Source organism: Oncorhynchus keta, chromosome 27 (genome assembly GCF_023373465.1).
Source record: "Oncorhynchus keta strain PuntledgeMale-10-30-2019 chromosome 27, Oket_V2, whole genome shotgun sequence".
NCBI lineage: Eukaryota > Metazoa > Chordata > Actinopteri > Salmoniformes > Salmonidae > Oncorhynchus > Oncorhynchus keta.
The window spans coordinates 362,380-493,163 of NC_068447.1; the positions used below are offsets into that span (position 1 = coordinate 362,380).

Below are 130,784 nucleotides of genomic sequence, written 5' to 3' on the forward strand. Positions count from 1 at the left end.
CGATGATATTGCATGCAATGCTTTATAATAAAATCTAATAAATTCCTGCGTTCGAGTGCCTCTCTCGCTCTCACTTTTTGTTCCGGCACCGCCCAATTTACAAATTAAGCACTGGTGAGAGGCTATTAAACCAACTCTATAGAGTGTCTAAACTGTACTGTCTTTGCTAAAGCACTTTTGGTGCTTTCAGGACATTTGGGAACTCGAGGAACAAAATTAGGTTAAATCATGCCATCAGTGATCTTGAGGTCGGAAAGTCGGACATTTAGAAAGAGGCCCGAGGTTCCGACTTGGAATTCCGAGTTTGATGACCGTTCAAAAAAAATCCCAGTCTGAGCCCGTTTTTTGTCCGAGTTGTCTCGAACGCACTGAGGTTGGAGGTCAGATATTTCTGAGTTCCGCGTGCCCAGCTGTTTTGAACGTCGCATTAGAAACAGCACGCTCTCTCCAGGAACTTCTACTGGGACCAGAAGTGTTGTGGCGCGCAAGTTAGACTTTTGTTTGAATTACTTTTAATTCAAAGTGCGGAGTCCTAACTGGGTGAATGGGTGTGACACTTTTGGACGTCTAACAGTCGAAATGGAGAAAAGGTTTTAGAAGCAACAGCTGTGCTGGAATGTGAACAGTATGGGTGTCAGTTGTGATGGTATGGAGCGGGAGGATGAGGGTCAAGGACTGGAATGGTGGGTAGTGTAAAGACAGGAAGAAGAGAGATCATGATACAGAAAGCAGTGGAGCAACTCGTAAAAAAGCACTTACAGAGGGCCAAGGTAGAAAGCAGGAGTAGTGATGTGTTGGAGTGGAAAGTGGTGATAGTGTTTGAGACCGCAGGGCCTCATTTACACCCTATCCGACTAACCAATGCTGTAGAGAAAGAGATACAGTAGGTGAAGTCAAATTAGCCCGGTTCATTGGAAACGGTAGATTGTTAATACTGTATTTTCTGGTAGCCAGGCTCAGCAAAGGTATATTCTGAAAATGGAAAAGCTTAATGGGAAGAATTTAAAAAGCCATGTCCCTGGTGATTTTGCTAGGTTGAAGGGAGGCAGAGTGATTTGAGGCCAAACGTTTGATCAGTCGGAAAGAGAGTAAAAGTAGTGAAAGCCTATCAGTGCTGCTGAGGTTTGAGAAGGTTTTGCCTGGAAAAGTACAGATCGGATTCCTTAGATTCAATGTTAGATAATTTGTCCCATGTTTTCGATGACATAGAATGGGACATGTAGCTGCTCAGTGTAAAGAAAAGATGTACCAAGTGTGGAGGGGAACATGATGATGGTGACTGTGGGAGGGAACATGGTGACTGTGGGAGGGAACATGATGATGGTGACTGTGGGAGGGAACATGGTGACTGTGGGAGGGAACATGGTGACTGTGGGAGGGAACATGATGATGGTGACTGTGGGAGGGAACATGGTGACTGTGGGAGGGAACATGATGATGGTGACTGTGGGAGGGAACATGATGATGGTGACTGTGGGAGGGAACATGGTGACTGTGGGAGGGAACATGGTGACTGTGGGAGGGAACATGGTGACTGTGGGAGGGAACATGGTGACTGTGGGAGGGAACATGGTGACTGTGGGAGGGAACATAGTGACTGTGGGAGGGAACATGGTGACTGTGGGAGGGAACATGATGATGGTGACTGTGGGAGGGAACATGGTGACTGTGGGAGGGAACATGATGATGGTGACTGTGGGAGGGAACATGGTGACTGTGGGAGGGAACATAGTGCAGGATGCCAGTGGCGACCTGTCGTTCGGGGCAGGTGGGGCTCTAGCTCAAACAATATTTTTGGTGCCTGTTTTGCATGTTATTTTGGCATTAATACGTGTCACATATCAGTTTGCAACAATGTAAGAAAAAAAATAATTGAGCTAACCTCCATACAAAGTTGGTCTCTTTTTGGCTTTCTGGAGTCAGGCAGCTCCAAAGTGCAGGTGTTTCAGCCCAGCTCTGGGCTTTCTGTGGTGGTGGGGCAGCCAGTGGGAAATACAGAGCGTAGAGGTTGGTAATGTTCTCCAGGCTGTATCAAAACCGGTCGTGATTGGGAGTCCCACAATGGGCCCAGCATCGTCCGGGTTTGGCCGGTGTAGGTCGTCATTGTAAATAAGAATTTGTTCTTAACTGACTGACCCAATCACAGCCTGGATTCGAACCAGGTACTGTAGTGACGCCTTTTGCATTGAGATGCAGTGCCTTAGACCGCTGCGCCACCCGGCACTGCCAAAGTGGAAAGGAGGTCCAGGAAAATAGATATCATTGTGGAAGCGGCTGAAATATTTCTCTGCGGAGGACTTGCATGGAGTATTGTCACAAGCTGTACCACTCTCTCAGGTCCTAGAGTCTGAGAAGGGAGATTTGAAGGAAGGAATAAGTGGGAGTTTTGGTTATGTCAATGTACTATTTTCATTTGGGTGAATTAAATAAGTTAGTTTTCCCTATCAGGTATGGATTTTCTTTTTACCTTGTTTTTTCAACCTGTCCATTTGGTGGCGGCAATACACCTTTTTGGGTTGTAGTCTGCCATAAAACCCACAGAAGAAGCACAGATAGAACAATGAGACAGATTTCACCAGGATGTATAAACGTGAAGCATCCGCTTGGCGTTTCCACTCACTACCAAATATGGAAGTGAGAGGAAGCCCACTGGCCGGTATTGGGAGATGAAACGAAATGGATTTTCTCATCGATTAAACATTTGATTTCAATACAGTTTTCTATTCCCAAAACTAAAATCTGTTATGAAAAGAGTGGACTAATTTTGTAGAAGGAGTGCAAAGGCGCACTGCATTGAGTAAACGTTTCCTAACGAAAATATGCAGATGAGGCTAAAACGTGCCAATAGGATCTCGCTAGCGCGTGCTTGGCTCTGCCCACTATGACTCATTTTCCATTGAAACGAGAGGCTGTGGTTTATCTTAGTTTATATGAATCTTTGAAGAAGAAAACTATGAAGATTATACGTCATCAACACGCGTCTCAACAAGCGGGAGTTTGAGAAGCGGAAGAAGTTTCTAAACAGCCTTTTCGTGAGTGAATAGCTACTTAACGTTACTAGCATTAATACTTTTCCCGGTTTAAATACATTTTAGATTGCTTTTGATACATTATTTTACATGAATGTTGCCTAGTTTGCTTCGGTAGCTAGCTTGCTGGCTTTGGCGTGTCCATCACTAGCTAGCTAGCTAACGTTACGCCATCCAGAATGCTAATATTGTCATCCCCCCCCAGTCAGAGCCGTGATGTCTCAGAGAAAGAGAGCATCCAACACACAGAGCTCCCAGAACAAAGGAGTTCGGGTAACTAAAAAACACACCTACTTCATCTCTATACCTACATCATCCCCCCCCCCCTCTCCAGCATCTCTAAAAAAAAAAAAGCATCCCTTTCTGATGATGATGATGATGATGATGCTGTTGTCTTTGTCTCTGTTAGTCCCAGCGTTGGGAGGCGGTGCTAGGTGATGATGAGGATGACCCGTCCTTCACCCAGCCCAGTACGTCGCAGGTACAGAAGGGTCTGGACAGACTGACACCTGCTCAGGTCGACCTGAAGGTAATACACACACACACTCTATCGCTCATATCTCTCTCATATCTCTCTCTCTTTCATATATCTCTCTCTCATCTCTCTCTCTTTCATATCTCTCTCTCATATCTCACTCTCTTTCATCTCTCTCTCTTTCATGTCTCTTTCATCTCTCTCTCTTTCATATCTCTTTCATATCTCTCTCTCTTTCATATCTCTCTTTCATATCTCCCGCTCTCGCTCATATCTCTCTCTCTCTCGCTCATCTCTCTCTCTCTCGCTCATATCTCTCTCTCTCATCTCTCTCTCTCATCTCTCTCTCTCATCGCTCTCTCATCTCTCTCTCACATGTCTCTCTCTCATCTCTCTCTCTCCCTCTCATCTCTCTCTCTCTCACATCTCTCTCTCTCATCTCTCTCTCCCTCTCATATCTCTCTCCCTCTCATATCTCTCTCCCTCACATATCTCTCTCACATCTCTCTCTCTTTCATATCTCTCTCTCTCATATCTCTCTCTCTCATATCTCTCTCTTTCATATCTCTCTCTCTCATATCTTTCTCTTTTCATATCTCTCTCTCTCATATCTTTCTCTCTTTCATATCTCTCTCTCATATCTTTCTCTCTTTTCATATCTCTCTCTCATATCTTTCATCTCTCTCTCTTTCATATCTCTCGCTCTCGCTCATATCTCTCTCTCTCGCTCATATCTCTCTCGCTCATATCTCGCTCTCTCATCTCTCTCTCTCGCTCATATCTCTCTCTCATCTCTCTCTCACATGTCTCTCACATATCTCTCTCTCTCTCTCTCATATCTCTCTCTCTCACATATCTCTCTCTCTCTCACATCATCTCTCTCTCTCTCTCTCTCTCGCTCATATCTCTCTCTCTCATATCTCTTTCCCTAGACAGCTGAGGTTGTCCAGTTCATCTTCGTTAAGGACCAGAAAAAGTTCCCCATCCGCAGAGCAGGTAGGAGCTGATGAAACACTACAACTTCCTTCATGCTCCCTCACTGGGCTCCAACTACTTATGCTTTATAAACAATGTCTTAGCCAGTCGTGCCAACGAAAAGGTACTAATTCAATTAGGGCTGTCCCCGACAAAAAAAAAATCTTTGTCGACCAAGGGTCTGTTATTTCAACCAATCCATTGGTCAAAATGTTCAAATATGTATTTTTCCATATAGACACATCCTGTGTGTTTTAATCAAATCAACTATATGCACTGAGCTTGTCTGATGTTTTATGCCCACTATTTGATTTTTTATTTAACCTTTATTTAACTAGGCAAGACAGTTAAGAACAAATTCTTATTTTCAATGACGGCCTAGGAACAGTGGGTTAACTGCCTGTTCAGGGGCAGAACGGCAGATTTGTACCCAGATTTGTACCTTGTCGGTTACTAGTCCAACGCTCTAACCACTAGGCTACCCTGCCGCCCCAACTATTAAAAAATTAACACACTGATGACTACAGGGAACGGCAGATTTGTGGCAACAGTTTGGGGAAGGCCCTTTCCTGTTTCAGCATAACAATGCCCCTATGCACAACGCAAGGTCCATCCAGAAATGGTTTGTCGAGATCGGTGTGGAAAACATTTGACTGGCCTGCACAGAGTCCTGACTGAAATTGATTTGATTGGTCCAGGCTCTACACTACATGACCAACAGGATGTGGACACCTGCTTGTCCAACATCTCATTCCAAAATCATGGGCATTAATATGGAGTTGGTCCCCCTTTGCTATTGTAACAGCCTCCACTTGCCTTCCACAGTCAGTGTTCAAATTCAACCCAAAGGTGTTCGATGGGGTTGAGGTCAGGACTCTGTGCAGGCCAGTCAAATGTTCTTCCACACCGATCTCGACAAACCATTTCTGGATGGACCTTGCGTTGTGCATAGGGGCATTGTTATGCTGAAACAGGAAAGGGCCTTCCCCAAACTGTTGCCACAAAGTTGGTAGCATAGAATCGTCTAGAATGTTATTGTATACTGTAGCATTAAGATTTCCCTTCACTGGATCTAAGGGGCCCGAACCATGAAAACAGCCCAGACCATTATTCCTCCTCCACCAAACTTTACAATGGGCACTATACATTGGAGCAGGTAGAGTTCTCCTGGCATCAGGAGAGGTCAAGCAAGACCTGATGAGAAGTTCTATATGTGCCCTAGCCTACTACGCAAAGGCACTATGGATTTATTTTCCCTGGTTGACACAGACATGCTCGGGAAAGTGATATCACAACTTAAGCCTTCTACCTGCCCCCTCGGTCCTATCCCCACCACCTTCTACCTGCCCCCTCGGTCCTATCCCCACCACCTTCTCCCTGCCCCCTCGGTCCTATCCCCACCACCTCTCCCTGCCCCCTCGGTCCTATCCCCACCACCTTCTCCCTGCCCCCTCGGTCCTATCCCCACCACCTTCTACCTGCCCCCTCGGTCCTATCCCCACCACCTTCTACCTGCCCCCGGTCCTATCCCCACCACCTTCTTCAAAACAGTTTTTATATAATATCTGATGTGAAAGTGCTCGTTAAGCCCTGCTTGTTAAGCCCTCCCTGTCCACAGGCATTTCCCTCACTGAACTAAAAACTGCTATGGTGAATTTAGAGAATAGAATTTGGTTTTCAAACAGCAAAATATTTTAAGTGCCAACTGTATTTAAAAATGTCTGGTTTCAGGTCCAACACAGAGACAGCCTTAGTTAAAGTGGTAAATGATCCTGGAGCCAACACAGAGACAGTCTTAGTTAGTGGTAAATGATCCTGGAGCCAGCACAGACAGCCTAAGTGGTAAATGATCCTGGAGCCAACACAGACAGCCTAAGTGGTAAATGATCCTGGAGCCAACACAGAGACAGTGTTAGTTAGTGGTAATGAGATTGGCCTCCGGGCCAGGAGAGGTGGGTTGGCCCCTCCGGGCCAGGAGAGGTGGGTTGCCCCTCCGGGCCAGGAGAGGTGGGTTGGCCCTCCGGGCCAGGAGAGGTGAGGTGGGGCTGGCCCCCGGGCCAGGAGGGTGGGTTGGCCCCTCCGGGCCAGGAGAGGTGGGGTTGGCCCCTCCGGGCCAGGAGAGGTGGGTTGGCCCCTCCCCCAGGAGGTCCGGGCCAGGAGAGGTGGGTTGGCCCCTCCGGGCCAGGAGAGGTGGGTTGGCCTCTCCGGGCCAGTTCTAAATTGGTTTTGGGAGCACAGATTCTCTCTCTGTGCTTTGGCTCCAACAATAAGTACCTTGGTCTTGATTTAGTTGATACAGTCTAATAATTTATCTGTGGAGCTAAAACCTGTTTTCTCTTTGTCATTATGGGGTATTGTGTGTAAATTGATGAAAAATATATTTTAGTCATTTTTAAAATAAGCCTGAAACTAAACAAAATGTGGAAAAAGTGAAGGGGTCTGAATACTTTCTGAATGTACTGTACATTACCCCTTGCCAGTGTTATCAGAAAGCAGAGTATTGATTTTCACTGCTACGCAGATGATACCAAACTTTGCATTTCTGTGTAACCAGAGGTTTTTAGCTCCACAGATAAATTATTAGACTGTATTTGTGATTAAAATTATTGGATGGCTCACAACTTCTTCCAGTTAAATCTAAATAAGGCCGAGGAACTTATTATTGAGCCAAAGCACAGAGAGAATCTGGCCGCACATTTTAATGGGCAATAAAGATAAAACACCAGGTAAAAAACGAGATGCTTATATTAGATCCTGAACTCAATTTTGAATCACACAGTTTCTTGTTACTATGCCCCCAACCTCTAGTTACTGCGCCCCCAGCCTTTAGTTACTATGCCCCCAACCTCTAGTTACTATGCCCCCCAGCCTCTAGTTACTATGCCCCCAGCCTCTAGTTACTATGCCCCCCAGCCTCTAGTTACTATGCCCCCCAACCTCTAGTTAATATTCCCCCAGTTTCTAGTTACTATACCCCCAGCCTCTAGTTACTATGACCCCCAGCCTCTAGTTACTATGCCCCCCAACCTCTAGTTAATATTCCCCCAGTTTCTAGTTACTATACCCCCAGCCTCTAGTTACTATGCCCCCCAACCTCTAGTTAATATTCCCCCAGTTTCTAGTTACTATACCCCCAGCCTCTAGTTACTATGACCCCAGCCTCTAGTTACTATGCCCCCAGCCTCTAGTTACTATACCCCCAGCCTCTAGTTACTGCGCCCCAGCCTCTGGAATAGCCTGCCAATAACCTGAGGGGGACTGAAACTGTGGACATATTTTAAAGAGATCTTAAAACACACCTTTTCTTGAGCTTACACCTTTGTTTGTGTAATGAATATTTAAGTTTAGCATTTTTTTCGTTTTTGTTTTTGACCTGTGAAACACATTGTGTTGCATTCCATGTCTGAAATGTGCTGTGTAAATAAAGCTTGATTTTATCTTCTCTCTCTCTTCCTATCTATCTACTTCTTTATCCCTCTCTCTATCTCTCTATCTCTCTCTCTCTCTCTCTCTCTCTCTCTCTATCTATCTATCTATCTATCTATCTCTATCTATCTATCTATCTATCTATCTATCTATCTATCTATCTATCTATCTATCTATCTATCTATCTATCTATCTATCTATCTATCTATCTATCTATCTATCTATCTATCTATCTATCTATCTACATCTAAACATGTTGTGAAGGAGTACAGGAACATCTATCTGAGATTATAAAGAGGGTGGGATCTGTTTTTGAGACAGTGTTTGGTCTGAAGCTGGTGGAGATCGACTCTAAGAACCACGTCTATCCTCATCTGGAGCAGCTGTTTGAGGGAGAATCTCTCAACATGTATCTGTGTGGAAAACTAGAGGGAGAATCTCAACATGTAGGTCACTGTGTGGAAAGACTATAGGGAGAATCTCTGTAGGTCACTGTGTGGAAAGACAAGAGGGAGAATCTATCAAGATGGAGGTCACTGTGTGGAAAGACTAGAGGGAGAATCTCTCAACATGTAGAAGCACGGTGGCCAGGAAATACTCCCTAGAAAGGCCAAAACCTAGGAAGAAACCTAGAGAGGAACCAGGCTCCAGTCCTCTTCTGGCTGCCGGATGGAGATTATAACAGAACATGGCCAAGATCTGTTCATAAATGACCAGCATGGTCAAATAATAATAATCACAGTAGTATCTGCATCTATAAATGTCAGTTGGCTTTTCATCTCATTGTATCTATCCTGCTGTCTCTAGAGAGTTGAAAACAGCAGGTCTGGGATAGCTCCGGTGAACAGGTCAGGGTTCCATAGCCGCAGGCAGAACAGTTGATAGAGCAGCAGCACAGTCAGGTGGACTGGGGACAGCAAGGAGTCTATCTATCCTGAGGCATGGTCCTATCAGGTCCTCTGGGAGAGGGAGGGAGAGCATTAGATGGAGCATACTTCTTCAGACAGGACACCGGATAAGACAGGAGAAGTAGATCTATCAGCATAAATACTGGAGGCTGAGACAGGAGAACATCTCCAGATATAACAGAAACATGTTGGAGGCTGAACAGGAGTACAGGAACATCTATCCTGAGATTATAAAGAGGGTGGGATGTGATATTTTGAGACCTGATCTAACCACGGTCTGACAGAGAAATATCCTCATCTACAAACTACTGCAGCAGCTAGATCCTCATCATGTACAAACTGGAAAACGCTAGAGGGAGAATCTCAACATGTAGGTCACTGTGTGGAAAGACAAGAGGGAGATCTATCAAGATGGAGGTCTAGGTCAAGACACCAGAGGGAAAGACTGCAACAGGCTGAGAATCTACGAGATGGAGGTACACCTAGAAAGGAAAACTAGAGGGAGAATCCTAGAAGGAATGTAGAAGGGTGGCCAGTCTACTCCCTGTGAGGAGATTATAACAGAAGAAACCTGTAACATGACCCGAGCTCTGACATTTGAGACCAAGATGTTTGGTCCAATGTTCAGGGGTGACCAGACTGACCTCTGGTCAAATAAATACCTCATCAGATTATAACAGAACAGCAGGCCAGGCTGAGACAGGAGAAATCTCAGACTCAAATGTAGGAGTAAATGACCAGCATGGTCAGGCTGAGGAGAATAATCACAGTCATTGAGCCGTCATTAAAACAGAGGAGAATCTAGCGCAAACCTGCTGTCTCTAGAGAGTAAATGAAAAATACTGGAGCTGAGGGAGAATCTCTCAGGGACATGTATTAAAAGTACTCCAGATATAAATAGACTGAACAGGTCTGGAGGGGACAGGAGAAACCTCCATAGCCAGGCTAGAGAGTTGAAAACTAGAGCCCCCGCATAAACAGCAGCAGCACAGTCTGGGGGGACAGGTAGCATCGTCCGGTGAACAGGCATGGTCCATCAGATGTTCAAATGTTCATAAATGACCAGCATGGTCAAAGGGAACTAGAGCATTAGATGTCAGGTGGCTGGGGACAGCAAGGAGTCAAATGTCAGGTTGAGCATCCTTCATATTCCTAGACTCAGGTCCTAAGACAGATGAGAAATACATTAGCAGACAGACCCTAGCATACTTCAGCATAAATACAGGCTGACAGGACACCAGATAAGCACATGAGGTCTCCACATATCCAGACAGACCCTAGCCCCCGGACAGGGATCATGCAGCATAAATACTGACGGCTGAGACAGAGTATAACCTGAGGCACTTTGGTCCAAAGTCCACATTAGATGGAGCATACTTCCAGACAGGGCCAGAAAGATGGATATAACCTTCACCCACCTACTTTACCATCCCCCACACTACTGCACAAGAGGCTGAGACAGACCTATCTTCCCCCACTGCAAGCCTAGGATATAACCCCACCCACTTTGGCACAGCCCCCACACCACAAGATGGATATCTTCAACCACCTACTTACCATCCTGAGACACAAGACCGAGTATAGCCCACGAAGATCTCCCCCACTGCACAACCAAAGGGGGGGTGCCAACCCGACAGAAAGATCACGTCAGTGACTCAACCCACTCAAGTGACGCACCCCTCCTTGGGACGGCATGAAAGAGCACCAGTAAGCCAGTGACTCAGCCCCTGTAATAGGGTTAGAGGCAGAGAATCCCAGAGGAGAGAGGGGAACTGGCCAGGCAGAGACAGCAAGGGCGGTTCGTTGTTCCAGTGCCTTTCCGTTCACCTTCACACTCCTGGACCAGACTACACTCAATCATATGACCTACTGAAGAGATGAGTCTTCAGTAAAGACTTAAAGGTTGAGACCGAGTCTGCGTCTCTCACATGGGTAGGCAGACCATTTCACAGAAATGGAGCTCTATAGGAGAAAGCCCTGCCTACAGCTGTTTGCTTAGAAATTCTAGGGACAATAAAGAGGCCCGCGTCTTGTGACCGTAGCGTACGTATAGGTATGTACGGAAGGACCAAATCGGAAAGATAGGTAAGAGCAAGCCCAGGAAGGTTAGCAGTAAAACCTTCGAATCAACAGGAAGTCAGTGTAGAGAGGCTAGAACTGGAGTAATATGATCAAATGTATTGGTTCTCGTCAAGATTCTAGCAGCCGTGTTTATCACTAACTGAAATGTATTTATTGCTTTATCCGGGGAGGTGGAAAGTAGAGCATTGCAGTAGTCACAGTGACAAAAGCATGGATACATTTTTCTGCATCATTTTTGGACAAAGTTTTTTTGCAATGTTACGTAGATGGAAAAAAGCAGTCCTTGAAACAGTCTTGATATGTTCGTCAAAAGAGAGATCAGGGTCCAGAGTAACGCCGAGGTCCTTCGCGGTTTTATTTGAGACGACTGTACAACCATCAAGATGAATTGTCAGATCTAACAACAGATCTCTTTGTTTCTTGGGACCAAGAACTAGCATCTCTGTTTTGTCCGAGTTTAAAAGCAGAACATTTTTCACCATCCACTTCCTTATGTCTGGAACACAGGTTTCCAGGAGGGCAATTTTGTGACTTCACCATGTTTCATCGAAATGTACAGCTGTGTGTCGTCCTCAGCAGTGAAAGTTAACATTATGTTTCCCGAATGATATCACCAAGAGGTAAAATATATAGTGAAAACAGTAGTGGTCTTAAAATGGAGCCTTGAGGAATACCAGAATTTACAGTTGATTTGTCAGAAGACAAACCATCTACAGAGACAAACTGATATCTTTCTGAAAGATAAGATCTTAATCAGGCAAGAACTTGTCCGTGTAGACCATTTTGGGTTTCCAATCTCTCCAGAAGAATGTGGTGATCGATGGTATCAAAAGCAGCACTAAGGTCTAGGAGCACGAGGACAGATGCAGCGCCTCGGTCTGACACCATTAAAAAGTAATTTACCACCTTCGCGAGTGCAGTCTCAGTGTTATGACGGGGTCTAAAACCAGACTGTTTGCATTTCGTATGCATTATTTGTCTTCAGGAAGGCAGTGAGTTGCTGTGCAACAGCTTTTTTTTTTTAATTTTGAGAGGAATGGAAGATTCTTAAAGGCCAATAGTTTTTTATATTTTCTGGGTCAAGGTTTGGCTTTTTCAAGAGGCTTTATTTATTACTGCCACATAGGGTCCAGTATGTAGCTTGAAGGTTTAGAGGCAATGATTATTTTCATCAATGTGTCAAGAGATATAGTACTAAAACACTTGAGTGTCTCCCTAGGTCCTGACAGAGTTGTGCAGACTCAGGACAACTGAGCTTTGGAGGAATACGCAGATTTAAAGAGGAGTCCGTAATTTGCTTTCTAATGATCATGATCTTTTCTTTATGAATTTATCACTGCTGAAATGAAAGCCATCCTCTCTTGGGGAATGTTGTTTTTTGTTAGCTTTGCGACAGTATCAAAAATACATTTTGGATTGTTCTTTTTTTCCTCAATAAGTTTGAAAAATAGGATGATCGAGCAGCAGTGAGGGCTCTTCGGTACTGCACGGTACTGTCTTTCCAAGCTAGTCGGAAGACTTCCTGTTTGGTGTAGCAGCAGTAAGGGCTCTTCGGTACTGCACGGTACTGTCTTTCCAAGCTAGTCGGAAGACTTCCAGTGTGGTGTGGAGCCATTTTCTGTATACCAGGGAGCTAGTTTCTTATGAGAAATGTTTTTTGTTTTTAGGGGTGTGACTGCATCTTGTGTATTACGCAAAGTTAAATTGAGTTCCTCAGTTAGGTGGTTAACTGAGGTTTGTACTCTGACATCCTTGTGTAGGTGGAGGGAGTCTGGAAGGACATCAAGGGGGTTGTCCAAGAATTTATAGCACGACTTTTGATGCTCCTTGGTTGGGGTCTGAGCAGATTATTTGTTGCGATTGCAAATGTAATAAAATGGTGGTCCAATAGTCCAGGATTATGAGGAAAAACATTAAGATCCACAATATTTATTCCACTGGACAAAACTTGTATGACTGTGACAGAGTAGAGTATGACTGTGATAGTGAGTAGGTCCAGAGACATGTTGGACAAAACCCACAATGGCTCCGAAAGCCTTTTGGAGTGGGTCTGTGGACTTTTCCATGTGAATATTAAAGTCACCAAAGATTAGAATATTATCTGCTATGACTACAAGGTCTGATAGGAATTCAGGGAACTCAATGAGAAATGCTGTATATGGCCCAGGAGGCCTGTAAACAGTGCTATAAAAGTGATTGAGTAGGCTGCATAGATTTCATGACTAGGAAGCTCAAAATACGTAAATGTCGGTTTTTATTTTGTAAATTGAAATTTGCTATCGTAAATGTTAGAAACATGTCCGCCTTTTACAGGATGCACGGGGGATATGGTCACTAGTGTAACCAGGAGGTGAGGCCTCATTTAACACAGTAAATTCATCAGGCTTAAGCCATGTTTCAATCAGGCCAAACACATCAAGATTATGATCAGGATTAGTTCATTGACTATAACTGCCTTTGAAGTGAGGGATCTAACATTAAGTAAAACCCTATTTTGAGATGTGAGGTATCATGATCTTTCAATAATGGCAGTTATGGAGGAGGTCTTTATTCTAGTGAGATTGCTAAGGCGAACACCGCTGTGTTTGGTCAAGGCACAGACACAGTCTCAGTGTGTGTGTGTGTGTGTGTGTGTGTGTGTGTGTGTGTGTGTTTACAGGAGTCCCAGTAATCCAAAGACAGGTCTACTCTTCGTAATCCTCAGCATCGTCTTCATGAAGGGGGGTGTGGTCAAGGAGAGTGAGTGTTCCGTTGGCTTTGTCCCAATTCTGACACCAGTGTAGCCAACGGGGGGGCCACAACTCAATTTCTTTGTAAAAAAAAAATACATATATTTGGCAATTCTTGTCTGTCCCCCCCCACTTATTGATGACATCAGTGTCGTGTGTATGCCCCTTCTCCTCACTGAGATGTCCCATCATGCTTTGTGTTTGTAGGTATGGTGTGGAACACACTGAAGAAGCTGAGAGTTGATCAAGGGTAAGTCTGTGTGGCTGATGATCACAGGTTCCTTCACTGTCCCAGTCCCATCACCAGGTTTCACTAGCCAGTTGTGGAGTGAGATTAAAGTATGATCTGTGTGTTGACTGTTTTGACCCACCCAGGGAGAGACACGAGATTTTTGGAGACGTGAAGAAGGTCAAGTACGATGAGTTTGTCCGTCAGAGGTGAGTCTCTCTCGACCCTGAATGGGTAAAGTGTGGTAAGACATGAGTTGTGAACTCGTATACCAGTTCACCTGCAGTAAAACAACTAGGAGGTCGGTTGTATTGTCTGGATGTGATGGTCTATACCACACCACAGGACAGTAGTAGGAAGATGAGAACCTGTCTATACCACAGGACAGGGCAGTAGTAGGAAGATGGGAACCTGTCTATACCACACCATAGGACAGTAGTAGGAAGATGAGAACCTGTCTATACCACAGGACAGGGCAGTAGGAAGATGAGAACCTGTCTATACCACAGGACAGTAGTAGGAAGATGAGAACCTGTCTATACCACAGGGCAGTAGTAGGAAGATGAGAACCTGTCTATACCACAGGGCAGTAGTAGGAAGATGAGAACCTGTCTATACCACAGGGCAGTAGTAGGAAGATGAGAACCTGTCTATACCACACCACAGGACAGCAATAGGAAGATGAGAACCTGTCTATACCACAAGACAGCAGTAGGAAGATGAGAACCTGTCTATACCATAGGGCAGTAGTAGGAAGATGAGAACCTGTCTATACCACAGGACGGCTGTAGGAAGATGAGAACCTGTCTATACCACACCACAGGACAGCAATAGGAAGATGAGAACCTGTCTATACCACAAGACAGCAGTAGGAAAATGAGAACCTGTCTATACCACACCACAGGACAGTAGTAGGAAGATGGGAACCTGTCTATACCACACCACAGGACAGCAGTAGGAAGATGAGAACCTGTCTATACCACAGGACAGCAGTAGGAAGATGAGAACCTGTCTATAACACAAGACAGGACAGCAGTAGGAAGATGAGAACCTGTCTATACCACACCACAGGACAGCAGTAGGAAGATGAGAACCTGTCTATACCACACCATAGGACAGCAGTAGAAAGATGAGAACCTGTCTATACCACACCATAGGACAGTAGTAGGAAGATGAGAACCTGTCTATACCACAAGACAGCAGTAGGAAGATGAGAACCTGTCTATACCACACCATAGGGCAGTAGTAGGAAGATGAGAACCTGTCTATACCACAAGACAGCAGTAGGAAGATGAGAACCTGTCTATACCATAGGGCAGTAGTAGGAAGATGAGAACCTGTCTATACCACAGGACGGCTGTAGGAAGATGAGAACCTGTCTATACCACAGGACAGGGCAGTAGTAGGAAGATGAGAACCTGTCTATACCACAAGACAGCAGTAGGAAGATGGGAACCTGTCTATACCACACCATAGGGCAGCAGTAGTAGCAAGATGAGAACCTGTCTATACCACACCATAGGGCAGTAGTAGGAAGATGAGAACCTGTCTATACCATAGGGCAGCAGTAGTAGGAAGATGAGAACCTGTCTATACCACACCATAGGACAGCAGTAGGAAGATGAGAACCTGTCTATACCACACCACAGGACAGCAGTAGGAAGATGAGAACCTGTCTATACCACACCACAGGACAGCAGTAGAAAGATGAGAACCTGTCTATACCACACCACAGGACAGCAGTAGGAAGATGAGAACCTGTCTATACCACACCACAGGACAGCAGTAGGAAGATGAGAACATGTCTATACCACACCACAGGACAGCAGTAGGAAGATGAGAACCTGTCTATACCACACCACAGGACAGCAGTAGGAAGATGAGAACCTGTCTATACCACACCACAGGACAGCAGTAGGAAGATGAGAACCTGTCTATACCACACCACAGGACAGCAGTAGTAGCAAGATGAGAACCTGTCTATACCACACCACAGGACAGCAGTAGGAAGATGAGAACCTGTCTATACCACAAGACAGCAGTAGGAAGATGAGAACCTGTCTATAACACACCACAGGACAGTAGTAGGAAGATGTTTACCTGTCTATACCACAGGACAGCAGTAGGAAGATGAGAACCTGTCTATACCACACCATAGGGCAGTAGGAGGAAGATGAGAACCTGTCTATACCACAGGACAGCAGTAGGAAGATGAGAACCTGTCTATACCACAAGACACCAGTAGGAAGATGAGAACCTGTCTATACCACACCACAGGACAGCAGTAGGAAGGTGAGAACCTGTCTATACCACAAGACAGCAGTAGGAAGATGAGAACCTGTCTATACCACACCACAGACAGCAGTAGGAAGGTGAGAACCTGTCTATACCACAAGACAGTAGTAGGAAGATGAGAACCTGTCTATACCATAGGACAGTAGTAGGAAGATGGGAACCTGTCTATACCACAGGACAGTAGTAGGAAGATGAGAACCTGTCTATACCACACCACAGGACAGCAGTAGAAAGATGAGAACCTGTCTATACCACACCATAGGGCAGTAGTAGGAAGATGAGAACCTGTCTATACCACACCATAGGACAGTAGTAGGAAGATGAGAACCTGTCTATACCACACCATAAGACAGTGGTAGGAAGATGAGAACCTGTCTATACCACACCATAGGACAGTAGTAGGAAGATGAGAACCTGTCTATACGACACCACAGGACAGTAGTAGGAAGATGAAAACCTGTCTATACCATAGGACAGTAGTAGGAAGATGGGAACCTGTCTATACCACAGGACAGTAGTAGGAAGATGAGAACCTGTCTATACCACACCATAGGGCAGTAGTAGGAAGATGAGAACCTGTCTATAACACACCATAGGACAGCAGGAGGAAGATGAGAACCTGTCTATACCACACCACAGGACAGCAGTAGGAAGATGAGAACCTGTCTATACCACACCACAGGACAGCAGGAGGAAGATGAGAACCTGTCTATACCATTGGGCAGTAGTAGGAAGATGAGAACCTGTCTATACCACAGGACAGTAGTAGGAAGATGAGAACCTGTCTATACCACACCATAGGGCAGTAGTAGGAAGATGAGAACCTGTCTATACCACACCATAGGACAGCAGGAGGAAGATGAGAACCTGTCTATACCACACCACAGGACAGCAGTAGGAAGATGAGAACCTGTCTATACCACACCACAGGACAGCAGGAGGAAGATGAGAACCTGTCTATACCATTGGGCAGTAGTAGGAAGATGAGAACCTGTCTATACCACACCATAGGGCAGTAGTAGGAAGATGAGAACCTGTCTATACCATTGGGCAGTAGTAGGAAGATGAGAACCTGTCTATACCACACCATAGGACAGTAGTAGGAAGATGATAACCTGTCTATACGACACCACAGGACAGTAGTAGGAAGATGAGAACCTGTCTATACCATAGGACAGTAGTAGGAAGATGGGAACCTGTCTATACCACAGGACAGTAGTAGGAAGATGAGAACCTGTCTATACCACACCATAGGGCAGCAGGAGGAAGATGAGAACCTGTCTATACCACACCACAGGACAGCAGTAGGAAGATGAGAACCTGACTATACCACAGGACAGCAGTAGGAAGATGAGAACCTGTCTATACCACAAGACAGCAGTAGGAAGATGAGAACCTGTCTATACCACAAGACAGCAGTAGGAAGATGAGAACCTGTCTATACCACACCATAGGACAGCAGTAGGAAGATGAGAACCTGTCTATACCACACCACAGGACAGCAGTAGGAAGATGAGAACCTGTCTATACCATAGGACAGTAGTAGGAAGATGAGAACCTGTCTATACCATAGGACAGCAGTAGGAAGATGAGAACCTGTCTATACCATAGGACAGTAGTAGGAAGATGAGAACCTGTCTATACCATAGGACAGTAGTAGGAAGATGAGAACCTGTCTATACCATAGGACAGCAGTAGGAAGATGAGAACCTGTCTATACCACACCACAGGACAGTAGTAGGAAGATGGGAACCTGTCTATACCACACCACAGGGCAGTAGTAGGAAGATGAGAACCTGTCTATACCACACCACAGGACAGCAGTAGGAAGATGAGAACCTGTCTATACCATAGGGCAGTAGTAGGAAGATGAGAACCTGTATACCATAGGGCAGTAGTAGGAAGATGAGAACCTGTCTATACCACAGGACAGCAGTAGGAAGATGAGAACCTGTCTATACCACAGGACAGCAGTAGGAAGATGAGAACCTGTCTATACCACACCATAGGACAGCAGTAGGAAGATGAGAACCTGTCTATACCACACCACAGGACAGCAGTAGGAAGGTGAGAACCTGTCTATACCACAAGACAGCAGTAGGAAGATGAGAACCTGTCTATACCACACCACAGGACAGCAGTAGGAAGGTGAGAACCTGTCTATACCACAAGACAGTAGTAGGAAGATGAGAACCTGTCTATACCATAGGACAGTAGTAGGAAGATGGGAACCTGTCTATACCACAGGACAGTAGTAGGAAGATAAGAACCTGTCTATACCACACCACAGGACAGCAGTAGAAAGATGAGAACCTGTCTATACCACACCATAGGGCAGTAGTAGGAAGATGAGAACCTGTCTATACCACACCATAGGACAGTAGTAGGAAGATGAGAACCTGTCTATACCACACCATAGGACAGTAGTAGGAAGATGAGAACCTGTCTATACCACACCATAGGACAGTAGTAGGAAGATGAGAACCTGTCTATACGACACCACAGGACAGTAGTAGGAAGATGAGAACCTGTCTATACCATAGGACAGTAGTAGGAAGATGGGAACCTGTCTATACCACAGGACAGTAGTAGGAAGATGAGAACCTGTCTATACCACACCATAGGGCAGTAGTAGGAAGATGAGAACCTGTCTATACCACACCATAGGACAGCAGGAGGAAGATGAGAACCTGTCTATACCACACCACAGGACAGCAGTAGGAAGATGAGAACCTGTCTATACCACACCACAGGACAGCAGGAGGAAGATGAGAACCTGTCTATACCATTGGGCAGTAGTAGGAAGATGAGAACCTGTCTATACCACAGGACAGTAGTAGGAAGATGAGAACCTGTCTATACCACACCATAGGGCAGTAGTAGGAAGATGAGAACCTGTCTATACCACACCATAGGACAGCAGGAGGAAGATGAGAACCTGTCTATACCACACCACAGGACAGCAGTAGGAAGATGAGAACCTGTCTATACCACACCACAGGACAGCAGGAGGAAGATGAGAACCTGTCTATACCATTGGGCAGTAGTAGGAAGATGAGAACCTGTCTATACCACACCATAGGGCAGTAGTAGGAAGATGAGAACCTGTCTACCATTGGGCAGTAGTAGGAAGATGAGAACCTGTCTATACCACACCATAGGACAGTAGTAGGAAGATGAGAACCTGTCTATACGACACCACAGGACAGTAGTAGGAAGATGAGAACCTGTCTATACCATAGGACAGTCGTAGGAAGATGGGAACCTGTCTATACCACAGGACAGTAGTAGGAAGATGAGAACCTGTCTATACCACACCATAGGGCAGCAGGAGGAAGATGAGAACCTGTCTATACCACACCACAGGACAGCAGTAGGAAGATGAGAACCTGACTATACCACAGGACAGCAGTAGGAAGATGAGAACCTGTCTATACCACAAGACAGCAGTAGGAAGATGAGAACCTGTCTATACCACAAGACAGCAGTAGGAAGATGAGAACCTGTCTATACCACACCATAGGACAGCAGTAGGAAGATGAGAACCTGTCTATACCACACCACAGGACAGCAGTAGGAAGATGAGAACCTGTCTATACCATAGGACAGTAGTAGGAAGATGAGAACCTGTCTATACCATAGGACAGCAGTAGGAAGATGAGAACCTGTCTATACCATAGGACAGTAGTAGGAAGATGAGAACCTGTCTATACCATAGGACAGTAGTAGGAAGATGAGAACCTGTCTATACCATAGGACAGCAGTAGGAAGATGAGAACCTGTCTATACCACACCACAGGACAGTAGTAGGAAGATGGGAACCTGTCTATACCACACCACAGGGCAGTAGTAGGAAGATGAGAACCTGTCTATACCACACCACAGGACAGCAGTAGGAAGATGAGAACCTGTCTATACCATAGGGCAGTAGTAGGAAGATGAGAACCTGTATACCATAGGGCAGTAGTAGGAAGATGAGAACCTGTCTATACCACAGGACAGCAGTAGGAAGATGAGAACCTGTCTATACCATAGGGCAGTAGTAGGAAGATGAGAACCTGTCTATACCACAAGACAGACAGCAGTAGGAAGATGAGAACCTGTCTATACCACAGGACAGGACAGTAGTAGGAAGATGAGAACCTGTCTATACCACACCATAGGACAGTAGTAGGAAGATGAGAACCTGTCTATACCACAGGACAGCAGTAGGAAGATGAGAACCTGTCTATACCATAGGGCAGTAGTAGGAAGATGAGAACCTGTCTATACCACAAGACAGGACAGCAGTAGGAAGATGAGAACCTGTCTATACCACAGGACAGGACAGTAGTAGGAAGATGAGAACCTGTCTATACCACACCATAGGACAGTAGTAGGAAGATGAGAACCTGTCTATACCATAGGACAGTAGTAGGAAGATGAGAACCTGTCTATACAATAGGGCAGTAGTAGGAAGATGAGAACCTGTCTATACCATAGGACAGTAGTAGGAAGATGAGAACCTGTCTATACCACACCATAGGACAGCAGGAGGAAGATGAGAACCTGTCGATACCATAGGACAGTAGTAGGAAGATGAGAACCTGTCTATACCATAGGGCAGTAGTAGGAAGATGAGAACCTGTCTATACCACACCACAGGACAGCAGTAGGAAGATGAGAACCTGTCTATACCACACCACAGGACAGCAGGAGGAAGATGAGAACCTGTCTATACCATTGGGCAGTAGTAGGAAGATGAGAACCTGTCTATACCATAGGACAGTAGTAGGAAGATGAGAACCTGTCTATACCATAGGGCAGTAGTAGGAAGATGAGAACCTGTCTATACCACACCATAGGACAGTAGTAGGAAGATGAGAACCTGTCTATACCACACCACAGGACAGTAGTAGGAAGATGAGAACCTGTCTATACCACAGGGCAGTAGTAGGAAGATGAGAACCTGTCTATACCACAGGACAGGGCAGTAGTAGGAAGATGAGAACCTGTCTATACCACACCATAGGACAGTAGTAGGAAGATGAGAACCTGTCTATACCACAGGACAGGGCAGTAGTAGGAAGATGAGAACCTGTCTATACCACACCACAGGACAGTAGTAGGAAGATGAGAACCTGTCTATACCACACCATAGGGCAGTAGTAGGAAGATGAGAACCTGTCTATACCACAGGACAGGGCAGTAGTAGGAAGATGAGAACCTGTCTATACCGCAGGGCAGGGCAGTAGTAGGAAGATGAGAACCTGTCTATACCATAGGACAGTAGTAGGAAGATGAGAACCTGTCTATACCACACCACAGGACAGTAGTAGGAAGATGGGAACCTGTCTATACCACACCACAGGACAGTAGTAGGAAGATGAGAACCTGTCTATACCATAGGACAGTAGTAGGAAGATGAGAACCTGTCTATACCACACCACAGGACAGTAGTAGGAAGATGGGAACCTGTCTATACCACACCACAGGACAGTAGTAGGAAGATGAGAACCTGTCTATGCCACACCACAGGACAGTAGTAGGAAGATGAGAACCTGTCTATACCACAGGGCAGTAGTAGGAAGATGGGAACCTGTTTATACCACAGGGCAGCAGTAGGAAGATGAGAACCTGTCTATACCACAGGACAGTAGTAGGAAGATGAGAACCTGTCTATACCATAGGACAGTAGTAGGAAGATGAGAACCTGTCTATACCACACCATAGGGCAGTAGTAGGAAGATGAGAACCTGTCTATACCACACCATATGGCAGTAGTAGGAAGATGAGAACCTGTCTATACCACACCACAGGACAGTAGTAGGAAGATGAGAACCTGTCTATACCACACCATAGGACAGTAGTAGGAAGATGAGAACCTGTCTATATCACACCACAAGACAGTAGTAGGAAGATGAGAACCTGTCTATACCACACCACAAGACAGCAGTAGGAAGATGAGAACCTGTCTATACCATAGGACAGTAGTAGGAAGATGAGAACCTGTCTATACCACACCATAGGGCAGTAGTAGGAAGATGAGAACCTGTCTATACCACAGGACAGCAGTAGGAAGATGAGAACCTGTCTATACCATAGGGCAGTAGTAGGAAGATGAGAACCTGTCTATACCACAAGACAGGACAGCAGTAGGAAGATGAGAACCTGTCTATACCACAGGACAGGACAGTAGTAGGAAGATGAGAACCTGTCTATACCACACCATAGGACAGTAGTAGGAAGATGAGAACCTGTCTATACCACAGGACAGCAGTAGGAAGATGAGAACCTGTCTATACCATAGGGCAGTAGTAGGAAGATGAGAACCTGTCTATACCACAAGACAGGACAGCAGTAGGAAGATGAGAACCTGTCTATACCACAGGACAGGACAGTAGTAGGAAGATGAGAACCTGTCTATACCACACCATAGGACAGTAGTAGGAAGATGAGAACCTGTCTATACCATAGGACAGTAGTAGGAAGATGAGAACCTGTCTATACCATAGGGCAGTAGTAGGAAGATGAGAACCTGTCTATACCATAGGACAGTAGTAGGAAGATGAGAACCTGTCTATATCACACCATAGGACAGCAGGAGGAAGATGAGAACCTGTCGATACCATAGGACAGTAGTAGGAAGATGAGAACCTGTCTATACCATAGGGCAGTAGTAGGAAGATGATGAGAACCTGTCTATACCACACCACAGGACAGCAGTAGGAAGATGAGAACCTGTCTATACCACACCACAGGACAGCAGGAGGAAGATGAGAACCTGTCTATACCATTGGGCAGTAGTAGGAAGATGAGAACCTGTCTATACCATAGGACAGTAGTAGGAAGATGAGAACCTGTCTATACCATAGGGCAGTAGTAGGAAGATGAGAACCTGTCTATACCACACCATAGGACAGTAGTAGGAAGATGAGAACCTGTCTATACCACACCACAGGACAGTAGTAGGAAGATGAGAACCTGTCTATACCACAGGGCAGTAGTAGGAAGATGAGAACCTGTCTATACCACAGGACAGGGCAGTAGTAGGAAGATGAGAACCTGTCTATACCACACCATAGGACAGTAGTAGGAAGATGAGAACCTGTCTATACCACAGGACAGGGCAGTAGTAGGAAGATGAGAACCTGTCTATACCACACCACAGGACAGTAGTAGGAAGATGAGAACCTGTCTATACCACACCATAGGGCAGTAGTAGGAAGATGAGAACCTGTCTATACCACAGGACAGGGCAGTAGTAGGAAGATGAGAACCTGTCTATACCGCAGGGCAGGGCAGTAGTAGGAAGATGAGAACCTGTCTATACCATAGGACAGTAGTAGGAAGATGAGAACCTGTCTATACCACACCACAGGACAGTAGTAGGAAGATGGGAACCTGTCTATACCACACCACAGGACAGTAGTAGGAAGATGAGAACCTGTCTATGTCACACCACAGGACAGTAGTAGGAAGATGAGAACCTGTCTATACCACAGGGCAGTAGTAGGAAGATGGGAACCTGTTTATACCACAGGGCAGCAGTAGGAAGATGGGAACCTGTTTATACCACAGGGCAGCAGTAGGAAGATGAGAACCTGTCTATACCACAGGACAGTAGTAGGAAGATGAGAACCTGTCTATACCATAGGACAGTAGTAGGAAGATGAGAACCTGTCTATAACACACCATAGGGCAGTAGTAGGAAGATGAGAACCTGTCTATACCATAGGGCAGTAGTAGAAAGATGAGAACCTGTCTATACCACACCATAGGACAGTAGTAAGAAGATGAGAACCTGTCTATACCACACCATATGGCAGTAGTAGGAAGATGAGAACCTGTCTATACCACAGGACAGTAGTAGGAAGATGAGAACCTGTCTATACCACACCATATGGCAGTAGTAGGAAGATGAGAACCTGTCTATACCACACCACAGGACAGTAGTAGGAAGATGAGAACCTGTCTATACCACAGGACAGTAGTAGGAAGATGAGAACCTGTCTATACCATATGGCAGTAGTAGGAAGATGAGAACCTGTCTATACCACACCATAGGACAGTAGTAGGAAGATGAGAACCTGTCTATACCATAGGACAGTAGTAGGAAGATGAGAACCTGTCTATACCATAGGGCAGCAGTAGGAAGATGAGAACCTGTCTATACCACACCACAGGACAGTAGTAGGAAGATGAGAACCTGTCTATACCACACCACAGGACAGTAGTAGGAAGATGGGAACCTGTCTATACCACACCACAGGACAGTAGTAGGAAGATGAGAACCTGTCTATACCACACCACAGGACAGTAGTAGGAAGATGAGAACCTGTCTATACCACACCATAGGACAGTAGTAGGAAGATGGGAACCTGTCTATACCATAGGACAGTAGTAGGAAGATGAGAACCTGTCTATACCACACCACAGGACAGTAGTAGGAAGATGGGAACCTGTCTATACCACACCACAGGACAGTAGTAGGAAGATGAGAACATGTCTATACCATAGGACAGTAGTAGGAAGATGAGAACCTGTCTATACCATAGGACAGTAGTAGGAAGATGAGAACCTGTCTATACCACACCACAGGACAGTAGTAGGAAGATGGGAACCTGTCTATACCACAGGACAGGGCAGTAGTAGGAAGATGAGAACCTGTCTATACCACACCACAGGACAGTAGTAGGAAAATGAGAACCTGTCTATACCATAGGACAGTAGTAGGAAGATGAGAACCTGTCTATACCATAGGGCAGTAGTAGGAAGATGAGAACCTGTCTATACCACACCATAGGGCAGTAGTAGGAAAATGATAACCTGTCTATACCATAGGGCAGTAGTAGAAAGATGAGAACCTGTCTATACCACACCAAAGGACAGTAGTAGGAAGATGAGAACCTGTCTATACCACACCATAGGGCAGTAGTAGGAAAATGATAACCTGTCTATACCATAGGGCAGTAGTAGAAAGATGAGAACCTGTCTATACCACACCATAGGGCAGTAGTAGGAAGATGAGAACCTGTCTATACCACACCACAGGACAGGGCAGTAGTAGGAAGATGAGAACCTGTCTATACCATAGGACAGTAGTAGGAAGATGAGAACCTGTCTATACCACAGGACAGGGCAGTAGTAGGAAGATGAGAACCTGTCTATACCACACCATAGGACAGTAGTAGGAAGATGAGAACCTGTCTACCACAGGACAGGGCAGTAGTAGGAAGATGAGAACCTGTCTATACCATAGGGCAGTAGTAGGAAGATGAGAACCTGTCTATACCACACCATAGGACAGTAGTAGGAAGATGAGAACCTGTCTATACCATAGGGCAGTAGTAGGAAGATGAGAACTGAGATCACTGTCAGCACCTCCTTCCACTCCTCACATTTTAAACGTTATACTACGTGTGAGAGAACAGGGTGTGTGTGTGACCAGGGTGACGTGAGTATCTGTATGATAACCAGAGACTGCGAGTATCTGTATGATAACCAGAGACTGTGAGTATCTGTATGATAACCAGAGACTGTGAGTATCTGTATGATAACCAGAGACTGTGAGTATCTGTATGATAACCAGAGACTGTGAGTATCTGTATGATAACCAGAGACTGTGAGTATCTGTATGATAACCAGAGACTGCGAGTATCTGTATGATAACCAGAGACTGTGAGTATCTGTATGATAACCAGAGACTGCGAGTATCTGTATGATAACCAGAGACTGTGAGTATCTGTATGATAACCAGAGACTGTGAGTATCTGTATGATAACCAGAGACTGTGAGTATCTGTATGATAACCAGAGACTGTGAGTATCTGTATGATAACCAGAGACTGTGAGTATCTGTATGATAACCAGAGACTGAGTATCTGTATGATAACCAGAGACTGTGAGTATCTGTATGATAACCAGAGACTGTGAGTATCTGTATGATAACCAGAGACTGTGAGTATCTGTATGATAACCAGAGACTGTGAGTATCTGTATGATAACCAGAGACTGTGAGTATCTGTATGATAACCAGAGACTGAGAGTAGGTGACTTTATAAAATGTGCTGATCTGTTCTTGGACCTCTGGTGTTTCTCTAAATACTTTTTACCCGTCAGTTGATTCAACTTTCCGTAAAATGAATGGACTAAACCTGTGTGTGTGTGTAGGTACCTGGAGTATGTGCGTATCCCACACACAGAGCCGTTGGAGTTTGAGTTCCGTTGGGGTCAGAGGGCAGACATGGAGGTGTCAAAGGTTAAACTACTGGAGTTCATTGGACAGGTGAGACACTGCCGCCTCCCGGGGTAGGGGTGTGTGTGTTTAGTGCATAGTGAAAGTCTACACACCCCTTGCACCCCTTGTTGTTCATCACTAGAAGGCAGTTTACAGGTCTTGTTGTTTGATTGTCCAGCCGATATGAGTCAAATCTGTAACTAGGCCCATCAGGAACATTCACTGTCTTAGTAAGCAACTCCAGTGTATACAGTGTACACTATACAGTGCACTTGGAAAGTATTCAGACCCCTTGACATTTTCCACATTTTGTTACGTTACAGCCTTATTCTAAAATTGATTAAATTAATCTACATACAATTCCCCATAATGACAAATCGGAAGTAGATTTTTAGAAATTTTAGCAAATGTATTACAAATAAAAAACTGAAAAACCTTATTTACTTAAGTATTCAGACCCTTTGCTATGAGACTTGAAATTGAGCTCAGGTACATCCTGTTTCCATTGATCATCCTTCAGATGTTTCTACATCTTGATTGGAGTCCACCTGTGGTAAATTCAATTGGATTGGACATGATTGATTTGGAAAGGCACACACCTGTCTATATATGGTCCCACAGTTGACAGTGCATGTCAGAGCAAAAACCAAGACATGAGGTTGAAGGAATTGTCTGTAGAGATCTGGCACAGATCTGGGGAAGGGTACCAAAACATTTCTGCAGCATTGAAGGTCCCCAAGAACACAGTGGCCTCCATCATTCTTAAATGGAAGAAGTTTGGAACCACCAAGACTCTTCCTAGAGCTGGCCACCAGGCCAAACTGAGCAATCGGGGGGAAGGGCCTTGGTCAGGGAGGTGACCAAGAAACTGATCGTCACTCTGACAGAGCTCCAGAGTTCCTCTGTTGAGATGGGAGAATCTTCCAGAAGGACAATCGTCTCTGCAGCACTCCACCAATCAGGCCTTTATGGTAGAGTGACCAGACGGAAGCCACACCTCAGTAAAAGGTACATGACAGTCCACTTGGAGTTTGCCAAAAGACACCTACAGACTCTGACCATAAGAAATAAGATTCTCTGGTCTGATGAATCCAAGATTGAAGTCTTTGGCCTGAATGCCAAGTGTCACGTCCGGAGGAAACCTGGCACCATCCCTACTGTGAAGCATGCAAATGTAATATTTCTGTTTATTTTTTAAATAAATTTGCTAACATTTCTAAAAACCTGGTTTTCTTTGTAATTCTGGGTAGTATGTGTAGATTGGGGGGGGGGGGCAGTTTAATACATTTTAGAATAAGATCGTCTATATAAGACTAACGTATAAGACTAACGTAACAAAAACACAGTATAATTCTATGTGTGGGGTACAGGGATGGGGTAGTTAATCATGTTTGCATAATAAGTTGCATTGACTCATTCTGTGTTAAATAATAGTGACTATTTGTTAAGCACATTTTTTCTCCTGAACGTATTTAGACTTGCCATAACAAAGTGGTTGAATACTTATCGACTCGAAGACATTTCAGCTTTTAATTTCTTATTATTACAAATAAAATTTCACTTTGACTTTCTGGGGTGTGGTGTGTAGATGAGTGATACAACATCAATGTAATCCATTTTAAATTCAGGCTGTAACACAACAACATGTGGAAAAGTCAAGCGCTGTGAACACTTTGTAGACGCTGTCTCGTCATTGAGCAGCTCAAGCAGAACAGTTGCTGTGGAAACGCGCACACTGAGAGCCGCCATGTGGAGCGAGCTGCCCAGGGAGAGTTCGCGTGACGGAGCGGCTGATGTGTTTACTAACGGAGGAAGTTATTTCTGGTTTCGGCTGGGCTTTGCCTTAAATTTGGCAGAGGCAAACAGGCCAGGATAGTGTTGGGCCTGAACATCGGCGACATGGGTAGGGCTCGGGCTTAAAATTCAGGGCCTTTCAGGGCTCTACCTACTAGCTTCGTCTTCCTCAGGATCGTGCTCTGTGTTTTTAAATAACTCAACTGGTAAGTTTGCCTGTCTGTAAAGAGAAGGGCGGGCTGTACCCCTCTGATTGGATAGAGCCAAACTGTCTTTGATCACTATCTTCATACTTCACCCAATAACTTCTCATTGCACTTTGTTCAACTCCTGACCCGCAACCATGCAGCTACTGATCACTACTGAGCACAACCACACAGCTACTGACCCGCAACTCTCCACAACCATGCAGCTACTGACCCGCAACTCTCCACAACCACACAGCTACTGAGCACAACCACACAGCTACTGAGCACAACCACACAGCTACTGACCCGCAACTCTCCACAACCATGTAGCTACTGACCCGCAACTCTCCACAACCACACAGCTACTGAGCACAACCACACAGCTACTGAGCACAACCACACAGCTACTGACCCGCAACTCTCCACAACCATGTAGCTACTGATCACTACTGAGCACAACCACACAACTACTGAGCACAACCACACAGCTGCTGAGCACAACCACACAGCTACTGAGCACAACCACACAACTACTGAGCACAACCACACAGCTGCTGAGCACAACCACACAGCTGCTGAGCACAACCACACAGCTACTGAGCACAACCACACAGCTACTGAGCACAACCACACAGCTACTAAGCACAACCACACAGCTACTGACCCGCAACTCTCCACAACCATGCAGCTATTGATCACTACTGAGCACAACCACACAACTACTGAGCACAACCACACAGCTACTGAGCACAACCACACAGCTACTGACCCGCAACTCTCCACAACCACACAGCTACTGAGCACAATTAATGATCACCACGCAACTACTGAACCAACTCTCCACAACCATGCAACTACTGAACAACGCAACTATGCAACGACTGAACCAACTCTCCACAACCATGCAACTATCACTAACCAGTCACTACCACTACTACTGTAGACACTACCACTACTACTACTGTAGACACTACCGCTACTACTGTAGACACTACCACTACTACTGTAGACACTACCACTACTACTGTAGACACTACCACTACTATAACCAGTCACTACCACTACTACTGTAGACACTACCACTACTACTGTAGACACTACCACTACTACTACTGTAGACACTACCACTACTATAACCAGTCACTACCACTACTATAACCAGTCACTACCACCACTACTGTAGACACTACCACTACTATAACCAGTCACTACCACCACTACTGTAGACACTACCACTACTACTGTAGACACTACCACTACTACTGTAGACACTACCACTACTACTGTAGACACTACCACTACTACTGTAGACACTACCACTACTACTGTAGACACTACCACTACTACTACTGTAGACACTACCACTACTATAACCAGTCACTACCACTACTATAACCAGTCACTACCACCACTACTGTAGACACTACCACTACTATAACCAGTCACTACCACCACTACTGTAGACACTACCACTACTATAACCAGTCACTACCACCACTACTGTAGACACTACCACTACTACTGTAGACACTACCACTACTACTGTAGACACTACCACTACTACTGTAGACACTACCACTACTATAACCAGTCACTACCACTACTACTGTAGACACTACCACTACTACTGTAGACACTACCACTACTACTACTGTAGACACTACCACTACTATAACCAGTCACTACCACTACTATAACCAGTCACTACCACCACTACTGTAGACACTACCACTACTACTGTAGACACTACCACTACTACTGTAGACACTACCACTACTACTGTAGACACTACCACTACTACTGTAGACACTACCACTACTACTGTAGACACTACCACTACTACTACTGTAGACACTACCACTACTATAACCAGTCACTACCACTACTATAACCAGTCACTACCACAACTATAACCAGTCACTACCACTACTATAACCAGTCACTACCCCTACTACTGTAGACACTACTACTACTACTGTAGAACACAAGATGTTCAAATGTTCATAAATGACCAGCATGGTCGAATAATAACAAGGCAGAACAGTTGAAACTGGAGCAGCAGCACAGTCAGGTGGACTGGGGACAGCAAGGAGTCATCATGTCAGGTCGTCCTGGGGCACGGTCCTTGGGCTCAGGTCCTCCGAGAGAGAGAGAGAAAGAGAGAATTAGAGAGAGCATATGTGGGGTGGCCAGTCCTCTTCTGGCTGTGCCGGGTGGAGATTATAACAGAACATGGCCAAGATGTTCAAATGTTCATAAATGACCAGCATGGTCAAATAATAGTAAGGCAGAACAGTTGAAACTATAACCAGTCACTACCACTACTATAACTATAACCAGTCACTACCACAACTATAACCAGTCACTACCACTACTCTCACCAGTCACTGCCACTATTAAACTGCTAGCTACCACACCACATTTTCTTCAGGAAATGTACTTTTCTAATTTTACAAATTTTCAGAAATTAATTTCTTTCACTTTGAAAATGTGGAGTAGATTGTGTAGATCAGTGGGGATTTATTTTTTAGTTTAATCCATTTTTAGATTAAATTCGACATTAAGGCAACAGAATGTAAACCTTGCAAAGATGTGTGGACTTTCACTAGGTACTGTAGCTGTGTAACTGAGGTGGTCCTCTCTCCCGTCTGTTAGCTCCATGAACAGGATCCTCAGAGCTGGACTCAGCAGTACAGAGAAGCCACCGCCCCTCCTGCCGCCCCGGCAGTTGTCACCTCTGCTAACACGAGCGCCAGTGTTAGCCAGAGATAGAGGGGGGTTGTGGGAAGTCATTCTGTGTGTTTGTTTAGTGTGTTCTACTCCAGTCTGTTTCTTTTGGACTGTTCTGTTAGTGAAACAATAACAGTAGAGAATCACACACCGGTTCATTCAGTCATTGTTATATTAATTTAAGGTGACATTGTTTTCATTTGTCAAGTTCAACAATAAAAATGATTTTATACAAATGTTATTTACCCTCAATGGGATTGACTTGCTTTTCTTTACTTTTACACACATTAAGACAATGTAGTTGTGTCTTGGTTATGCATCGTCCCAGTTTATTAGTAGCTGTGGGGTTAATTACTAAGATGCACGATACAACAAGCAGGTACAACATCAGTCAGTACACCCCAAAACGCTACACCTGTTTGACCCTCTGCCCCTCGTTGTGATCACCCCCCCCCCACACCTTGTAGCTCTGAAGCTTCTGATATAACTAATGTATTTATTTTTAAATGTTTATTTTCTAGTCTTTATTGGTGTTTATAGTTATAAAAGAAGGCTGAGACAGACTGACAGGATTTGCTTGGAGTCAATTCAGTTTTCAATCCAGGGACATCTTCCCATTGATTTCTATGGGGATTTTTCAACTCATGACTTAAAATGTTAATGACCCAAACCCTGACAGAAGCCCTGTTTATACCTGGTTCTAACATGTATATTTTGTCCTGACTTTGTCCCGATCTTGTCTGTTTGCACTTAGATCAGATAACAATGCATCTTTTAATCGTCTACACTGGTCTAAAAATGTGGGTACAATCAGAATGTGGACAAGTTAAGGACAAATGTTAGCACCAGGTCTAAACGGGGCAGTCACCATCAGTTAGAGCTCGGGTGGGAAAGGAGGTACACCTTTCGGCTCGGGCTTCTCTCCTGTCCATTTTTGCCCCACCCACTTTACAAAAGAGGATGCGTCCAGCTGATGCTCCTAGCGATGATTTAATAATGTCATGTTCTTTAACCGTTGGTTTGCACCCCACCATTGGACCCCACATCACCCCGCATCATTCACCCCAGCGTTAGTCTGATGGTCATGTAAATGTTAGTTCTGACATTTCTTAACAATCTATAGCTGCTGTTGATCTAGCATACAGAAACATAAGGTGAAAGGTTTTCTGGGAACTAAAGTGTCTGGACTACTAGCCAGTACAGAGTGAAACCATATAGATTGTAATGATTATTATCATAGATAGGATGACACACAGGAACCATAGTCTATATTCAATGAGAAAAGTTTACCGCGATAGCTGACATACTCAAAGCTGATGTTTTGGAGTTGTCGGAGGTGGAAATCTGGAGATGTCAGATCAGTGAGCAGCTGACCTTGCGATCACTGTAATGAAGCCACACACCCACTCGCGTTAGAAGTTCAGAAGGAGAAAGTGTAGCTATATAGAAATAATGATGCTCAAATTAAACATCATTACACTAAATAATAATTATCATCCTAATGGAGGTGTAGATTACATCTGTCATCCTAATGGAGTAGTATATTACATCTGTCATCCTAATGGAGTAGTAGATTACATCTGTCATCCTAATGGAGTAGTAGATTACATCTGTCATCCTAATGGAGGAGTAGATTACATCTGTCATCCTAATGGAGTAGATTACATATCATCCTGTAGATTACATCTATCATCATAATGGAGGAGTAGATTACATCTATCATCCTAATGGAGGAGTAGATTACATCTATCATCCTAATGGAGTAGATTACATCTATCATCCTAATGGAGGAGTAGATTACATCTATCATCCTAATGGAGGAGTAGATTACATCTGTCATCCTAATGGAGTAGTATATTACATCTGTCATCCTAATGGAGTAGTAGATTACATCTGTCATCCTAATGGAGTAGATTACATATCATCCTGTAGATTACATCTATCATCATAATGGAGGAGTAGATTACATCTATCATCCTAATGGAGGAGTAGATTACATCTATCATCCTAATGGAGTAGATTACATCTATCATCCTAATGGAGGAGTAGATTACATCTATCATCCTAATGGAGGAGTAGATTACATCTGTCATCCTAATGGAGGAGTAGATTACATCTGTCATCCTAATGGAGGAGTAGATTACATCTGTCATCCTAATGGAGTAGATTACATATCATCCTGTAGATTACATCTATCATCATAATGGAGGAGTAGATTACATCTATCATCCTAATGGAGTAGATTACATCTATCATCCTAATGGAGAAGTATGTTCCATCAATCATCCTAATGGAGTAGATTACATCTATCATCCTAATGGAGGAGTATGTTCCATCAATCATCCTAATGGAGTAGATTACATCTATCATCCTAATGGAGTAATATATTACATCTATCATCCTAATGGAGTTGTAGATTACATGTATCATCCTAATGGAGTAATATATTACATCTATCATCCTAATGGAGTAGATTACATCTATCATCCTAATGGAGAAGTATGTTACATCAATCATCCTAATGGAGTGGATTACATTATCATCCTAATGGAGTAGATTACATCTATCATCCTGATGTGCTGCCCTGATGTGTTCTCTACAACGTTCTATTGTTGCAGTGGCGTCATTTCAGCTGAACCTGTTGGAAAAACTTACCATGTTCGTATTGTTGAGGAGAAAGTGTGATAGACAGCAGAGGATGAGGTTTTTTATTAGTTACAAAACCACAGAGAGCATAGCGGAGTATTGCAGTGCTGTGGATATGAACAACAGAAACACACAAACATTCATTTGAGCTACAGTAGGGGTACATGTGTTACAGTTTCACATTCCATTTGGTGTCCAAATGTCCCGTGTGGCTCAGTGGGTGGAGCAAGGCACTGGCAACGCCAGGGTTGTGGGCTCGATTCCCACGGGGGACCAGTACCAATGAAAATGTATGCACTCACTAAGTGGCTCTGGATAAGAGCGTCTGCTAAATGACTGAAATGCAACTGTACTCCCCACTAGACCCTCCCCCATCAGGGCTGCATGCGGATGGCTCCGTCCAGCCTGATGACCTCTCCGTTGATCATGGGGTTCTCAGCCAGTGATGTCACCAGGTGAGCAAACTCTGCAGGGTCTCCCAGGCGGGACGGGAAGGGCACCTGACGGGCCAGGAACGACTGCACCTGGGGAGGGAGAGAGAGAGGTGTGGGGGGGGTTAGTATAGAGAGAGAGAGAGGTGTGGGGGGGTTATTATAGAGAGAGAGGTGTGGGGGGTTACTATAGAGAGAGGTGTGGGGGTTAGTATAGAGAGAGAGAGAGGTGGGGGGTTATTATAGAGAGAGAGGTGTGGGGGGGTTAGTATAGAGAGAGAGGTGGGTGGAGGGGGGGTTAGTATAGAGAGAGAGGTGGGGGGGTTAGTATAGAGAGAGGTGGGGGGTTAGTATAGAGAGAGGTGGGGGGTTAGTATAGAGAGGGTGGGGGGTTAGTATAGAGAGGGGTGGGGGGGTTAGTATAGAGAGAGAGGTGGGGGGTTAGTATAGAGAGAGAGGTGGGGGGATTAGTATAGAGAGAGGTGTGGGGGGGTATTATAGAGAGAGAGGTGTGGGTGTTTATTAGAGAGAGAGAGATGGGGGTTATTATAGAGAGAGGTGTGGGGGGTTATTATAGAGAGAGGTGTGGGGGGTTATTATAGAGAGAGGTGTGGGGGGTTATTATAGAGAGAGGTGTGGGGGGTTATTATAGAGAGAGAGTTGGGGGGTTATTATAGAGAGAGGTGTGGGGGGTTATTATAGAGAGAGGTGTGGGGGTTATTATAGAGAGAGAGTTGGGGGTTATTATAGAGAGAGGTGTGGGGGGTTATTATAGAGAGAGAGGTGTGGGGGGTTATAGAGAGAGAGGTGGGGGGTTATTGTAGAGAGGGTGTGGGGGGTTAGTATAGAGAGAGGTGGGGGTTAGTATAGAGAGAGGTGGGGGGTAGTATAGAGAGGTGTGGGGGGTTATTATAGAGAGAGGGGGGTTAGTATAGAGAGAGGGGGGGTTAGTATAGAGAGGTGTGGGGGGTTATTATAGAGAGAGGGGTGGGGGGTAGTATAGTGAGAGAGTGTATATAGAGAGAGAGGTGGGGGGGGTAGTATACCTTCTCAGGTAGACCTGCCAGGAGAGGAGTAGCAAACAGACCTGGGGAAGGAAGGAGGGCTCATGTTAATGTCTCACTGATTAAATACTAATAAAGCTTGTTTCAAGTTCATAAATATGTGACCAATAGCATCTGCTGAATATGTGACCAATACCATCTGCTGAATACGCGACCAATACCATCTGCTGAATACGCGACCAATACCATCTGCTGAATACGCGACCAATACCATCTGCTGAATACGCGACCAATACCATCTGCTGAATACGCGACCAATACCATCTGCTGAATACGCGACCAATACCATCTGCTGAATACGTGACCAATACCATCTGCTGAATACGTGACCAATACCATCTGCTGAATACGCGACCAATACCATCTGCTGAATACGCGACCAATACCACCTGCTGAATGCGTACACGCGACCAATACCACCTGCTGAATGCGTACACGCGACCAATACCACCTGCTGAATGCGTACACGCCACCAATACCACCTGCTGAATGCGTACACGCCACCAATACCACCTGCTGAATGCGTACACGCGACCAATACCATCTGCTGAATGCGTACACGCCACCAATACCACCTGCTGAATGCGTACACGCCACCAATACCATGTGCTGAATGCGTACACGCCACCAATACCACCCGCTGGATGCGTGACCAATACCACCCGCTGGATGCGTGACCAATACCACCCACTGGATGCGTGACCAATACCACCCACTGGATGCGTGACCAATACCACCCACTGGATGCGTGACCAATACCACCCACTGGATGCGTGACCAATACCACCCACTGGATGCGTGACCAATACCACCCGCTGGATGCGTGACCAATACCACCCGCTGGATGCGTGACCAATACCACCCGCTGGATGCGTGACCAATACCACCCACTGGATGCGTGACCAATACCACCCACTGGATGCGTGACCAATACCACCCACTGGATGCGTGACCAATACCACCCACTGGATGCGTGACCAATACCACCCACTGGATGCGTGACCAATACCACCCACTGGATGCGTGACCAATACCACCCACTGGATGCGTGACCAATACCACCCACTGGATGCGTGACCAATACCACCCACTGGATGCGTGACCAATACCACCCACTGGATGCGTGACCAATACCACCCACTGGATGCGTGACCAATACCACCCACTGGATGCGTGACCAATACCACCCGCTGGATGCGTGACCAATACCACCCGCTGGATGCGTGACCAATACCACCCACTGGATGCGTGACCAATACCACCCACTGGATGCGTGACCAATACCACCCACTGGATGCGTGACCAATACCACCCGCTGGATGCGTGACCAATACCACCCGCTGGATGCGTGACCAATACCACCCACTGGATGCGTGACCAATACCACCCACTGGATGCGTGACCAATACCACCCGCTGGATGCGTGACCAATACCACCCACTGGATGCGTGACCAATACCACCCACTGGATGCGTGACCAATACCACCCACTGGATGCGTGACCAATACCACCCACTGGATGCGTGACCAATACCACCCACTGGATACGTGACCAATACCATCTGATCAATATGTATGTGACCAATACCATCTGATCGATACGTGACCAATACCATCTGATCGATACGTATGTGACCAATACCATCTGATCAATACGTGACCAATACCATCTGATCAATACGTGACCAATACCATCTGATCGATACGTGACCAATACCATCTGATCAATACGTATGTGACCAATACCATCTGATTAATAGGTATGTGACCAATACCATCTGATCAATACGTATGTGACCAATACCATCTGATCAATATGTATGTGACCAATACCATCTGATCAAATACGTATGTGACCAATACCATCTGATCAATATGTTTGTGACCAATACCAAATTGAATTGATTTATATACAGTGTGTGTGTCTGTATACAGTGTGTGTCTGTATACTGACCGGGAGCTATAGTAACCACTCTGATGCCCATGGGTGCCAGGTCTCTAGCGATGGGTAGAGTCATTCCTACGATACCTCCTTTAGACGCAGAGTACGCTGCCTGGCCCACCTAGAGAGACAGAGAGACCGCGAGAGAGAGATGGGTAGGGTCATTCCTACGATACCTAATTCAGACAGAGTACGCTGCCTGGCCCACCTAGAGAGACAGAGAGAGAGAGAGACCGCGAGAGAGAGACAGAGAGAGAGAGATGGGTAGGGTCATTCCTAAAATACCTAATTCAGACAGAGTATGCTGCCTGGCCCACCCAGAGAGAGAGGGAAGCTTTCATCAAATCAGATTTTGTCAAGTGCTCCGAACACAACCTTACAGTGAAATGCTCCCTTAACACTTATTTTTCTTAAAACTGCATTGTTGGTTAAGTATAATATATATATTTTTAAAGTTAACATAATTAAAGAGCAGCAGTAAAACAACAATAGTGAGGCTATATACAGGGTTTTACGGTACAGAGTCAATGTGGAGGCTATATGCAGGGGGTACCGGTACAGAGTCACTGTGGAGGCTAAATGCGGACGGACCGGTACAGAGTCACTGTGGAGGCTATATGCAGGGGGTACCGGTACAGAGTCAATGTGCGGGGTCACTGGTTAGTCGAGGTAATATGAACATGTAGGTAGAGTCATCGAAGTGACTATGCATAGATAATAACAGCAGTGGACGTAAAGGGGGGGGCAATGCAAATAGTCTGGGTAGCCATTTGATTAGACATTCAGGAGTCTTATGGCTTGGGGGTAGAATCTCTTTAGAAGCCTCTTGGACCTAGACTTGGTGCTCTGGTACCGCTTGCCGTGCAGTAACAGAGAGAACAGTTTATGACTAGGGTGGCTGGAGTCTGACACACCGGAGTCTGACAAATTTCAGGGTCTTCCTCTGACACCGCCTGGTATAGAGGTTCTGGATGGCAGGAAGCTTGGCCCCAGTGTACTGGGCCGTGCGCACTACACTCTGTAGTGCCTTGTGGTCGGAAGCCGAGCAGTTGCCACATACCAGGCAGTGCTGCAACAAGTCAGGATGCTCTCGATGGTGCAGCTGCAGAACTTTTTGAGGATCTGAGTACCAATGCCAAATCTAGTCAGTCTCCTGAGGGGGAATAGGTTTTGTCGTGCCCTCTTCATGACTGTCTTGGTGTGTTTGGACCATGACAGTTTGTTGGTGACGTGTACATCGAGGAACTTGAAGCTCTCAACCTGCTCCACTACATCCCCGTTGATGAGAATGGGGGTGTGCTCGGTCCTCCATTTTCTGTAGTCCACAATCATCTCCATTGTCTTGATCACGTTAAGGGAGAGGTTGATATCCTGGCACCACACGGCCATGTCTCTGACCTCCTCCCTATAGGCTGTCTCGTCGTTGGGGTATTTTGTCACTGTTGGTGATCAGGCCTACCACTGTTGTGTCGTCAGCAAACTTAATGATGGTGTTGGAGTCGTGCCTGGCCACACAGTCGTGGGTGAACAGGGAGTACAGGATGGGATTAAGCACGCACCCCTGAGGGGCCCCCGTGTTGAGGATCAGCATGGAGGATGTGTTGTTACTTACCCTTATCACCTGGGGGCGACCCATCAGGAAGTCCAGGATCCAGTTGCAGAGGGAGGTGTTTAGTCCTTAGATCCTTAGTCCGTCATAGACCACAGTGGCTACCTGTCCGTCATAGGCCACCGTGGCTACCTGTCCGTCATAGGCCACCGTGGCTACCTGTCCGTCATAGGCCACCGTGGCTACCTGTCCGTCATAGGCCACCGTGGCTACCTGTCCGTCATAGGCCACCGTGGCTACCTGTCCGTCATAGACCACAGTGGCTACCTGTCCGTCATAGGCCACCGTGGCTACCTGTCCGTCATAGGCCACCGTGGCTACCTGTCCGTCAAAAGCCACCGTGGCTACCTGTCCGTCATAGGCCACAGGTGTGTGTGTGTACCTGTCCGTCATAGGTCACAGGTGTGTGTGTGTACCTGTCCGTCATAGGTCACAGGTGTGTGTGTACCTGTCCGTCATAGGTCACAGGTGTGTGTGTACCTGTCCTTCATAGGTCACAGGTGTGTGTGTGTACCTGTCCATCATAGGTCACAGGTGTGTGTGTGTACCTGTCCATCATAGGTCACAGGTGTGTGTGTGTGTACCTGTCCATAATAGGCCAAAGGTGTGTGTGTGTACCTGTCCATCATAGGTCACAGGTGTGTGTGTGTACCTGTCCATCATAGGTCACAGGTGTGTGTGTGTACCTGTCCATCATAGGTCACAGGTGTGTGTGTGTACCTGTCCATCATAGGTCACAGGTGTGTGTGTGTGTACCTGTCCATAATAGGCCAAAGGTGTGTGTGTGTACCTGTCCATCATAGGTCACAGGTGTGTGTGTGTACCTGTCCATCATAGGTCACAGGTGTGTGTGTGTGTACCTGTCCATAATAGGCCAAAGGTGTGTGTGTGTACCTGTCCATAATAGGCCAAAGGTGTGTGTGTGTGTACCTGTCCATCATAGGTCACAGGTGTGTGTGTGTGTACCTGTCCATCATAGGTCACAGGTGTGTGTGTGTGTACCTGTCCATCATAGGTCACAGGTGTGTGTGTGTGTACCTGTCCATCATAGGTCACAGGTGTGTGTGTGTGTGTGTGTACCTGTCCATCATAGGTCACAGGTGTGTGTGTGTGTACCTGTCCATCATAGGTCACAGGTGTGTGTGTGTGTACCTGTCCATCATAGGTCAGAGGTGTGTGTGTGTACCTGTCCATCATAGGTCACAGGTGTGTGTGTGTGTACCTGTCCATCATAGGTCACAGGTGTGTGTGTGTACCTGTCCATCATAGGTCACAGGTGTGTGTGTGTGTACCTGTCCATCATAGGTCACAGGTGTGTGTGTGTACCTGTCCATCATAGGTCACAGGTGTGTGTGTGTGTACCTGTCCATCATAGGTCACAGGTGTGTGTGTGTACCTGTCCATCATAGGTCACAGGTGTGTGTGTGTGTACCTGTCCATCATAGGTCACAGGTGTGTGTGTGTGTACCTGTCCATAATAGGCCAAAGGTGTGTGTGTGTACCTGTCCATAATAGGCCAAAGGTGTGTGTGTACCTGTCCATCATAGGTCACAGGTGTGTGTGTGTACCTGTCCATCATAGGTCACAGGTGTGTGTGTGTGTACCTGTCCATCATAGGTCACAGGTGTGTGTGTGTGTACCTGTCCATCATAGGTCACAGGTGTGTGTGTGTACCTGTCCATCATAGGTCACAGGTGTGTGTGTGTACCTGTCCATCATAGGTCACAGGTGTGTGTGTGTGTGTGTGTACCTGTCCATAATAGGCCAAAGGTGTGTGTGTGTGTGTACCTGTCCATCATAGGTCACAGGTGTGTGTGTGTGTACCTGTCCATCATAGGTCACAGGTGTGTGTGTGTGTGTACCTGTCCATCATAGGCAGCTACACTTGCTGTGTTGATGATACAGCCTCTGTGTCCGTCTGCGTCTGGTTCGTTCTTCCCCATCTCACCAACAGCCAATCGGATCACATTAAACGTCCCAGCGATGTTCACCTACACACACAAAGTTTTAAAGTATGTGAAATTTCAAAAATGGGTATGCTTTTAAAATCTCTAACGCTATGTTAACACTGTAGGACATAATGCTCACTCCAGGCGTGTGCACTGGCCAATCAGTGAACTTTACATCCAGACAGATTGAATAGCTGGACTAGGAGTTGTTCCTGGATCTGGCCCCTCTCTAAATCCCTGTTCACACAGCAGGCCTTAAAGCTCAAATCAGCTTGTTTTTTAAATTAGTTTTGGAATACTGACTGCCCAAACAACAAGTTACAACTGTAAAATGTATATAGGTTCAGAAATTTTGTGAAATAGCAGTTACAAATAGAAATCAAACTGGATGGACATCAGAAATAGAGGAAGGACATACAAACAAACCAAATATAACTATTGTAAAATAGACTGTCTGTAACATGTGTATAGTATGTATAAACTGAAGGTAGAAGAAGTCCAAGTGTTTATTAGTTTACTGCAATTGGGGGAAGGGTGTTCGGGCTTGGGGTAATAATAAAAGGTATATTCTTAAAAAAGTATGTATATCTATATAGGTATGTGTATGTATACAGTGGGGCAAAAAAGTATTTAGTCAGCCACCAATTGTGCAAGTTCTCCCACTTAAAAAAATGAGGACTGTAATTTTCATCATAAGTACACATCAACTATGACAGACAAAATGAGAAAAAAAAATCCAGAAAATCACATTGTAGGATTTTTAATGAATTTATTTGCAAATTATGGTGGAAAATAAGTATTTGGTCAATAACAAAAGTTTATCTCAATACTTTGTTATATACCCTTTGTTGGCAATGACAGAGGTCAAACGTTTTCTGTAAGTCTTCACAAGGTTTTCACACACTGTTGCTGGTATTTTGGCCCATTCCTCCATGCAGATCTCCTCTAGAGCAGTGATGTTTTGGGGCTGTTGCTGGGCAACACGGACTTTCAACTCCCTCCAAAGATTTTCTATGGGGTTGAGATCTGGAGACTGGCTAGGCCACTCCAGGACCTTGAAATGCTTATTACGAAGCCACTCCTTCGTTGCCCGGGCAGTGTGTTTGGGATCATTGTCATGCTGAAAGACCCAGCCATGTTTCATCTTCAATGCCCTTGCTGATGGAAGGAGGTTTTCACTCAATCTCACGATACATGGCCCCATTCATTCTTTCCTTTACACGGATCAGTCGTCCTGGTCCCTTTGCAGAAAAAGAGCCCCAAAACATGATGTTTCCACCCCCATGCTTCACATTAGGTATGGTGTTCTTTAGATGCAACTCAGCATTCTTTGTCCTCCAAACAAGACGAGTTGAGCTTTTACCAAAAAGTTATATTTTGGTTTCATCTGACCATATGACATTCTCCCAATCTTCTTCTGGATCATCCAAATGCTTTCTAGCAAACTTCAGACGGGCCTGGACATGGACTGGCTTAAGCAGGGGGACACGTCTGGCACTGCAGGATTTGAGTCCCTGGCGGCGTAGTGTGTTACTGATGGTAGGCTTTGTTACTTCGGTCTCAGCTCTCTGCAGGTCATTCACTAGGTCCCCCCATGTGGTTCTGGGATTTTTGCTCACCGTTCTTGTGATCATTTTGACCCCACGGGGTGAGATCTTGCGTGGAGCCTCAGATCGAGGGAGATTATCAGGGGTCTTGTATGTCTTCCATTTCCTAATAATTGCTCCCACAGTTGATTTCTTCAAACCAAGCTGCTTACCTATTGCAGATTCAGTCTTCCCAGCCTGGTGCAGGTCTACAATTTTGTTTCTGGTGTCCTTTGACAGCTCTTTACTTTTTTGCCCCACTGTATATGTGTACATGTATAGGTATGTGTATGTATATATGTGTACATGTATATCTATATAGGTATGTGTATATATGTATGCATGCGTGCATGTATATTAATATATATATATTTACCCCAAAAATATATGGGGGATTGTAAATGATGCAGACAATTACATTGATGGAAGCAACAATCTGCCATATTAAGCTGATCCACCCCTTGGATGAAAAAGCCCAACAAGTGACCAAATCAGATGGTGTGTTTTCAGACAGCAGTTATTAGTTGACATGGCGAGTTGTCATAGTAATGACAGGTGTGTGAGCAGTGGCGTAGGCTGATTAGTGGTGCTCATATTTCCTGTCACTCAGAAGTTATGTATCACGATAAGGTGACAATGACTGTCATTGATGCTTCTCAGTTGCTTTGAATGTTAAAAATGAGTGTCAGAACACTTTTAAAGCCTCAAAGGATAAGATGATTAAACTTTCATTCCTTTTTGGCCAGCCACAGCAGTCAACTAGCTACCTTTTTTATTTTATTTTACCTTTATTTTACTAGGCAAGTCAGTTAAGAACAAATTCTTATTTTCAATGACAGCCTAGGAACAGTGGGTTAACTGCCTGTTCAGGGGCAGAATGACAGATGTGCACCTTGTCAGCTCGGGGATTCGAACTTGCAACCTTTCGGTTACTAGTCCAACGCTCTAACCACTAGGCTACCCTGCCGCCCTGTTTACTAGCACATTCACTCATTTGTTTGTAAACTATTAACAAGCTAGTTAGCTAGCACATCCTCCTGTCAAACTGTCAGAGTAGCTAGCAAACAACAATTAACAAGCTAGTTAGCTAGCACATCCTCCTGTCAAACTGTCAGAGTAGCTAGCAAACAACAATTAACAAGCTAGTTAGCTAGCACATCCTCCTGTCAAACTGTCAGAGTAGCTAGCAAACAACAATTAACAAGCTCATTAGCTAGCACATCCGCCTGTCAAACTGTCAACAGAGTAGCTAGCAAACAACAATTAACAAGCTAGTTAGCTAGCACATCCTCCTGTCAAACTGTCAGAGTAGCTAGCAAACAACAATTAACAAGCTAGTTAGCTAGCACATCCTCCTGTCAAACTGTCAGAGTAGCTAGCAAACAACAATTAACAAGCTAGTTAGCTAGCACATCCTCCTGTCAAACTGTCAGAGTAGCTAGCAAACAACAATTAACAAGCTAGTTAGCTAGCACATCCTCCTGTCAAACTGTCAGAGTAGCTAGCAAACAACAATTAACAAGCTAGTTAGCTAGCACATCCGCCTGTCAAACTGTCAACAGAGTAGCTAGCAACCAACAAAATATGCAAAATAGTCTAAAAACCACTTGAGGGCAAATAAATCCGATTTAACAGTTCAGACAAGTTGTATGGCCAGGAATCAGATTTGGCTTGAAATATCTGATTCCATGTGCTTTTGGGCTGGTCAGACTGCAGGAAAAATAACAGATTAGAATCAGATGTGGGAGAAAAATTGTGATTTGAGTCACTTCAAAACTGCCAATGTGAACAAGGCTTTAGATGTTAAGTCCCCTATTTGGAGGGCTGTGAGCAGTTCCGATTGACATTTGTGTACAAAGCGCTCTGTGACCGTCGTAGGGTCCCATGTCTTATAATACCTAAAGCCCCATCTCACCGCTGGCGAGAAGAGGCAGGTTTCAGACCTTACATTTGCATAGGGATGTCGCATTTTCTAGCCTATCCAGACGAAATGAACAATTTCCTGTGCCTAAAACTCACAGCTCCGCCTTAAATAGCACACAGAGGAGGTCCCTGCAGCAATGTTCCAACATCTAGTGGAAAGCCTTCCCAGAAGAGTGGAGGCTGTTATAGCAGCAATGTTCCAACATCTAGTGGAAAGCCTTCCCAGAAGAATGGAGGCTGTTATAGCAGCAATGTTCCAACATCTAGTGGAAAGCCTTCCCAGAAGAGTGGAGGCTGTTATAGCAGCAATGTTCCTACATCTAGTGGAAAGCCTTCCCAGAAGAATGGAGGCTGTTATAGCAGCAATGTTCCAACATCTAGTGGAAAGCCTTCCCAGAAGAGTGGAGGCTGTTATAGCAGCAATGTTCCAACATCTAGTGGAAAGCCTTCCCAGAAGAGTGGAGGCTGTTATAGCAGCAATGTTCCAACATCTAGTGGAAAGCCTTCCCAGAAGAGTGGAGGCTGTTATAGCAGCAATGTTCCTACATCTAGTGGAAAGCCTTCCCAGAAGAATGGAGGCTGTTATAGCAGCAATGTTCCAACATCTAGTGGAAAGCCTTCCCAGAAGAGTGGAGGCTGTTATAGCAGCAATGTTCCAACATCTAGTGGAAAGCCTTCCCAGAAGAATGGAGGCTGTTATAGCAGCAATGTTCCAACATCTAGTGGAAAGCCTTCCCAGAAGAGTGGAGGCTGTTATAGCAGCAATGTTCCAACATCTAGTGGAAAGCCTTCCCAGAAGAGTGGAGGCTGTTATAGCAGCAATGTTCCAACATCTAGTGGAAAGCCTTCCCAGAAGAGTGGAGGCTGTTATAGCAGCAATGTTCCAACATCTAGTGGAAAGCCTTCCCAGAAGAGTGGAGGCTGTTATAGCAGCAATGTTCCAACATCTAGTGGAAAGCCTTCCCAGAAGAGTGGAGGCTGTTATAGCAGCAAATGGCGGACCAACTCCATATTAATGCTCATGATTCTGGAATGAGATGTTTGACGAGCAGGTGTCTACATAATGTTGGTAATGTAGAGTATACTACAGTCTGACAGTAGGTTCAGTAAGCAGTAGACAATGTCTTACAGTGATAACTCTAGTGAAGTCTTCTAGACTGTGGGGAACATCCTTTTGAAGTTATAAGTCTTGACGGCAACGGCGATGCCAGCACAGTTCACCGCCAGGTCCAGCTTCCCAAACCGCTGCCGGGCCAGCTCCACCGCAGAACGCACATCTGCCTCTGACGTTACCTAGACAACCAGGACGCAGAGGGGCAGGGTTTAGAGCAAAGTACTCCTGAAAGAGGAGTAGGGGTCACAGAGGGTAGGGGTCACAGAGTACGGTGCAGGGGTTAGCCTCAATGTAGTGTTCAATGAAGACCTAAAATGCATGAGTGTTTTTACATGAGTAAGGGCTTGACATGAATGAATGTGTTTGACTTGATCTGTAGCACCATGGTCCAAATAGGTGACTATAGATTATATTGTGTTGAAATAGGTGACTGTAGATTGTACTGTGTTGAAATAGGTGACTGTAGATTGTACTGTGTTGAAATAGGTGACTATAGATTATATTGTGTTGAAATAGGTGACTGTAGATTGTACTGTGTTGAAATAGGTGACTATAGATTGTATTGTGTTGAAATAGGTGACTATAGATTATATTGTGTTGAAATAGGTGACTATAGATTATATTGTGTTGAAATAGGTGACTATAGATTGTATTGTATGACACAAGAAACCACTTTACAAAATACAATTTATGATTATTACCATACAGAGAATTAGACAATGTAAGCTACCCGTCTGCCTACTCGCTTAATTGCATATTTAAGCCTGTTTCAAAACACAACACCGCCCCTTTAATTAAGACATCATATGTTTAGCTGACTGACTTTTCAGAGACAGCTTGAAACCTCCACATGTTGTGCTCTTATAGGAAGCAGTAGGCTAACTTCCCATTACTGACCTATACTTATCTACAGTATAATTGGGCTAACAACTCGCTAACTAGTAAAGAAAATCAACAAATGTGCACATGAGGGCTACTCCAGCCAATACAATTCTACTCCTTTGCGCTTTTCCTAAAACAAAATCACAGACTCAATCCTGTAAACTTGATGTGTTTTGGTTTGATGCATTGAAAAGAGGCTGATATAATGTTGTTCCCAGGCCGTCATTGAAAATAAGAATTTGTTCTTAACTGACTTGCCTAGTTAAATAAAGGTCAAATTAAAAAATGTAAAATAATTTGTCACATAAAAAACCCCACATTGATCTATGTAGTGCAAACTAACGGGGTGAACTCTGCTTAGTTGAATGTCCTGCGTCTCGGCGTGGCGTTTCTTCTGCACGGCAGTCCTGGAGGAGGTGCGCAGCTTAGAGGGAATATTGGTGAGGGGTGAAAGGTCAGACTCACGTCAGCGGGGGCAAAGGTGCAGCGTTCTCCGAGGCTGGCTGCCAGGGTGTGTCCGTCTGAAGAGGGAAGGTCCAGAATGACAGCACACGCCCCCTGCTGCACCAACCTCTCCACGGTAGCCCGACCCAGCCCTGAAGCACCGCCTGTCACCAGGCCAACCATACCCTGGGGGTGACATGGTTTAGGTCAGGGGGACCGAGAGGCAGGGATGCAGACAGAGACACACACACACACACACACACACTAGGTTGTCCAATCAAAAACCCATTTTGACCAATGGGTACAATGTTATATTGGGTAGATAATTCTCAAAGAAAACCAATGGTTAAAACGTCATGTGTAACATAATCTGTAACAGTTATTGGAGTTTTTACTGTAGGATGACCAGCATTACGGTGACTAAATATATTAGAATTGATATCTACATTTATGTGAACAACACTGCTGCTCTCTCATTTAGATATTATAATTGATATGTACATGGATGTGAACAACACCCTAACCAAGACCAGATGGAGAACTCACATTACACTGGTTTTAAGGTCTCTGCACTGGCTGTCAGTTTTAGAATTCATTTTAAAGTTTATTCTATTGGTTTTAAAATAAATCCAAGTTTGTGCACCTCAATACATGTCAGACATACTTTTAAGTTATGTACCCAGTAGGTCCCTCAGGTCCTCTGGCCTATTAACTATCCCAAAGCCTAGACCCAAAAGAGGCATGGAGAGACAGCCTTTTAACTATCCCAAAGCCCAGGACCAAGCGGCATGGAGAGACAGCCTTTTAACTATCCCAAAGCCAAGGACCAAGCGGCATGGAGAGGCAGCCTTTTAACTATCCCAAAGCCAAGGACCAAGCGGCATGGAGAGGCAGCCTTTTAACTATCCCAAAGCCCAGGACCAAGCGGCATGGAGAGGCAGCCTTTTAACTATCCCAAAGCCAAGGACCAAGCGGCATGGAGAGGCAGCCTTTTAACTATCCCAAAGCCTAGGACCAAGAGGCATGGAGAGACAGCCTTTTAACTACCACAAAGCCCAGGACCAAGCGGCATGGAGAGACAGCCTTTTAACTACCACAAAGCCCAGGACCAAGCGGCATGGAGAGACAGCCTTTTAACTATCCCAAAGCCTAGGACCAAGAGGCATGGAGAGACAGCCTTTTAACTATCCCAAAGCCTAGGACCAAGCGGCATGGAGAGGCAGCCTTTTAACTACCACAAAGCCAAGGACCAAGAGGCATGGAGAGACAGCCTAAAAACTACCACAAAGCCCAGGACCAAGCGGCATGGAGAGGCAGCCTTTATAGTTACAGCCCCCAAGCCATCAGACTGCTGAACAGCTTCTCCCCCCAGTGCATCAAACTGCTGAACAGCTTCTCCCCCCCAGGCCATCAAACTGCTGAACAGCTTCTCCCCCCCAGGCCATCAAACTGCTGAACAGCTTCTCCCCCCCAAGGCCATCAAACTGCTGAACAGCTTCTCCCCCCAGTGCATCAAACTGCTGAACAGCTTCTCCCCCCAGGCAATCAGACTGCTGAACAGCTTCTCCCCCCAGGCAATCAGACTGCTGAACAGCTTCTCCCCCCAGGCCATCAGACTGCTGAACAGCTTCTCCCCCCAGTGCATCAAACTGCTGAACAGCTTCTCCCCCCAGCCATCAGACTGTTGAACAGCTTCTCCCCCAGGCTATCAGACTGCTGAACAGCTTCTCCCCCAAGCCATCAGACTGCTGAACAGCTTCTCCCCCAGGCTATCAGACTGCTGAACAGCTTCTCCCCAGTGCATCAAACTGCTGAACAGCTTCTCCCCCCAGTCCATCACACTGCTGAACAGCTTCTCCCCCCAGTGCATCAGACTGCTGAACAGCTTCTCCCCCCAGGCCATCAGACTGCTGAACAGCTTCTCCCCCAGACCATCAGACTGCTGAACAGCTTCTCCCCCAAGCCATCAGACTGCTGAACAGCTTCTCCCCCCAGGCAATCAGACTGCTGAACAGCTTCTCCCCCCAGTGCATCAAACTGCTGAACAGCTTCTCCCCCCAGGCCATCAGACTGCTGAACAGCTTCTCCCCCCAAGCCATCAGACTGCTGAACAGCTTCTCCCCCCAAGCCATCAGACTGCTGAACAGCTTCTCCCCCCAAGCCATCAGACTGCTGAACAGCTTCTCCCCCCAAGCCATCAGACTGCTGAACAGCTTCTCCCCCCAGGCCATCAGACTGCTGAACAGCTTCTCCCCCCAAGCCATCAGACTGCTGAACAGCTTCTCCCCCAAGCCATCAGACTGCTGAACAGCTTCTCCCCCAAGCCATCAGACTGCTGAACAGCTTCTCCCCCCAGGCCATCAGACTGCTGAACAGCTTCTCCCCCCAAGCCATCAGACTGCTGAACAGCTTCTCCCCCCAAGCCATCAGACTGCTGAACAGCTTCTCCCCCCAGTGCATCAAACTGCTGAACAGCTTCTCCCCCCAGGCCATCAGACTGCTGAACAGCTTCTCCCCCCAGTGCATCAAACTGCTGAACAGCTTCTCCCCCCAGGCCATCAGACTGCTGAAAAGCTTCTCCCCCCAGTGCATCAGACTGCTGAACAGCTTCTCCCCCCAAGCCATCAGACTGCTGAACAGCTTCTCCCCCAAGCCATCAGACTGCTGAACAGCTTCTCCCCCAAGCCATCAGACTGCTGAACAGCTTCTCCCCCCAAGCCATCAGACTGCTGAACAGCTTCTCCCCCCAGTGCATCAGACTGCTGAACAGCTTCTCCCCCAAGCCATCAGACTGCTGAACAGCTTCTCCCCCAAGCCATCAGACTGCTGAACAGCTTCTCCCCCAAGCCATCAGACTGCTGAACAGCTTCTCCCCCAGTGCATCAGACTGCTGAACAGATTCTCCCCCAGGCCATCATACTGCTGAACAGCTTCTCCCCCCAAGCCATCAGACTGCTGAACAGCTTCTCCCCCAGGCCATCAGACTGCTGAACAGCTTCTCCCCCAAGCCATCAGACTGCTGAACAGCTTCTCCCCCAAGCCATCAGACTGCTGAACAGCTTCTCCCCCCAGTGCATCAAACTGCTGAACAGCTTCTCCCCCCAGGCCATCAGACTGCTGAACAGCTTCTCCCCCCAGTGCATCAAACTGCTGAACAGCTTCTCCCCCCAGGCCATCAGACTGCTGAAAAGCTTCTCCCCCCAGTGCATCAGACTGCTGAACAGCTTCTCCCCCCAAGCCATCAGACTGCTGAACAGCTTCTCCCCCAAGCCATCAGACTGCTGAACAGCTTCTCCCCCAAGCCATCAGACTGCTGAACAGCTTCTCCCCCCAGTGCATCAGACTGCTGAACAGCTTCTCCCCCAAGCCATCAGACTGCTGAACAGCTTCTCCCCCCAAGCCATCAGACTGCTGAACAGCTTCTCCCCCCAAGCCATCAGACTGCTGAACAGCTTCTCCCCCCAAGCCATCAGACTGCTGAACAGATTCTCCCCCAGGCCATCATACTGCTGAACAGCTTCTCCCCCAAGCCATCAGACTGCTGAACAGCTTCTCCCCCAGTGCATCAAACTGCTGAACAGCTTCTCCCCCCAGGCCATCAGACTGCTGAAAAGCTTCTCCCCCCAGTGCATCAGACTGCTGAACAGCTTCTCCCCCAAGCCATCAGACTGCTGAACAGCTTCTCCCCCAAGCCATCAGACTGCTGAACAGCTTCTCCCCCCAAGCCATCAGACTGCTGAACAGCTTCTCCCCCAGTGCATCAGACTGCTGAACAGCTTCTCCCCCCAGGCCATCAGACTGCTGAACAGCTTCTCCCCCCAAGCCATCAGACTGCTGAACAGCTTCTCCCCCCAGTGCATCAAACTGCTGAACAGCTTCTCCCCCCAAGCCATCAGACTGCTGAACAGCTTCTCCCCCCAGTGCATCAAACTGCTGAACAGCTTCTCCCCCCAGGCCATCAGACTGCTGAACAGCTTCTCCCCCCAGTGCATCAAACTGCTGAACAGCTTCTCCCCCCAGGCCATCAGACTGCTGAAAAGCTTCTCCCCCAGTGCATCAGACTGCTGAACAGCTTCTCCCCCCCAAGGCCATCAAACTGCTGAACAGCTTCTCCCCCCAAGCCATCAGACTGCTGAACAGCTTCTCCCCCAGGCAATCAGACTGCTGAACAGCTTCTCCCCCCAGGCAATCAGACTGCTGAACAGCTTCTCCCCCCAGGCCATCAGACTGCTGAACAGCTTCTCCCCCCAGTGCATCAAACTGCTGAACAGCTTCTCCCCCAAGCCATCAGACTGTTGAACAGCTTCTCCCCCCAGGCTATCAGACTGCTGAACAGCTTCTCCCCCAAGCCATCAGACTGCTGAACAGCTTCTCCCCCCAGGCTATCAGACTGCTGAACAGCTTCTCCCCCCAGTGCATCAAACTGCTGAACAGCTTCTCCCCCCAGTGCATCAAACTGCTGAACAGCTTCTCCCCCCAGGCCATCAGACTGCTGAACAGCTTCTCCCCCCAGACCATCAGACTGCTGAACAGCTTCTCCCCCCAAGCCATCAGACTGCTGAACAGCTTCTCCCCCCAGGCAATCAGACTGCTGAACAGCTTCTCCCCCCAGTGCATCAAACTGCTGAACAGCTTCTCCCCCCAGGCCATCAGACTGCTGAACAGCTTCTCCCCCCAAGCCATCAGACTGCTGAACAGCTTCTACCCCCAAGCCATCAGACTGCTGAACAGCTTCTACCCCAAGCCATCAGACTGCTGAAAAGCTTCTCCCCCAGTGCATCAGACTGCTGAACAGCTTCTCCCCCAAGCCATCAGACTGCTGAACAGCTTCTCCCCCAAGCCATCAGACTGCTGAACAGCTTCTCCCCCAAGCCATCAGACTGCTGAACAGCTTCTCCCCCAGTGCATCAGACTGCTGAACAGCTTCTCCCCCAAGCCATCAGACTGCTGAACAGCTTCTCCCCCAAGCCATCAGACTGCTGAACAGCTTCTCCCCCAAGCCATCAGACTGCTGAACAGCTTCTCCCCCAGTGCATCAGACTGCTGAACAGATTCTCCCCCAGGCCATCAGACTGCTGAACAGCTTCTCCCCCCAAGCCATCAGACTGCTGAACAGCTTCTCCCCCAGTGCATCAAACTGCTGAACAGCTTCTCCCCCCAGGCCATCAGACTGCTGAAAAGCTTCTCCCCCCAGTGCATCAGACTGCTGAACAGCTTCTCCCCCCAAGCCATCAGACTGCTGAACAGCTTCTCCCCCCAAGCCATCAGACTGCTGAACAGCTTCTCCCCCCAAGCCATCAGACTGCTGAACAGCTTCTCCCCCCAGTGCATCAGACTGCTGAACAGCTTCTCCCCCCAGTGCATCAGACTGCTGAACAGCTTCTCCCCCCAGGCCATCAGACTGCTGAACAGCTTCTCCCCCCAAGCCATCAGACTGCTGAACAGCTTCTCCCCCCAGTGCATCAAACTGCTGAACAGCTTCTCCCCCCAAGCCATCAGACTGCTGAACAGCTTCTCCCCCCAAGCCTTCAGACTGCTGAACAGCTTCTCCCCCAAGCCATCAGACTGCTGAACAGCTTCTCCCCCCAGGCCATCAGACTGCTGAACAGCTTCTCCCCCCAGGCCATCAGACTGCTGAACAGCTTCTCCCCCCAGGCCATCAGACTGCTGAACAGCTTCTCCCCCCAGGCCATCAGACTGCTGAACAGCTTCTCCCCCCAGTGCATCAAACTGCTGAACAGCTTCTCCCCCCAAGCCATCAGACTGCTGAACAGCTTCTCCCCCCAGTGCATCAAACTGCTGAACAGCTTCTCCCCCCAGGCCATCAGACTGCTGAACAGCTTCTCCCCCAAGTGCATCAAACTGCTGAACAGCTTCTCCCCCAGGCCATCAGACTGCTGAAAAGCTTCTCCCCCCAGTGCATCAGACTGCTGAACAGCTTCTCCCCCCAAGCCATCAGACTGCTGAACAGCTTCTCCCCCCAAGCCATCAGACTGCTGAACAGCTTCTCCCCCCAAGCCTTCAGACTGCTGAACAGCTTCTCCCCCCAAGCCATCAGACTGCTGAACAGCTTCTCCCCCCAGGCCATCAGACTGCTGAACAGCTTCTCCCCCCAGGCCATCAGACTGCTGAACAGCTTCTCCCCCAGGCCATCAGACTGCTGAACAGCTTCTCCCCCCAGGCCATCAGACTGCTGAACAGCTTCTCCCCCCAAGCCATCAGACTGCTGAACAGCTTCTCCCCCCCAGGCCATCAGACTGCTGAACAGCTTCTCCCCCCAGGCCATCAGACTGCTGAACAGCTTCTCCCCCCAGTGCATCAAACTGCTGAACAGCTTCTCCCCCCTGACACTCCAACACACACATACGTTGACGCTACTCTGTTTATAATGTCACTTTACCCTTACCTACATGTACATATTACCTCCACTACCAACACATAATAATATATGCACAAACTCTTCCGAACTGTTTAAGCTGGGAAGCATGTGGACATTGATAATAATGTCATGTAGACTAGCCTAGCCCCACTGTAGCCTATCTGAGAGCTATTGGCTAGAGCGCTGGTGGCAAGACCATAAGGTACTGCTTCATGTGATGTATTGTTGTCACTACCTTCTTTCCCTTTGTGCTGTTGTCTGAGCCCAATAATGTTTGTACCATGTTTTGTGCTGCTACCGTGTTGTCATGTTATGTTGCTACCATGTGTTGTCATGTTGTCATGCTGTGTTGCCGTCCTTGGTCATGCTGTGTTGCCGTCCTTGGTCATGCTGTGTTGCCGTCCTTGGTCATGCTGTGTTGCCGTCTTAGGTCATGCTGTGTTGCCGTCTTAGGTCATGCTGTGTTGCCGTCCTAGGTCATGCTGTGTTGCCGTCCTTGGTCATGCTGTGTTGCCGTCCTTGGTCATGCTGTGTTGCCGTCCTTGGTCATGCTGTGTTGCCGTCCTTGGTCATGCTGTGTTGCCGTCCTTGGTCATGCTGTGTTGCCGTCCTTGGTCATGCTGTGTTGCCGTCCTTGGTCATGCTGTGTTGCCGTCCTTGGTCATGCTGTGTTGCCGTCCTTGGTCATGCTGTGTTGCCGTCCTTGGTCATGCTGTGTTGCCGTCCTTGGTCATGCTGTGTTGCCGTCCTTGGTCATGCTGTGTTGCCGTCTTAGGTCATGCTGTGTTGCCGTCTTAGGTCATGCTGTGTTGCCGTCTTAGGTCATGCTGTGTTGCCGTCCTTGGTCATGCTGTGTTGCCGTCCTTGGTCATGCTGTGTTGCCGTCCTTGGTCATGCTGTGTTGCCGTCCTTGGTCATGCTGTGTTGTCGTCTTAGGTAGCTTGTCATGATGTTGGTGGCTCACAATTGGCCCAGCGTAGTCCGGGTTAGGTCTCATTGTAAAATAAGAATTTGTTCTTAACAACTGACTTACCTAGTTAAATAAAGGTTAAATAAATCAATAGCATAATTTAAACGAAAAAGTATACTGTGCGCACTACGTCATCACGCACTGAAGTCCGTTTGAAAAAGCCCATATTTCATTTATGTTGATTCTAGAATATTCGCATTAAAATCTGTCGCCAATTGGATGGAAGCCCGACTGATAGCCTTCCATAACTGGCTCGCTTTGCAGCGCACAACATGCAACCCTAACCTGCACCAAATAACCTTTATACGGAGTAGGACAGTACGTCAATGTGTCAACAAAGGCGACAGCAATTGAGGGAAGGTGCACACTTGCAATAGCTAGCAACACAAAATAAACTTGACAGTGAGTCCAACTGACAAACTACAGTATCCTCCTCAATTCTAGAGCTAAACCCCCGCTAACATATACCGCCTGATGTGACAGAAACTGAAAACACCAAAGAACCGTAACTAACAAGCTCTCTGCCATAGATATCTACTAACCTTGATACTTCTAATGTTCGCCATGTCTGCGAGCTCTGCTCAACCGGACGCCGTTACCACCGTGTCGTGAGCAACAATAGTGTATTGGGTGGTTCACCTTCAAAATAAAAGTCACCCGTTGACACTGTACAATAGACTGACTGGAAAGGTGATTTCCCAAAGTCAAACACTTTCCATCGATGTCTCGCCAGCAACGTAACAACTACTGCCGGGTCACGGAATTTCGGCCATATTCTAAATAAAAGTCCCCCACGTAATAATAGAAAAATGTCAATAGCGTGTATTTATTAATGATCTATATAAGGGTGTTTTCACACGTGGTCCCTTTCATACATTTCTTGAGAACTATGTGCAGTACACTGAATGTTTTGTAGTGTGAACACTCCAGAGGAACTCAGACCCTCAAAAGAGTCCCTGAAGCAAACCGAACTGAGACCATCTCAAGAGGTTGTCTGGGATCAGTTCGCTTGAATTCCACAGTTGTGATATCACTTTCTGTGTCAACCAGGGAAAATACACTGAACAATGATATAAACGCAACATACAACAATTTCAACGATTTTACTGAGTTTCGCAACTACTCTTCCTGGGGTTTATTATGGATCCCCATTAGTTCCTGCCAAGGCAGCAGCTACTCTTCCTGGTGTTTATTATGGAAACCCATTAGTTCCTGCCAAGGCAGCAGCTACTCTTCCTGGGGTTTATTATGGACCCCCATTAGTTCCTGCCAAGGCAGCAGCTACTCTTCCTGGGGTTTATTATGGACCCCCATTAGTTCCTGCCAAGGCAGCAGCTACTCTTCCTGGGGTTTATTATGGATCCCCATTAGTTCCTGCCAAGGCAGCAGCTACTCTACCTGGGGTTTATTATGGATCCCCATTAGTTCCTGCCAAGGCAGCAGCTACTCTTCCTGGGGTTTATTTTGGATCCCCATTAGTTCCTGCCAAGGCAGCAGCTACTCTTCCTGGGGTTTATTATGGATCCCCATTAGTTCCTGCCAAGGCAGCAGCTACTCTTCCTGGGGTTTATTTTGGATCCCCATTAGTTCCTGCCAAGGCAGCAGCTAATCTTCCTGGGGTTTATTATGGATCCCCATTAGTTCCTGTGTGACGTAGAAGTCCGTCACTGGCCGCGGGCAGCATTTGGTTCTTTAACGCACACACATATTCATCACTCCTCCCTGCGCCATTATAAGATAAGTTAACAATGGATTGAGCTGTGGATGGGGCAGCATTGTTTTTAAGCTGTCCCATAAGGTAGATGTTGATGGCAGTACTGTTGTTTTTTGTTCCGGAATTCACTTGTAAATAAACACCTTTGCACAGAAGAACTTTTGCGGTTCCGCCATCTTTTTATTTTGATAGAGGTTAGGTTATCCAGTTTAGCCTTCTGGTCTACTCTACGTGACATATGGTGGCAGTGGTGGGATGGCGTACCGCAAATCAGTGAATTCCAACAAGAGAGGTAAAGGAATGCGTACAGGATTGCGTTCTCAGCAACAGCATCAACTGTCAGAAAAGGTACCTGAAGTTGAACCGGGGTGGAATACCATGGAATCGTCTGGTGAAGAAGAGGTCAAGTATGAGAAACTAGGAGCCCGACCGCGGGGGCCAAAGACAACCAGAACTGGGTGAGCTGCTGACTGAAGGAGCAGTTGGGGGACCAGAACCACACCCAACCATGGTAACCCTTTTTCAGCAACTTTTCACCTGCCTTGAGAGGAGGGACGAAGACCTCAAGCAGGAGTTACGTGGCCTACGCCAATCTATCCTCACAGCTCCCCACCAGGCGGAACTCGTCAGTGAGAGCCCAAGATTGGGTCTTCCAACACCAGGACGACAAAGGCTCGATGCAGCAGGGACTTCAACTCCACAGCAGGCACCCCAAGCAGTAATGAGGCCAGCACCAGGAGACCAGTCCAGCAGTGTTAACGTCCATCTTCCAGCATTCCTGAGGAAGGAGCCAGAGATGCCCGCATACCAGCAGGGGGAGGACATTGAAAACTACCTGCTGAGGTTTGAGCGCATGGCTAAGACGTGGCAGTGGCCTGAGGTAGAGTGGGCCTGCAGGCTTGTCCCATTGCTCACGGGCAAGGCCTTAGAGGCTTACACAGCAATGGATGAGGGGCTGTCCAATGTCTACAAGGGCTTGAAGGAAGCGCTGCTGGTGAAGTTTGACATCTCACCGGAAACCTACCGTCAACGCTTCAGAGCTGCATCAACGCCATCGGGTGAGTCGCCGACAGAGACGTACCACCGCCTCAAGGGTCTCTACCGACGATGGGTTCAACCGGGGAGAAGACACAGGACTAAATCGGGAGGTCATCATCCTCGAGCAACTTCTACAAGTTCTACCACACGACATTCGAACCTGGGTCCGAGAGCACGAGCCCAGGACGGGCTTATGGCGGCCAAGCTTGCCCTGCAGTATCTTAATGCACGTAAAGGGGGCCCACCACAACCTGCAGCACCCGCTCCAAGGAGTCTCAGAGACACAAGGGACATCAGAAACGCCAGAGATGGTGGAGGTAACTCTGGGGGTTATGTGTCTGGGAGGGAGATAAGGGATCATGCAGTTCGCTCTGATGGGAGGGGTCTGACCTGTTTTTACTGCCGGCAGCAGGGGCACAAAGCTTCAATGTGTCCGCTACGTAAATCCAAGCTCTCAGGTTACTGTTATGTACCCAGAGAGGGGATGGTGTTCAGAATAGACAGACTCTGGAAGGGTCATGCTTGGTACCTGTAAAAGTGAATGGTAAAAGTCTTACTGCAATGATTGACACCGGCAGTTCCCTGTCATTGATCAGAAAATGTAATGTACCTGTTAATGACATTGATTATGGTCATCAGACACTGATCCAATGTGTTCATGGTGACCAGTCACAGCAGCCCACAGCTGAGCTCACAGTTGATATTCAGGGTCAGAAATACCTCCTCAAAGTTGGGGTAATGGAGAAGCTACCTTTTGAGATGATTTTGGGGAGGGATGTGCCTGTACTCTCTGATCTGTTGGGAAGTGTGGGGGTCAGCTATATGAGCAGTCAGTTTGCCAGTCTGATGTTCAGATGGCATGTTCAGTTGTCACTCGTGCCCAGGCCAAAGCTGGTTTACAACCTCTGCCTGACTTGTGTGATAGTCTGTGCGAGGGGGAACCAAAGGGCCCAGAAAGTCACGCCGCCAGCGGCGTCTTGAGAAGTATGTGGGAACCCCTGTACCTGTTGCTGATGTGTCTGGGTTAGAGGTGCAATGGGATGTTCCACAAAATTTTGCTACACTGCAGAAGTCTGACGCAACCTTGAAATGTTTGTTTGACAAGGCCTTAGCTGGGGACAGTCAATCTTCATGTGGGGGATTTACACAGTAGACAACCACATACTCTACCTTGGGTCAGAGGCAGATAGCAGGAAGTTGGTGGTGCCATCTACCTGTAGACCACTTGTTCTCAACCTTGCACATACAGTTCCATGGGCAGGCCATCTAGGGCAACATAAGACCTATCTTAGGCTAGGCTCCCGTTTCTTTTGGCCCTCCATGTATACTGATGTACAAAAATACTGCAAATCATGCCCCACGTGCCAGAAAACCAGTGCTGTCCGTAGGTCTGAACGGGCTCCTCTATGTTCACTGCCTGTTATCTCTACCCCATTCAAGAGAATTGCAATGGACATTGTTGGACCCTTGGAGAAGAGTAGTGCTGGTTACAAGTATATATTGGTGATCTGTGACTATGCCACCCGGTTCCCAGAAGCCTTCCCACTCCGTTCCATAACCACTCCAAAAATAATCAGTGCTCTTGTTCAGCTCTTCTCTCGTGTAGGAATCCCAGATGAAATCCTGATGGACCAAGGGACAAACTTCACCTCGCGACTGATGGTTCAACTCCACCGACAGCTGGGCATTAAAGGCTTGAGGACTACTCCCTACCATCCCCAAACGGATGGGCTCGTAGAGAGATTCAATCAAACGCTCAAGAACATGTTGAGGAAGTTTGTGGCTGACACTGGTAAAGACTGGGATAAGTGGTTACCCTTTCTGCTTTTTGCTTACAGGGAGGTGCCTCAGGCATCGACAGGTTTCTCGCCATTCGAACTCCTCTATGGATGGCCAGTGCAAGGACCATTGGACCTGCTGAAGAAGTGCTGGGAAGGTTCCCCAGTAGCTACCTCAGGACAGGGGATTGTCCAGTATGTCCTCCAGATGCGAGACAGGTTGGAACGGTACAGAGAGGAAGCTAGAGCAAACCTTCAGCAAGCCCAGAAGGCCCAGAAGAGAGGCTATGACCAGCACGCTCGCCACAGAGAGTTTGAGCCAGGACAGAAAGTCCTGCTCCTCCTTCCCTCGTCTACCAGCAAGCTCCTTGCGCAATGGCAAGGACCGTACCTAATCGGGAGGAAGATGGGCCCAGTGACCTACGAGGTGCTGCACCCGGACAAGGGTAAGAAGAAGCAAACCTACCATGTGAACCTTCTCAAGGCCTGGGAGGAGAGAGAGGAACTCTCCAAAGGAAAGTCCTTTCTGGTCCGCAGAGTAGAAGAGGATGAGTCGGATGGGGTCACAGAGGCATGGAAAGAACGAGCAGAAGTCATACTGGCTCACCTGGAAGAAGACAAGCAAGATGAGCTGAAGCAGCTGTTTAGCAAGTATCCGGCCCTCTTCAGTCAGAGACCAGGAAGAACCAAAGTCCTAGAACACGTCATTCGTTTGAAACCTGGCCAGAACCCTGTCCACCAGCATCCTTACCGTGTGCCTGAGAGGTTGGTGGTAGCCCTCAAGGAAGAGGTCCACACCATGATAGAGATGGATGTTGTCGAGCCATCTTCAAGTGAATGGAGCAGCCCTATTGTCATTGTCCCAAAGAAGGATGGCTCTTTGCGCGTCTGCATGGACTTCCGTAAGGTGAATGCCATCTCCCAGTTTGATGCCTATCCCATGCCCCGCATTGACGACTTACTGGAGAGAATAGGTAGAGCTCATTACATCACCACATTGGATCTCTGCAAAGGGTACTGGCAGGTGCCCCTGGATGAACAATCCAAGGCCTACACTGCATTCCGGACGCCAATGGGCCTGTTCCAGTTCAAGGTCATGCCGTTTGGCCTTCATGGGGCCCCTGCGACTTTCCAGAGGCTGATGGACAAGGTCCTCCAGGACTGTGACGATTACTGTGCTGCTTACTTGGACGACGTGGTGATCTACAGCCACTCCTGGGAGGAGCACATACAGCATCTTAGCAGAGTTCTGGGGAAGATCCATGAAGCAGGCCTCACGCTTAACCTCCTGAAGTGTGAGTGGGCGAAACAGGAGACAAAGTACCTGGGTTACCAGCTGGGTAAGGGTGAAGTTCGGCCTCAGGTGGAGAAAGTGGAGTCCATCAGGAATAGCCCTCAACCCAGAACCAAGAAACAGGTGAAGTCCTTCCTAGGTCTGGCAGGGTGGTACCGGAGATTCATTCCACAGTTTTCGACCATCGCTGTCCTCTGACCAACCTCACTTCGAAGGGGGCCAGCAACCCTGTGAAGTGGACTGAGGAGTGTGAGGAAGCCTTCATGACACTGAAAAACGACTGTGCTCATTCCCTGTTCTCCAGACCCCTGATTTTCAGAAGAGATTTCTCGTGCAGGTGGACGCTTCGGCTGTAGGAATTGGAGCTGTACTGGCCCAAGGGGAGCCAAGAGAAGAGCTTCCTGTGCTGTACCTGAGTCGGAAGCTGTTGCCCAGGGAAACCAGGTATTCTACAATCGAAAAGGAGTGCCTGGCTATAAAGTGGGCCCTAGATAGCCTCCGTTACTACCTTCTTGGGAGGGAATTTGACCTGCACACGGACCACAGAGCACTGACCTGGATCCAGACCATGAAGGACCGGAATTCTCGTGTGACCAGGTGGTATCTGGAGCTCCAGCCCTTCAGGTTCTGTGTCCGTCACAAGGCAGGAAAAGAGAACGTTACTGCGGACTACCTATCAAGGCTCCCGTACATGGTCGCTTCAGGAGAGGAGGAAGGTAATGTGACGTAGAAGTCCGTCACTGGCCGCGGGCAGCATTTGGTTCTTTAACGCACACACATATTCATCACTCCTCCCTGCGCAATTGGTGCATGCATTTTATACTTATCAATGTTGTGGATGAGCGCATTGTTTGTTTGTTCTGTTTCTCTCTCTCCATCTCTGTAGCTTCCGGGTATGCTGGAAAAGGACCCGAGCTCAGGGAATTGGGTTGGCTTTATAGTGCCTGTCCCAAATGGCTCATTAATGCACATGGGCATATTGAAAGATATTGTCAGTAGTGATGTAATGTTGTAAATGTTATGTTGTGATATTGTTTAAAACCGTGTTGCAATGTATATCCTTTAGTATGTTTAGTTCATGGAAAATGTATGTTTGTATTATTAATTGATTAATTAACCAGGGTTAATTGTTCTGAGGGGAGGGGCTAGCCCTACAAAAGGAGCCTCTCTTTCAGTCATGGGGAAAGGTTATTTTGGATTGAGCTGTGGATGGGGCAGCATTGTTTTTAAGCTGTCCCATAAGGTAGATGTTGATGGCAGTACTGTTGTTTTTTGTTCCGGAATTCACTTGTAAATAAACACCTTTGCACAGAAGAACTTTTGCGGTTCCGCCATCTTTTTATTTTGATAGAGGTTAGGTTATCCAGTTTAGCCTTCTGGTCTACTCTACGTGACATCCTGCCAAGGCAGCAGCTACTCTTCCTGGTGTTTATTATGGATCCCCATTCATTCCTGCCAAGGCAGCAGCTACTCTTCCTGGGGTTTATTATGGATCCCCACTAGTTCCTGCCAAGGCAGCGGCTACTCTTCTTGGGGTTTATTATGGATCCCCACTAGTTCCTGCCAAGTCAGCAGCTACTCTTCCTGGGGTCCAAACACATTAAGGCAGTTACATTACATTACATATAAAACACAAGATTAAACAGTACATTATATAACATTACTACACCACTACATATCTACAATACAACATGTATAATACCACCATACAACAATATTACAATGTACAGTGCATTCGGAAAATATTCAGACCCCTTGACATTTTCCACATTTTGTCACCTTACAGCCTTATTCTAAAATGGATTAAATTGTTTTTCCGTCATCAATCTACACACAATACCCCATAATGACAAAGAAAAAATAGATTTTGAGACATTTTTGCATATTTATAGAAAATACAAAACAGAAATATCACATTTCTATACAGTACCAGTCAATAGTTTGGACACACCTCCCCATTCCAGGTTTTTCAGGGGTGCCCAGTCCCATGGGCACCCCTGCAGTTAACACATACCACTACTTTCCCCAATGCTACACATTCCTTTGTCTCATTCCCTTCGGCACATGTCTCACACCTAGGAACCTCCCTCCGACACACTGCTGTCACATAGGAACCTCCCTCCGACACACTGCTGTCACATAGGAACCTCCCTCCGACACACTGCTGTCACATAGGAACCTCCCTCCTACCACATAGGAACCTCCCTCCTACACACTGCTGTCACATAGGAACCTCCCTCCTACACACTGCTGTCACATAGGAACCTCCCTCCTACACACTGCTGTCACATAGGAACCTCCCTCCTACACACTGCTGTCACATAGGAACCTCCCTCCTACACACTGCTGTCACATAGGAACCTCCCTCCTACACACTGCTGCCACATAGGAACATCTAGGAACCTCCCTCCTACACACTGCTGTCACATAGGAACCTCCCTCCTACACACTGCTGTCACATAGGAACCTCCCTCCTACACACTGCTGTCACATAAGAACATCGAGGAACCTCCCTCCTACACACTGCTGTCACATAGGAACCTCCCTCATACACACTGCTGTCACATAGGAACATCTAGGAACCTCCCTCCTACACACTGCTGCTACATAGGAACATCTAGGAACCTCCCTCCTACACACTGCTGCTACATAGGAACATCTAGGAACCTCCCTCCTACACACTGCTGCCACATAGGAACCTCCCTCCTACACACTGCTGTCACATAGGAACCTCCCTCCTACACACTGCTGTCACATAGGAACCTCCCTCCTACACACTGCTGCCACATAGGAACCTCCCTCCTACACACTGCTGTCACATAGGAACCTCCCTCCTACACACTGCTGTCACATAGGAACCTCCCTACTACACACTGCTGTCACATAGGAGCCTCCCTCCTCCACACTGCTGTCACATAGGAACCTCCCTACTACACACTGCTGTCACATAGGAACCTCCCTCCTACACACTGCTGCCACATAGGAACATCTAGGAACCTCCCTCCTACTCACTGCTGTCACATAGGAACCTCCCTACTACACACTGCTGTCACATAGGAACCTCCCTCCTCCACACTGCTGTCACATAGGAACATCTAGGAACCTCCCTCCTACACACTGCTGTCACATAGGAACCTCCCTCCTACACACTGCTGCCACATAGGAACCTCCCTCCTACACACTGCTGTCACATAGGAACCTCCCTCCTCCACACTGCTGTCACATAGGAACCTCCCTCCTCCACACTGCTGTCACATAGGAACCTCCCTCCTACACACTGCTGTCACATAGGAACCTCCCTCCTACACACTGCTGTCACATAGGAACCTCCCTACTACACACTGCTGCCACATAGGAACCTCCCTACTACACACTGCTGCCACATAGGAACCTCCCTCCTCCACACTGCTGTCACATAGGAACCTCCCTCCTCCACACTGCTGCCATATAGGAACCTCCCTCCTCCACACTGCTGTCACATAGGAACCTCCCTCATACACACTGCTGTCACATAGGAACCTCCCTCATACACACTGCTGTCACATAGGAACCTCCCTCCTCCACACTGCTGTCACATAGGAACCTCCCTCCTACACACTGCTGCCACATAGGAACCTCCCTCCTACACACTGCTGTCACATAGGAACCTCCCTCATACACACTGCTGTCACATAGGAACCTCCCTCATACACACTGCTGTCACATAGGAACCTCCCTCATACACACTGCTGTCACATAGGAACCTCCCTACTACACACTGCTGTCACATAGGAACCTCCCTTCTACACACTGCTGTCACATGCCCATTTTTTAATTTTTTTATTTTACCTTTATTTAAGATCAGTTAAGAACAAATTCTTATTTTCAATGACGGCCTAGGAACAGTGGGTTAACTGCCTGTTTAGGGGCAGAACGACAGATTTGTACCTTGTCAGCTCAGGGGTTTGAACTTGCAACCTTCCGGTTACTAGTCCAACGCTCTAACCACTAGGCTACGCTGCCGCCCCATAAGCTTGACACCTGTAACAACGTAATTTATTCGACACAAAAGTTTGTACAGATTAACTCCTATATCCTAATATCACTTTGTCGGGAAAATACTCAACATCACAGGACAGACAACGACTCTTCTGTTTCACAACTCACACCACCCTGTCTGAGTCACACCAAACAACGAGCATCACAAGCACTGAGAATCTTCCCGTTCAGTTGGTCGACTTTCACATTTTCCTCTATCCCAGTAATCACTCCTTTCAGTGGAGCCCTTTCCTTGAGAGCAAAACAAGTCACATCTCTTCCCCCATTAGTTTAACACAGAGCGCCTTCTCCCTCTGACCAGCAGAAACACAAAGAATTATCACAAGACCACTTCTGGTTACCCTCACCGATTCCACAGCACCCAACTCTGTTTTCACCCATCCTGAACCCACAAATGGATCAGCCAAGAGACAGGGGTCCACTTTTTCCAAAAACGTCACTCCTACTAACATAGAATCATCTTTAACCTGACCCTCGGTGTAAGCCTCAGGCTCCGAGAACACACCTACCACCTCAGATACTTCACCCTCCTTCACTTCCATTCCTCCTCCTGTATTCAACTCACTCTGCTTACATGTTCTACCATTCTTCTTTAACAAACCATCTCCCTTTGTTCACAATTTTTAATCAACTCAAGTTCACCCTCTTCCTCCCTCTCTCTCTTAGACCTCCTCTTCCTCCCTCTCTCTCTTAGACCTCCTCTTCCTCCCTCTCTCTCTTAGACCTCCTCTGCCTCTCTTTTTCCCTCCATTCCTCCTCTGTATTCCAAGTATACATCTCCTTACTATAATGCTGCACTTCTCCTGACATACATATTGTTCTTACCTTCTCAAGGCATGCCATTTAACCGGTTGTGTAAATCTCTGTACAGTCAGCACAAACCTCTGGGGATGTAGTGATCGATGGTCTGAAAGCTGTGGTTTATCAGACCATATACCATGGGTATGACAAAAGGTTACTTTTTACTGCTCTAATTACATTGGTAACCAGTTTATAATAGCGATAAGGCACCCCTGGTGTTTATGGTGTATGGCCAATATACCACGGCTAACGGCTATATCCAGGCACTCCACATTTTGTTGTGCTTAAGAACAGCCCTTAGCCGTGGTATATTGACCTTATTGCTTAATCATAGCAGTCAAACGAGTTAAACCGACAGCCACTGATGGAAACTTATCTGGCGAGTATAATAAGGGCAGATGATCTTTTCTAATGCCACAAATTCAAACGACTTTATTATGTCGTCATAGCTTGCAATAATTATTATTTTGAGGAAAACACAATGAAGCCATCAGATTGTTAAACCACCACCACGAGCACAGAGAGGCGTCTGGCTACCTACAGACTTGATACCATTGGCCACTTTAATAAATGGAACACTAGTCACTTTAATAATGCCACTTTAAGAATCTTTACATATCTCGCACAACTCACCTCATATGTACAGTAGTACTGTATACTGTATCCTTCACTATCTATTCTTTACTATCTATTGCATTTTAGCCACTCTGTCACTGCTCATCCATGTATTTTATACTTATATATTCTCATCCCATTCCTTTACTAGATTGTGTGTATTAGGTTTTGTTGTGGAATTTGTTAGATATTAGGTTTTGTTGTGGAATTTGTTAGATATTAGGTTTTGTTGCGGAATTCTTAGATATTACCTGTTAGATACCGCTGCACTGTCGGATCTAGAAGCATAAGCATTACACTCGCAATAACATCTGCTTACCATGTGTATGTGACCAATACAATTTGATTTTCAGGCCTTTTGGGTGGGTTTTGAGTGGTCATGGGCAATTTTTTTATTTGACCTGGCAACCCTAGTGTCATAAGCAGTGTTCAAATACTCATACTACCCACACTAACCATTCTGTTTGTGACAGGAACATAGTATATAGTATGCTTTTTGGTCATAGTATGGATATAGTTAGTATGGCAAAATTTCCCAGATGTCGTACTAAATTCGCCAAAATATGAAGTATACAGGCAGAGGACACTATTTCCATACTTTAAGGTCCAAAATGCAATTCTTCGGGAAATTACCGTGGCTTCACATCGTTTTAAGATTTGAAGGAAATTGAGGAAAATATGCAGCGAAAGTCCAACAATAGCGGATACAAATTCATTGCTTTAACTAATTATCACAAATGTTAACACAGTGTTGAGCAATGTAATAAAGTAATTACTTTTCAAATAAGTTACCTTACATGTTATATTGGCTGATAATTTGTTAGCTTTGCTGGCCTTACGAACCACATAGCATATCATTGCAGCAGTATGTACCGGTATGTTAGCTCGTTACCTACGTTAGTTGGCTATTTATATATAAAACTTGCCAACTGTAGGCTATCTAACTAAACACAAAGTTCATTGACTTGATTATTCCCGTCATTTTTAGCTAAATGGTATAGTCGTGCGTTCTCACTGGACATTCGGGTGCTTTTGTAAACTCTCGCTGGCTATCTATTCGATTTCAGAGCACTGAGCGCAGAATAATGAATTTACTAGCGCTCAACACCGGTTGAATGGCCTTAACTTGCGAGCTTAATTAAATTGTTGCCAGCAACAGTTAATCACCAACGCTCTGGGTAACATGAAAACTGCCTAACCAGCTCTGCTAGGCGAGTAAAATGGTCAGAGTGGGGTGTTCTCTCATTTATGTCTGGAAGTAGCTAGCAAGCTAAACAGTTTGGGTGCTTGACGAAAATAGTTTGGGTGCTTGACTGCTGTTGTTAGGTCAAAACGCTCAAATCTGCCCGAGCATCCAGTGTGCGCTCTGAATTTACAAACGGCAATCTGACAAAGCTCTGAATTTATGAGCCCACTCTGGCACTCCAGATTGAATTTAAGAACACACCTGTTGTCGTAAAATGTCTAACCAGTCATTTGTTATGCTAACTAGCTAGCAAGAGGTTGCATAGCAACAGCATCAACTTCCGGTAGACCGCCGAAGAGCTACTACGCTCAACTGAAAGGATACTGTTCCGTTTACAGCATACTAAAATAAACTAATAGTATGTAGTATATACTCATTAAGTATGTAGTATACAGTATTTTAGTATGGGTATTCTAACACAGCTATGGAGTCTGTCAGGTCAGTATAGTTGTGGCAGTTGTCAATCAAAGTATTTGTCTCCTGCATAATGATATTGGATGAAGTCTGAGCATTGCTAGCTGAGGTGTTAGCCATAAGATTTCTCTTTCTATCAGCGCGCTGTGACATTTAGAAAAATACAATCTTAAATCGTCAATGATCTGGTTGTTTCTAGCAAGCAAAATATTAATTTGGTATTTCAAAATAATACACTTTCAACTATCTTTCAAAAGTTGGAAGCATATGTTCAAGCTGCCATCTTGGAGCCCACCCGGATATTTAAAAAATATTTTATTAACAACAAATTAATACAGAATAATATACAAAGGACAATTGGGCTAGGGGATACAAGATCACGTTACACAAGGACATACATACACTTTTTTGTTAGTAGAGTATTTAATTGTCTTAAAATACAGTTAAATTTCATTTGGTAAGGTATGAAAATGTGGTGTTTTGTTTGTAAATGTACATTTGTGTGAAATTTGGCCAAAAGAATAATGAAATTAATTACATAAAATTGTTTCAGCTTATTTCTATCGTAGGTAAAGAGTCCAAGCAGTACATCTCTCCATAATAGTGTAAAATCTTCATAAATCTGTTCAATTATAAATCTACTGATGTCTTGCCAGATTTTTCTTACATGAATACAATGCCAAAAAGATGCAACACTGTTTCTGGGTGGTCATTACAAAATGTACAACTTGAGTTTATGTTTTTCTTTAAACTTCTTCATATAGTGGTTGGCAGGATAATATTTATGAATCATTTTAAAGGAAACTTCCTTAATTTTGTTAACAAGTAGGTATGTGTGTGGCAACATCCAAACCTTTTTCCAACAGATATGATCAATAAATCCGTTCCAATAAGGCATGACATTTAGATACAACATCCTGCTGAAACAAGGTTCATATCGCTCTGTTGTTGAATGGACCAAAAGAGAAACACTTTCCTACTGATGAGTCAACAGGGTTAATGGAAGGTAGGCTCTGAGGGTCAGGTCTTTCCTACTGATGAGTCAACAGGGTCAACAGAAGGTAAGCTCTGAGGGTCAGGTCTTTCCTACTGATGAGTCAACAGGGTTAATGGAAGGTAGGCTCTGAGGGTCAGGTCTTCCCTACTGATGAGTCAACAGGGTCAACAGAAGGTAGGCTCTGAGGGTCAGGTCTTTCCTACTGATGAGTCAACAGGGTTAATGGAAGGTAGGCTCTGAGGGTCAGGTCTTTCCTACTGATGAGTCAACAGGGTTAATGGAAGGTAGGCTCTGAGGGTCAGGTCTTTCCTACTGATGAGTCAACAGGGTCAACAGAAGGTAGGCTCTGAGGGTCAGGTCTTTCCTACTGATGAGTCAACAGGGTTAATGGAAGGTAGGCTCTGAGGGTCAGGTCTTCCCTACTGATGAGTCAACAGGGTCAACAGAAGGTAGGCTCTGAGGGTCAGGTCTTTCCTACTGATGAGTCAACAGGGTCAACAGAAGGTAGGCTCTGAGGGTCAGGTCTTTCCTACTGATGAGTCAACAGGGTTAATGGAAGGTAGGCTCTGAGGGTCAGGTCTTCCCTACTGATGAGTCAACAGGGTCAACAGAAGGTAGGCTCTGAGGGTCAGGTCTTTCCTACTGATGAGTCAACAGGGTTAATGGAAGATAGGCTCTGAGGGTCAGGTCTTTCCTACTGATGAGTCAACAGGGTCAACAGAAGGTAGGCTCTGAGGGTCAGGTCTTTCCTACTGATGAGTCAACAGGGTCAATGGAAGGTAGGCTCTGAGGGTCAGGTCTTTCCTACTGATGAGTCAACAGGGTTAATGGAAGGTAGGCTCTGAGGGTCAGGTCTTTCCTACTGATGAGTCAACAGGGTCAACAGAAGGTAGGCTCTGAGGGTCAGGTCTTTCCTACTGATGAGTCAACAGGGTTAATGGAAGGTAGGCTCTGAGGGTCAGGTCTTCCTACTGATGAGTCAACAGGGTCAACAGAAGGTAGGCTCTGAGGGTCTTGACATGTTCCTGAATAATAAAACAACACCTGAGGGAATGGCATCTAAAACCATTGTAAAATCTTTAGGTGTTACAGGGACCTTGTAAAGTGAAAACCATTGTAAAATCTTTAGGTGTTACAGGGACCTTGTAAAGTGAAAACCATTGTAAAATCTTTAGGTGTTACAGGGACCTTGTAAAGTGAAAACCATTGTAAAATCTTTAGGTGTTACAGGGACCTTGTAAAGTGAAAACCATTGTAAAATCTTTAGGTGTTACAGGGACCTTGAAAAGTGATAAGAATTCCTTTTAACTAAGTGAAAAACCCTCTGCATTTGCCAGTTGGCACACCAATAGGATATTATTTCGGAACCAATATTCTAAAAACAAAGAGATATTTTTATACAATATATCCCGATTATTCCATAAATAATATCTGTGTGGAGAAAAGTTATGCTTATAAATTAAGGACCATGACAAGAAAACCTGCCGATGAAAAGCAGAACGTTTCACTGGAACGTTGTCAATATTATAATTGCAAACCAACATGAAGTTAAGGCCACCAAAAGTAGAGAAGACATGATGAGGAATACAATTCCAGATAGAAGTGGGTATATTTAGGAATTGTTTTATCCAATTGATCTTAAAAGTATTAAGGTAGTAAAGTCCAGAAAATTCAGCCCACCATACTCATAAGTGTTCATTACAACAGTTTTCCTAATGGGTACGGTTTCTTCACAGAGAGTTGAAAAGCATCTGGTCTATCTCCTTGCGTATTTTACCGTCAAGATATACAGATAGAGCGCCATATGTTAGTCTAGAGATACCTTCAGCCTTGGTTTTTAGGACTCTACCTTTTAAAGATAAGTCCCTCTGTAGCCATTGATATATTTTCTACAGGGTTTTTTAATAAGCACCGCCGGTTCCGCGCAGTCGTCACTAGTTACCACAAACACGACGTCATACATAAACCCCGCCTATTCCTAAAATGGGATTTCAACCCTACATTGAGCCACACTGCTAGCCGTATGCCTAATATTAACCTTTAAATTAAGACAACAACAAAAACATGTGATATAACCTATTTTTACTTTGTGTTTGTGATAACTAGTGACAACCAGTCCTCAGCGAGAACCTGGAGCATCTCAAGATGGCGGCCGAACGGAGGATGAGAATGATATCGGGTCGGGGTTGTGTGTCTGTGTTTCTGGCCGTGTTGTGCACCTTCTCCGTCGGGACCTGCGACGAACAGGTGCCGCTGATGCTATGGACGAGTGAAGGGTAAGAGGCGTGTGTGTGGTTTTGGTCTGGGGATGCCTTTGTAACCGTGCAAGCTGGTTGACATCTTGTCATTCATATTCCTAGCGGGGATCTTGTCCTATTTGCGCACTATCAAGCCACTTTATATTTTGGCAATTCATCTGTGAAGCCACTAGCCAGTAAGGGAAATAAAACATGTTACTCGACGTATCATTAAAAAAAAATTAAAAAACATTAACAATATTTTCACATGACCCTCCCCTTGTACTGTAAAAAAATGCACACCCTCTCCCCTCATAAAATAATGAATGCGACCACAAATAACAACCCTGTGTAGACGTGGTTATCGACTTCACCACTTCAGCACGGTTTTCTGGCACTGTCGATGCCACACTGTGTTATGGGCCAGAAGGTTGAGGACTCACCGACCACCACAAACCATTACATTACTATCATAGCCGGCTGCAAACAATTATCAGCTAGGGGGAAGTTATATTTTAATGCTATATTTATAATTATGTTAAATATATGCACATAACCCTAACCCTATCAAGTTTCTGTGCCGACGCACCACACACAACCAATAAGCATGCCCAACCTGGTCTCAGAACATTTCGTATTACTCTTCAGGTATGTCTGAGACACTCCATATTAGTATGATATGTTACGTTTCGTATGGTATTTATTAATTTGTGGATGTCCATCATCCATTTCGTATGATATGGTTACGAATTACAATTGGTTTTGGTTAACGTCAACTTGGTAACTAACATTAGCTAGGTCAGTGGTTAAGGTTAGAAGTTAGGTTAAAGGTTTAGGGGAAGGGTTAGTTAACATGCTAAGTAGTTGAAAAGTTACTAATTAGCTAAATTGCTAAAGTTGTCCATGATGAGATTTGAACACAACCTTTAGGTTGCTAGACATTCACATTATATCTGCATATTACACCTTTAAATACATTTTAAAAAGTTAAATGACAAAATATTTAGGCTATATTGAAGCTTTAGGTTTGAGGCTGAGGAATAGCCACTGGATCAAAATGGAGGAAGAACACACGTTAGAGCAATGGCCTTCAGAAAGTATTCACACCCCTTTACTTTTTCCACATTTTGTTGTGTTACAGCCTGAATGTATTACATTGTGATTTTGTTTCACTGGCTTACACACAATACTCTGTGCAATAATAGCATTTAACGTTACTTTTGAATGACTACCTCATCTCTGTACCCCACACACACTATTATCTGTAAGATCCCTCAGTCAAGCAGTGCCTTTTTTTTTACCAGAAGGGCAACTATTGGTAAAAAAAAATTGGTAAAGTTACTAATTACACTTTGGATGGTGAATCAATAAACCCAGTTACTACAAAGATACAGTGTGGCAAAGAAATGTACTTTTATGTTCTGAATACAAAGCATTACGTTTGGGGCAATTTCAGAGTTCCCAGTAGTCTAACACCAGAAGATGCAACAGCTCTCACGCTGTCTGATTTTCCACTCAACGGCGTTGTATCTGTATGCTGTATGTGTGTGATGAATAAGATGCATAATGAATGTACACACGGCAATTTACTCCCACAAAATTATGCAATTGAACCTATAGCCTGATAAGCATGACCAGTCAAATGTATTTATGTCTACTGGTATATCCATAAATGAATAGGCTAAAACGCATTATTTCACATTGGGATTTCTTCTTATTTTCTCTGACAAATGGCCTGCTTTTCCATTTTTTTTCGGACAAAAGCAGACTATTACCGGCTAACGGAAACCCTGCACTCTTCACGTTTTTAAGCATGGTGGTGGCTGCATCATGTTCTGGGCATGCTTGTCATTTGATAAAAATAACCTGAATCTAAGCACAGGCAAAATCCTAGAGGAAAACCTGTTTCAGTCTGCATTCCAACAGACACTGGGAGATGAATTCACCTTTTAGCATGACAATTACCTAAAACACAAGGCGATATATACACTGGAGTTGCTTACCAAGATGACATTGAATGTTCCTGAGTGGCCTAGTTACAGTTTTGACTTACAGTACCAGTCAAAAGTTTGGACACCTACTTTATTTTTTACTATTTTCTACATTGTAGAAAATATCATAACTATGAAATAACATGGAGTAACCAAAAAGTGTTAAACAAATCAAAATATATTTTAGATTCTTCAAAGTAGACACCCTTTGCCTTGATGTCAGCTTTGCACACCTTTGGCATTCTCTCAACCAGCTTCATGAGGTAGTCACCTGGAATCCATTTCAATTAACAGTTGTGACTTGTTATGTTAAATTGTTTTCCCTTAATGCATTTGAGCCAATCAGTTGTGTTGTGACAAGGTAGGGGTGGTATATGTAGTGCAGTTGCAAAAACCATCGAGCGCTATGATGCAACTGGCTCTCACGAGGACCGCCACAGGAAAGGAAGACCCAGAGTTACCTCTGTTGCAGAGGATAAGTTCATTAGAGTTACTGGCCTCAGAAATGGCAGCCCAAATAAATGCTTCAGAGTTCAAGTAACGGACACATCTCAACATCAACTGTTCAGAGGAGACTGTGTGATTCAGGCATTCAAGATCGAATTGCTGCAAAGAAACCACTACTAAAGGCCACAAATAATAACAGAATTGCTTGGGCCAAGAAACACAAGAAATTGACAATTTTTGGTCAGATTTGTCTAAATTTGAGATTTTTAGTTCCGTGTCTTTGTGAGACGTAGAGTAGGTGAACAGATGATCTGTGCATGTGTGGTTCCCACCGTAAAGCATGGTGGAGGGGTGTGGAGGGGTTTTGCTGGTGACACTGTCAGTGATTTATTTAGAATTCAAGGCACACTTTACCAGCATGTCTACCACAGAATTCTGCAGCGGAATGTGTTTCAGTATGATATGTTAGATAAAGGAATAAAGACAGACACCAATACAACTGGAGTCCGGGAACAGTCAGGCTAGTCGATTACCTATCAACTCGACTCTGTAACAGTATGCCATCCCATCTGGTTTGTGCTTAGTGGAAATATAATTTATTTTTCAAAAGGACAATGACCCAACACACCTCATGGCTGTTTTAAGAGTAATTTGACCAAGAAGGAGAGTGATGGAGTGCTGCATCAGATGACATGTCCTCCACAATCACCTGACCTCAACCCAATTGAGATGGTTTGGGATGAGTTGGACCGCAGAGTGAAGGAAAAGCAGCCAACAAGTGCTCAGCATATGTGGGAACTCCTTCAAGACTGTTGGAAAAGCATTCCAGGTGAAGCTGGTTGAGGGAATGCCAAGAGTGTGCAAAGCTGTCAAGGCAAAGGGTGGCTATTTGAAGAATCTCAAATATGTTGACTTTAACACTTTTTTTGGTTACTACATGTTTCCATTTGTGTTATTTCATAGTTTTGATGTCATCACTATTATTATACAATGTAGAAAATTGTACAAATAAAGAGAAACTCATTGAATATGAAGGTGTGTCCAGACTTTTGACTGGTACTGTAAATTGGCTTAAATCTATGGCTTGAAAATGGCTGTCTATCAATGATCAACAACCAACGTTACAGAGCTTGAAGAATTTAAAAAAAAGAATAGTGTGCAAATATTGTACAATCCAGGTGTGTAAAGCTCTTATAAACGTCACCAGAAAGACTCACAGCTGTAATCGCTGCCAAAGGTGTTTCTAACATGATGACTTGGGGGTGTGAATACTTATGTATGTGAGCTATTTCTGGATTTCATTTTCAATACATTTGCAAACATTTCGAAATGTGTTTTCACTTTGTCATTATGGGGTGTTGTGTGTAGATCGGTGAGAATTTAAATATTTAATCCATTTTGATTTCAGGCTGCAACACAACAAAATGAGGAATAATTCAAGGGGTATCAATACTATCTGAAGGCTCTGTACTTTTTAACCTGCATTCAATATTCATTTCAGGTCAATAAAGTTGTTCTGTAATACAATGAAGGCAGACTGTAGGTCAGAGAGCCTGGTCAACCATGTGGGCAATAACATACACAACAGTATAATCGGCATACAAGTGCAGGTTAGTTGTTTGCTGACAAGTCAGTATTGTTAATGTAAACAGTAAAAAGTACAGAGAATTGACCTGTGTGCGACACCTTTTGTTATGTACAGACAACCGAATTTAACACCATCAGTGTCTGCTAAATGACAAATTCTAATTAAAAAATGAACACCACACTAACAAAAGGGTATATTCAGAATCTGGGGAGGATGGAGAACAAGCAGCATCTTTATTTGTGTTATTAAAATGTGTTGATTGTTCTCCATCCTCCCCTGATACCATTTCCATTGTCATAGCTCAATAGCTATTGACGAGAGAGGACCGAATGGCACTAAAGGAGATGGCTGCCGTTTAAAAATAAAAAAACGTTATTTGTAACTTATTTTGTACATAATGTTTCTGCCACCGTGTCTTGTGACCGAAAAGAGCTTCCAGGACAGCGATTACTCACCCCGTACTGGGGGAGTACTTTTTCTTTAACGAGTCGGATGGGAAGGATTTATTTCAGATGCCCGACAAGGCCCTTATCCCCGTCATTCGCAGGAGAAAGAGACTGAGGTATTGGGGATGAAGGTGCGGGTGCCTTGTAATGATCTGACGCTGAGAGCATCATCTACCTTCAACATCGGTCCTATTAGCCAACGTACAATCAATCGATAATAAAATAGACAAGCTATGATCACGTATGTCCTACCAACGGGACATTAAGAACTGTCATTCACCGAGTCATGGCTGAACGACGACGTGAATAACATACAGCTGGCTGGTTTTAAGTGTTTTCTGTAGGATAGAACTGCGGCCTCTGGTGGTCTATGTATATTTGTAAACAACAGCTGGTGCACAAAATCTAACAACGTCTCAAAGTTTTGATCGACTGAGGTAGAGTATCTCATGATAAGCTGTAGACCACACACTATTTATCAAGAGTTTTCATCTGTATTGTCGTAGCTGTCTATATACCACCACAAACCGATGCTGGCACCAAAACTGCACTCAATGAGCTGTATTCCACCATAAGCAAACAGGAAAACGCTCATCCTGAGGTGTGGCTCCTAGTAGCTGGGGACTTTAATGTAGGGGAACTCATCCGTTTTACCTCATTTCTACCAGCATGTTAAATGTGCAACCAGAGAGGGGAAAAACTCTAGATCACCTTTACGCCACACACAGAAACACGTACAAAGCTTTCCCTCGCCCTCCATTTGGCAAATCTGACCATAATTCTATCTTCCTGCTTTCAAGCAAAAACTAAAGCAGGAAGCACCAGTGACTCTGTCAATAAGATAGTGAAGCAGATGCTAAGCTACAGGACTGTTTTTCTAACAGACTGGAATATGTTTTTGCTGCTGCTATCAGACCAGGTCTCTCTTGGAAAAGAGATGAGAAAAAACCAGTGTAAATAAAGGTAAATAAAAAAAATTCCCTGATTCATCCAATGGCATTGAGGTGTACACCACATCAGAAACGGGCTTCATCAATAAGTGCATCGCATTGACTGTACGTACATACCCCAACCAGAAGCCTTGGATGACAGGCATCATCCACACTGAGCTAAAGGATAAAGCTGATGCTTTCAAGGAGCGTGACTCTAATCCAGAAGCTTGCAAGAAATTCCACTATACCCTCTGACAAACCATCAAACAGGCAAAGCGTCAATACAGGACTAAGATTGAATCCTACTACACCGGGTCCGAGGCTCGTCAGATGTGGCAGGGCTTGTAAACTATTACAGGCTACAAAGTGAAGCACAGCCGCCAGCTGCCCAGTGATTGAGTCTACCAGACTAGCTACATTACTTCTATGCTCGCTTCGAGGCAAGTAACACTGAAACATGCATGAGAGCATCAGCTGTTCCGAACGACTGTGATCGCGCTCTCCGGACCTTTTAAAAAGGTCAACATTCACAAGGCCGCAAGGACGTGTACTCCGAGCATGCACTGACCAACTGGCAAGTATCTTCACTGACATTTTCAACCTCTCCCTGACTGAGTCTAATGCCTACATGTTTCAAGCAGACCATCATTTGTATTTATTATGGATCCCCAGCCAAGGCAGCAGCTACTCTTCCTGGGGTCCAGCAAAATTAAGGCAGTTTATACCATTTTAAAAACATTCCGATTTTAATCGGTCAACCTCTACATACATGTACATATTACCGTGACTAACCGGTGCCCCCGCACATTGACTCTGTACCAGTACCCCCTGTATATAGTCTCCACATTGACTCTGTACCAGTACCCCCTGTATATAGTCTCCACATTGACTCTGTACCAGTACCCCTGTATATAGTCTCCACATTGACTCTGTACCGGTACCCCTGTATATAGTCTCCACATTGACTCTGTACCGGTACCCCCTGTATATAGTCTCCACATTGACTCAGTACCGGTACCCCCTGTATATAGTCTCCACATTGACTCTGTACCGGTACCCCCTGTAAATAGCCTCACTATTATTTTACTGCTGCTGTTCAATTCTAATTTTGTATTTTATTATTTATAAAAATTACTTAGCACTTTTTCAAAACTTCTTAAAGCATTGTTGGTTAAGGGCTTGTAAGTAAGCATTTCACTAAGGTCTACCACACCTGTTGTATTCGGCATTTCACCGTGAGGTCTACCACACCTGTTGTATTCGGCATTTCACGGCGAGGTCAGGCATATCCTCTTAGTTTTTCCTGTTTTTCTGGCCCTCCTGAACGATGTCAGGTCTGGTCTGCCGTCCCAGGCTGTTCCTGCTGCTGGTCACATAGTGGGTGTCACTCAGCTGAGCTCATACCTGGAGACCGCCCTGGGGTCCGCCCCGCGCAACGTACTGCTCTTCCTGCAGGACAAGGTAATACACACACACACTCTCTCGCAAACCTACCTTTGTATCCCATATATTGACTCTCTCTCTCTTGCTCGCTCTCCTCTTTCTTCCCCCCCAGATGAGCATTGAGGACTTCACCATGTACGGAGGGGCGTTTGGCAACAAGCAGGACAGTGCCTTCCCTAACCTCGAGGGGGCGCTCCTCTCCAGCCCTTCCCCATTGGTCCTGCCTGCCGTGGCCTGGCCAGCATCCAGTGCTGTGATCGGTCAACTCCAGGACCAATTAGACACCTCTCCTCTCTACATGGAACCAGAGACACTCAGCCAGCTACGACTCAACGCATCTACCCCCGCCCTGCTGGTCTTCAGACTACCCTACAGCACCAGGTACACACACACACACACACACGATTCTGCTTATCTCACTGGTCTGTTTTTTTTATGTGTGTGTGTGTGGTTTATACAGATATGGGTGTGGTTTACCTGATTTTGGTTTCTAACAGATCTGATCTGATGTCTGCTAAGGAGGTTCTCAATGGAAATGGTGAGTGTTCTACTGTATTACCGGTCTACTGTATTACCGGTCTACTGTATTACCGGTCTACTGTATTACCGGTCTACTGTATTACCGGTGTACCTTTTGACTGTATTACTGTATTACCGGTCTACTGTATTACCGGTCTACTGTATTACTGGTCTACCTTTTGACTGTATTACTGTATTACCGGTCTACTGTAAAACCGTTTTACTGTATTACCGGTCTACCGGTCTGTTTTATGCGTCTCCTGTTCTAGTCGTGTGTTCTACGGTACGTTGCTCTGCTGGGACAAACATCACCTGCATGTTCCTTATTACAGTATGCAGCAGATTGCTGAAGACTAACTTGGTGTCTGTGTGTTAGATGAGGTGATTGGACAGGTGATGAGCATTATGAAGAGCCAGTCTGTCCCCTACACTGCCGTCTACACTGCAATGAGACCCTCACGGGTAAGTGTGTGTTTATCCATCTGTGTGTATTTGTTTGTCATATACAAGGAAAGAGAGTTTACATTTATTCAACTTTCTAACTCTAAATCTCTCTGATGTACAGGACCAGTCAAAAGTCTGGACACATCTACTCATTCAAGGGTTTTCTACATTGTAGAATAATAGTGAAGACATCAAAACGATGGAGTCATGTAGTAACCAAAAAAGTGTTCAACATATCTAAATATATTTTATATTTGAGATTCTTCAAAGTAGCCATCCTTTGCTTATCCATCCAGAGCCCTCCGTCTGTCTCTGATGTGTGGTTACCACCTCTCTGTCTCCCTAGGAGGCGTCATCATCTCTCTCTGTCTCTGTGTGGTTACCACCTCTCTGTCTCCCTAGGAGGTGTCATCATCTCTGTGTCTGTGTGGTTACCACCTCTCTCTGTCTCCCTAGGAGGTGTCATCATCTCTCTGTCTCTGTGTGGTTACCACCTCTCTCTGTCTCCCTAGGAGGTGTCATCATCTCTCTGTGTCTGTGTGCTCTCTGTCTCCCTAGGAGGTGTCATCATCTCTCTGTGTCTGTGTGGTTACCACCTCTCTCTGTCTCCCTAGGAGGTGTCATCATCTCTCTGTGTCTGTGTGGTTACCACCTCTCTCTGTCTCCCTAGGTGTCATCATCTCTCTGTCTCTGTGTGGTTACCACCTCTCTCTGTCTCCCTAGGAGGTGTCATCATCTCTCTGTGTCTGTGTGCTCTCTCTGTCTCCCTAGGAGGTGTCATCATCTCTCTGTGTCTGTGTGGTTACCACCTCTCTCTGTGTCTGTGATGTGTGGTTACCACCTCTCTCTGTCTCCCTAGGAGGTGTCATCATCTCTCTGTGTCTGTGATGTGTGGTTACCACCTCTCTCTGTCTCCCTTGGAGGTGCCATCATCTCTCTGTGTCTCTGATGTGTGGTTACCACCTCTCTCTGTCTCCCTAGGAGTTATCACCATCTCTGTCTATGGATATGGAGGCTGGTGTGGGAGGAGGGCGCTCCCTATTGCAGTACGGAGACAGAAAGAGGGAGAGAGACAGACAGCGGGAGAGAGAAAGAGGAGAGAAACTAGTCAAAGAGAAGACAGGAGTCTACCCTCCAGTTGAGTTTAAGGTAAGATCTGTTTCTTTCTACCTTGTTTAAAGGTCCAATGTGGCCGACGTCATCTCTGGGTAACATTTACATTTAAGTCATTTAGCAGACGCTCTTATCCAGAGCGACTTAAAAATTGGTGCATTCACCTTATGACATCCAGTGGAACAGCCATTTTACAATAGTGCATCTAAAACTTTTAAGGGGGGTGAGAAGGATTACTTATCCTATCCTAGGTATTCCTTAAAGAGGTGGGGTTTCAGGTGTCTCCGGAAGGTGGTGATTGACTCCGCTGTCCTGGCGTCGTGAGGGAGTTTGTTCCACCATTGGGGGGCCAGAGCAGCGAACAGTTTTGACTGGGCTGAGTGGGAACTGTACTTCCTCAGTGGTAGGGAGGCGAGCAGGCCAGAGGTGGATGAACGCAGTGCCCTTGTTTGGGTGTAGGGCCTGATCAGAGCCTGGAGGTACTGAGGTGCCGTTCCCCTCACAGCTCCGTAGGCAAGCACCATGGTCTTGTAGCGGATGCGAGCTTCAACTGGAAGCCAGTGGAGAGAGCGGAGGAGCGGGGTGACGTGAGAGAACTTGGGAAGGTTGAACACCAGACGGGCTGCGGCGTTCTGGATGAGTTGTAGGGGTTTAATGGCACAGGCAGGGAGCCCAGCCAACAGCGAGTTGCAGTAATCCAGACGGGAGATGACAAGTGCCTGGATTAGGACCTGCGCCGCTTCCTGTGTGAGGCAGGGTCGTACTCTGCGGATGTTGTAGAGCATGAACCTACAGGAACGGGCCACCGCCTTGATGTTAGTTGAGAACGACAGGGTGTTGTCCAGGATCACGCCAAGGTTCTTAGCGCTCTGGGAGGAGGACACAATGGAGTTGTCAACCGTGATGGCGAGATCATGGAACGGGCAGTCCTTCCCCGGGAGGAAGAGCAGCTCCGTCTTGCCGAGGTTCAGCTTGAGGTGGTGATCCGTCATCCACACTGATATGTCTGCCAGACATGCAGAGATGCGATTCGCCACCTGGTCATCAGAAGGGGGAAAGGAGAAGATTAATTGTGTGTCGTCTGCATAGCAATGATAGGAGAGACCATGTGAGGTTATGACAGAGCCAAGTGACTTGGTGTATAGCGAGAATAGGAGAGGGCCTAGAACAGAGCCCTGGGGACACCAGTGGTGAGAGCGCGTGGTGAGGAGACAGATTCTCGCCACGCCACCTGGTAGGAGCGACCTGTCAGGTAGGACGCAATCCAAGCGTGGGCCGCGCCGGAGATGCCCAACTCGGAGAGGGTGGAGAGGAGGATCTGATGGTTCACAGTATCGAAGGCAGCCGATAGGTCTAGAAGGATGAGAGCAGAGGAGAGAGAGTTAGCTTTAGCAGTGCGGAGCGCCTCCGTGATGCAGAGAAGAGCAGTCTCAGTTGAATGACTAGTCTTGAAACCTGACTGATTTGGATCAAGAAGGTCATTCTGAGAGAGATAGCGGTAGAGCTGGCCAAGGACGGCACGTTCAAGAGTTTTGGAGAGAAAAGAAAGAAGGGATACGGGTCTGTAGTTGTTGACATCGGAGGGATCGAGTGTAGGTTTTTTCAGAAGGGGTGCAACTCTCGCTCTCTTGAAGACTGAAGGGACGTAGCCAGCGGTCAGGGATGAGTTGATGAGCGAGGTGAGGTAAGGGAGAAGGTCTCCGGAAATGGTCTCGAGAAGAGAGGAGGGGATAGGGTCAAGCGGGCAGGTTGTTGTGCGGCCGGCCGACACAAGACGCGAGATTTCATCTGGAGAGAGAGGGGAGAAAGAGGTCAGAGCACAGGGTAGGGCAGTGTGAGCAGAACCAGCGGTGTCGTTTGACTTAGCAAACGAGGATCGGATGTCGTCGACCTTCTTTTCAAAATGGTTGACGAAGTCATCTGCAGAGAGGGAGGAGGGGGGGGAGGATTCAGGAGGGAGGAGAAGGTGGCAAAGAGCTTCCTAGGGTTAGAGGCAGATGCTTGGAATTTAGAATGGTAGGAAGTGGCTTTAGCAGCAGAGACCGAGGAGGAAAATGTAGAGAGGAGGGAGTGAAAGGATGCCAGGTCCGCAGGGAGGCGAGTTTTCCTCCATTTCCGCTCGGCTGCCCGGAGCCCTGTTCTGTGAGCTCGCAATGAGTCGTCGAGCCACGGAGCGGGAGGGGAGGACCGAGCCGGCCTGGAGGATAGGGGACATAGAGAGTCAAAGGATGCAGAAAGGGAGGAGAGGAGGGTTGAGGAGGCAGAATCAGGAGATAGGTTGGAGAAGGTTTGAGCAGAGGGAAGAGATGATAGGATGGAAGAGGAGAGAGTAGCGGGGGAGAGAGAGCGAAGGTTGGGACGGCGCGATACCATCCGAGTAGGGGCAGTGTGGGAAGTGTTGGATGAGAGCGAGAGGGAAAAGGATACAAGGTAGTGGTCGGAGACTTGGAGGGGAGTTGCAATGAGGTTAGTGGAAGAACAGCATCTAGTAAAGATGAGGTCGAGCGTATTGCCTGCCTTGTGAGTAGGGGGGGGAAGGGTGAGGTTAAAAGAGGAGAGGAGTGGAAAGAAGGAGGCAGAGAGGAATGAGTCAAAGGTAGACGTGGGGAGGTTAAAGTCGCCCAGAACTGTGAGAGGTGAGCCGTCCTCAGGAAAGGAGCTTATCAAGGTATCAAGCTCATTGATGAACTCTCCGAGGGAACCTGGAGGGCGATAAATGATAAGGATGTTAAGCTTGAAAGGGCTGGTAACTGTGACAGCATGGAATTCAAAGGAGGCGATAGACAGATGGGTAAGGGGAGAAAGAGAGAATGACCACTTGGGAGAGATGAGGATCCCGGTGCCACCACCCCGCTGACCAGAAGCTCTCGGGGTGTGCGAGAACACGTGGGCGGACGAGGAGAGAGCAGTAGGAGTAGCAGTGTTATCTGTGGTGATCCATGTTTCCGTCAGTGCCAAGAAGTCGAGGGACTGGAGGGAGGCATAGGCTGAGATGAACTCTGCCTTGTTGGCCGCAGATCGGCAGTTCCAGAGGCTACCGGAGACCTGGAACTCCACATGGGTCGTGCGCGCTGGGACCACCAGATTAGGGTGGCCGCGGCCACGCGGTGTGGAGCGTTTGTATGGTCTGTGCAGAGAGGAGAGAACAGGGATAGACAGACGCATAGTTGACAGGCTACATAAGAGGCTACGCTAATGCAAGGAGATTGGAATGACAAGTGGACTACACGTCTCGAATGTTCAGAAAGTAACAATTTAAGTACCTTACTGTGATTGTTTTCTATTAAAATGGTCAAAAAGAAACAAAAATGGCTTCTTAGCAAGAGGAATCTTTCAAGGAGTGGGGAAGGGAAAGACTAAAAATAGCTTGTTTTCAGAGTTATTAATGAATTTACTGCCTAGTGATGTCACCAGGCAGACCAACTCCATCTGAACAAAACAGGCTGACATTTCAGTCAGTTTTTTCAAATACCTCTTTTCATACTGTGAATTATTACATTTTCACATTTATTATTCAAATCTTATAGTGTAGAAATCTACACTGGGTATACCATACACTAGGATTATACAAACAGTTTGAACTACTAATTTTGAAAATTACTCTCTCCAGAAACAAGTCTATCACTGTTGCCGCCTGCTACCGACCCCCGTCAGCTCCCAGCTGCGCCCTGGACACCATTTGTGAATTGATCGCCCCCCATCTAGCTTCAGAGTTTGTTCTGTTAGGTGACCTAAACTGGGATATGCTTAACACCCCGGCAGTCCTACAATCTAAGCTAGATGCCCTCAATCTCACTCAAATCATCAAGGAACCCACCAGGTACAACCCTAACTCTGTAAACAAGGGCACCCTCATAGACGCCATCCTGACCAACTGGCCCTCCAAATATACCTCCGCTGTCTTCAACCAGGATCTCAGCGATCACTGCCTCATCGCCTGTATCCGCCACGGAGCCGCAGTCAAACGACCACCCTCATCACTGTCAAACGCTCCCTAAAACACTTCTGTGAGCAGGCCTTTCTAATCGACCTGGCCCGTGTATCCTGGAAGGACATTGACCTCATCCCGTCAGTTGAGGATGCCTGGTCATTCTTTAAAAGTAACTTCCTCACCATTTTAGATAAGCATGCTCCGTTCAAAAAATGCAGAACCAAGAACAGATACAGCCCTTGGTTCACTCCAGACCTGACTGCCCTCGACCAGCACAAAAACATCCTGTGGCGGACTGCAATAGCATCGAATAGCCCCGTGATATGCAACTGTTCAGGGAAGTCAGGAACCAATACACGCAGTCAGTCAGGAAAGCTAAGGCCAGCTTCTTCAGGCAGAAGTTTGCATCCTGTAGCTCCAACTCCAAAAAGTTCTGGGACACTGTGAAGTCCATGGAGAACAAGAGCACCTCCTCCCAGCTGCCCACTGCACTGAGGCTAGGAAACACGGTCTCCACCGATAAATCCATGATTATCGAAAACTTCAATAAGCACTTCTCAACGGCTGGCCATGCCTTCCGCCTGGCTACTCCAACCTCGGCCAACAGCTCCGCCCCGTAGTTCCTCACCCAAGCCTCTCCAGGTTCTCCTTACCCAGATCCAGATAGCAGATGTTCTGAAAGAGCTGCAAAACCTGGACCCGTACAAATCAGCTGGGCTTGACAATCTGGACCCGCTATTTCTGAAACTATCTGCCGCCATTGTCGCAACCCCTATTACCAGCCTGTTCAACCTCTCTTTCATATCGTCTGAGATCCCCAAGGATTGAAAGCTGCCGCAGTCATCCCCCTCTTCAAAGGGGGAGACACCCTGGACCCAAACTGCTATAGACCTATATCCATCCTGCCCTGCCTATCTAAGGTCTTCGAAAGCCAAGTCAACAAACAGGTCACCGACCATCTCGAATCCCACCGTACCTTCTCCGCTGTGCAATCTGGTTTCCGAGCCGGTCACGGGTGCACCTCAGCCACACTCAAGGTACTAAATGATATCATAACCGCCATCGATAAAAGACAGTACTGTGCAGCCGTCTTCATCGACCTCGCCAAGGCTTTCGACTCTGTCAATCACCAAATTCTTATCGGCAGACTCAACAGCCTCGGTTTTTCGGATGACTGCCTTGCCTGGTTCACCAATTACTTTGCAGACAGAGTTCAGTGTGTCAAATCAGAGGGCATGCTGTCCGGTCCTCTGGCAGTCTCTATGGGGGTGCCACAGGGTTCAATTCCTCGGGCCGACTCTTTTCTCTGTATATATCAATGATGTTGCTCTTGCTGCGGGCGATTCCCTGATCCACCTCTACGCAGACGACACCATTCTATATACTTTCGGCCCGTCATTGGACACTGTGCTATCCAACCTCCAAACGAGCTTCAATGCCATACAGCACTCCTTCCGTGGCCTCCAACTGCTCTTAAACGCGAGTAAAACCAAATGCATGCTTTTCAACCGATCGCTGCTGCACCCGCATGCCCGACTAGCATCACCACCCTGGATGGTTCCAACCTTGAATATGTGGACATCTATAAGTACCTAGGTGTCTGGCTAGACTGCAAACTCTCCTTCCAGACTCACATCAAACATCTCCAATCAAAAATCAAATCCAGAGTCGGCTTTCTATTCCGCAACAAAGCCTCCTTCACTCACGCTGCCAAGCTTACCCTAGTAAAACTGACTATCCTACCGATCCTCGACTTCGGCGATGTCATCTACAAAATGGCTTCCAACACTCTACTCAGCAAACTGGATGCAGTCTACCACAGTGCCATCCGTTTTGTCACTAAAGCACCTTATATCACCCACCACTGCGACTTGTATGCTCTAGTCGGCTGGCCCTCACTACATATTCGTCGCCAGACCCACTGGCTCCAGGTCATCTACAAGTCCATGCTAGGTAAAGCTCCGCCTTATCTCAGTTCACTGGTCACGATGGCAACACCCATCCGTAGCACGCGCTCCAGCAGGTGTATCTCACTGATCATCCCTAAAGCCAACACCTCATTTGGCCGCCTTTCGTTCCAGTACTCTGCTGCCTGTGACTGGAACGACCAAAAATCGCTGAAGTTGAGACTTTTATCTCCCTCTCCAACTTCAAACATCAGCTATCCGAGCAGCTAACCGATCGCTGCAGCTGTACATAGTCTATAGGTAAATAGCTCACCCTTTTTCACCTACCTCATTCCCATACTGTTTTTATACTGTTTTTATTTATTTACTTTTCTGCTCTTTTGCACACCAATATCTCTACCTGTACATGCCCATCTGATCATTTATCACTCCAGTGTTAATCTGCAAAATTGTATTATTCGCCTACCTCCTCATGCCTTTTGCACACATTGTATATAGACTGCCCATTTTTTTTCTACTGTGTTATTGACTTGCTAATTGTTTACTCCATGTGTAACTCTGTGTTGTCTGTTCACACTGCTATGCTTTATCTTGGCCAGGTCGCAGTTGCAAATGAGAACTTGTTCTCAACTAGCCTACCTGGTTAAATAAAGGTGAAATAAAAAAAATAAAAAATAAAATACACTGAGTATACCATGCACTAGGATTATACACTGGGTATACCATGCACTAGGAATATACACTGGGTATACCATGCACTAGGAATATACACTGGGTATACCATGCACTAGGAATATACACTGGGTATACCATGCACTAGGAATATACACTGGGTATACCATGCACTAGGAATATACACTGGGTATACCATGCACTAGGAATATACACTGGGTATACCATGCACTAGGAATATACACTGGGTATACCATGCACTAGGAATATACACTGGGTATACCATGCACTAGGAATATACACTGGGTATACCATGCACTAGGAATATACACTGGCTATACCATGCACTAGGAATATACACTGAGTATACCATGCACTAGGAATATACACTGAGTATACCATGCACTAGGAATATACACTGGGTATACCATGCACTAGGAATATACACTGGGTATACCATGCACTAGGAATATACACTGGGTATACCATGCACTAGGAATATACACTGGGTATACCATGCACTAGGAATATACACTGGGTATACCATGCACTAGGAATATACACTGGCTATACCATGCACTAGGAATATACACTGGGTATACCATGCACTAGGAATATACACTGGCTATACCATGCACTAGGAATATACACTGGCTATACCATGCACTAGGAATATACACTGGCTATACCATGCACTAGGAATATACACTGGCTATACCATGCACTAGGAATATACACTGGCTATACCATGCACTAGGAATATACACTGGCTATACCATGCACTAGGAATATACACTGGCTATACCATGCACTAGGAATATACACTGGCTATACCATGCACTAGGAATATACACTGAGTATACCATGCACTAGGAATATACACTGAGTATACCATGCACTAGGAATATACACTGAGTATACCATGCACTAGGATTATACACTGAGTATACCATGCACTAGGATTATACACTGAGTATACCATGCACTAGGAATATACACTGAGTATACCATGCACTAGGAATATACACTGAGTATACCATGCACTAGGAATATACACTGGCTATACCATGCACTAGGAATATACACTGGCTATACCATGCACTAGGAATATACACTGGCTATACCATGCACTAGGAATATACACTGGCTATACCATGCACTAGGAATATACACTGGCTATACCATGCACTAGGAATATACACTGGCTATACCATCTGAAACCTAGAGGGCAACAAGTGCCAACCAGTCCATCTCCTTTATATCATGTTTGTTGTAGGATGACAATGTCTGTATTTCCAATTTCCTGCTCTTTAGGCCAAAGGCAGATTACCTCAGGCCTTGTATATTCCAGGATGAGAACTCTCTCCTCCCCCTCCCAACCCTCTCTCTCTCCTCCCCCTCCCAACCCTCTCTCTCTCCTCCCCCTCCCAACTCTCTAGCTCTCTCCTCCCCCTCCCAACTCTCTAGCTCTCTCCTCCCCCTCCCAACTCTCTAGCTCTCTCCTCCCCCTCCCAACTCTCTCTCTCTCCTCCCCCTCCCAACTCTCTCTCTCTCCTCCCCCTCCCAACTCTCTCTCTCTCCTCCCCCTCCCAACTCTCTCTCTCTCCTCCCCCTCCCAACTCTCTCTCTCTCCTCCCCCTCCCAACTCTCTCTCTCTCCTCCCCTCCCAACTCTCTCTCTCCTCCCCCTCCCAGCTCTCTCTCTCTCCTCCCTCCCAACTCTCTCTCTCTCCTCCCCCTCCCAACTCTCTCTCTCTCCTCCCCCTCCCAACTCTCTCTCTCTCCCTCCCCCTCCCAACTCTCTCTCTCTCTCCCCCCCCTCCCAACTCTCTCTCTCTCTCCCCCCCCCCAACTCTCTCTCTCTCTCCTCCCCCTCCCAACTCTCTCTCTCTCTCCCCCCCCTCCCCCCTCTCTCTCTCTCTCCTCCCCCTCCCAACTCTCTCTCTCTCTCCTCCCCCTCCCAACTCTCTCTCTCTCTCTCCTCCCCCTCCCAACTCTCTCTCTCTCTCCTCCCCTCCCAACTCTCTCTCTCTCCCTCCCCCTCCCAACTCTCTCTCTCTCTCCTCCCCCTCCCACCTCTCTCTCTCTCCCCCCTCCCAACTCTCTCTCTCTCTCCTCCCCCTCCCAACTCTCTCTCTCTCTCCTCCCCCTCCCAACTCTCTCTCTCTCCTCCTCCTCCCCCTCCCATTGTCCATTTGGAAGACCCATTTGCAACCAAGCTTTAACTTCCTGACTGATGTCTTGAGATGTTGCTACAATATATCCACATAATTTCCTCCCTCGTGATGCCATCTATTTTGTGAAGTGCACCAGTCCCTCCTGCAGCAAAGCACCCCCACAACATGATGCTGCCACCCCCGTGCTTCACGGTTGGTATGGTGTTCGTTACCCTGCTGTAACAGGATAACAGAGCAGTATGTGGTGCCCTTCGCCCTGCAGTAACGGGATAACAGAGCAGTACGTGGTGCCCTTCGCCCTGCAGTAACGGGATAACAGAGCAGTACGTGGTGCCCTTCGCCCTGCAGTAACGGGATAACAGAGCAGTACGTGGTGCTCTTCGCCCTGCTGTAACGGGATAACAGAGCAGTACGTGGTGCCCTTCGCCCTGCTGTAACGGGATAACAGAGCAGTACGTGGTGCCCTTCGCCCCGCTGTAACGGGATAACAGAGCAGTACGTGGTGCTCTTCGCCCTGCTGTAACGGGATAACAGAGCAGTACGTGGTGGCCTTCACCCTGCTGTAACGGGATAACAGTGCAGTACGTGGTGCCCTTCGCCCTGCTGTAACGGGATAACAGAGCAGTACGTGGTGCCCTTCGCCCTGCTGTAACGGGATAACAGAGCAGTACGTGGTGCCCTTCGCCCTGCTGTAACGGGATAACAGAGCAGTACGTGGTGCCCTTTGCCCTGCTGTAACGGGATAACAGAGCAGTACGTGGTGCCCTTCGCCCTGCTGTAACGGGATAACAGAGCAGTACGTGGTGCCCTTCGCCCTGCTGTAACGGGATAACAGTGCAGTACGTGGTGCCCTTCGCCCTGCTGTAACGGGATAACAGAGCAGTACGTGGTGCCCTTCGCCCTGCTGTAACGGGATAACAGAGCAGTACGTGGTGCCCTTCGCCCTGCTGTAACGGGATAACAGAGCAGTACGTGGTGCCCTTTGCCCTGCTGTAACGGGATAACAGAGCAGTACGTGGTGCCCTTTGCCCTGCTGTAACGGGATAACAGAGCAGTACGTGGTGCCCTTTGCCCTGCTGTAACGGGATAACAGAGCAGTACGTGGTGCCCTTCGCCCTGCTGTAACGGGATAACAGAGCAGTACGTGGTGCCATTCGCCCTGCTGTAACGGGATAACAGAGCAGTACGTGGTGCTCTTCGCCCTGCTGTAACGGGATAACAGCAGTACGTGGTGCCCTTCGCCCTGCTGTAACAGGATAACAGAGCAGTATGTGGTGCCCTTCGCCCTGCTGTAACAGGATAACAGCCAGAGAAGTTTCATCATCGTATTTGTTGTGGAGATCGGCCTGGTACTGCTTTGGGTTCCACTGTGGGTGCCGCTGTTTGAGTTGATTGTGCCTGATATATATTTCTAATCTCTCTCTCCAGGAGGGCGGAGCCGGCTGTATCATGCTGTGGGCGGACAACCTGACTGTGAGCGTGCTCCGTGGTGGTCGTTGGGAACGACACGACCTGACCTCTCTGACCTTTGGCGAGGGCGTGACCCCTAGGCTCCAGGGCTCCCTCTGCAACCAATCACACTCCAGGTTAGAGGTTAGGGGTCAGCGGTTCGGGTTTAGAGCTGGACAGGAAGTTGTGGACAGTCCTCTGACATCACATCCTGTCTAGATCTTTGTTAGAAGCTATGGAAACAGCATCCTTGCTGAACTTGGAAATGATTGGAATGAATTATTATGTTGTCCATTTTTATTACAATATTTCTCTTTCACCTTTCTCTGTCAGTCTGGTTCTAAACTATGAGAATATCCTGGGACACCGTTCCTTCAAACTAGTGTGAGTAAATTGGACACACACACACACACACACACACACACACACAAACTCTTTTGAACTCATTCTGTGTGTGTGTGTCTCCAGGTTTGCCATGTCCCAGCGCCACTACAAGGTGTCAGCTCGCCGCTGGTTCGCGCTAGACGCCGTGGAGATAGAATACGACGGTCAGAAAGCAACGTTTAACGGGAGCCGTAACGTGTACGCGCCGGCTGAGTACTCCTACCGCTGTCAGTCAGTCACTAACTTCAGATACCCCCTCCTGGTTCCGCGCACCTCCAAAGACCCTGCTAACCAGTGGAGGGTCTCCTTCACTGACTTCCAGGTAGGGGGTGTAACAGTGTGTGTCTGTGAAACGAAAACAGAATACTAACTGCAAGTTGAAACAACTTCTCTCTCTCTCTCATGTCCTCTCTCTTCTCCCTCACCCCCCTCTCTCACCCCCCTCTATCACTCTCTCCCATGTCCTCTCTCTCACCCCCCCTCTCTCACCCCCCTCTCTCCCATCTCCCCCCCTCTCTCTCCCATCCCCCTCTTTCTCTCACCACCCCCATCTCTCTCCCGTCTCCCCCTTCTCTCTCCCGTCTCCCCACCCCCCTCTAGATCCAGGGTTTCAACGTGGCAGGGGGAGAGTTCTCCTATGCCAGTGACTGTGCAGGGTTCTTCAGTCCTGGTATCTGGATGGGACTGCTCACCAGTCTACTGATGCTCATGGTCCTGACCTACGGCCTCCATATGATCATGCAGTTACACACCATGGACCGTTTTGATGACCCCAAGGGACCTGCTATCGCCGTACCACAGACTGACTAACACACATACCACAAGCAAATAATGTCCCACAGACAGACAGACAGACGTGGTCCCAGACAGACAGACAGACAGACAGACAGACGTGGTCCCAGACAGACAGACAGACAGACGTGGTCCCAGACAGACAGACAGACGTGGTCCCAGACAGACAGACAGACGTGGTCCCAGACAGACAGACGTGGTCCCAGACAGACAGACAGACAGACAGACGTGGTCCCAGACAGACAGACGTGGTCCCAGACAGACAGACAGACAGACGTGGTCCCAGACAGACAGACAGACGTGGTCCCAGACAGACAGACATAGTCCCAGACAGACAGACAGACAGACAGACGTGGTCCCAGACAGACAGACGTGGTCCCAGACAGACAGACAGACAGACGTGGTCCCAGACAGACAGACAGACGTGGTCCCAGACAGACAGACAGACGTGGTCCCAGACAGACAGACAGACGTGGTCCCAGACAGACAGACAGACGTGGTCCCAGACAGACAGACAGACAGACGTGGTCCCAGACAGACAGACAGACAGACGTGGTCCCAGACAGACAGACAGACAGACGTGGTCCCAGACAGACAGACAGACAGACGTGGTCCCAGACAGACAGACAGACGTGGTCCCAGACAGACAGACAGACGTGGTCCCAGACAGACAGACAGACGTGGTCCCAGACAGACAGACAGACGTGGTCCCAGACAGACAGACAGACGTGGTCCCAGACAGACAGACGTGGTCCCAGACAGACAGACGTGGTCCCAGACAGACAGACGTGGTCCCAGACAGACAGACGTGGTCCCAGACAGACAGACAGACAGACGTGGTCCCAGACAGACAGACGTGGTGACAGACTGACAGACAGACGTGGTGACAGACGTGGTGACAGACAGACGTGGTCCCAGACAGACGTGGTCCCAGACAGACAGACGTGACAGACAGACAGACGTGGTGACAGACAGACGTGGTGACAGACAGACAGAGACGTGGTGACAGACAGACAGACAGACGTGGTGACAGACAGACGTGGTGACAGACAGACGTGGTGACAGACAGACGTGGTGACAGACAGACGTGGTGACAGACAGACGTGGTGACAGAGGGATGAATATTTATGGTAGAGAAGGGAGGAATCTGTTACTGAGGGGAATAAGGGATGAATATTTATGGTAGAGAAGGGAGGAATCTGTTACTGAGGGGAATAAGGGATGAATATTTATGGTAGAGAAGGGAGGAATCTGTTACTGAGGGGAACAAGGGATGAATATTTATGGTAGAGAAGGGAGGAATCTGTTACTGAGGGGAAGGAGGGGAATAAGGGATGCGTGTCAGTCTATCCATCATTCCTGTCTTTGTCATTTTGGTGGGAAGGCTGATATTACATGCTGCTGTCCTTTAGTGAATACAGCCCATGTTGTAAACACTGGCCGAAATGTATTTAAACAGTGACTTCAATAAGGGATCATAGCTTTCACCTGGATTCACCTGATCAGTCGCTGTCATGGAAAAGAGCAGGTGTTCTTAATGTTTTGTATACTCAGTATATATGTATTGTGTTTGACCTTGTGATTGTATCTTTATCGTAGCCTAGGTTAGTAGCGTATAGGTTAACGAGGGTCTGAAATGGCACCCTATTCTGTAAAGTGCCCTACTTTTGACCAGGGCCAATAGGGGAAGTGCACTATATAAGGAATAGGGTGCCGTCTGAGATGTGACCCAGGTTTCACTAAAGTTGTTTAATGTGTGCAGTATGACAGGGAGTTCCTCTACGCTCCAACAGGGGACTAAAGGGTTACTGTGAGAGGAGGTTGAGGCACGGAGACGAACCAGACGGGGGTCAGAGGTTAGGGTTAGATTACCTACCTTGTGTTTACTGACTTCCAGTTGTTCTGTGGTTTATATGATTTGTTCTGTGGTTTATATGATTTGTTAGAGGAAGGCTTGTCTGGTCGAGTCATGATATCATTCAAATATGGTTCATATATTCTAATATTAGTAGTGTCTCTAGTCATGTGTGACTGTCATGGTGCTGCTGTGATTAACCCCAATAAAGCCTTGAATGAACAATGTCAATTAAGTCTCTGTGAATGTTAGTATGTGGGAGAGAAAATACAGGACACGTTTCTGAGAGAGAAACGCACTGCGTGTCTGTGAGAGAGAAACGCACTGCGTGTCTGTGAGAGAGAAACGCACTGCGTGTCTGTGAGAGAGAAACGCACTGCGTGTCTGTGAGAGAGAAACGCACTGCGTGTCTGTCAGTACATTAGACTGATCTAGTAGTATTAAACAAAAGACAGGTCTTTTATGCCTCTTAATTTAATTCAAACCAACCAGTACAGTTCTAAATTTAATTCAGACCAATCGGGTGGTAGAAGCAGGTGTGGTAGTTACAGGTGTGGTAGTAACGGCTTCAGGTGGTGGTGGTAGTAACGGCTTCAGGTGGTGGTGGTAGTAACGGGTTCAGGTGGTGGTGGTAGTAACGGGTTCAGGTGGTGGTGGTAGTAACGGGTTCAGGTGGTGGTGGTAGTAACGGGTTCAGGTGGTGGTGGTAGTAACGGGTTCAGGTGGTGGTGGTAGTAACGGTTCAGGTGGTGGTGGTAGTAACGGGTTCAGGTGGTGGTGGTAGTAACGGGTTCAGGGTTAGGGTTAGGTTTAGGGTTAGGGGGGTTAGGGTTAGGGGTTAGGGGGTTAGGGTTAGGGGTTAGGGGGGTTAGGGTTAGGGTTAGGGGGTTAGGGTTAGGGTTAGGGTTAGGGGGTTAGGGGTTAGGGGTTAGGGGGGTTAGGGTTAGGGTTAGGGTTAGGGGTTAGGGGGTTAGGGTTAGGGTTAGGGTTTAGGGGTTAGGGTTAGGGTTGGGTTAGGGTTAGGGTTAGGGGTTAGGGGTTAGGGGTTAGGTTTAGGAAAAAATTGCCCTTCAAGAGGACCATATACACGGGCACCTGTTCTCTAATTCTATTGCTCCTAAGGATACATAATTTGTTATACGGGAACTTGGGTTTGAATTCAAGTCAGAATCTAGGTCCAGGTTCAGGATTAGGGATTAGAGCTTGAAGTGAGGTTAAAAATCAGGATTATGTTCAGGGTCAGGATTGGATCTGAGGTTATTGTCAGGGCTGAGGTTAGATTCAGGATCAGGGTTAAGGTTAGGACTAGGGTGGGGATTGCTGCGGTTAAGGTTGAGGTTAAGGTCAGGGTTAGGGTCAGGGTTCTAGTCAAAATTCGGTTTTAGGATTAGGCTTCTATGATTGGGGTTAAGGGTAGAGCTAGGATGGGGATTGCTACAGTAAGGGTGAGGTTAAGTTCAGGGTTAGGGTTAGGGTTTAGGGTTTAGGGTTAGGTTTAGGAAAAAATTGCCCTTCAAGAGGACCATATACACGGGCACCTGTTCTCTAATTCTATTGCTCCTAAGGATACATAATTTGTTATACGGGAACTTGGGTTTGAATTCAAGTCAGAATCTAGGTCCAGGTTCAGGATTAGGGATTAGAGCTTGAAGTGAGGTTAAAAATCAGGATTATGTTCAGGGTCAGGATTGGATCTGAGGTTATTGTCAGGGCTGAGGTTAGATTCAGGATCAGGGTTAAGGTTAGGACTGGGGTGGGGATTGCTGCGGTTAAGGTTGAGGTTAAGGTCAGGGTTAGGGTCAGGGTTCTAGTCAAAATTCGGTTTTAGGATTAGGCTTCTATGATTGGGGTTAAGGTTAGAGCTAGGATGGGGATTGCTACAGTAAGGGTGAGGTTAAGGTCAGGGTTAGGGTTAGGGTTAGGGTTATAGTCAGAATTAAATAAGGTTTTAAGCTTATTAAGATAGACTTAAGGTTGAGATTTGTGGGTTAGGGTTAGGGTTAGGGTTAGGGTTCTAGTCAAAATTCGGTTTTAGGATTAGGCTTATATGATTGGGGTTAAGGTTAGAGCTAGGATGGGGATTGCTACAGTAAGGGTGAGGTTAAGGTCAGGGTTAGGGTTAGGATTATAGTCAGAATTAAATGAGGTTTTAAGCTTATTAAAATAGACTTAAGGTTGAGATTTGTGGTTAAAATTAGGAATGTGATACTTGGCTAGGGTTAGGAGTGAGATTGCTCAGGTTAAGGTGAGGGTAAACTGGGATAGGGATGGTTCAGGTTTAATGTTCAGATCAAGGTTGGGAGAATTAGAGTCTCTAATACTTTTCATTGAGACCTGTGGGATTGCAAGTACCCAATTTTTTGATCCAACTTCGCTCCTTGATCTGTCTCTGTTTTAGCGACCACCCTTGGTTAGATTCCAACCCCGCTATTCTTAACTGGGCTACTGGATGAGATCTAAAGTGGGTGTATAATGTGGTTTTAACTGACTCTTTACTTATATGATATAGGTGTTGTTTGAGTCTGGCTTCCAGGGAGTTCCTAGTTTCTCCAATATACCATTTCCCACATTTCAGACACTCAACTCCATATACAATGTTAGTAGTCTTCAATTGGAATCCCTCCCACACCGGGGCCCCTAGACCCGACCATTTATTCTGAATATATTTAACTTGTCTAAAGTGTGGTCCCCGCCGCACCAGCTTCTCCTTGAATCCAGAGTGTACCAGCACATCTTTCAAATTTTTATTTCGCCGATATGCTGATATTACTCTGAACTGTTGGAGGGTGTCCCCATCCCCCCCTGTCTGCTTAAAATGATCCTTCACTATGGAATTAAACTTCATAGAAGATTGTGAATACGTGGTGACAAATGGGATAATACAGCCATCATTGTTAGTCCTCCCATGTATAGGTTCAGTTGCCACCATAGTGTTCACCTCCGCTCTTATAGTGCGGAGGAAACGTTTTGAGTATCCTCTGGGTCTAAGAGCCTTAAAGAGAATTCCTATAGCCTCATTTACATGTTTTTCCTGTGTACAAATCCTATGAAATCTTATAAGCTGCGACTTTATCAACCCTCTGTAGGTGTGTTTTGGGTGAAAACTGGATTTATTTAAGAGGGAATGAGTGTCCGTGGGTTTAAAATAAACCTTTGTTGCTAATTGCTTCAGGTTATCCCTCCCTCTACAAAAATACCTCTGTATCCAAAAATTCTATTCGTTCCGGCTGAACGTTGTATTTAATCGTAATCGACGGATGATGTGTATTCAAAATCCTCACAAATTCCATAAAATCTGAGGAAGAATGTGTCCATAACCCAAATATATCATCTATTGGTGACAGACAGACGTGGTCCCAGACAGACGTGGTCCCAGACAGACAGACGTGACAGACAGACAGACAGACGTGGTGACAGACAGACGTGGTGACAGACAGACAGAGACGTGGTGACAGACAGACAGACAGACGTGGTGACAGACAGACGTGGTGACAGACAGACGTGGTGACAGACAGACGTGGTGACAGACAGACGTGGTGACAGACAGACGTGGTGACAGAGGGATGAATATTTATGGTAGAGAAGGGAGGAATCTGTTACTGAGGGGAATAAGGGATGAATATTTATGGTAGAGAAGGGAGGAATCTGTTACTGAGGGGAATAAGGGATGAATATTTATGGTAGAGAAGGGAGGAATCTGTTACTGAGGGGAACAAGGGATGAATATTTATGGTAGAGAAGGGAGGAATCTGTTACTGAGGGGAAGGAGGGGAATAAGGGATGCGTGTCAGTCTATCCATCATTCCTGTCTTTGTCATTTTGGTGGGAAGGCTGATATTACATGCTGCTGTCCTTTAGTGAATACAGCCCATGTTGTAAACACTGGCCGAAATGTATTTAAACAGTGACTTCAATAAGGGATCATAGCTTTCACCTGGATTCACCTGATCAGTCGCTGTCATGGAAAAGAGCAGGTGTTCTTAATGTTTTGTATACTCAGTATATATGTATTGTGTTTGACCTTGTGATTGTATCTTTATCGTAGCCTAGGTTAGTAGCGTATAGGTTAACGAGGGTCTGAAATGGCACCCTATTCTGTAAAGTGCCCTACTTTTGACCAGGGCCAATAGGGGAAGTGCACTATATAAGGAATAGGGTGCCGTCTGAGATGTGACCCAGGTTTCACTAAAGTTGTTTAATGTGTGCAGTATGACAGGGAGTTCCTCTACGCTCCAACAGGGGACTAAAGGGTTACTGTGAGAGGAGGTTGAGGCACGGAGACGAACCAGACGGGGGTCAGAGGTTAGGTTAGATTACCTACCTTGTGTTTACTGACTTCCAGTTGTTCTGTGGTTTATATGATTTGTTCTGTGGTTTATATGATTTGTTAGAGGAAGGCTTGTCTGGTCGAGTCATGATATCATTCAAATATGGTTCATATATTCTAATATTAGTAGTGTCTCTAGTCATGTGTGACTGTCATGGTGCTGCTGTGATTAACCCCAATAAAGCCTTGAATGAACAATGTCAATTAAGTCTCTGTGAATGTTAGTATGTGGGAGAGAAAATACAGGACACGTTTCTGAGAGAGAAACGCACTGCGTGTCTGTGAGAGAGAAACGCACTGCGTGTCTGTGAGAGAAACGCACTGCGTGTCTGTGAGAGAGAAACGCACTGCGTGTCTGTGAGAGAGAAACGCACTGCGTGTCTGTGAGAGAGAAACGCACTGCGTGTCTGTGAGAGAGAAACGCACTGCGTGTCTGTCAGTACATTAGACTGATCTAGTAGTATTAAACAAAAGACAGGTCTTTTATGCCTCTTAATTTAATTCAAACCAACCAGTACAGTTCTAAATTTAATTCAGACCAATCGGGTGGTAGAAGCAGGTGTGGTAGTTACAGGTGTGGTAGTAACGGCTTCAGGTGGTGGTGGTAGTAACGGCTTCAGGTGGTGGTGGTAGTAACGGGTTCAGGTGGTGGTGGTAGTAACGGGTTCAGGTGGTGGTGGTAGTAACGGGTTCAGGTGGTGGTGGTAGTAACGGGTTCAGGTGGTGGTGGTAGTAACGGGTTCAGGTGGTGGTGGTAGTAACGGGTTCAGGTGGTGGTGGTAGTAACGGGTTCAGGTGGTGGTGGTAGTAACGGGTTCAGGGTTAGGGTTAGGTTTAGGGTTAGGGGGGGGTTAGGGTTAGGGGTTAGGGGGTTAGGGTTAGGGGTTAGGGGGTTAGGGTTAGGGTTAGGGGTTAGGGGTTAGGGTTAGGGGGGCCAGGGGTTAGGGGTTAGGGGGGTTAGGGGTTAGGGGGGGTTAGGGTTAGGGGGTTAGGGGGGTTAGGGTTAGGGGGGTTAGGGTTTAGGGTTAGGGGTTAGGGTGTTTAGGGTTAGGGTTAGGGTTAGGGGTTAGGGGTTAGGGTTAGGGTTAGGAAAAAATTGCCCTTCAAGAGGACCATATACACGGGCACCTGTTCTCTAATTCTATTGCTCCTAAGGATACATAATTTGTTATACGGGAACTTGGGTTTGAATTCAAGTCAGAATCTAGGTCCAGGTTCAGGATTAGGGATTAGAGCTTGAAGTGAGGTTAAAAATCAGGATTATGTTCAGGGTCAGGATTGGATCTGAGGTTATTGTCAGGGCTGAGGTTAGATTCAGGATCAGGGTTAAGGTTAGGACTAGGGTGGGGATTGCTGCGGTTAAGGTTGAGGTTAAGGTCAGGGTTAGGGTCAGGGTTCTAGTCAAAATTCGGTTTTAGGATTAGGCTTCTATGATTGGGGTTAAGGGTAGAGCTAGGATGGGGATTGCTACAGTAAGGGTGAGGTTAAGTTCAGGGTTAGGGTTAGGGTTTAGGGTTTAGGGTTAGGGTTAGGGTTAGGTTTAGGAAAAATTGCCCTTCAAGAGGACCATATACACGGGCACCTGTTCTCTAATTCTATTGCTCCTAAGGATACATAATTTGTTATACGGGAACTTGGGTTTGAATTCAAGTCAGAATCTAGGTCCAGGTTCAGGATTAGGGATTAGAGCTTGAAGTGAGGTTAAAAATCAGGATTATGTTCAGGGTCAGGATTGGATCTGAGGTTATTGTCAGGGCTGAGGTTAGATTCAGGATCAGGGTTAAGGTTAGGACTGGGGTGGGGATTGCTGCGGTTAAGGTTGAGGTTAAGGTCAGGGTTAGGGTCAGGGTTCTAGTCAAAATTCGGTTTTAGGATTAGGCTTCTATGATTGGGGTTAAGGTTAGAGCTAGGATGGGGATTGCTACAGTAAGGGTGAGGTTAAGGTCAGGGTTAGGGTTAGGGTTAGGGTTATAGTCAGAATTAAATAAGGTTTTAAGCTTATTAAGATAGACTTAAGGTTGAGATTTGTGGGTTAGGGTTAGGGTTAGGGTTCTAGTCAAAATTCGGTTTTAGGATTAGGCTTATATGATTGGGGTTAAGGTTAGAGCTAGGATGGGGATTGCTACAGTAAGGGTGAGGTTAAGGTCAGGGTTAGGGTTAGGATTATAGTCAGAATTAAATGAGGTTTTAAGCTTATTAAAATAGACTTAAGGTTGAGATTTGTGGTTAAAATTAGGAATGTGATACTTGGCTAGGGTTAGGAGTGAGATTGCTCAGGTTAAGGTGAGGGTAAACTGGGATAGGGATGGTTCAGGTTTAATGTTCAGATCAAGGTTGGGAGAATTAGAGTCTCTAATACTTTTCATTGAGACCTGTGGGATTGCAAGTACCCAATTTTTTGATCCAACTTCGCTCCTTGATCTGTCTCTGTTTTAGCGACCACCCTTGGTTAGATTCCAACCCCGCTATTCTTAACTGGGCTACTGGATGAGATCTAAAGTGGGTGTATAATGTGGTTTTAACTGACTCTTTACTTATATGATATAGGTGTTGTTTGAGTCTGGCTTCCAGGGAGTTCCTAGTTTCTCCAATATACCATTTCCCACATTTCAGACACTCAACTCCATATACAATGTTAGTAGTCTTCAATTGGAATCCTCCCACACCGGGGCCCCTAGACCCGACCATTTATTCTGAATATATTTAACTTGTCTAAAGTGTGGTCCCCGCCGCACCAGCTTCTCCTTGAATCCAGAGTGTACCAGCACATCTTTCAAATTTTTATTTCGCCGATATGCTGATATTACTCTGAACTGTTGGAGGGTGTCCCCATCCCCCTGTCTGCTTAAAATGATCCTTCACTATGGAATTAAACTTCATAGAAGATTGTGAATACGTGGTGACAAATGGGATAATACAGCCATCATTGTTAGTCCTCCCATGTATAGGTTCAGTTGCCACCATAGTGTTCACCTCCGCTCTTATAGTGCGGAGGAAACGTTTTGAGTATCCTCTGGGTCTAAGAGCCTTAAAGAGAATTCCTATAGCCTCATTTACATGTTTTTCCTGTGTACAAATCCTATGAAATCTTATAAGCTGCGACTTTATCAACCCTCTGTAGGTGTGTTTTGGGTGAAAACTGGATTTATGTAAGAGGGAATGAGTGTCCGTGGGTTTAAAATAAACCTTTGTTGCTAATTGCTTCAGGTTATCCCTCCCCTCTACAAAAAATACCTCTGTATCCAAAAATTCTATTCGTTCCGGCTGAACGTTGTATTTAATCGTAATCGACGGATGATGTGTATTCAAAATCCTCACAAATTCCATAAAATCTGAGGAAGAATGTGTCCATAACCCAAATATATCATCTAGATACCGCAAATACAAGGATGGAAGCTTTATGCATTTTGGGAGGGCAGATTGTTCCCATTCTGCCATATAAATATTGGCATATGATGGGGCAAACTTCTTCCCCATAGCTGTACCATGAATTTGGAGGAACCAATCCGAGTTGAACTCAAAGTCATTTCTTGTTAAACTAAGTTCCAATAGTTGTAGCAACGCCCCATCTGGTCTATCTGGGTCTGGATATTTATGGAAAATATTTCTGATTGCTCTGAGACCCAAGTTGGTGTCGATATTAGTATACAAGGAGTCAATATCAATTGAAAAAAACACAGTTTCTTTAGGCACACTAATTCCTTTCAATTTTGTCACAAATTCGTATGTATCCTTAATGAAACTTTGATGTTTCCGTGACAGGGGATTTATGAAATAATCCAAATACTCTGCTATTCTATAAGATTCCGAACCACAATCCGATACAATCGGCCTACCACATGGAACCTCTGAGGGAATGGTCCACGTCTCAGGAGGTTTGTGGATTTTAGGCAACAAATAAAATTGTCTGGGGCGTGGGGTATCTGGTCCAAATAGATAAAACATTTGTTTGTCTGTAATGTAATTATTCTCATGAAGTTCCCCTATAATCTCCCTCATTTGTCTCTGAGTCTCCTGCTGCAATGAGTGAGTCAGTGGCCTATAATGTTTAGAATTACTCAACTGCCTGTTCGCCTCTATCAGATACTGGGTTTTATCCAAAATGACAATCTTTGATCCCTTATCCGCTGGTTTTATAATTATGTTTGAATTCTTACTTAAGGAATTTAAGGAATTCCGTTCTTGTTTTGTAAGATTATCCTTTCCTGCCATATAGAACCTAAATGTACTAAAGGAAGTAGAGTCCCTTTGAATTAAAGTCTGCATCGTATTAGACACTCCCTGTAGCTTAGGCTCCCAGTGTGATGGACCAATGAATGGTACTCTTTGATTGTCAGTATTATAATTAAAATGGTCAAGTAATTTTAATTTTCTATGATAAGTGTGCAAATCCCTCCTGAGCTCCATACGATCGATCTTAGCGGGTGTCGGAATAAACATAAGGCCCTTCTCCAGAAGTTGCTGTTCTGCCGCTGTAAGTCTAAAAGTAATCGATAGATTCAGTACATTAGAGTGTTGGGGAGTAATATCAATACACTCTTCCCCTCTTAATAGTTTAACTGGTCTAGCCAGTAATTTAAAATGTTTACCGCTGTATCTGGTCTCCAATGTATTGGATCATCCTGCATTGTGTGAAATCTAAGTTTATTCAGGTCTAGTAGTTCCCTACAATTTTTCTGAATATACTGATTCAATTGATTCAGAACATTCTGCTTTTCCCATGAAAGCTCATCCGAAAAGTGTATGATGGGAACATAAACCTGTGCATGAGGAAAAACTTCAGTTGTTTTATTCAGTAGCTGTTGCAACTGCTTGACTGCAGTTGAGTACTGCTGGTTCAAGCCATTGACAAGACCCACTGATAGAACCACCTTCTGTGTGTTTTCCTGTTTCCCCAACTTGCCTATCACTCCTGCAATATGTCTAAAGGTTGCTCCCGGAAAGCTGTCTATCTGTGTGTTAGTGTCCGTAAAGCTAGGAATGCGCGCAAGGTTGGAATCCCCAATAAAAACCACGGGTTTTGTAATCTCAATACTCCAATCATTTATTTTCCTTTCAGTTCTAGAATGACATGTGGGATAAAAAAGTGTATCCCTTTTTACAGGTTCCAGTATTAGTTCTGTCCCAGGTTCCGTTTCTTTTCCGTTTTCCATTGCTACCGTACCCTGCTGGTTATCTTGTTGTGAACCTGTAGTAGAATTGGATAAAACCATGTCATCCATCAGAACAGCCACATTATTCAATGGTAGTATTAGGCTATCCCTGTTATTCCCCGTCATCTCCAATCCCCCCGATGTTAGAAGTACATTTGAGTGCTCTCTACCTGGGATTATCAAGGCTGGGACTTTAGGTGGGGCCAGATTCTCTCTTGGTCGTTGAGTTTGGGGATTAAATATCTCCTTACTCTTCTTGATTGTTGGGGTAAGTCTGAAGCTAGCCCCTCCACTCTTTACAGGTCCTACTTTCCGAGGGGTGAGACAGGTTTCCCGTAAGAGGGGAGATAGTTGGTTAGTAGGTGAGCTCATAGGGGGAACCACTCTATGGGGAGAAGTAAGCCCCACATGAACCTCCACCTGTACCTCCCTTCCCTGTATGCCCCCAACAAACCCTGTGGTATTGCTGTTGGTAGTCAGGTTATGGTTAATCGGTCTGTCTACCGGAATACTGGAAGACTGTTCCTCAACCCTATTACCCCTTACCGAGTTGTCACTCGATCCCCCTGGAGTATTCCTGCATATTCCAGAGTCCCTATGGGCCTTGGCTCCCATTAAGGCCCTGCCAGTCGGTGACTTGCTAGTCACTGCAGCCGCATAACTGGATTTAGCCTGCTGAGAGGTTATCAGTTTAGTAGAGGCAAGTGGGTCAATGGGTTTTTGCAGCATGTCTTTTAAGGTAGTTACTGAAGAAGATGTAAATTTATGTTTGTATCTGGCCTTTGCCCACATCACCGCCTTCTCTAAAGCTTCCTGGTTATAGGTTGAGGTATTCTGGATGCATAAGGCAATTACCCCGTCATAATGCTCCCTCAGAATATGCATATTATTCTCCATCCACCTGCTGGTGTTAAGTTTTACCTTTGCCAGAGTCTGTTGGTTGGGCGAGGAGGGTTTAATAAAGGCCGCCAATTTATTCACCTGTCTTACCATACCTGCTGGAAAAGAATGATTAACCGCAGAGTAATCTAAGATTTCTGAGTGATGAATTGCTTGTAAAGCCTTAAAATATCCCTTTGTGAGGGTTATATCATGCAGAGGAGGAATACTCCCAGTTTCTCCAGTAGACTCACCCTGATCATGTAGGTTAACTAGAGCCTGGAAACGGTTGTGTACTGGCACTGCCATGGTAAAGAACCAATAGCCGGAACCCTTGCTGGGAAACCCAACTAAAAGAAGGGATCATATAAACGTTAAAATCCCCCCCACAATATATAATTAGACCCAGTCAACCAAAGAAATATATATACCCACACAGAAGACAAAAAACATTTAAGAAAATGATATTATAAACCAAAAACACAAAACAAATATTGGCCCGATTTTAGAAAAGAAACTCCAATGAAACAAAACCCAATATAACAGGTGATGATGGAGGTCAACTCACAACTCCTTTTCTCCTACAATAAGTCCTTGTCTGTTGCCATCTGGTGGTTGCTCCAGAAATGGCAGTTAAGCCTCATACAGGCCTCAACCCCTCAAAAAAAATTGTTTGAGGAGAGGGAGTAAGGGGAATGTATACCAGAGAGCAGTCCGTACGAATTCTCCACTATAGGTTCGGTTGTTACTCCATAAAAACAATCTCTCTAGGAAAGCACTCCACACTAAGGTGAGAGGAAAAAAAACCTCTCCCCTCTCAAGTGGGAAAAAAACACTTCATTCACAAGTGATCACTCCTTTATGGTTCAATTCTGATAGTGGTTCAGCTTCAATCCACTCCAAACTTTAAAATCTTCATGTGTACACACAGTGGTTTTGGGAGTACTCACCAACCCAGAAAAATGGATATCTCATACAGAAAGGAGCTCTTCCATACCATCCCCAACCAGTCTCCAAAGGTCCATGTGCTTATCTTTGTTTGTTGGAAAAATTGTGTCCTTTTTGGAATAGTGAGATGGAGTAATGGAGTAATCCTCTTCTATTTCACATCATCCAAACCTTTTGTTTCAAGGGTAAGAAAGATAAAAGGAGTATGGTTTAAAATTTTAAAAGAAAAAAATTCCTGACGTTTCGCACCACTCGTGCTTCTTCAGAGAAAGGTAGACAAAAAAAACTGAGGCCATCCCATATAGCATGAGAACGGGAGGGGGGGAGGAGTCAAGCTGATTCACCTGACCTTCCATTGGTGGACTATGTCCATCCTATACCCCGACACAGCTGTCCTTAATTGTGCAAATTTCCCATAGTTCCCCCCCATTCTCTGTATAAACCAATCTACAGGGAGGGAAAATGTGGTTTTGTTATCACATCATGCCATACTCCAAGAAGGCCTCCAAAGAAATTTCAAATAAATAAATCAAAGGAGAACAGGGCCAACACACACAAAACAAAGAGACAAAATACATGAGGAGACAACTTTAATCAAACAAAGACCTTTTTGTATTTACAGGATTCGGCCAGGCCAGGCAGGCCAGGCCAGGCCAGGCCAGGCCAGGTCAGGCCAGGCCAGGCCAGGCCAGGCCAGGCCAGGCCAGGCCAGGCCAGGCCAGGGCCAGGCCAGGCCAGGCCAGGCCAGGCCAGGCCAGGCCAGGGCCAGGCCAGGCCAGGCCAGGCCAGGCCAGGCCAGGGCCAGGCCAGGCCAGGCCAGGCCAGGGCCAGGCCAGGCCAGGCCAGGCCAGGCCAGGCCAGGCCAGGCCAGGCCAGGCCAGGCCAGGCCAGGCCAGGGCCAGGCCAGGCCCAGGCCAGGCCAGGCCAGGCCAGGCCAGGCCAGGCCAGGCCAGGCCAGGCCAGGCCAGGCCAGGCCAGGCCAGGCCAGGCCAGGCCAGGCCAGGCCAGGCCAGGCCAGGCCAGGCCAGGCCAGGGCCAGGCCAGGGCCAGGCCAGGCCAGGCCAGGGCCAGGCCAGGCCAGGCCAGGCCAGGCCAGGCCAGGCCAGGCCAGGCCAGGCCAGGCCAGGCCAGGCCAGGCCAGGCCAGGCCAGGCCAGGCCAGGCCAGGCCAGGCCAGGCCAGGCCAGGCCAGGCCAGGCCAGGCCAGGCCAGGCCAGGCCAGGCCAGGCCAGGCCAGGCCAGGCCAGGCCAGGCCAGGCCAGGCCAGGCCAGGCCAGGCCAGGCCAGGCCAGGCCAGGCCAGGCCAGGCCAGGCCAGGCCAGGCCAGGCCAGGCCAGGCCAGGCCAGGCCAGCCAGGCCAGGCCAGGCCAGGCCAGGCCAGGCCAGGCCAGGCCAGGCCAGGCCAGGCCAGGCCAGGCCAGGCCAGGCCAGGCCAGGCCAGGCCAGGCCAGGCCAGGCCAGGCCAGGCCAGGCCAGGCCAGGCCAGGCCAGGCCAGGCCAGGCCAGGCCAGGCCAGGCCAGGCCAGGCCAGGCCAGGCCAGGCCAGGCCAGGCCAGGCCAGGCCAGGCCAGGCCAGGCCAGGCCAGGCCAGGCCAGGCCAGGGCCAGGCCAGGCCAGGCCAGGCCAGGCCAGGCCAGGCCAGGCCAGGCCAGGCCAGGGCCAGGCCAGGCCAGGCCAGGCCAGGCCAGGCCAGGCCAGGCCAGGCCAGGCCAGGCCAGGCCAGGCCAGGCCAGGCCAGGCCAGGCCAGGCCAGGCCAGGCCAGGCCAGGCCAGGCCAGGCCAGGCCAGGCCAGGCCAGGCCAGGCCAGGCCAGGCCAGGCCAGGCCAGGGCCAGGCCAGGCCAGGCCAGGCCAGGGCCAGGCCAGGCCAGGCCAGGCCAGGCCAGGCCAGGCCAGGCCAGGCCAGGCCAGGCCAGGCCAGGCCAGGCCAGGCCAGGCCAGGCCAGGCCAGGCCAGGCCAGGCCAGGCCAGGCCAGGCCAGGCCAGGCCAGGCCAGGCCAGGCCAGGGCCAGGCCAGGCCAGGCCAGGCCAGGCCAGGCCAGGCCAGGCCAGGCCAGGCCAGGCCAGGCCAGGCCAGGCCAGGCCAGGCCAGGCCAGGCCAGGCCAGGCCAGGCCAGGCCAGGCCAGGCCAGGCCAGGCCAGGCCAGGCCAGGCCAGGCCAGGCCAGGCCAGGCCAGGCCAGGCCAGGCCAGGCCAGGCCAGGCCAGGCCAGGCCAGGCCAGGCCAGGCCAGGCCAGGCCAGGCCAGGCCAGGCCAGGCCAGGCCAGGCCAGGCCAGGCCAGGCCAGGCCAGGCCAGGCCAGGCCAGGCCAGGCCAGGCCAGGCCAGGCCAGGCCAGGCCAGGGCCAGGCCAGGCCAGGCCAGGCCAGGCCAGGCCAGGCCAGGCCAGGCCAGGCCAGGCCAGGCCAGGCCAGGCCAGGCCAGGCCAGGCCAGGCCAGGCCAGGCCAGGGCCAGGCCAGGCCAGGCCAGGCCAGGCCAGGCCAGGCCAGGCCAGGCCAGGCCAGGCCAGGCCAGGCCAGGCCAGGCCAGGCCAGGCCAGGCCAGGCCAGGCCAGGCCAGGCCAGGCCAGGCCAGGCCAGGCAGGCCAGGCCAGGCCAGGCCAGGCCAGGCCAGGCCAGGCCAGGCCAGGCCAGGCCAGGCCAGGCCAGGCCAGGCCAGGCCAGGCCAGGCCAGGCCAGGGGCCAGGCCAGGCCAGGCCAGGCCAGGCCAGGGCCAGGCCAGGCCAGGCCAGGGCCAGGCCAGGCCAGGCCAGGCCAGGGCCAGGCCAGGCCAGGCCAGGCCAGGCCAGGCCAGGCCAGGCCAGGCCAGGCCAGGCCAGGCCAGGCCAGGCCAGGCCAGGCCAGGCCAGGCCAGGCCAGGCCAGGCCAGGCCAGGGCCAGGCCAGGCCAGGCCAGGCCAGGCCAGGCCAGGCCAGGCCAGGCCAGGCCAGGGCCAGGCCAGGCCAGGCCAGGCCAGGCCAGGCCAGGCCAGGCCAGGCCAGGCCAGGCCAGGCCAGGCCAGGGCCAGGCCAGGCCAGGCCAGGCCAGGCCAGGCCAGGCCAGGCCAGGCCAGGCCAGGCCAGGCCAGGCCAGGCCAGGCCAGGCCAGGCCAGGCCAGGCCAGGCCAGGCCAGGCCAGGCCAGGCCAGGCCAGGCCAGGCCAGGCCAGGCCAGGCCAGGCCAGGCCAGGCCAGGCCAGGCCAGGCCAGGCCAGGCCAGGCCAGGCCAGGCCAGGCCAGGCCAGGCCAGGCCAGGCCAGGCCAGGCCAGGCCAGGCCAGGCCAGGCCAGGCCAGGCCAGGCCAGGCCAGGCCAGGCCAGGCCAGGCCAGGCCAGGCCAGGCCAGGCCAGGCCAGGCCAGGCCAGGCCAGGCCAGGCCAGGCCAGGCCAGGCCAGGCCAGGCCAGGCCAGGCCAGGCCAGGCCAGGCCAGGCCAGGCCAGGCCAGGCCAGGCCAGGCCAGGCCAGGCCAGGCCAGGCCAGGCCAGGCCAGGCCAGGCCAGGCCAGGCCAGGCCAGGCCAGGCCAGGCCAGGCCAGGCCAGGCCAGGCCAGGCCAGGCCAGGCCAGGCCAGGCCAGGCCAGGCCAGGCCAGGCCAGGCCAGGGCCAGGCCAGGCCAGGCCAGGCCAGGCCAGGCCAGGCCAGGCCAGGCCAGGGCCAGGCCAGGGCCAGGCCAGGCCAGGCCAGGCCAGGCCAGGCCAGGCCAGGCCAGGCCAGGCCAGGGCCAGGCCAGGCCAGGCCAGGCCAGGCCAGGCCAGGCCAGGCCAGGCCAGGCCAGGCCAGGCCAGGCCAGGCCAGGCCAGGCCAGGCCAGGCCAGGCCAGGCCAGGCCAGGCCAGGCCAGGCCAGGCCAGGCCAGGCCAGGCCAGGGCCAGGCCAGGCCAGGCCAGGCCAGGGCCAGGCCAGGCCAGGCCAGGCCAGGCCAGGCCAGGCCAGGCCAGGCCAGGCCAGGCCAGGCCAGGCCAGGCCAGGCCAGGCCAGGCCAGGCCAGGCCAGGCCAGGCCAGGCCAGGCCAGGCCAGGCCAGGCCAGGCCAGGCCAGGCCAGGCCAGGCCAGGCCAGGGCCAGGCCAGGCCAGGCCAGGCCAGGCCAGGCCAGGCCAGGCCAGGGCCAGGCCAGGCCAGGCCAGGCCAGGCCAGGCCAGGCCAGGCCAGGCCAGGCCAGGCCAGGCCAGGCCAGGCCAGGCCAGGCCAGGCCAGGCCAGGCCAGGCCAGGCCAGGCCAGGCCAGGCCAGGCCAGGCCAGGCCAGGCCAGGCCAGGCCAGGGCCAGGCCAGGCCAGGCCAGGCCAGGCCAGGCCAGGCCAGGCCAGGCCAGGCCAGGCCAGGCCAGGCCAGGCCAGGCCAGGCCAGGCCAGGCCAGGCCAGGCCAGGCCAGGCCAGGCCAGGCCAGGCCAGGCCAGGCCAGGCCAGGCCAGGCCAGGCCAGGCCAGGCCAGGCCAGGCCAGGCCAGGCCAGGCCAGGCCAGGCCAGGCCAGGCCAGGCCAGGCCAGGCCAGGCCAGGGCCAGGCCAGGCCAGGCCAGGCCAGGCCAGGCCAGGCCAGGCCAGGCCAGGCCAGGCCAGGCCAGGCCAGGCCAGGCCAGGCCAGGCCAGGCCAGGCCAGGCCAGGCCAGGCCAGGCCAGGCCAGGCCAGGCCAGGCCAGGCCAGGCCAGGGCCAGGCCAGGCCAGGGCCAGGCCAGGCCAGGCCAGGCCAGGGGCCAGGCCAGGCCAGGCCAGGCCAGGCCAGGCCAGGCCAGGCCAGGCCAGGCCAGGCCAGGCCAGGCCAGGCCAGGCCAGGCCAGGCCAGGCCAGGCCAGGGCCAGGCCAGGCCAGGGCCAGGCCAGGCCAGGCCAGGCCAGGCCAGGCCAGGCCAGGCCAGGCCAGGCCAGGCCAGGCCAGGCCAGGCCAGGCCAGGCCAGGCCAGGCCAGGCCAGGCCAGGCCAGGCCAGGCCAGGCCAGGCCAGGCCAGGCCAGGCCAGGCCAGGCCAGGCCAGGCCAGGCCAGGCCAGGCCAGGCCAGGCCAGGCCAGGCCAGGCCAGGCCAGGCCAGGCCAGGCCAGGCCAGGCCAGGCCAGGCCAGGCCAGGCCAGGCCAGGCCAGGCCAGGCCAGGCCAGGCCAGGCCAGGCCAGGCCAGGCCAGGCCAGGCCAGGCCAGGCCAGGCCAGGCCAGGCCAGGCCAGGCCAGGCCAGGCCAGGCCAGGCCAGGCCAGGCCAGGCCAGGCCAGGCCAGGCCAGGCCAGGCCAGGCCAGGCCAGGCCAGGCCAGGCCAGGCCAGGCCAGGCCAGGCCAGGCCAGGCCAGGCCAGGCCAGGCCAGGCCAGGCCAGGCCAGGCCAGGCCAGGCCAGGCCAGGCCAGGCCAGGCCAGGCCAGGCCAGGGAAAATAGGCCAGGCCAGGCCAGGCCAGGCCAGGCCAGGCCAGGCCAGGCCAGGCCAGGCCAGGCCAGGCCAGGCCAGGCCAGGCCAGGGCCCAGGCCAGGCCAGGCCAGGCCAGGCCAGGCCAGGCCAGGCCAGGCCAGGCCAGGCCAGGCCAGGCCAGGCCAGGCCAGGCCAGGCCAGGCCAGGCCAGGCCAGGCCAGGCCAGGCCAGGCCAGGCCAGGCCAGGCCAGGCCAGGCCAGGCCAGGCCAGGCCAGGCCAGGCCAGGCCAGGCCAGGCCAGGCCAGGCCAGGCCAGGCCAGGCCAGGCCAGGCCAGGCCAGGCCAGGCCAGGCCAGGCCAGGCCAGGCCAGGCCAGGCCAGGCCAGGCCAGGCCAGGCCAGGCCAGGCCAGGCCAGGCCAGGCCCAGGCCAGGCCAGGCCAGGGCCAGGCCAGGCCAGGCCAGGCCAGGCCAGGCCAGGCCAGGCCAGGCCAGGCCAGGCCAGGCCAGGCCAGGCCAGGCCAGGCCAGGCCAGGCCAGGCCAGGCCAGGCCAGGCCAGGCCAGGCCAGGCCAGGCCAGGCCAGGCCAGGCCAGGCCAGGCCAGGCCAGGCCAGGCCAGGCCAGGCCAGGCCAGGCAGGCCAGGCCAGGCCAGGCCAGGCCAGGCCAGGCCAGGCCAGGCCAGGCCAGGCCAGGCCAGGCCAGGCCAGGCCAGGCCAGGCCAGGCCAGGCCAGGCCAGGCCAGGCCAGGCCAGGCCAGGCCAGGCCAGGCCAGGCCAGGCCAGGCCAGGCCAGGCCAGGCCAGGCCAGGCCAGGCCAGGCCAGGCCAGGCCAGGCCAGGCCAGGCCAGGCCAGGCCAGGCCAGGCCAGGCCAGGCCAGGCCAGGCCAGGCCAGGCCAGGCCAGGCCAGGCCAGGCCAGGCCAGGCCAGGCCAGGCCAGGCCAGGCCAGGCCAGGCCAGGGCCAGGCCAGGCCAATAGGCCAGGCCAGGCCAGGCCAGGCCAGGCCAGGCCAGGCCAGGCCAGGCCAGGCCAGGGCCAGGCCAGGCCAGGCCAGGCCAGGCCAGGCCAGGCCAGGCCAGGCCAGGCCAGGCCAGGCCAGGCCAGGCCAGGCCAGGCCAGGCCAGGCCAGGCCAGGCCAGGCCAGGCCAGGCCAGGCCAGGCCAGGCCAGGCCAGGCCAGGCCAGGCCAGGCCAGGCCAGGCCAGGCCAGGCCAGGCCAGGCCAGGCCAGGCCAGGCCAGGGCCAGGGCCAGGCCAGGCCAGGCCAGGCCAGGCCAGGCCAGGCCAGGCCAGGCCAGGCCAGGCCAGGCCAGGCCAGGCCAGGCCAGGCCAGGCCAGGCCAGGCCAGGCCAGGCCAGGCCAGGCCAGGCCAGGCCAGGCCAGGCCAGGCCAGGCCAGGCCAGGCCAGGCCAGGCCAGGCCAGGCCAGGCCAGGCCAGGGCCAGGCCAGGCCAGGCCAGGCCAGGCCAGGCCAGGCCAGGCCAGGCCAGGCCAGGCCAGGCCAGGCCAGGCCAGGCCAGGCCAGGCCAGGCCAGGCCAGGCCAGGCCAGGCCAGGCCAGGCCAGGCCAGGCCAGGCCAGGCCAGGCCAGGCCAGGCCAGGCCAGGCCAGGCCAGGCCAGGCCAGGCCAGGCCAGGCCAGGCCAGGCCAGGCCAGGCCAGGCCAGGCCAGGCCAGGCCAGGCCAGGCCAGGCCAGGCCAGGCCAGGCCAGGCCAGGCCAGGCCAGGCCAGGCCAGGCCAGGCCAGGCCAGGGCCAGGCCAGGCCAGGCCAGGCCAGGCCAGGCCAGGCCAGGCCAGGCCAGGCCAGGCCAGGCCAGGCCAGGCCAGGCCAGGCCAGGCCAGGCCAGGCCAGGCCAGGCCAGGCCAGGCCAGGCCAGGCCAGGCCAGGCCAGGCCAGGCCAGGCCAGGCCAGGCCAGGCCAGGCCAGGCCAGGCCAGGCCAGGCCAGGCCAGGCCAGGCCAGGCCAGGCCAGGCCAGGCAGGGCCAGGCCAGGCCAGGCCAGGCCAGGCCAGGCCAGGCCAGGCCAGGCCAGGCCAGGCCAGGCCAGGCCAGGCCAGGCCAGGCCAGGCCAGGCCAGGCCAGGCCAGGCCAGGCCAGGCCAGGCCAGGCCAGGCCAGGCCAGGCCAGGCCAGGCCAGGCCAGGCCAGGCCAGGCCAGGCCAGGCCAGGCCAGGCCAGGCCAGGCCAGGGCCAGGCCAGGCCAGGCCAGGCCAGGCCAGGCCAGGCCAGGCCAGGCCAGGCCAGGCCAGGCCAGGCCAGGCCAGGCCAGGGCCAGGCCAGGCCAGGCCAGGCCAGGCCAGGCCAGGCCAGGCCAGGCCAGGCCAGGCCAGGCCAGGCCAGGGCCAGGCCAGGCCAGGCCAGGCCAGGCCAGGCCAGGCCAGGCCAGGCCAGGCCAGGCCAGGGCCAGGCCAGGCCAGGCCAGGCCAGGCCAGGCCAGGCCAGGCCAGGCCAGGCCAGGCCAGGCCAGGCCAGGCCAGGCCAGGCCAGGCCAGGCCAGGCCAGGCCAGGCCAGGCCAGGCCAGGCCAGGCCAGGCCAGGGCCAGGCCAGGCCAGGCCAGGCCAGGCCAGGCCAGGCCAGGCCAGGCCAGGCCAGGCCAGGCCAGGCCAGGCCAGGCCAGGCCAGGCCAGGCCAGGCCAGGCCAGGCCAGGCCAGGCCAGGCCAGGCCAGGCCAGGCCAGGCCAGGCCAGGCCAGGCCAGGCCAGGCCAGGGCCAGGCCAGGCCAGGCCAGGCCAGGCCAGGCCAGGCCAGGCCAGGCCAGGCCAGGCCAGGCCAGGCCAGGCCAGGCCAGGCCAGGCCAGGCCAGGCCAGGCCAGGCCAGGCCAGGGCCAGGCCAGGCCAGGCCAGGCCAGGCCAGGCCAGGCCAGGCCAGGCCAGGCCAGGCCAGGCCAGGCCAGGCCAGGCCAGGCCAGGCCAGGCCAGGCCAGGCCAGGCCAGATAGGCCAGGCCAGGCCAGGCCAGGCCAGGCCAGGCCAGGCCAGGCCAGGCCAGGCCAGGCCAGGCCAGGCCAGGCCAGGCCAGGCCAGGCCAGGCCAGGCCAGGCCAGGCCAGGCCAGGCCAGGCCAGGCCAGGCCAGGCCAGGCCAGGCCAGGCCAGGCCAGGCCAGGCCAGGCCAGGCCAGGCCAGGCCAGGCCAGGCCAGGCCAGGCCAGGCCAGGCCAGGCCAGGCCAGGCCAGGCCAGGCCAGGCCAGGGCCAGGCCAGGCCAGGCCAGGCCAGGCCAGGCCAGGCCAGGCCAGGCCAGGCCAGGCAGGCCAGGCCAGGCCAGGCCAGGCCAGGCCAGGCCAGGCCAGGGCCAGGCCAGGCCAGGCCAGGCCAGGCCAGGCCAGGCCAGGCCAGGCCAGGCCAGGCCAGGCCAGGCCAGGCCAGGCCAGGCCAGGCCAGGCCAGGCCAGGCCAGGCCAGGCCAGGCCAGGCCAGGGCCAGGCCAGGGGCCAGGCCAGGCCAGGCCAGCCAGGCCAGGCCAGGCCAGGCCAGGCCAGGCCAGGCCAGGCCAGGCCAGGCCAGGCCAGGCCAGGCCAGGCCAGGGCCAGGGCCAGGCCAGGCCAGGCCAGGCCAGGCCAGGCCAGGCCAGGCCAGGCCAGGCCAGGCCAGGCCAGGCCAGGCCAGGCCAGGCCAGGCCAGGCCAGGCCAGGCCAGGGCCAGGCCAGGCCAGGCCAGGCCAGGCCAGGCCAGGCCAGGCCAGGCCAGGCCAGGCCAGGCCAGGCCAGGCCAGGCCAGGCCAGGCCAGGCCAGGCCAGGCCAGGCCAGGCCAGGCCAGGCCAGGCCAGGCCAGGCCAGGGCCAGGGCCAGGCCAGGCCAGGCCAGGCCAGGCCAGGCCAGGCCAGGCCAGGCCAGGCCAGGCCAGGCCAGGCCAGGCCAGGCCAGGCCAGGCCAGGCCAGGCCAGGCCAGGCCAGGCCAGGCCAGGCCAGGCCAGGCCAGGCCAGGCCAGGGCCAGGCCAGGCCAGGCCAGGCCAGGCCAGGCCAGGCCAGGCCAGGCCAGGCCAGGCCAGGCCAGGCCAGGCCAGGCCAGGCCAGGCCAGGCCAGGCCAGGCCAGGCCAGGCCAGGCCAGGCCAGGCCAGGCCAGGCCAGGCCAGGCCAGGCCAGGCCAGGCCAGGCCAGGCCAGGCCAGGCCAGGCCAGGCCAGGCCAGGCCAGGCCAGGCCAGGCCAGGCCAGGCCAGGCCAGGCCAGGCCAGGCCAGGCCAGGCCAGGCCAGGCCAGGCCAGGCCAGGCCAGGCCAGGCCAGGCCAGGCCAGGCCAGGCCAGGCCAGGCCAGGCCAGGCCAGGCCAGGCCAGGCCAGGCCAGGCCAGGCCAGGCCAGGCCAGGCCAGGCCAGGCCAGGCCAGGCCAGGCCAGGGCCAGGCCAGGCCAGGCCAGGCCAGGCCAGGCCAGGCCAGGCCAGGCCAGGCCAGGCCAGGCCAGGCCAGGCCAGGCCAGGCCAGGCCAGGCCAGGCCAGGCCAGGCCAGGCCAGGCCAGGCCAGGCCAGGCCAGGCCAGGCCAGGCCAGGCCAGGCCAGGCCAGGCCAGGCCAGGCCAGGCCAGGCCAGGCCAGGCCAGGCCAGGCCAGGCCAGGCCAGGCCAGGCCAGGCCAGGCCAGGCCAGGCCAGGCCAGGCCAGGCCAGGCCAGGCCAGGCCAGGCCAGGCCAGGCCAGGCCAGGCCAGGCCAGGCCAGGCCAGGCCAGGCCAGGCCAGGCCAGGCCAGGCCAGGCCAGGCCAGGCCAGGCCAGGCCAGGCCAGGCCAGGCCAGGCCAGGCCAGGCCAGGCCAGGCCAGGCCAGGCCAGGCCAGGCCAGGCCAGGCCAGGCCAGGGCCAGGCCAGGCCAGGCCAGGCCAGGCCAGGCCAGGCCAGGCCAGGCCAGGCCAGGCCAGGCCAGGCCAGGCCAGGCCAGGCCAGGCCAGGCCAGGCCAGGCCAGGCCAGGCCAGGCCAGGCCAGGCCAGGCCAGGCCAGGCCAAAATAGGCCAGGCCAGGCCAGGCCAGGCCAGGCCAGGCCAGGCCAGGCCAGGCCAGGCCAGGCCAGGCCAGGCCAGGCCAGGCCAGGCCAGGCCAGGCCAGGCCAGGCCAGGCCAGGCCAGGCCAGGCCAGGCCAGGCCAGGCCAGGCCAGGCCAGGCCAGGCCAGGCCAGGCCAGGCCAGGCCAGGGCCAGGCCAGGCCAGGCCAGGCCAGGCCAGGCCAGGCCAGGCCAGGCCAGGCCAGGCCAGGCCAGGCCAGGCCAGGCCAGGCCAGGCAGGCCAGGCCAGGCCAGGCCAGGCCAGGCCAGGCCAGGCCAGGCCAGGCCAGGCCAGGCCAGGCCAGGCCAGGCCAGGCCAGGCCAGGCCAGGCCAGGCCAGGCCAGGCCAGGCCAGGCCAGGCCAGGCCAGGCCAGGCCAGGCCAGGCCAGGCCAGGCCAGGCCAGGCCAGGCCAGGCCAGGCCAGGCCAGGCCAGGCCAGGCCAGGCCAGGCCAGGCCAGGCAGGCCAGGCCAGGCCAGGCCAGGCCAGGCCAGGCCAGGCCAGGCCAGGCCAGGCCAGGCCAGGCCAGGCCAGGCCAGGCCAGGCCAGGCCAGGCCAGGCCAGGCCAGGCCAGGCCAGGCCAGGGCCAGGCCAGGCCAGGCCAGGCCAGGCCAGGCCAGGCCAGGCCAGGCCAGGCCAGGGCCAGGCCAGGCCAGGCCAGGCCAGGCCAGGCCAGGCCAGGCCAGGGCCAGGCCAGGCCAGGCCAGGGCCAGGCCAGGCCAGGCCAGGCCAGGCCAGGCCAGGCCAGGCCAGGCCAGGCCAGGCCAGGCCAGGCCAGGCCAGGCCAGGCCAGGCCAGGCCAGGCCAGGGCCAGGCCAGGCCAGGCCAGGGCCAGGCCAGGCCAGGCCAGGCCAGGCCAGGCCAGGCCAGGCCAGGCCAGGCCAGGCCAGGCCAGGCCAGGCCAGGCCAGGCCAGGCCAGGCCAGGCCAGGCCAGGCCAGGCCAGGCCAGGCCAGGCCAGGCCAGGCCAGGCCAGGCCAGGCCAGGGCCAGGCCAGGCCAGGCCAGGCCAGGCCAGGCCAGGCCAGGCCAGGCCAGGCCAGGCCAGGCCAGGCCAGGCCAGGCCAGGCCAGGCCAGGCCAGGCCAGGCCAGGGCCAGGCCAGGCCAGGCCAGGCCAGGCCAGGCCAGGCCAGGCCAGGGCCAGGCCAGGCCAGGCCAGGGCCAGGCCAGGGCCAGGCCAGGCCAGGCCAGGCCAGGCCAGGCCAGGCCAGGCCAGGCCAGGCCAGGCCAGGCCAGGCCAGGCCAGGCCAGGCCAGGCCAGGCCAGGCCAGGCCAGGCCAGGCCAGGCCAGGCCAGGCCAGGCCAGGCCAGGCCAGGCCAGGGCCAGGCCAGGCCAGGCCAGGCCAGGCCAGGCCAGGCCAGGCCAGGCCAGGCCAGGCCAGGCCAGGCCAGGCCAGGCCAGGCCAGGCCAGGCCAGGCCAGGCCAGGCCAGGTAGGCCAGGCCAGGCCAGGCCAGGCCAGGCCAGGCCAGGCCAGGCCAGGCCAGGCCAGGCCAGGCCAGGCCAGGCCAGGCCAGGCCAGGCCAGGCCAGGCCAGGCCAGGCCAGGCCAGGCCAGGCCAGGCCAGGCCAGGCCAGGCCAGGCCAGGCCAGGCCAGGCCAGGCCAGGCCAGGCCAGGCCAGGCCAGGCCAGGCCAGGCCAGGCCAGGCCAGGCCAGGCCAGGCCAGGCCAGGCCAGGCCAGGCCAGGCCAGGCCAGGCCAGGCCAGGCCAGGCCAGGCCAGGCCAGGCCAGGCCAGGCCAGGCCAGGCCAGGCCAGGCCAGGCCAGGCCAGGCCAGGCCAGGCCAGGCCAGGCCAGGCCAGGCCAGGCCAGGCCAGGCCAGGCCAGGCCAGGCCAGGCCAGGCCAGGCCAGGCCAGGCCAGGCCAGGCCAGGCCAGGCCAGGCCAGGCCAGGCCAGGCCAGGCCAGGCCAGGCCAGGCCAGCCAGGCCAGGCCAGGCCAGGCCAGGCCAGGCCAGGCCAGGCCAGGCCAGGCCAGGCCAGGCCAGGCCAGGCCAGGCCAGGCCAGGCCAGGCCAGGCCAGGCCAGGCCAGGCCAGGCCAGGCCAGGCCAGGCCAGGCCAGGCCAGGCCAGGCCAGGCCAGGCCAGGCCAGGCCAGGCCAGGCCAGGCCAGGCCAGGCCAGGCCAGGCCAGGCCAGGCCAGGCCAGGCCAGGGCCAGGCCAGGCCAGGCCAGGCCAGGCCAGGCCAGGCCAGGCCAGGCCAGGCCAGGCCAGGCCAGGCCAGGCCAGGCCAGGCCAGGCCAGGCCAGGCCAGGGCCAGGCCAGGCCAGGGCCAGGCCAGGCCAGGCCAGGGCCAGGCCAGGCCAGGCCAGGCCAGGCCAGGCCAGGCCAGGCCAGGCCAGGCCAGGCCAGGCCAGGCCAGGCCAGGCCAGGCAGGCCAGGCCAGGCCAGGCCAGGGCCAGGCCAGGCCAGGCCAGGCCAGGCCAGGCCAGGCCAGGCCAGGCCAGGCCAGGGCCAGGCCAGGCCAGGCCAGGCCAGGCCAGGCCAGGCCAGGGCCAGGGCCAGGCCAGGCCAGGCCAGGCCAGGCCAGGCCAGGCCAGGCCAGGCCAGGCCAGGCCAGGCCAGGCCAGGCCAGGCCAGGCCAGGCCAGGCCAGGCCAGGGCCAGGCCAGGCCAGGGCCAGGCCAGGCAGGCCAGGCCAGGCCAGGCCAGGCCAGGCCAGGCCAGGCCAGGCCAGGCCAGGCCAGGCCAGGCCAGGCCAGGCCAGGCCAGGCCAGGCCAGGCCAGGCCAGGCCAGGCCAGGCCAGGGCCAGGCCAGGCCAGGCCAGGCCAGGCCAGGCCAGGCCAGGCCAGGCCAGGCCAGGCCAGGCCAGGCCAGGCCAGGCCAGGCCAGGGCCAGGCCAGGCCAGGCCAGGCGGCCAGGCCAGGCCAGGCCAGGCCAGGCCAGGCCAGGCCAGGCCAGGCCAGGCCAGGCCAGGCCAGGCCAGGCCAGGCCAGGCCAGGCCAGGCCAGGCCAGGCCAGGCCAGGCCAGGCCAGGCCAGGCCAGGCCAGGCCAGGCCAGGCCAGGCCAGGCCAGGCCAGGCCAGGCCAGGCCAGGCCAGGCCAGGCCAGCCAGGCCAGGCCAGGCCAGGCCAGGCCAGGCCAGGCCAGGCCAGGCCAGGCCAGGCCAGGCCAGGCCAGGCCAGGCCAGGCCAGGCCAGGCCAGGCCAGGCCAGGCCAGGCCAGGCCAGGGCCAGGCCAGGCCAGGCCAGGCCAGGCCAGGCCAGGCCAGGCCAGGCCAGGCCAGGCCAGGCCAGGCCAGGCCAGGCCAGGCCAGGCAGGCCAGGCCAGGCCAGGCCAGGCCAGGCCAGGCCAGGCCAGGCCAGGCCAGGCCAGGCCAGGCCAGGCCAGGCCAGGCCAGGCCAGGCCAGGGCCAGGCCAGGCCAGGCCAGGCCAGGCCAGGCCAGGCCAGGCCAGGCCAGGCCAGGCCAGGCCAGGCCAGGCCAGGCCAGGCCAGGCCAGGCCAGGCCAGGCCAGGCCAGGCCAGGCCAGGCCAGGCCAGGCCAGGCCAGGCCAGGCCAGGCCAGGCCAGGCCAGGCCAGGCCAGGGCCAGGCCAGGCCAGGGCCAGGCCAGGCCAGGCCAGGCCAGGCCAGGCCAGGCCAGGCCAGGCCAGGCCAGGCCAGGCCAGGCCAGGCCAGGCCAGGCCAGGCCAGGCCAGGCCAGGCCAGGCCAGGCCAGGCCAGGCCAGGCCAGGCCAGGCCAGGCCAGGCCAGGCCAGGCCAGGGGCCAGGCCAGGCCAGGCCAGGCCAGGCCAGGCCAGGCCAGGCCAGGCCAGGCCAGGCCAGGCCAGGCCAGGCCAGGCCAGGCCAGGCCAGGCCAGGCCAGGCCAGGCCAGGCCAGGCCAGGCCAGGCCAGGCCAGGCCAGGCCAGGCCAGGCCAGGCCAGGCCAGGCCAGGCCAGGCCAGGCCAGGCCAGGCCAGGGGCCAGGGCCAGGCCAGGCCAGGCCAGGCCAGGCCAGGCCAGGCCAGGCCAGGCCAGGCCAGGCCAGGCCAGGCCAGGCCAGGGCCAGGCCAGGCCAGGCCAGGCCAGGCCAGGCCAGGCCAGGCCAGGCCAGGCCAGGCCAGGCCAGGCCAGGCCAGGCCAGGCCAGGCCAGGGCCAGGCCAGGCCAGGCCAGGCCAGGCCAGGCCAGGCCAGGCCAGGCCAGGCCAGGCCAGGCCAGGCCAGGCCAGGCCAGGCCAGGCCAGGCCAGGCCAGGCCAGGCCAGGCCAGGCCAGGCCAGGCCAGGCCAGGCCAGGCCAGGCCAGGCCAGGCCAGGCCAGGCCAGGCCAGGCCAGGCCAGGCCAGGCCAGGCCAGGGCCAGGCCAGGCCAGGCCAGGCCAGGGCCAGGGCCAGGCCAGGCCAGGGGCCAGGCCAGGCCAGGCCAGGCCAGGCCAGGCCAGGCCAGGCCAGGCCAGGCCAGGCCAGGCCAGGCCAGGCCAGGCCAGGCCAGGCCAGGCCAGGCCAGGCCAGGCCAGGCCAGGCCAGGCCAGGCCAGGCCAGGCCAGGCCAGGCCAGGCCAGGCCAGGCCAGGCCAGGCCAGGCCAGGCCAGGCCAGGCCAGGCCAGGCCAGGCCAGGCCAGGCCAGGCCAGGCCAGGCCAGGCCAGGCCAGGCCAGGCCAGGCCAGGCCAGGCCAGGCCAGGCCAGGCCAGGCCAGGCCAGGCCAGGCCAGGCCAGGCCAGGCCAGGCCAGGCCAGGCCAGGCCAGGCCAGGCCAGGCCAGGCCAGGCCAGGCCAGGCCAGGCCAGGCCAGGCCAGGCCAGGCCAGGCCAGGCCAGGCCAGGCCAGGCCAGGCCAGGCCAGGCCAGGCCAGGCCAGGCCAGGCCAGGCCAGGCCAGGCCAGGCCAGGCCAGGCCAGGCCAGGCCAGGCCAGGCCAGGCCAGGCCAGGCCAGGCCAGGCCAGGCCAGGCCAGGCCAGGCAGGCCAGGCCAGGCCAGGCCAGGCCAGGCCAGGCCAGGCCAGGCCAGGCCAGGCCAGGCCAGGCCAGGCCAGGCCAGGCCAGGCCAGGCCAGGCCAGGCCAGGCCAGGCCAGGCCAGGCCAGGCCAGGCCAGGCCAGGCCAGGCCAGGCCAGGCCAGGCCAGGCCAGGCCAGGCCAGGCCAGGCCAGGCCAGGCCAGGCCAGGCCAGGCCAGGCCAGGCCAGGCCAGGCCAGGCCAGGCCAGGCCAGGCCAGGCCAGGCCAGGCCAGGCCAGGCCAGGCCAGGCCAGGCCAGGCCAGGCCAGGCCAGGCCAGGGCCAGGCCAGGCCAGGCCAGGCCAGGCCAGGCCAGGCCAGGGCCAGGCCAGGCCAGGCCAGGCCAGGCCAGGCCAGGCCAGGCCAGGCCAGGCCAGGCCAGGCCAGGCCAGGCCAGGCCAGGCCAGGCCAGGCCAGGCCAGGCCAGGGCCAGGCCAGGCCAGGCCAGGCCAGGCCAGGCCAGGCCAGGCCAGGCCAGGCCAGGCCAGGCCAGGCCAGGCCAGGCCAGGCCAGGCCAGGCCAGGCCAGGCCAGGCCAGGCCAGGCCAGGCCAGGCCAGGCCAGGCCAGGCCAGGCCAGGCCAGGCCAGGCCAGGCCAGGCCAGGCCAGGCCAGGCCAGGCCAGGCCAGGCCAGGCCAGGCCAGGGCCAGGCCAGGCCAGGCCAGGCCAGGCCAGGCCAGGCCAGGCCAGGCCAGGCCAGGCCAGGCCAGGCCAGGCCAGGCCAGGCCAGGCCAGGCCAGGCCAGGCCAGGCCAGGCCAGGGCCAGGCCAGGCAGGCCAGGCCAGGCCAGGCCAGGCCAGGCCAGGCCAGGCCAGGCCAGGCCAGGCCAGGCCAGGCCAGGCCAGGCCAGGCCAGGCCAGGCAGGCCAGGGCCAGGCCAGGCCAGGCCAGGCCAGGCCAGGCCAGGCCAGGCCAGGCCAGGCCAGGCCAGGCCAGGCCAGGCCAGGCCAGGCCAGGGCCAGGCCAGGCCAGGCCAGGCCAGGCCAGGCCAGGCCAGGCCAGGCCAGGCCAGGCCAGGCCAGGCCAGGCCAGGCCAGGCCAGGCCAGGCCAGGCCAGGCCAGGCCAGGCCAGGCCAGGCCAGGCCAGGCCAGGCCAGGCCAGGCCAGGCCAGGCCAGGCCAGGCCAGGCCAGGCCAGGGCCAGGCCAGGCCAGGCCAGGCCAGGCCAGGCCAGGCCAGGCCAGGCCAGGCCAGGCCAAAATAGGCCAGGCCAGGCCAGGCCAGGCCAGGCCAGGCCCAGGCCAGGCCAGGCCAGGCCAGGCCAGGCCAGGCCAGGCCAGGCCAGGCCAGGCCAGGCCAGGCCAGGCCAGGGCCAGGCCAGGCCAGGCCAGGCCAGGCCAGGCCAGGCCAGCCAGGCCAGGCCAGGCCAGGCCAGGCCAGGGCCAGGCCAGGCCAGGCCAGGCCAGGCCAGGCCAGGCCAGGCCAGGCCAGGCCAGGCCAGGCCAGGCCCAGGCCAGGCCAGGCCAGGCCAGGCCAGGCCAGGCCAGGCCAGGCCAGGCCAGGCCAGGCCAGGCCAGGCCAGGCCAGGCCAGGCCAGGCCAGGCCAGGGCCAGGCCAGGCCAGGCCAGGCCAGGCCAGGCCAGGCCAGGCCAGGCCAGGCCAGGCCAGGCCAGGCCAGGCCAGGCCAGGCCAGGCCAGGCCAGGCCAGGCCAGGCCAGGCCAGGCCAGGCCAGGCCAGGCCAGGCCAGGCCAGGCCAGGCCAGGCCAGGCCAGGGCCAGGCCAGGCCAGGCCAGGCCAGGCCAGGCCAGGCCAGGCCAGGCCAGGCCAGGCCAGGCCAGGCCAGGCCAGGCCAGGCCAGGCCAGGCCAGGCCAGGGCCAGGCCAGGCCAGGCCAGGCCAGGCCAGGCCAGGCCAGGCCAGGCCAGGCCAGGCCAGGCCAGGCCAGGCCAGGCCAGGCCAGGCCAGGCCAGGCCAGGCCAGGCCAGGCCAGGCCAGGCCAGGCCAGGCCAGGCCAGGCCAGGCCAGGCCAGGCCAGGCCAGGCCAGGCCAGGCCAGGCCAGGCCAGGCCAGGCCAGGCCAGGCCAGGCCAGGCCAGGCCAGGCCAGGCCAGGCCAGGCCAGGCCAGGCCAGGCCAGGCCAGGCCAGGCCAGGCCAGGCCAGGCCAGGCCAGGCCAGGCCAGGCCAGGCCAGGCCAGGCCAGGGGCCAGGCCAGGCCAGGCCAGGCCAGGCCAGGCCAGGCCAGGCCAGGCCAGGCCAGGCAGGCCAGGCCAGGCCAGGCCAGGCCAGGCCAGGCCAGGCCAGGCCAGGCCAGGCCAGGCCAGGCCAGGCCAGGCCAGGCCAGGCCAGGCCAGGCCAGGCCAGGCCAGGCCAGGCCAGGCCAGGCCAGGCCAGGCCAGGCCAGGCCAGGCCAGGCCAGGCCAGGCCAGGCCAGGCCAGGCCAGGCCAGGCCAGGCCAGGCCAGGCCAGGCCAGGCCAGGCCAGGCCAGGGCCAGGCCAGGCCAGGCCAGGCCAGGCCAGGCCAGGCCAGGCCAGGCCAGGCCAGGCCAGGCCAGGCCAGGCCAGGCCAGGCCAGGCCAGGCCAGGCCAGGCCAGGCCAGGCCAGGCCAGGCCAGGCCAGGCCAGGCCAGGCCAGGCCAGGCCAGGCCAGGCCAGGCCAGGCCAGGCCAGGCCAGGCCAGGCCAGGCCAGGCCAGGCCAGGCCAGGCCAGGCCAGGCCAGGCCAGGCCAGGCCAGGCCAGGCCAGGCCAGGCCAGGCCAGGCCAGGCCAGGGCCAGGCCAGGCCAGGCCAGGCCAGGCAGGCCAGGGCCAGGCCAGGCCAGGCCAGGCCAGGCCAGGCCAGGCCAGGCCAGGCCAGGCCAGGCCAGGCCAGGCCAGGCCAGGCCAGGCCAGGCCAGGCCAGGCCAGGCCAGGCCAGGCCAGGCCAGGCCAGGCCAGGCCAGGCCAGGCCAGGCCAGGCCAGGCCAGGCCAGGCCAGGCCAGGCCAGGCCAGGCCAGGCCAGGCCAGGCCAGGCCAGGCCAGGCCAGGCCAGGCCAGGCCAGGCCAGGCCAGGCCAGGCCAGGCCAGGCCAGGCCAGGCCAGGCCAGGCCAGGCCCAGGCCAGGCCAGGCCAGGCCAGGCCAGGCCAGGCCAGGCCAGGCCAGGCCAGGCCAGGCCAGGCCAGGCCAGGCCAGGCCAGGCCAGGCCAGGCCAGGCCAGGCCAGGCCAGGCCAGGCAGGCCAGGCCAGGCCAGGCCAGGCCAGGCCAGGCCAGGCCAGGCCAGGCCAGGCCAGGCCAGGCCAGGCCAGGCAGGCCAGGCCAGGCCAGGCCAGGCCAGGCCAGGCCAGGCCAGGCCAGGCCAGGCCAGGCCAGGCCAGGCCAGGCCAGGCCAGGCCAGGCCAGGCCAGGCCAGGCCAGGCCAGGCCAGGCCAGGCCAGGCCAGGCCAGGCCAGGCCAGGCCAGGCCAGGCCAGGCCAGGCCAGGCCAGGCCAGGCCAGGCCAGGCCAGGCCAGGCCAGGCCAGGCCAGGCCAGGCCAGGCCAGGCCAGGCCAGGCCAGGCCAGGCCAGGCCAGGCCAGGCCAGGCCAGGCCAGGCCAGGCCAGGCCAGGCCAGGCCAGGCCAGGCCAGGCCAGGCCAGGCCAGGCCAGGCCAGGCCAGGCCAGGCCAGGCCAGGCCAGGCCAGGCCAGGCCAGGCCAGGCCAGGCCAGGCCAGGCCAGGCCAGGCCAGGCCAGGCCAGGCCAGGCCAGGCCAGGCCAGGCCAGGCCAGGCCAGGCCAGGCCAGGCCAGGCCAGGCCAGGCCAGGCCAGGCCAGGCCAGGCCAGGCCAGGCCAGGCCAGGCCAGGCCAGGCCAGGCCAGGCCAGGCCAGGCCAGGCCAGGCCAGGCCAGGCCAGGCCAGGCGAAAATAGGCCAGGCCAGGCCAGGCCAGGCCAGGCCAGGCCAGGCCAGGCCAGGCCAGGCCAGGCCAGGCCAGGCCAGGCCAGGCCAGGCCAGGCCAGGCCAGGCCAGGCCAGGCCAGGCCAGGGCCAGGCCAGGCCAGGCCAGGCCAGGCCAGGCCAGGCCAGGCCAGGCCAGGCCAGGCCAGGCCAGGCCAGGCCAGGCCAGGCCAGGCCAGGCCAGGCCAGGCCAGGCCAGGCCAGGCCAGGCCAGGGCCAGGCCAGGCCAGGCCAGGCCAGGCCAGGCCAGGCCAGGCCAGGCCAGGCCAGGCCAGGCCAGGCCAGGCCAGGCCAGGCCAGGCCAGGCCAGGCCAGGCCAGGCCAGGCCAGGCCAGGCCAGGCCAGGCCAGGCCAGGCCAGGCCAGGGCCAGGCCAGGGCCAGGCCAGGCCAGGCCAGGCCAGGCCAGGCCAGGCCAGGCCAGGCCAGGCCAGGCCAGGCCAGGCCAGGCCAGGGGCCAGGCCAGGCCAGGCCAGGCCAGGCCAGGCCAGGCCAGGCCAGGCCAGGCCAGGCCAGGCCAGGCCAGGCCAGGCCAGGCCAGGCCAGGCCAGGGCCAGGCCAGGCCAGGCCAGGCCAGGCCAGGCCAGGCCAGGCCAGGCCAGGCCAGGCCAGGCCAGGCCAGGCCAGGCCAGGCCAGGGCCAGGCCAGGCCAGGCCAGGCCAGGCCAGGCCAGGCCAGGCCAGGCCAGGCCAGGCCAGGCCAGGCCAGGCCAGGCCAGGCCAGGCCAGGCCAGGCCAGGCCAGGCCAGGCCAGGCCAGGCCAGGCCAGGCCAGGCCAGGCCAGGCCAGGCCAGGCCAGGCCAGGCCAGGCCAGGCCAGGCCAGGCCAGGCCAGGCCAGGCCAGGCCAGGCCAGGCCAGGCCAGGCCAGGCCAGGCCAGGCCAGGCCAGGCCAGGCCAGGCCAGGCCAGGCCAGGCCAGGCCAGGCCAGGCCAGGCCAGGCCAGGCCAGGCCAGGTAGGCCAGGCCAGGCCAGGCCAGGCCAGGCCAGGCCAGGCCAGGCCAGGCCAGGCCAGGGCCAGGCCAGGCCAGGCCAGGCCAGGCCAGGCCAGGCCAGGCCAGGCCAGGCCAGGCCAGGCCAGGCCAGGCCAGGCCAGGCCAGGCCAGGCCAGGCCAGGCCAGGCCAGGCCAGGCCAGGCCAGGCCAGGCCAGGCCAGGCCAGGCCAGGCCAGGCCAGGCCAGGCCAGGCCAGGCCAGGCCAGGCCAGGCCAGGCCAGGCCAGGCCAGGCCAGGCCAGGCCAGGCCAGGCCAGGCCAGGCCAGGCCAGGCCAGGCCAGGCCAGGCCAGGCCAGGCCAGGCCAGGCCAGGCCAGGCCAGGCCAGGCCAGGCCAGGCCAGGCCAGGCCAGGCCAGGCCAGGGCCAGGCCAGGCCAGGCCAGGCCAGGCCAGGCCAGGCCAGGCCAGGCCAGGCCAGGCCAGGCCAGGCCAGGCCAGGCCAGGCCAGGCCAGGCCAGGCCAGGCCAGGCCAGGCCAGGCCAGGCCAGGCCAGGCCAGGCCAGGCCAGGCCAGGCCAGGCCAGGCCAGGCCAGGCCAGGCCAGGCCAGGCCAGGCCAGGCCAGGCCAGGCCAGGCCAGGCCAGGCCAGGCCAGGCCAGGCCAGGCCAGGCCAGGCCAGGCCAGGCCAGGCCAGGCCAGGCCAGGCCAGGCCAGGCCAGGCCAGGCCAGGCCAGGCCAGGCCAGGCCAGGCCAGGCCAGGCCAGGCCAGGCCAGGCCAGGCCAGGCCAGGCCAGGCCAGGCCAGGCCAGGCCAGGCCAGGCCAGGCCAGGGCCAGGCCAGGCCAGGCCAGGCCAGGCCAGGCCAGGCCAGGCCAGGCCAGGCCAGGCCAGGCCAGGCCAGGCCAGGCCAGGCCAGGCCAGGCCAGGCCAGGCCCAGGCCAGGCCAGGCCAGGCCAGGCCAGGCCAGGCCAGGCCAGGCCAGGCCAGGCCAGGCCAGGCCAGGGCCAGGCCAGGCCAGGCCAGGCCAGGCCAGGCCAGGCCAGGCCAGGCCAGGCCAGGCCAGGCCAGGCCAGGCCAGGCCAGGCCAGGCCAGGGCCAGGCCAGGCCAGGCCAGGCCAGGCCAGGCCAGGCCAGGCCAGGCCAGGCCAGGCCAGGCCAGGCCAGGCCAGGCCAGGCCAGGCCAGGCCAGGCCAGGCCAGGCCAGGCCAGGCCAGGCCAGGCCAGGCCAGGCCAGGCCAGGCCAGGCCAGGCCAGGCCAGGCCAGGCCAGGCCAGGCCAGGCCAGGCCAGGCCAGGCCAGGCCAGGCCAGGCCAGGGCCAGGCCAGGCCAGGCCAGGCCAGGCCAGGCCAGGCCAGGCCAGGCCAGGCCAGGCCAGGCCAGGCCAGGCCAGGCCAGGCCAGGCCAGGCCAGGCCAGGCCAGGCCAGGCCAGGCCAGGCCAGGCCAGGCCAGGCCAGGCCAGGCCAGGCCAGGCCAGGCCAGGCCAGGCCAGGGCCAGGCCAGGCCAGGCCAGGCCAGGCCAGGCCAGGCCAGGCCAGGCCAGGCCAGGCCAGGCCAGGCCAGGCCAGGCCAGGCCAGGGCCAGGCCAGGCCAGGCCAGGCCAGGCCAGGCCAGGCCAGGCCAGGCCAGGCCAGGCCAGGCCAGGCCAGGCCAGGCCAGGCCAGGGCCAGGCCAGGCCAGGCCAGGCCAGGCCAGGCCAGGCCAGGCCAGGCCAGGCCAGGCCAGGCCAGGCCAGGCCAGGGCCAGGCCAGGCCAGGCCAGGCCAGGCCAGGCCAGGCCAGGCCAGGCCAGGCCAGGCCAGGCCAGGCCAGGCCAGGCCAGGCCAGGCCAGGCCAGGCCAGGCCAGGCCAGGCCAGGCCAGGCCAGGCCAGGCCAGGCCAGGCCAGGCCAGGCCAGGCCAGGCCAGGCCAGGCCAGGCCAGGCCAGGCCAGGCCAGGCCAGGCCAGGCCAGGCCAGGCCAGGCCAGGCCAGGCCAGGCCAGGCCAGGCCAGGCCAGGCCAGGCCAGGCCAGGCCAGGGCCAGGCCAGGCCAGGCCAGGCCAGGCCAGGCCAGGCCAGGCCAGCCAGGCCAGGCCAGGCCAGGCCAGGCCAGGCCAGGCCAGGCCAGGCCAGGCCAGGGCCAGGCCAGGCCAGGCCAGGCCAGGCCAGGCCAGGCCAGGCCAGGCCAGGCCAGGCCAGGCCAGGCCAGGCCAGGCCAGGCCAGGCCAGGCCAGGCCAGGCCAGGCCAGGCCAGGCCAGGCCAGGCCAGGCCAGGCCAGGCCAGGCCAGGCCAGGCCAGGCCAGGCCAGGCCAGGCCAGGCCAGGCCAGGCCAGGCCAGGCCAGGCCAGGCCAGGCCAGGCCAGGCCAGGCCAGGCCAGGCCAGGCCAGGCCAGGCCAGGCCAGGCCAGGCCAGGCCAGGCCAGGCCAGGCCAGGCAGGGCCAGGCCAGGCCAGGCCAGGCAGGCCAGGCCAGGCCAAGGCCAGGCCAGGCCAGGCCAGGCCAGGCCAGGCCAGGCCAGGCCAGGCCAGGCCAGGCCAGGCCAGGCCAGGCCAGGCCAGGCCAGGCCAGGCCAGGCCAGGCCAGGCCAGGCCAGGCCAGGCCAGGCCAGGCCAGGCCAGGCCAGGCCAGGGCCAGGCCAGGCCAGGCCAGGCCAGGCCAGGCCAGGCCAGGCCAGGCCAGGCCAGGCCAGGCCAGGCCAGGCCAGGCCAGGGCCAGGCCAGGCCAGGCCAGGCCAGGCCAGGCCAGGCCAGGCCAGGCCAGGCCAGGCCAGGCCAGGCCAGGCCAGGCCAGGCCAGGCCAGGCCAGGCCAGGCCAGGCCAGGCCAGGCCAGGCCAGGGCCAGGCCAGGCCAGGCCAGGCCAGGCCAGGCCAGGCCAGGCCAGGCCAGGCCAGGCCAGGCCAGGCCAGGGCCAGGCCAGGCCAGGCCAGGCCAGGCCAGGCCAGGCCAGGCCAGGCCAGGCCAGGCCAGGCCAGGCCAGGCCAGGCCAGGCCAGGCCAGGCCAGGCCAGGCCAGGGCCAGGCCAGGCCAGGCCAGGCCAGGCCAGGCCAGGCCAGGCCAGGCCAGGCCAGGGCCAGGCCAGGCCAGGCCAGGCCAGGCCAGGCCAGGCCAGGCCAGGCCAGGGCCAGGCCAGGCCAGGCCAGGCCAGGCCAGGCCAGGCCAGGCCAGGCCAGGCCAGGCCAGGCCAGGCCAGGCCAGGCCAGGCCAGGCCAGGCCAGGCCAGGCCAGGCCAGGCCAGGCCAGGCCAGGCCAGGCCAGGCCAGGCCAGGCCAGGCCAGGCCAGGCCAGGCCAGGCCAGGCCAGGCCAGGCCAGGCCAGGCCAGGCCAGGCCAGGCCAGGCCAGGCCAGGCCAGGCCAGGCCAGGCCAGGCCAGGCCAGGCCAGGCCAGGCCAGGCCAGGCCAGGCCAGGCCAGGCCAGGCCAGGCCAGGGCCAGGCCAGGCCAGGCCAGGCCAGGCCAGGCCAGGCCAGGCCAGGCCAGGCCAGGCCAGGCCAGGCCAGGCCAGGCCAGGCCAGGCCAGGCCAGGCCAGGCCAGGCCAGGCCAGGCCAGGCCAGGCCAGGCCAGGCCAGGCCAGGCCAGGGCCAGGCCAGGCCAGGCCAGGGCCAGGCCAGGCAGGCCAGGGCCAGGCCAGGCCAGGCCAGGCCAGGCCAGGCCAGGCCAGGCCAGGCCAGGCCAGGCCAGGCCAGGCCAGGCCAGGCCAGGCCAGGCCAGGCCAGGCCAGGCCAGGCCAGGCCAGGCCAGGCCAGGCCAGGCCAGGCCAGGCCAGGCCAGGCCAGGCCAGGCCAGGCCAGGCCAGGGCCAGGCCAGGCCAGGCCAGGCCAGGCCAGGCCAGGCCAGGCCAGGCCAGGCCAGGCCAGGCCAGGCCAGGCCAGGCCAGGCCAGGCCAGGCCAGGCCAGGCCAGGCCAGGCCAGGCCAGGCCAGGCCAGGCCAGGCCAGGCCAGGCCAGGCCAGGCCAGGCCAGGCCAGGCCAGGCCAGGCCAGGCCAGGCCAGGCCAGGCCAGGCCAGGCCAGGCCAGGCCAGGCCAGGCCAGGCCAGGCCAGGGCCAGGCCAGGCCAGGCCAGGCCAGGCCAGGCCAGGCCAGGCCAGGCCAGGCCAGGCCAGGCCAGGCCAGGCCAGGCCAGGCCAGGCCAGGCCAGGCCAGGCCAGGGCCAGGCCAGGGCCAGGCCAGGCCAGGCCAGGCCAGGCCAGGCCAGGCCAGGCCAGGCCAGGCCAGGCCAGGCCAGGCCAGGCCAGGCCAGGCCAGGCCAGGCCAGGCCAGGCCAGGCCAGGCCAGGCCAGGCCAGGCCAGGCCAGGCCAGGCCAGGCCAGGGCCAGGCCAGGCCAGGCCAGGCCAGGCCAGGCCAGGCCAGGCCAGGCCAGGCCAGGCCAGGCCAGGCCAGGCCAGGCCAGGCCAGGCCCAGGCCAGGCCAGGCCAGGCCAGGCCAGGCCAGGCCAGGCCAGGCCAGGCCAGGCCAGGCCAGGCCAGGCCAGGGCCAGGCCAGGCCAGGCCAGGCCAGGCCAGGCCAGGCCAGGCCAGGCCAGGCCAGGCCAGGCCAGGCCAGGCCAGGCCAGGCCAGGCCAGGGCCAGGCCAGGGCCAGGCCAGGCCAGGCCAGGCCAGGCCAGGGCCAGGCCAGGCAGGGCCAGGCCAGGCCAGGCCAGGCCAGGCCAGGCCAGGCCAGGCCAGGCCAGGCCAGGCCAGGCCAGGCCAGGCCAGGGCCAGGCCAGGCCAGGCCAGGCCAGGCCAGGCCAGGCCAGGCCAGGCCAGGCCAGGCCAGGCCAGGCCAGGCCAGGCCAGGCCAGGGCCAGGCCAGGCCAGGCCAGGCCAGGCCAGGCCAGGCCAGGCCAGGCCAGGCCAGGCCAGGCCAGGCCAGGCCAGGCCAGGCCAGGCCAGGCCAGGGCCAGGCCAGGCCAGGCCAGGCCAGGCCAGGCCAGGCCAGGCCAGGCCAGGCCAGGCCAGGCCAGGCCAGGGCCAGGCCAGGCCAGGCCAGGCCAGGCCAGGCCAGGCCAGGCCAGGCCAGGCCAGGCCAGGCCAGGCCAGGCCAGGCCAGGCCAGGCCAGGCCAGGCCAGGCCAGGCCAGGGCCAGGCCAGGCCAGGCCAGGCCAGGCCAGGCCAGGCCAGGCCAGGCCAGGCCAGGCCAGGCCAGGCCAGGCCAGGCCAGGCCAGGCCAGGCCAGGCCAGGCCAGGCCAGGCCAGGCCAGGCCAGGCCAGGCCAGGCCAGGCCAGGCCAGGCCAGGCCAGGCCAGGCCAGGCCAGGCCAGGCCAGGCCAGGCCAGGCCAGGCCAGGCCAGGCCAGGCCAGGCCAGGCCAGGCCAGGCCAGGCCAGGCCAGGCCAGGCCAGGCCAGGCCAGGGCCAGGCCAGGCCAGGCCAGGCCAGGCCAGGCCAGGCCAGGCCAGGCCAGGCCAGGCCAGGCCAGGCCAGGCCAGGCCAGGCCAGGCCAGGCCAGGCCAGGCCAGAAAATAGGCCAGGCCAGGCCAGGCCAGGCCAGGCCAGGCCAGGCCAGGCCAGGGCCAGGCCAGGCCAGGCCAGGCCAGGCCAGGCCAGGCCAGGCCAGGCCAGGCCAGGCCAGGCCAGGCCAGGCCAGGCCAGGCCAGGCCAGGCCAGGCCAGGCCAGGCCAGGCCAGGCCAGGCCAGGCCAGGCCAGGCCAGGCCAGGCCAGGCCAGGCCAGGCCAGGCCAGGCCAGGCCAGGCCAGGCCAGGCCAGGCCAGGCCAGGCCAGGCCAGGCCAGGCCAGGCCAGGCCAGGCCAGGCCAGGCCAGGCCAGGCCAGGCCAGGCCAGGCCAGGCCAGGCCAGGCCAGGCCAGGCCAGGCCAGGCCAGGCCAGGCCAGGGGCCAGGCCAGGCCAGGCCAGGCCAGGCCAGGCCAGGCCAGGCCAGGCCAGGCCAGGCCAGGCCAGGCCAGGCCAGGCCAGGGCCAGGCAGGCCAGGCCAGGCCAGGCCAGGTAGGCCAGGCCAGGCCAGGCCAGGCCAGGCCAGGCCAGGCCAGGCCAGGGCCAGGCCAGGCCAGGCCAGGCCAGGCCAGGCCAGGCCAGGCCAGGCCAGGCCAGGCCAGGCCAGGCCAGGGGCCAGGCCAGGCCAGGGGCCAGGCCAGGCCAGGCCAGGGCCAGGCCAGGCCAGGCCAGGCCAGGCCAGGCCAGGCCAGGCCAGGCCAGGCCAGGCCAGGCCAGGCCAGGCCAGGCCAGGCCAGGCCAGGCCAGGCCAGGCCAGGCCAGGCCAGGCCAGGCCAGGCCAGGCCAGGCCAGGCCAGGCCAGGCCAGGCCAGGCCAGGCCAGGCCAGGCCAGGCCAGGCCAGGCCAGGCCAGGCCAGGCCAGGCCAGGCCAGGCCAGGCCAGGCCAGGCCAGGCCAGGCCAGGCCAGGCCAGGCCAGGCCAGGCCAGGCCAGGCCAGGCCAGGCCAGGCCCAGGCCAGGCCAGGCCAGGCCAGGCCAGGCCAGGCCAGGCCAGGCCAGGCTGAGGCCAGGCCAGGCCAGGCCAGGCCAGGCCAGGCCAGGCCAGGCCAGGCCAGGCCAGGCCAGGCCAGGCCAGGCCAGGCCAGGCCAGGCCAGGCCAGGCCAGGCCAGGCCAGGCCAGGCCAGGCCAGGCCAGGCCAGGCCAGGCCAGGCCAGGCCAGGCCAGGCCAGGCCAGGCCAGGCCAGGGCCAGGCCAGGCCAGGCCAGGCCAGGCCAGGCCAGGCCAGGCCAGGCCAGGCCAGGCCAGGCCAGGCCAAAATAGGCCAGGCCAGGCCAGGCCAGGCCAGGCAGGCCAGGCCAGGCCAGGCCAGGCCAGGCCAGGCCAGGCCAGGCCAGGCCAGGCCAGGCCAGGCCAGGCCAGGGCCAGGCCAGGCCAGGGCCAGGCCAGGGCCAGGCCAGGCCAGGCCAGGCCAGGCCAGGCCAGGCCAGGCCAGGCCAGGCCAGGCCAGGCCAGGCCAGGCCAGGCCAGGCCAGGCCAGGCCAGGCCAGGCCAGGCCAGGCCAGGCCAGGCCAGGCTGAAAATAGGCCAGGCCAGGCCAGGCCAGGCCAGGCCAGGCCAGGCCAGGCCAGGCCAGGCCAGGCCAGGCCAGGCCAGGCCAGGCCAGGCCAGGCCAGGCCAGGCCAGGCCAGGCCAGGCCAGGCCAGGGCCAGGCCAGGCCAGGCCAGGGCCAGGCCAGGCCAGGCCAGGCCAGGCCAGGCCAGGCCAGGCCAGGCCAGGGCCAGGCCAGGCCAGGCCAGGCCAGGCCAGGCCAGGCCAGGCCAGGCCAGGCCAGGCCAGGCCAGGCCAGGCCAGGCCAGGCCAGGCCAGGCCAGGCAGGCCAGGCCAGGCCAGGCCAGGCTGAAAATAGGCCAGGCCAGGGC

General features: G+C 53.0%; 4 protein-coding genes and 3 long non-coding RNA genes across 32 annotated transcripts; 4 read left to right on the forward strand and 3 right to left on the reverse strand.

Moving 5' to 3' along the window:
• The first annotated feature begins 1,266 nt into the window (after window positions 1-1,266).
• LOC118359517 (melanoma-associated antigen D2) lies at window positions 1,267-31,319 on the forward strand. Its single transcript, XM_052482612.1, has 10 exons — window positions 1,267-1,768; window positions 3,235-3,302; window positions 3,439-3,558; window positions 4,437-4,500; window positions 8,170-8,314; window positions 13,555-13,634; window positions 13,832-13,874; window positions 14,000-14,062; window positions 26,300-26,414; window positions 31,004-31,319. The coding sequence occupies exons 1-10, from the start codon at window positions 1,267-1,269 to the stop codon at window positions 31,118-31,120; spliced, it is 1,317 nt and encodes a 438-aa protein (XP_052338572.1). The 3' UTR covers window positions 31,121-31,319.
• LOC127912307 (uncharacterized) lies at window positions 14,086-25,143 on the reverse strand. Of its 17 annotated transcripts, XR_008081733.1 has the most exons (13): window positions 25,038-25,143; window positions 24,838-24,913; window positions 23,694-24,465; window positions 23,193-23,655; window positions 22,056-22,665; window positions 21,479-21,969; window positions 20,973-21,354; window positions 18,715-19,043; window positions 16,768-17,220; window positions 15,698-15,783; window positions 15,310-15,611; window positions 14,905-14,947; window positions 14,086-14,656 (listed from the first exon to the last, which is right to left on the reverse strand). It is a non-coding gene; the product is annotated as an uncharacterized LOC127912307 (long non-coding RNA). The 17 variants fall into 17 exon arrangements; XR_008081741.1 differs by lacking the exons at window positions 14,086-14,656; window positions 14,905-14,947; window positions 15,310-15,611; ... (4 more) ...; window positions 24,838-24,913; window positions 25,038-25,143 and adding exons at window positions 15,801-16,191; window positions 18,181-18,380; window positions 19,414-19,694; ... (1 more) ...; window positions 20,654-20,972; window positions 24,509-24,684 and having other exon boundaries at window positions 21,803-21,969; window positions 23,694-24,422; XR_008081745.1 differs by lacking the exons at window positions 14,086-14,656; window positions 14,905-14,947; window positions 15,310-15,611; ... (4 more) ...; window positions 24,838-24,913; window positions 25,038-25,143 and adding exons at window positions 16,257-16,309; window positions 19,414-19,694; window positions 20,335-20,539; window positions 20,654-20,972; window positions 24,509-24,684 and having other exon boundaries at window positions 21,803-21,969; window positions 23,694-24,422.
• A 2,453-nt stretch (window positions 31,320-33,772) lies between the features above and the next one.
• On the reverse strand, window positions 33,773-54,726 carry LOC118360242 (3-hydroxyacyl-CoA dehydrogenase type-2). Its single transcript, XM_052481194.1, is given in 8 exon segments — window positions 33,773-34,248; window positions 35,202-35,242; window positions 37,174-37,282; window positions 40,633-40,761; window positions 45,358-45,398; window positions 45,401-45,521; window positions 46,690-46,854; window positions 54,560-54,726. Coding segments are annotated over 8 exon segments (780 nt in total). The 5' UTR covers window positions 54,584-54,726; the 3' UTR covers window positions 33,773-34,098.
• On the forward strand, window positions 39,277-40,624 carry LOC127912309 (uncharacterized). Of its 2 annotated transcripts, XR_008081753.1 has the most exons (6): window positions 39,277-39,374; window positions 39,443-39,614; window positions 39,943-40,118; window positions 40,187-40,294; window positions 40,325-40,498; window positions 40,541-40,624. It is a non-coding gene; the product is annotated as an uncharacterized LOC127912309 (long non-coding RNA). The 2 variants fall into 2 exon arrangements; XR_008081754.1 differs by lacking the exons at window positions 39,943-40,118; window positions 40,541-40,624 and having other exon boundaries at window positions 39,443-39,616; window positions 40,293-40,364; window positions 40,431-40,507.
• Window positions 52,947-54,592, forward strand: LOC127912308 (uncharacterized). Of its 3 annotated transcripts, none has more exons than XR_008081751.1 (3): window positions 52,947-53,454; window positions 53,501-53,799; window positions 53,869-54,592. It is a non-coding gene; the product is annotated as an uncharacterized LOC127912308 (long non-coding RNA). The 3 variants fall into 3 exon arrangements; XR_008081750.1 differs by having other exon boundaries at window positions 53,524-53,799; XR_008081752.1 differs by having other exon boundaries at window positions 52,947-53,431; window positions 53,524-53,799.
• A 12,112-nt stretch (window positions 54,727-66,838) lies between the features above and the next one.
• On the forward strand, window positions 66,839-96,809 carry LOC127912310 (V-type proton ATPase subunit S1-like). 7 transcript variants are annotated; one of them, XM_052481198.1, is made up of 12 exons: window positions 66,839-66,979; window positions 70,059-70,228; window positions 76,928-77,054; window positions 77,149-77,417; window positions 77,534-77,574; window positions 77,932-78,017; window positions 78,981-79,148; window positions 89,227-89,384; window positions 89,581-89,631; window positions 89,716-89,953; window positions 90,232-90,726; window positions 95,672-96,809. In XM_052481198.1, the coding sequence occupies exons 2-11, from the start codon at window positions 70,098-70,100 to the stop codon at window positions 90,439-90,441; spliced, it is 1,479 nt and encodes a 492-aa protein (XP_052337158.1). In that variant the 5' UTR covers window positions 66,839-66,979; window positions 70,059-70,097; the 3' UTR covers window positions 90,442-90,726; window positions 95,672-96,809. The 7 variants fall into 7 exon arrangements, with proteins under 7 accessions (XP_052337158.1, XP_052337157.1, XP_052337159.1 ...); XM_052481197.1 differs by lacking the exon at window positions 66,839-66,979 and adding an exon at window positions 91,433-92,348 and having other exon boundaries at window positions 69,920-70,228; window positions 96,670-96,809; XM_052481199.1 differs by lacking the exon at window positions 66,839-66,979 and adding an exon at window positions 91,433-91,462 and having other exon boundaries at window positions 69,920-70,228; window positions 95,716-96,809.
• Window positions 96,810-101,152: 4,343 nt separating this feature from the next.
• Window positions 101,153-104,166, reverse strand: LOC118372502 (uncharacterized). The gene is made up of 4 exons (XM_052482613.1): window positions 102,892-104,166; window positions 102,680-102,753; window positions 101,929-102,433; window positions 101,153-101,793 (listed from the first exon to the last, which is right to left on the reverse strand). Exons 1-4 carry the CDS (start codon window positions 102,944-102,946, stop codon window positions 101,153-101,155), a joined length of 1,275 nt encoding a protein of 424 aa, XP_052338573.1. The 5' UTR covers window positions 102,947-104,166.
• Window positions 104,167-130,784: the final 26,618 nt, after the last annotated feature.

Excerpts from the sequence above, each read along its gene's own strand:
- LOC118359517 (XM_052482612.1), top strand. The coding sequence starts at position 1,267 with ATGATGATGGTGACTGTGGGAGGGAACATGGTGACTGTGGGAGGGAAC. Across the intron at positions 3,303-3,438 it reads CCCAGAACAAAGGAGTTCGG|TCCCAGCGTTGGGAGGCGGT; the intron begins GTAACTAAAAAA and ends TGTCTCTGTTAG. Across the intron at positions 26,415-31,003 it reads TACTGGAGTTCATTGGACAG|CTCCATGAACAGGATCCTCA; the intron begins GTGAGACACTGC and ends CCCGTCTGTTAG.
- LOC127912310 (XM_052481198.1), top strand. The coding sequence starts at position 70,098 with ATGGCGGCCGAACGGAGGATGAGAATGATATCGGGTCGGGGTTGTGTG. Across the intron at positions 78,018-78,980 it reads CTGCAATGAGACCCTCACGG|GAGTTATCACCATCTCTGTC; the intron begins GTAAGTGTGTGT and ends CTGTCTCCCTAG. Across the intron at positions 89,632-89,715 it reads CACCGTTCCTTCAAACTAGT|GTTTGCCATGTCCCAGCGCC; the intron begins GTGAGTAAATTG and ends GTGTGTCTCCAG.
- LOC118372502 (XM_052482613.1), bottom strand. The coding sequence starts at position 102,946 with ATGGCAGTGCCAGTACACAACCGTTTCCAGGCTCTAGTTAACCTACAT. Across the intron at positions 102,754-102,891 it reads AGTTAACCTACATGATCAGG|GTATGGTAAGACAGGTGAAT; the intron begins GTGAGTCTACTG and ends CTTTTCCAGCAG. Across the intron at positions 102,434-102,679 it reads ACCAACAGACTCTGGCAAAG|CAGGCTAAATCCAGTTATGC; the intron begins GTAAAACTTAAC and ends ATAACCTCTCAG.